General features: G+C 41.5%; 3 protein-coding genes, 1 long non-coding RNA gene and 1 other non-coding gene across 17 annotated transcripts; all 5 read right to left on the bottom strand.

Annotated features, from left to right (window-relative positions):
- Positions 1–569: 569 nt before the first annotated feature.
- LOC100629793 (uncharacterized) lies at positions 570–45125 on the bottom strand. 2 transcript variants are annotated; one of them, XR_011436434.1, is made up of 4 exons: positions 44152–45125; positions 42503–42718; positions 37687–37813; positions 570–956 (listed from the first exon to the last, which is right to left on the bottom strand). It is a non-coding gene; the product is annotated as an uncharacterized protein (transcript). The 2 variants fall into 2 exon arrangements; XR_011436433.1 differs by lacking the exon at positions 570–956 and having other exon boundaries at positions 36933–37813; positions 44152–44709.
- Positions 45126–46841: 1716 nt separating this feature from the next.
- LOC138915119 (zinc finger protein 684-like) lies at positions 46842–52577 on the bottom strand. The gene is made up of 3 exons (XM_070247420.1): positions 52433–52577; positions 52166–52196; positions 46842–48191 (listed from the first exon to the last, which is right to left on the bottom strand). Exons 1-3 carry the CDS (start codon positions 52575–52577, stop codon positions 47393–47395), a joined length of 975 nt encoding a protein of 324 aa, XP_070103521.1. The 3' UTR covers positions 46842–47392.
- Positions 52578–54735: 2158 nt separating this feature from the next.
- Positions 54736–56433, bottom strand: LOC138919982 (uncharacterized). Its single transcript, XR_011430562.1, has 3 exons — positions 55991–56433; positions 55644–55754; positions 54736–55249 (listed from the first exon to the last, which is right to left on the bottom strand). It is a non-coding gene; the product is annotated as an uncharacterized lncRNA (long non-coding RNA).
- Positions 56434–63267: 6834 nt separating this feature from the next.
- ZNF684 (zinc finger protein 684) lies at positions 63268–102504 on the bottom strand. Of its 5 annotated transcripts, none has more exons than XM_023632510.2 (6): positions 102439–102504; positions 101586–101643; positions 72367–72405; positions 68817–68943; positions 68393–68488; positions 63268–64748 (listed from the first exon to the last, which is right to left on the bottom strand). In XM_023632510.2, exons 3-6 carry the CDS (start codon positions 72379–72381, stop codon positions 63844–63846), a joined length of 1143 nt encoding a protein of 380 aa, XP_023488278.2. In that variant the 5' UTR covers positions 72382–72405; positions 101586–101643; positions 102439–102504; the 3' UTR covers positions 63268–63843. The 5 variants fall into 5 exon arrangements, with proteins under 5 accessions (XP_023488278.2, XP_070116443.1, XP_070116444.1 ...); XM_070260342.1 differs by lacking the exons at positions 101586–101643; positions 102439–102504 and adding exons at positions 72811–72898; positions 74026–74212; XM_070260343.1 differs by lacking the exons at positions 101586–101643; positions 102439–102504 and adding exons at positions 72811–73718; positions 74026–74183.
- On the bottom strand, positions 90439–102570 carry EXO5 (exonuclease 5). Of its 8 annotated transcripts, none has more exons than XM_014737451.3 (4): positions 102439–102519; positions 101586–101643; positions 93533–93601; positions 90439–91971 (listed from the first exon to the last, which is right to left on the bottom strand). In XM_014737451.3, exon 4 carries the CDS (start codon positions 91942–91944, stop codon positions 90823–90825), a length of 1122 nt encoding a protein of 373 aa, XP_014592937.2. In that variant the 5' UTR covers positions 91945–91971; positions 93533–93601; positions 101586–101643; positions 102439–102519; the 3' UTR covers positions 90439–90822. The 8 variants fall into 8 exon arrangements, with proteins under 8 accessions (XP_014592937.2, XP_070116441.1, XP_070116440.1 ...); XM_070260340.1 differs by lacking the exon at positions 102439–102519 and adding an exon at positions 102211–102270; XM_070260339.1 differs by lacking the exon at positions 102439–102519 and adding an exon at positions 102199–102242.
- Positions 102571–106704: the final 4134 nt, after the last annotated feature.

Raw genomic sequence — 106704 nt, forward strand, 5'->3', positions numbered from 1 at the left:
TAAAATGTTTCTTTTTTTTTTTTAAGATTTTATTTTTTCCTTTTTCTCCCCAAAGCCCCCTGGTACATAGTTGTACATTCTTAGTTGTGGGTCCTTCTAGTTGTGGCATGTGGGACGCCGCCTCAGCGTGGTTTGATGAGCAGTGCCATGTCCGCGCCCAGGATTCGAACCGACGAAACACTGGGCCGCCTGCAGTGAAGTGCGCGAACTTAACCACTCGGCCACAGGGCCAGCCCATTCTAAAATGTTTCTTAGTCAACACGCATTTTAACTTATTAATAAAGTTTACTCACTTCTTGTTTATTACTGCTTTTAGTATCTAACTTCTTCCTCTTAGATTAATTTTCTTCTGCATCCCCAGTAATTCATCCAGGGAGGGTCTGTGAGTGAAAATGTCTATTTTTTCCTCCACCTGAGAATGAGAGTTTAGTTGAGTTTAGAGTTTTACATTCAACATTATTTGCTCTCAGAAACTTGAAACCATTGCTTCACTACATTTTTGCGACAATAGAACAGCGCCTAGCATCAAATAGGTGCCTAAGAAGTATTTGTTGAATAAGTAGGCAAAATTCATATAAAACAATTTTTATTTCAGCACACTCATAATTTAAAAATCTGGAAAGATTCTAAGCATCCACAGAATATAGAAATGAATAAGATAATAAATGTTCTTGGAAAGGCCTATTATCAGAAACAAAATTTTGCTTTCAAAGGCTATTGAAATACTGTCACATTTATATTGTTTTGCCAGTTGATTTTTTGTAATAATAATATTTCCACAGGGCTTTAACAGTCCAGATAAGCATTGTTCCCGTTTTTCGGATGAGCTGAGACACAAGAGTTTGAGGTCACTCACGCAGCATGAGACAGTCAGGATGCAAACTCCACCAGTCCCTGTGAGCCTCCAGCCTCCTGTCCTCTATCTTCACTGCCTTCAAGAGCCAAATGTAGAAACACTAGGGGGACAGGAGGAGAATGTTTTTTAATAATTTAGTGGTTGGAAGGTTTTCCTCAGGAAAACACAAACATTATGAAATGAAACTCAAGCAAACTTAACTCCATAAACAATGAAAATGGCTGCATTCCTGAAGACTCTGTAAGCCAAGCTAAAAAGCAAATGACAGACTGGGAGAAAATACTTGCAACCTCTAAAACAGAGGAGAGATTACTATCCGGATTATATATAAAGGTCATAACAATCAACAAGAACAGTATTCTGGGTGTTTGGATGCCATTAACATTTAAATGGGTGGACTTTGAGTAACGCAGGCTGCTCTCCATAATGTGAATGGGCCTCGACCCATCAGTTGAAGGTCTGAATAGAAAGACTGCCCTCCTCCAGGCAAGAGAGCCTTCTCTAGCAGACAGCCTTCAGACTCAAACTGCAACATCAGCTCCTCTGGGTCTCTGGACTGCAGGCCCACCTTGCAGATTTTGGACTTTGCAGGCTCCATAACTGTGCGAACCAATTCCTTATAATAAATTCCTATATAATAAATGTTATATTAATGTATTATATTAAGTATATTACATATATTATCTAAATGTAATATAACATATAACTATATAATGTAATAATTATAATTAACATTAATTATAATAATATAGTTAATATTAATTAATACACATATATATCTTATTGATTCTGTTTCTCTGGAGAACACTGAGTAACACAGTCTATTAAAAGTTCAAGGGGGCTGGCCCAGTGGCACAGCGGTTAAGTGCACGCATTCCACTTCAGTGGCCCGGGGTTCACCGGTCTGGATTCTGGGTGCGGACATGGCACCACTCATAAGGCCATGCTGTGGTAGGCGGCCCACATATAAAGTAGAGGAAGATGGGCACGGATGTTAGCTCGGGGCCAGTCTTCCTCAGCAAAAAGAGGAGGATTGGCAACAGATGTTATCTCAGGGCTAATCTTCCTCAAAAAAAAAAAAAAGTTCGAGGAAGGGGCACACACGTGCATACATACAGTAATAGTACAGGACACGCTGACACGGCAGAGATTTTGGTTCATGGTGGGAGGCTTAGTGATGCTATAGCCCCCCACTTCTGCCCTGAATCATGGACATGAAAGAAAAAATATTTTACTAAATCCATTGCAATGCTTGTAACCAGAAGGGATTTCCTCAGTGGCCCAGAAACTATTAGCAATCCCTAAAAGCCTGAACTAGACCAGCCAACAGGACATGTCAGCGACAAAGATGAGTACACAAGAATCCCGAACATTTAAGGAATTCTAAAATCAGAAAAGAGAGAGGCATAATGGAGACAGAAGTCCCAAGAAAACAGAGTAAGCCGAATAGGACTTTAGAAAAATTAGTATCCCCAGAGAAGACATAGTACATAGCATCAGAGACATTAATCAGCTAAAGAGCCCGGAGATTAAAAACTTAATCTGAAATAAAGTATGCACTAGGGGAGGCCGTACCAGCTGTGTGAATGCAGGTAAAGATGAGATCAGCGAACTGGAAGATGAAGCCAGGGAATTCTTTCAAAATATATGCCCCAAACACAAAGACATAAAATATTTCAAAGGAAAATTAAAAGACAGGTCCCTAAGTTCAAACATCCACCAAATAGGAGTTCCAGAAGGAGAGAAGATACTGGAGAAAAGACACTTCTCAAAGCAATTCTCAAAGGGATTTCCCAGAACTGATGAAGCCCTCAGATGGGAAGACTTCACCAAAGACTTAGCAGAAGGAATGGAGGAGCCAGCCCAGTGGTGTAGTGGTTAAGTTTGTGCGCTCCGGTGGCCCAGGGTTCACAGGTTCGGATCCTGAGTGCTGACCTAGCACCACCCATCAAGCCATGCTGTGGCAGCATCCCATATAAAACAGAGGAAGACTGGCACAGGTGTTAGCTCAGCAACAATCTGCCTCAAGCAAAACAGAGGAAGATTGGCAACAGAAGCTGGCTCAGCTGAGACAGCAGTAAAGAAAACAGACAAAAATCCTTACCATTATGGAACTAACGTTCTAGTGGAAAGAAAATAAGAGCCAACATTTACTGAGCCCTTCCTTCATGACAGGCACTTCACCAACTCCTGTAATCCTCACAACAACCTTCTAAGGTAGGAACTATAATTATTCCCATTTCACGGATGGGGCAGAGGAGGCATGGAGAGGTTAAGTGACACCTACTCCCCCGCTGATCTCCCCCAAGGCCACACAGCCAGTAAATGGCAGAGCCAGGACTGGAACTCAGGCAGTCCAACCCCAGAGCGGAGGCTTCAAGCCCTCACGGTCCTATGTGCTACTCTGTGTCTTCTGGTCGTCTGGAGGTAACATCTGCGAGGGACAGGCTCTTGTTTCACATAGCCAAATAGTTTTCCAAAAAGGCATTCCTGGTTTGGGAATCCATCAATTCTTCACTCACGCTACCAATTTTTATTTAGCACCTCCTATGTGCTGGGGATTCAGTGGGGAGCCAAGTAGAGACGGTCCGTTGTCACGAGGTGATTACCATCGAATGGGGACACAAATAAGCAAAAGGTCATTAGAAACTGTGTGGTCAGAGCTGATGGGGGAGGCGCAGGGTGCCGTAGAAGCACATAGGAGGGGGCCCAGGCCAGACCTGGTGGTTTAGGAAAGAGAAAGAGACTTCTCAGGTGGCACCTATAGGAAGAATGAGAGTGCATGGGCCACGCGGCTGGGGGGTGGCGGGGGAACCTGCGCAGGGTGGCCAGAGTGCATCTGGAGCTGGCGCTTAGGCCCGAAAATTTTTTAAAAATTTATTTGAGCTAAATGGGTGGGGTTATTATGGTGGCAATGTCCAGGGGAAAGAAAGAACACTGAAGAAGACCCAGGGGCGAGAGAGAGCAATGGACGCTTACCTGAGTTTCCAAGCTCATAATGAGTGCGGTTTTAGGGAGTTTCTGTAAGAGCTGGGCAGCAGTCTCTTCTAGAAGGGCTTGCAAGCCATCTCAAAGAGAGTGGACTTTATTTTATGAAAGGTGGGAGGCTCTGAAAGCTTTTTCTTTTTCTTTAGAGATTGGCGCCTGAGCTAACATCTGCTGCCAATCTTCTTGTTTTCCTCCTTCTCCTCCCTAAAGCTCCCCAGTACATAGTTGTATATCCTAGTTGTGTGTGCCTCTGGTTGTGCTATGAGGGAGGCCACCTCAGGGTGGCTTGATGAGTGGTGCTAGGTCCGCACCCAGGATCCGAACTGGCAAAACCCTGGGCCACCAAAGCAGAACGTGCAAACTTAACCGCTTGGCCACAGGGCCGGCCCTTCTGAAAGCGTTTAAGGAGAAAGACGTGTTTAGAATCATGTTTTAGAGACACTGCTTGGGCTCCCTGTGTGGACTATATTGAAGGAGGAAGCAGGAGATCAGTTAATAAGCTATTGCACGGAACCAGGAGAGAAAAGTGGTAGAACGGCCTCAACTGGGCCAGGGTGTGACCATAGAGGGGACAATTTGAGATAAATTAAGGAGGCAAAAAGGGCAGAGCCTGCTGACTTGTTGGGAGTGAGATATAGGGAGAAGTAAGCTTAACACTCAGATTTCTGGCTTAGGAAACAGGGTGGCTGGGGGACTATTACAAGAGCAGACTTGTTTGAGAAGGCGACGGGTCCTGGTTTTGACCCTAAGAATCAAGTGCATTGTAGGACATCAGGTGGCATTTGGGTTGTCTGCCGGAAGTTCAGGAGAGAGATCCAGACTAGGATGCCGATTTGAGGGGCATCTGCAGAATTACCCTCTTCAAAAGGTGTTTAGCGTGAGAAGGGACAGCACCTGGGACCAAGGAACAGGACTTATGGCCCAAGACAGACTGAGGAGCCCACGAAGGAGACCGGAAATGAGCTGCCAGAGAGGCAGGAGGAAACCCAGTGTCATGGGTGTCATGGAACCCAAGGAAAGAGAATGTTTTAAAATGAAGGGAGCAATCACAGAAGTAAACTCAGGACTTTTGGCATTTAACTGGAGGATGGTGAGAACAATTTCATGGCATGGTGGAAGCAGTTGGTCAGGGGCTAGGAGTGCCAAGTCCAACAGCTCCTCAGAGTACCTGCCTCTTGTGGCCTTTCTAAGGGAGCTGAGGCAAGCTGCCTTCCACTCGAACCCACCCTACGCAGGAGAATTAAAGACAGTTCAGTGGGTGAAAGAATCCATTGAGCTCCCCACCTGCACAGCTAGCTTTAGGAGATTTGGGAAACAGTCATAATTGAATCAGAGAGATTGAATTATCAGGACGCTGTAACCCAACCCAATCAAGGTGGCAATGAATGGAGCTGTGCAGAGCACAGTGTGTCCTTCCTTTTAGGCAGAGGCAGCCTCTCCGAGCCCTTGCTCAGAGGGACCCCCCTCTTTGTGAGCCTTGCCCAGCTCTCAGCTGCTCTGATGGGGCTCTGGCCTGGAGGAAGGACCTTCCCTCCCAGCTTCCTTTTGTAAGATTATGCTCACTCTGCTCGTTTGTTCTTTGCCTTAGGCATGAGAGGGCACCCGGAGAGGTTATTTTAAGAAATACAATTTCTCAGCTCCTTCTGATTTGAATGGATTTGGATTTGAATTAAATTGAATTGGAAGGTTTCTCCACTTCTGTCGGAAAGAGTATGGCAGGCCTGAGGTTATTAAAGTTAGGATAGGGTGGGTTTTAGGAGCTGGGAGTCAGGATTGCCCTGCCTGCAAGTTAGCTGCAAACGCCTGCGGTCTACACCGAAATAGAACCCTGGAACCCGCTAACCTCGGGGGCCTGGATGCCTCTGCCAACAGTTGGGGTCGAGGGCAAACACCCGGGGGCTCAGCGACTCTCTTGGCACTGGGGCCGGGATGGTAGGGCGGGCGGCGGCCCAACCCAGCGGAAGGACGTATCCCCAAGCCAAGGGCCACCGAGCCTCTTATTTTGTGCCAAGGCGTTTTCCTCTTGTCTTTAGGGCAGCCAGCGGGTACCCGGGAGAGAGTGGAGGCGGAGAGGGGCGGAGGCCCCGCCCAGTCCCCCACCTCTCCCCTCCACGTGATTTATTCCCAGCGAACAAACCAAATAAATAAGACCTTTTGTTCCCTCAAAAACAAAAAAAAGAAGTAAAACTACTAAATTCCTACAGCAGTGAGTAACGCTCGCAAACCCTATCCTCATGGCGCTGAAAGTATAGCGGGGAAAACTTACGATAATAAGTACACAAAAATATAAAGTATCTAGTCTGTTTCACGATGACTGGTGCTCTGGAGAAAAGTAAAGCAGGGAGGAGGGGTGGGGACAGACAAGGTGGTCAGGGAAGGCCTCTCCACAAAAGGAAGTGAGACTGAAGGAGATGCTATGTCTTAGAAACTTAGGTCAGTAAACGCTGTGAGAAGGCTCTTTTAACATTTCTGAGGTCAGCATGTATTTACGCTTTCTTGCTACGTTCCTGGGTCCCAGAGGCTGGTTTGGGTGGCCTGCTTTCCACTTGGTCCCTAACTCACCCACCTCTGCTCCCTCAGCTCAGGTGCCTGTGGCCTCTGGAGGCTGCAGACCCTAGACCCAGAGCACACGACTCAGCTTGGAAGGAATCCAACAGAGGCAGCGGGTCTGGCTAGTGAAGGTTCCCAGATGGCTGGCCCAGCAGTGGTCTGAAGCTTCTGGAAGCAGCAAAGAAGTGGGGAGGGAGATTGCCAGAACACTTTGAGTGGCATACGTAGTACTGGCCATCCTTGGCTAACTCGCAGTGCACGCCGCGGGGCGCACGGAGGAGGAATGAGCGGGCCGGAGGTGATTGTCTGGCCCGGGATGGGCGCTCACTTCTTAAATGAGTGAATGGCTTCCAGTGCGGGAACATTCACTAAATATATCTATCCAATTAGACTGTCAAGGACAATTCATGGCTGAATTTAAGTCAATTTGAATGGGTAAATGAAGCTCTGGAAATTTTAAGAGCAAGTGAATAAAGGGGCTCCAAGGACTTTATGGCTGAAAGGTTAACAAATATTTGGAATTAAATGAATATCAGGATTACACAAATTCATTTTAAGGGCTGAAATTCATTTAACTAGGACAATATGACTAAATTAAGCAGAGCCTGGCTCTGCCTCCCAAATGTAGAGAGGTGCTAAAAATTATATTTAGAATGGTTGGAGAGGGAGATCTGAGAGGCTGGGAGAGAGCGCCATCTACCTGGTACCACCAAAGCTACCGTCTGTGTACCTTTTTCCTCTGCCTAATCTATTAAAGAAAGAACTTATTCAATGCTTATTTATTGTTGCCTCTGCTGAGAGTTTTTGAAATAAGCCATGGTCGTCCTTGATGTTTGAGTGAAAGAACTTGGAATCAGAATTCTAGATGGTGAAGGAACTAAGCATAAGGAGGTGATCAAGGATTACCAGGAGCTATATCCTTAGAGACTATTTTGGGGCAGGACAGACCTGGCCTGAGAGATGTTACTCATTTCCAATTCTAAGGATCAGGATGCAGGCAAAGGGCAGATGAGAAATAGATGAAAAGTCAAGATGACCACCTTAGACCCTTGCGGGCAACAGTTCCAAGACTCGGGGCTAGGGACAGTGGGAGAGGAGAGAGGTACTCCCTGGGTGAACCTGACAGTCACTCTAGAGCTAAGGCATTAATCTGACAACGTTTAATGCAAACCAAGATTTTAAAAACAACAAAAATAACTATTTCCTAGTTAACAGGAAATTTTAAGTTGGGAGAAAGGCTTGATAAAGCAGTTGCCTGAGCTGCTTATGGGTGAATTTGCCAAGCGTGCCTTGGTGTTCCAGACGGCCCAGGTTAGCTGGAAGAATCAGAGGGTAAGGTGAATGGTTCATCCTTATCTTCCATAACCCACCCTATGGACTGATCAAATTAGTTGTGTAATAGCAGATTCTTAAAATAAAGGCTTAGTTGTCAGGATGCAATGGATCCTCCAAAATAGTGATTCGCTCTATCCCCACCCCCAAATTTCCCACCCTTAGTCCCAGACAAGCGTGCTGGCAAAGCGCTTGGTGAGCAGGCTGCTTTGACCGTGGCTTGTCTCCAGAAGGGACCTCACCCTTAGTTGTTTGCTGGTTTCAGGAAAACCAAGGTGTTAACTGTCTTAAAGTGTCATCAAAACACGATGGACACCACAGTTGCCCTGCCCTTGACAACTGCTCAGTTTTTCTGGTCTCTTTGCCCCTCCTCAGCCTGTTTTCAGGAGCAGATACCTGCTCCTTATTAAACTCCTTTGAATGTCTTTGAAAAAGTATCAGAGCCCATCTTCAGGTTCCCATAGAAAAGCTGGGGGTGGGTGCTGGAGCCTACTCGTTCGCTCGTTCCTATGGTACCGTGTCAAAAAATCCCCTTATCACAGGACCAATAGCTTCTTGCTTATAGAGCAAAATGTTCCAGTACCAGAAACATTTTTCAGAGAGGAATTGCTGACAAGTGCACAATTATTTTTATATTCTATAAACAGTAGTGAAACATAGTCGTCCGCCCTGAGGCAGAGTGATCAGAGATTGCTTTAACAACCTTGTCATTGCCTGACCATCCTCACCAGTGGAAGCCTTCTTGTCTGATGTCTTTACTTCCCTTAATTACTACCCCAGGAAACTCTGTGAGCATTGGTACTTTAACAGGATGTTCCAGGCCCCATCTTAATTGCTATGACCAAGATTCTGAACTAGCCAGCCCCTAGGAAGTCCAGGTTCCATTTAGAAAAGGAGGGTAAAGCAGCACTTCCCAAACCTGGACCTTAGATGCTTAGTCAGGCCGCCTCAGGGAAGTGCTGAATCAGAGCCTCCAGGGGTGGAACCCAAGATACCTATATTTTTAACAAGCTGTAGAGCTGATGCCCATGCCCAGCCACATTTGGGAAGCACTAATCCAGATTTGAATTAGAGTATAAATTGCATGTTTATGCCATTCCAATGACTATTTGCAGTAAATAGGCTGATGCCAGAGACGGCACAGATTATTTCAGTGACAGGTCAAATTTATGCTGATGTTTCTAATTTAATCATGGTTCCACTAAGGATCATTTAACCGTTATCCTATTCTAATACAGGAGTTTCTCAGTCAGTTTTTTATTTTTCATATATGATAGACTCACACCAGACTCCCCTTATCAAGTTGTACACAGTCATGCGCCACATAAGGACGTTTTGGTCAATGACGGACCACACATATGACGGTGGCCCCTCAAGACTGGTACCACACAGCCTAGGTGTGTGGTAGGCTATACCATCCAGGTTTGTGTAAGTGCACTCTGTGATGTCTGCACAGGAACGAAATCACCCAACAACTCATTTGTCAGAATGTGTCCCCATCATTAAGCAACGCATGACCGTACTCCCACACCAAACCATGTTCAAGGCTGTTTGACGCTTTAGAAATAACCTCAGTTAAAAGCCGAGTTGCGCCTGCTTGTCCCCATCAGTTTCCATTTGCAGTCATCGCTTATCTCACCATGGGTGATGTCTGATAGCTGTTGTTAATATTTCCTCAGGCTGGTTGATGAGCATTTTCAAGTCTCCTGAATTTTATTTCCTACTTCAGTCAATTTATTGGCAAAAATGTCTGTATCCGGTGGATTCAGCACACTAGCAAATGCGGCATCTGAGATTTAGTTTCTTTTTCTTAACCTTATGCACACATCCCATAGAGCAAGGGGAGGAGGCGCTGTTACGAATCCTTGCTCTTCACACCTACAGACTAATAGTAGACATGGGATGAGGTCCAGGAATCTGCGTTTTTACAAGTCCCCCCAGATAATTATGTACAGCGAAGTTATTGTGCATTAAACACTAAGGTATTATTTACACTCTAGTACTCACCTTGAGTAATTCTGATCTAGGTGATATGCGATAATATCACCTTTGAGAAAGAAAATAAATAAAAATAAATACTTTGAGAAATAAAAATACTCATGTAAGAGATGTTAAAGTGGAAACTTTCACACATCTCAAGACAAGATTTTATGCAATGCATAGGACATCACTACCCAGCAAAAGTAGCATCCTGGACCTACCTCCAGATCACTTACATTCTTGGCAGAACGCCGTACTGCTGGATGAGTCCTGGTGTGAGCCCAGCTTTCGATGAGGTTCTTCCAGTCTCATTAGGGGCCCAGGATGTCCCACAGAGATCATTCTTTCAACTCCTTGTTTTCACTCTTTACAAACAGGACCTTAAGGTAATTCCTTCTATATCTCGCGACATTGGAACACTTGACAGATAATATTTTTACTTAAATTTCATTGAAGCTATCATTATAATTTATGTCCTAGTGTAATTTTGTTATGGGTTTTAAGGTTCTGGGTAAACTTTTCTCCCCCACATTTAATTGTCACATTTATAGTAGTGTCTCTTCTGCATGTCTGTAACTTGCAGTTTTGACATCCTTATGATCACATTGATTATATAAGATTTCTCTTCTGTGTAGGTTCTACTCAAGGTGAACATTTCCTTTCTGACTCAAGTCCATATGATGCTCCTTAATAGCAATTTTCTCTTGTGTGGATTCTCTGCTGAATGGGGTGTTTTGAAGCCTGAGAAGAGCTCTTACTGCACTCTTCACATTTATAGGGTCTCTCTTGCCTGTGGACTCGCTCATGAGGGCCAAGTTTTGCACTCTGAGAAAAATGCTTACCATACTCACCACACTGATACACTTCCTCTCCCGAATGGAGGAGAGTGGAGCGGTGGTGAAGCCTTTACCACGCTTAGCACATAGATATGGTTTCTGTCTGACACGGTTGACTCTGATGAACTCAAAGATCTGCCACTCTACAACTCCCACCACCCTCACCTCATTTATAGGGTTTCTCTCCTGTACAGACACTCTAATGATGGCAAATAGTTTTGTACTGGCTGATACCCATAATCCACTCATCACATTTGTAAGGCCCTTCGACTGTGTGAACTCCAAGAGGAATTCTGCTGTAGTTCTTAACACATCCTGCACATAGATGGCAGCTCCTGTGTGGGTTGTCTGATGAACTCAAAGACCCATACTCCCGTTGAAGCCCTTCCACATTCGAACATTTGTAGCATTTCTCTCCTTTGTGGAATGTCTGAATTTGAAGTTATGTCTTAGGGGTCCAGCTATATCTGAGTTATTCATGTATGTATATATGAATTCTCTTCTCCAAGTTATTTTATATCCTTCTAAATTTGAGCTATTATAAAGGATTTTTGCATAGTTATTACCAATTTAGGACTTCTTTTCTGGGTGAGCTCTTTGGTGCCTATTCTTGACAAATTGTGATTTCCAGTTATGAATGTTTTTATACCTACATACACAGAGTTGGATGAGGTGGCTTAGCCCTCAGGTAAGGGAGAGCCTTGCTCTATATGGTTGGGCAACAGTTGACCTTGGAGCTTCTCTGAGTAATGTTCTCTGGGAGAGGGTCCCCTCTCCCCATTTTACTTTTCCTTCAACATTTTTTCTGGGTCCCAAAGTAATCTTTGCTCTCTGGAGAATGAATTTTAGTCCTCACTCACATAGGCTTTTACACAAGACCCCAAATGGGCAGATTTCTGTTTTTCAAAGTGGATATTCTTGATTTTCTTGGTTCTTAGAATCAGCTCCTTGAAGATTAACTGCATAGTTTTTGCTTCTGCAAGTTCTCCTTCCCATCTACTAGAGGAGAAAGATCTTGTTCTGTGTTCCTAGAATGCTCCCCTCGAAGAGTCATAATATAGCTGTACTCCAAGTTATTTGACTGTCACCTCTTCCTAGACTTGCTGGCAAGAAATCTTTCTGTAAAAGTTCCTAAAATTCTTTGACTTGAAGATTTCCTGATTCTCACAGTCTTCTGTGAGAATCAATGAGGGCAAGTAAGCTTCCCTCCACCCACCCCCTCAGATTTACTATTTGAGAATGGGAAGACAAGGACTTTCTCAGACAAGCCTGGGTTCAAATTCTGACAGCACTTTTCACAGTATGACGTGGGACATGGTATGAAATCTCTCTGTACCTTAGTTTTCTTCTTCAGTAAGACAGGAATAGCAACCTTTTCGCATGACATAGGGCTTTAATAAAGATGATGACTGGTTTTGATTATAAAACATACTTGCACAATGGCTGGAACATAAGAAATACTAACAAGACCAATTTCTCTTTCATGTTCTCAAACCACAAAGGAAGTATAGAAGAAGAATTAAGAACATGGCTCTGGAGCCAAGAAGGTCTGGTCTCAAATCCTTAGTGGCTGTGTTACTTGATAACCTCTCTGGGCTTCAGTCTCCTCATCTGTATAGTGGGGATGATAATGGTACCTGCCTTTCAGGATTGTTGGGAGGGGTAAATTAATTATTATAGGCAAAGCACTTCAAATTGCTCTTAGTATGTAGTTAACATGCAATAAACGTAGCTATTATTCTCTTAAATTTAACTATTGCTTCTGCTATCCCTTTCCAATCTGTCTTTTGTAAAAAAAAAAATTTCACTTCTCCAAAGTCTAGATGATAAAATCTTTCCCTAATATAAAGTCTCTGCACTTCAAGGGCTCCCTAGGTATTTAAGTTTGTGTCTCGCTGGTCCCAAGCAGATGTGCTCTGCTTCAGCCAAGTAGGGTCATCTCTAGGATGGTGGCTATCTGGGTAAATATTTTTTGCAGAGCCCCTGTCTATATAAGCAGTTTGATTTAGAAGCACATTAACAATTTCATGGGCCCATGTGGGGCATAGTAATCTATCAATGAAAATTTAGAATGGGTAGAGAAGAGGTATATATGTGTTTATTGTCTAATCAGTGCCCATGAGTCTTCATAGTGTCCAGGCACCATCTCTTCCTCTTCAGGTTCAGGAACCATCTCTTTGTGCTTTTTATTGTCAAATGCACTGTTCCTGGCTAATCTGTATTCAGACCCTCCCTCACCCCCAACCATGGCAACCACTGGTCCATTCTCTATTTCTTTATTTTTGCCTTTTCCAGAATGTCCTATAAATGGAATCAAACAGCATGTAACCTTCGGAGACTGAGTTCTTTCACTTAGCATAATGCATTTGAGATTCGTCTGTGTTGTTGCGTGCACTAATAGTTCATTCCCTTTTATTGCTGGGTAGTATTACGCTTTGCGGGTACCACAATTTGTTTATCCATCTACCCACTGAAGAACATTTGGGTTGGTACCAACTTCAGGTGATTATGAATAATGCTGCTATATACATCTGTACAGGTGTACAGGTTTTTGTGTGACTATAAGTTTTCATTTTTCTAGGATAAATATCTAGAATTAGGATTGCTGGGGGATATGGTGTATGTTCAACTTTTTAAGAAACCTCAAAACTGTTTTCCAGAGTGGCTGTAACATTTTGCATCCCACCAGCAATGTACAGCCATACCTCGCCTTATTGTGCTTTGCTTTATTGCACCCCACAGATATGTATTGTGTTTTTTACAAATTGGAGGTTTGTGGCAACCCTGCATCGAGGAAGTCTATCGGCACCATTTTTCCAACAGCATCTGCACACTTCTGTGTCTCTGTGTCACATTTTAGTAATTCTCACAGTATTTCAAATTTTTTATTATTATTATATTTGTTATGGTGATCTGTGATCAGTGGTCTTTTTTTTATTTTTTACTTTTATTTTGCTAAGGAAGATTCACCCTGAGCTAACATCTGCTGCCACTCTTCCTCTTTTTGTATATGAGCTGCCACCACAGCATGGCCACTGACAGACGAGGTATAGGTCTGTGCCCAAGAACTGAACCCATGCTGCCAAAGCAGAGTGCACTGAACTTAGCCACTAGGCCACCAGAGCTTGCCTATGTGGTCTTTGATGTTACTATTGCAATTATTTTGGCATGCCACAAACCACACTTATATAAGATGGCAAACAATTGATAAATGTTGAGTGTGCTCTGACTGCTCCACTGACTGGCTATTCTCCTGTCTCTCTCCCTCTCCTCAGGCCTCCCTATTCCCTGAGACACAAGAATATTAAAATTAAGCCAACTGATAACCCTACAACGGCCTCTAAGTGTTTAAGTGAAAGGAAGAGTTGCACGTCTCTCACTTTAAATCAAAAGCTAGAAATGACTAAGCTTAGTGAGGAAGGCATGTCGGAAGCTGAGAGCTAGGCCTCTTGCACCTGTTAACCAAGTTGTGAATGCAAAGGAAAAGTTCTTGAAGGAAATTAAAGTGCTTCTCCAGTGAATACATGAATGAAAAGAAAGCAAAACAGTCTTATTGTTGATATGGAGAAAGTGTTAGTGGTCTGGATAGAGGATCAAGCCAGCCACAACGTTCCCTTAAGCCAAAGCCTAATCCAGGGCAAGGCCTTCACTCTCTTCAATTCTTTGAAGCCTGAGAGAGGGGAGGAAGCTGCAGAAGAAAAGTCTGAAGCTAGCAGAGGTCAGTTCATGAGGTTTAAGAAAGGACGCCACATCTATAACATGAAAGTGCCAGGCGAAGCAGCAAGAGCTGATGTAGAAGCTGCAGCAAGTTCTCCAGAAGATCTAGCTCAGATAATTAGTGAAGGCGGCTACAGTAAACAACAGATTTTCAGTGTAGACGAAACAGCCTTCTATTGGAAGAAGACGCCATGTAGGACTTTCATAGCTAGAGAGGAGAAGTCAGTGCCTGGCTTCAAAGCTTCAAAGGACAGGCTGACTCTCTCGTTAGCGGCTAATGCAGCTGGTGACTTGAAGTTTAAGCCAATACTTATTTACCATTCTGAAAATCCTAGGGCCCTTAAGAATTATGCTAAATCTGCTCTGTGCGCTATAAATGCAACAGCAAAGCCTGGATGACAGTACATCTGTTTACAACATGGTTAGCTGAATATTTTAAGCCCACTGTTGAGACCTACTTTTCAAAATATTACTGCTCATTGACAAAGCGCTTGGTTATGCAAGAACTCTGATGGAGATGTACAATGAGATTAATGTTTTCATGCCTGCTAACACAACATCCATTCTGCAGCCCATGGATCAAGGAGTAATTTAGACTTTCAAGTTTTATTATTTAAGAAATATATTTTATCAGGCTATAGCTGCCATAGATGAGGATTCCTCTGATGGATGTGGGCAAAGTAAATTAAAAGCCTCCTGGAAAGGATTCACTGTTCGAGATGCATTAAGAACATGTACGATTCATGGGAAGAGATCAAAATACCAACATTCACAGGAGTTTGGAGGAAATTGATCCCAGCCCACATGGAAGATTGTGAGGGGTTCAAGACTTCAATGGAGGAAGCAACCGCCGATGCGGTGGAAATAGCAAGAGAACCAGAACAAGAAGTGCAGCCTGAAGATGTGACTGAACTGATGCAGTCTCATGATAAAACTTTAACAGATGAGGTATTGCTTCTTATGGATGAGTGAACAAAGTGGTTTCTTGAGATGGAAACTACTCCTGGTGAAGATGCTGTGAAGATTGTTGAAATGACAACAAAGAATTTAGAATATTACATAAGCCTAGTTGATAAAGCAGTGGCAGGGTTTGCGAGGATTGACTCCAATTTTAAAAGACATTCTACTGTGGGTAAAACGCCATCAAATAGCATCGCATGCTACAGAGAAATTGCCTGTGAAAGGAAGAGTCAATCAATGCAGCAAACTTCATCATTGTCTTATTTTAAGAGATTGCCACGGCCACCTCAGCTTTCAGTGACCACCACCCCGATCAGTCAGCAGCCATTTACATGGAGGCAGACCCTCCACCAGCTGAAAGATTATGACTCCAATGACGGTTAGCACTTTTTAACAATAATAAATTTTTAAATTAAGGTATGTCCAGTTCTTTTTAGATACAGTTCGATTACACACCTGGTAGACCACAGTATAGTGTAAATATAACTTTTATATTCATTGGGAAACCAAAAAAATTCATGTGATTGACTTTATCGTGGTGGTCTGGAACTGAACTCGCAATATCTCCGAGGTACACCTGTATGCCAGTTCCTGTTGCTTTGCACCCTTGTGAGCATTCGGTATTGTCAGTACTTCAAATTTTTAGCTCGTCTAAAAAGGGTGTGAGGTAGGAAGCTTCTGACATGGCTCCCATGGTAATCACACCCTTGGATAACCCCCTCCTCTTGAGTTTGGGCTGGATCTAATAACTTGCTTCTAACAAATACAATAAGAAATACTAACAATATTAATTTCCCTTTCATTTTCTTAAGACAAATGATTATGGCAACAGTGGCGAGGTGTTACTTCTGTGATTGGATTCCAAATAACCGTGACTTTCATCTTGCTGGTCTTCTCTTTCTAGCTCTCTTGCAAACTTGCTCTGATGGAGAGAGCCACCTAGCAAGGGACTGAGGGCCGTCTCCAGCCAACAGCCCGCAAGGAACTGAGGCCCACAGTCCAACAGCCCTCAAGTAACCGAATCCTGCCAATAATCATGCTTGAATTGGATCCTTCCCCAGTTGAGCCTTCATTTGAGACTGCTGACCCAGCCAATACCTTGATTGAAGCCTGTGAGAGACTCTGAAGCAGAAGATCCAGTTAAGCTGTGCCTGGATCTTTGACCCACAGAAACTGAGATAATAAACATATGTTGTCTTTTTTTTCTCTTTTTTTGAGGAAGATTAGCCCTGAGCTAACATCTGTTGCCAATCCTCCTCTTTTTTGCTGAGGAAGACTGGCCCTTAACTAACATCCGTGCCCATCTTCCTCTACTTTATATGTGGGATGCCTGCCACAGCATGGCTTGCCAAGTGGTGCCATGTCTGCACCTGGGATCCGAACTGGCGAACCCCAGACCGGTGAAGCAGAACGTGAGAACTTAACCGCTGCGCCACCAGGCCGGCCCATGTATGTTGTCTTAAGCTACTAAGTTTTGGGGTAATTTGTTACAGAGCAATAGATAACTAATACAGTGTGTAATGATATCTAATTGTGGTTTTAATTTGCATTTCTCCAATGACTAATGATGTTGAGCATCTTTTCAGATGTGTATTCACCATCTATCTTCTCTTGTGAACTGTCCATTCATACTGTTCCTTTTTTTAAAAAAAAATTGAGTTGCTTCTTTTCTTTTCTTTTTTTTTTTTTTTTAAAGATTGGCACCTGAGCTAACATCTGTTTCCAATCTTCTTTTCATTTTTCTCCCCAAAGCCTCCAGTACATAATTGTACATTCTAGTCGTAGGTCCTTCTGGTTGTGGCATGTGGGACATCACCTCAGCGTGGTCTGACGAGTGGTGCCATGTCCGCACCCAGGATCCAAATGGGCGAAACCCTGGGCCGCCGAAGTGCAGTGTGTAGACTTAATCACTCGGCCACGGGGCCAGCCCCCATTTATTTTCTTATTGTTGAGTTTTGAGAGGTTTTTAAAACATATATTCTAGATATATTCCTTTGTTATGTATCATACAAATGTTTTCTACTAGTCTGTGATTCATCTTTTTATCCCCTTAGCAGTGTCCTTCACAGAGGAAAAAAATTTTTTACTTTGATGAAATCATATTTTTTTCTTTCATGGATTGTGCTGTTAGTATCCTATCTAAGATCCCTGTTTCACTAAAGGTCATGAAGGTTTTCTCCTGTTTTCTTCTAAGAGTTTTATAATCTTATGCTGTACATTTAGGTCTGTCACTCATTTTTAAAAATTAGCTTTATTAAGATATAATTCATGGGGCCGGCCCTGTGGCCGAGTGGTGAAGTTCGCACGCTCTGCTTCGGCAGCCCAGGGTTTTGTCAGTTCCACCCCTGGGCACGGACATGGCACCACTCATCAAGCCATGCTGAGAGGCAGCATCCCACATGCCACAACTAGAAGGACCCACAACTAAAAATACACAACTATGTACCGGGGGGCTTTGGGAGAAAAAGGAAAATAAAATCTTAAAAAAAAAAGAGATATAATTCACATACCTCACAATTCACCCATTTAATGTGCAAATTCAATGTTTTTTAGTATATTCAGTTATGCAACCATCACCACAATCTAATTTTAGAATATTTTCATTGCCCCAAAGAAACTCCATACCTATTAGCAATCAAGCACCTTCTCCACTTCCCAACCTTAGCCCTAAGCAACCACTAATCTACCTTGTTTCTATAAATTTGCCTCTTCTGAACATTTCATATGATTGGAATCACACAGTATGTGGTCTTTGGTAACTGACTTCTTTCACTTAGCATATTTTCAATGTCCATCCATGTAACATGTAGCAGTATTTCATTTCATTTTATAGCTGAATAATATTCCACTGTATGGATATACTATATTTTATTTATCCATTCATCAGTTGATGGACATTTTGGTTGTTTCAACTTTTTAGCTATTATGAATGCTGCTGCTACGAACACTTGTGTACAAGTTTTGATGTGGACATATGTTCTCATTCTCTTGGGTATACTTAGGAGTGGAATTGCTGGGTCTTTTGGTAACTCTTTATCTTTTTGAGGAACTGCCAAAATGTTTTCCAAAGTGGTTGCACCACTTTACAATTCCATTGGTAATATATGAGAGTTCCAACCACCACCACTTGTTATTGTCCTTTTGATTATTGCCCTGCTAGTGGATGTGACGTGGTATCTCACTGTGGTTTAGCTACAATCCATTTTGAGTTAATTTTTGTATACAGTGTAAAATGTAGATCAAGGTTCATATTTTTGCTTCTGGATGTCCAGCTCTAGCATCATTTGTTGAAGACTGTCCTTTTCTACTGAATTGCTATTGCACCTTCCTCAAAAATCAGTTGATTATATTTGCATGAGTCTATTTCTGAATTTTCTATTCTGTTCCATTATTCTCTATGTTATCCTTTTGCCCATATTACACTGTCTTGACTGCTGTAGATTTATAGCAAGTCTTAAAATCAGGTATGAGTCCTCCAACTTTGTTCTTTTTCAAAATTGTCTTGGCTAGTCTAGTTCCTTTACCTTTCTATATAAATTTTTGTCTGGAATGCATTAACTCTATACGTCAAGTTGGGCAGAACTGATATCTTAACCATGTTGAGTCTTCCAATCTGTGCACACGGTATGTCTCTTCATTTCTTTAGTTCTTTTTTCATCTTTTCATTAGCACTTTGTAGTTTTAGCATATAGAAGCTGCACATATTTTCTTATATTTATTTCTCTTTCTCTTTTGGAGCTATTACATATGGTACTGTTTTTTAAATTTCAGTTTCCAATTGTTCATTGCTACTGTATAGAAATTCAATAGATTTTGTATATTGATCTTGTATCCTGCAACCTTGTGAATAAACTTATTAGTTCCAGGTCCTTTTTATAGATTCCTTGGGATTTTCTACATAGACAATCATATCATCTGTGAATAGTTTTACTTCTGCCTTTTCAACCAGAATGTCTTTTGTTTTTCTCTAGCCTTACTGCATTTGCTAAGACTTCCAGAGCAATACTCAATAGGAGTAGAGACAGTAGACATTCTTGTCTTAGTTTCCAATCTTAGGAGAGCATTCCATTTTTCACCATTAATAATGTTAGCTGTAGTTTTATGCAGATGACCTTTACCAATCTGAAAAAGTTCCCTTCCATTCCTAGTTTGCTGAATTTTTATTATGAATGGATGTTAAATTTTTGTCAAGTGCTTTTTCTGCACCTATTGATATGGTCATGTGATTTTTCTGGTTAAAACAGTTAATGTGAATAATTACATTGATATTCAAGTGTTGAGCCAGTCTTGTATTCCTGGGATAAACACTATTTGGTTAAGTGTTATCTTTTTATATACTGCTGAATTTGATTTGCAAATATTCTGCTGAGGAATTTTTGCATCTACGTTCATGGGGGATATTGGTTTGTAGTTTTCTTGTACTCTGTCTAGTTTTGATATGAAGGTACTGCTGGCTTTATAAAATGAGCTAGAAAGTACTGCCTCTATTTTCCAGAGTAAATTGTGAAGAGTTGTCATGTCTTCCTTAAACGTTTAGTAAAAGTCACCAGTGAAATCATCTGGAGCTAGTTTTCTTTTTTGGAAGCCATGAATCAGATTTCTCTAATAGGTAAAGAACTGTTCATCTTATTTCTCCTCAAACGAGTTTTGGTAATTTGTGTCTTTCAAGAAATTGACCCATTTCATTCAAGTTGGTGCGTATACATGCACGGAGATGTTCATAGTATTTCCTTATTATACTTTTAATGTTTGTAGGGCAAGGAATGATGTCTCCTCTTTCATTCTTTATGTCAGTAATGTGTCTTCCCTCTTTTTTTCTGGGTCAGTCTGGCTAGACATTTATCAACTTTATTGATTTTTTTTTTAAGAATCAGCTTTTGGTTTCATTGATTTTCTACTCTTATCTATATTATTTCCTTCTGCTTGCTTTGAGTTTTTATTTTGCTCTTCTTTTTCCTAGGTTATCTAAGGTGAATTACCCCATTTTGGAGACTGCATAGCCATAATACCAAATTCTGATTAAAGTAGTGCCAGGGAAAAAAAAAACTTATAGATGCAAAAATTACATATAAAATATTTTATGAAAAATAATCACATAATTAATAGAAAGCCCAATATTATAATATCAATAAATGCTAAAGAGCCATTGGCTCTCATTCAGCATCATTTAAAAATGAATAGGTAGTATGCTCACATTAAAACTATATTTAAAAATACAAAATGAAAAAGTACAGAAAAGCCTCACTCCCACCCCTGCTCCCCCAGACAACCATTTTATTAGTCCCTTGTTTATCCTTCCAGTGTGACATTACGCAAATATAAGCAAATATGAATATTCTCATTCCTCTTCCTACAGAAAGTGTATATTTTTATACAATATATATTTCTATATACATGCATACACACAGTGTTCTTCACCTTGCATTTTTCATCTTATAATTTATCTTGGAGATACTTCCATTTCCATAAGAAAATTTTGTTACTTTTTATTTCAGCTATGAACCGTTCCACTGTGTGGATGTAGTTTATTAAACCAGTCCTTTATTGATAACATTTGTGTTGTTTTCCAGTTTTTTCAGAAATTTCTGAGTCAAATAGCATAGACATTTTAAAGGTTTTTTGATATATATCACCAAACTGTCTTCTGGAAAGGATGCTGCCAAAGTATTCAGGGGAAACTAAATTCACTGAAATGCACTTATTAGAAAACAAAAAAGGCTAAAAATAAATAAGCTCTAACCATGTAACTCAAGAAGCTAGAAAAAAAATGATAAACCTAAAAGAAGTAGAAGTATATAATAAAGAATAAAAAATTTATAGCATTGTAGAAGCACAATGTGTCCTCATTAGGAAAAATATAAGTAAACCTACATCTACATACATTTAGTAAAATGGCAGAACATTTTTCTGCTTTTCAGGATTTTGCAAAACCTCTTTAAAGATAAAGAGGCCATCTTAAAAGCAACCAGAGAGAAAAGACAGAGTGTCTCAAAGGGAACAGAAATTAGGCGAATAACAGACTTTTCAATAGCAGCACTAGAGGCTAAGGAACTGCTGAGTAAAAATAAACATCAATCTCGACTCTATACCCAGCTATGCTATAATTCAAGAGTAAGGGAGAAATCAAGAAGTTACTACCCTCAGACTCACTTGCATAAAAACTACTGAGGGATTCATTTCATTTATATAAGAAACTCTTCTATAAGGCTTAGTATGTGCCAGACACTATTTTAATCATCCTACATGTATTAATTCGTTTGATCCTAACACCAACCCCACGAAGTAAATAATATTATCATTTTTATTTTTCAGATGGAGAAACTGAGGCACAAAGAAATTAAGTGATCCACTCACAGCCAGAGAGCAACAGAGCCAGATAGCAAACCCTAGCAGTCTGGCTGCAAAGCTGGTGCTTGTAACTACTATACAATCTGCCCCTAATCTGCGAGGCTGGGAAATGGAACTCAGAAGGAAGGAGGAAAGGCAAGAACCAGTTGCAAGAAATTGGCAAATGTGTATGTTAATCCTAACTTGCACTGGCTATTTACAATAGTAATAACAGTGACAAATTTTTGTTGTTGTTGTTAAAAACACAGTGAAATTAAAACCATATACAACATAACATGTACCATGGGAGAAGGAAAAGAAGAGTTAGTGTTCTCTACTGTGTTAAGGAGGGCATAATACGGACCTTAAGTTATGCTTGTTAACATAAAACAAAAAGAGATAAAAATTGACCACTAACCTTGTAGAGGAAAATAAAGAGAGAATAAAGAGAACATAATCCAATGGAAAGAATGAAAGGAGAGAAAAAGGTAAAAAACATCCCCCCGGCCAAATCCCAATCCAACAGACTTTTTCAAGGATTTTGACATGTTGATCCTACAATTTATATGAAAGAATAAAGGGCTTTGAATAGCCAAGACAATTTCTATAAAGCTGTAATAGTCAAAAGTCTGTTCTTGGAACAGGGATATACAAATACTCTATTAAAAGAATATATATCTGATAGCTTAGAATATGACAGAAATCAAAATCCATCAATTAGTTCTAAAATATCAGCATAAAAAAATCTCAAAAATGTAATGTTCAGTGAATAAAGCAAATTGGTAAAAAGATAATATACAATATGATATAATCTATATAAAAATTTAGAATACCATGGACATACAGGTCATAAGAAAAAAACACATAACAGGAGGAATACACAGTAACTTAGGCATGGTTACCTCTGAGCAGAGTTCAGAGAAAAGATAGGGCATGAGGCTTTAGTTGTATGTGTGTTTGGTTTTTTTCCCCTAACAAAAGATCTGAAGCTAATATGTCAAAAGTTTTAACATCTACTTAATCTCAGAAGTGAGAAAATAGTTATTTTCTGAACTTTTCTTTATGTCTGAAATACTGTATACTTAAAATATTTTTTTAAAATCTAAAAACAGAAAGAAAAAATAAAAGGGAAGAGATAGAGAGGGAAAACAGAGAGGAAGAGAGAAAAGAAACTAATATAAAACCTCAGAGGTGTTGTGAGAATTTTATTAATACCTTCATTGACCAATATTTGAGTGCCCCACGCGTGCCAGTTGCCGTTATAGTCCTTGAGGATACCAACCTCCTTTCCCACGTTAGGCCAATGGGCCCTGGACAGCGCAACTGGCAGCCCTCTTAAAGAGCCTGAAAGTCTTTCTAGTCCTGGATATCCTTTCCTCTGAAATGGCTGCTCAGGGGGCACAGAGAACACGTTGCTCTTAGGTGAAGGATTTGGTGGAAATGTTGACAAACCTCTCTTCTCTACCCAGATTGAGTATGAAACTTGGTTACTGACCTCTTCCTAACCTCCACTAGTTCAGGTCTTCCCTCTTCACAGCCAGGCCCCCAGGCTCTGTCTCTGATTAATCTGTGCCTCCTGAAAGGGGTCAACCTTATTATTGCCTTCATATATGATCCCTCCTTCCATTGGAGGGATAATGGTCCCACCTGACGTGGCCCACCTGGGAAAATGATGGGGCATGGAGCTGCCTGCCAAAGCCCTTCACAGCAGCTCCTCTGCTCCTGGTCCCAACTGGCCCTGATGCTAATGGGGCCCATCTTTACCCACTACAGGTCACTCTCTCGCCAGCACAGATCTCTCCCTGGACTGTACTCGGGGTCAAAACACCTGCTGGAGACTTTGAAGAAGCCTCTGGGCTTTCCACCCCACCATCCCAAAACCCACCTCCCAGGCACTGTTCTTTTCCTTTTCCTTCTAACCATTCCCTACCCTTTCAGAACTGCTTTCCTCTCCTCTAACTGCCTTCCATAAACCCTGACCCAGCCCCTTTCTTTAGTGATCTCCTCTACCCTGCAGATGCCTTACCTGGTGATTTCTACAACGCATGGTGCAAGACATCCAGCAGTTTGGTGACATGATCGACAGGGAGACACTCATTTAGGGCCAGCAGGCTCATAGCCTAGAAGGGCACTTTGCCAGGTAAGGGGCATCTTCCCCAGAGGAAGACCTTGTTAGTCACTGGTCCTGGATAACTCATGGGTTATGTCTAACACATGCCTCTTTGAGATGAAATATAAAACAAAAGAATAGCTACTGCTACCCAGATTCTAGTGGAGTCGATCTTATGTGGAGGTGGTCAGTCCGAATCCTGACACATAATTCCATTTAGGGTAATCATAGGATGTTTTTCCTGAATAATAATCAGATATGTGTTTTAACATATGAGTTTTGACTATTTTTATAATTGACAGTTCTGGGGTTCTGGATTCTTATGTTGAAGATATGTATTTTTAAATTTACTACACTGATTTAATAATATATCTCTGATAAAGTCCATTAGTATATTCACCAAGTTAACAGGATTTCTCTCCTGTAGGGATTAACTCATGATGAAACCTGTGATCTGACTGAAATCTTTACCACACAACATATGTTTTAAAAAGGTTTGACTGGGGGCCGGCCGCGTGGCTGAGTGGTTAAGTTCACGCGCTCTGTTTTGGCGGCCCAGGGTTTCGCCGGTTCAGATCCTGGGTGTGGACATGGCACCACTCATCAAACCATGCTGAGGCGGTGTCCCACATGCCACAACTAGAAGGACCCACAACTAAAATATGCAACTATGTACTGGGGGGATTGGGGGAGAAAAAGCAGGAAAAAAAAAAAAAGATTGGCAACAGTTGTTAGCTCAAGTGCCAATCTTTAAAAAAAGCCACTTTAAAAAATAAAAGGTTTCCATGTGTGGACCTTGAAGCCCTCACCACACATATCACACAAACAGGAGCTCTCTCCCACGTGGCTTCTCATTCAACAGATATTTACTGAGTGGCTCCTCGCACCAGGCACTGCACCAGGAGCTCAGGACACAGGTGAGCAAAGTGTGCATAGCTGTGCTCTCATGGAGCTCCCAGAACTGTGGGAGAAATGGCCTCTCTGGTAAAGAGGGAGATGTGCACTCCAGCAGCAGATCTTACTACACTCTCCACACTCAGGTTTCCTCCCAGGTGAAATCTGATGGATGTGAAGACCTGAGCTCACTTCCCGCATGCACAGCGTTTCCACCCTGTGTGGACTCTCTAACGAACATGAAGGTTTGTGCTGCAACTGAAGCCCTTATCACAGCATCGCATTTAATGGTTTTCTCCGGTGCAGACTCTCTGATAGAGAAGATCTGTGTTCCAAATCAAACCTTTACCACACTCAGCACATCTGTAACATTTCTCTCCTGCGTGGATTTATTGAGGAACTCAAGGTGAGCCTCCTTCCAAAGCCCTTACTACATTTATCACATAAAAATGGTGTTTCTCCTGTGAATTCTTTGACAAACTCGAAGATCTACGCTCTAACTGAAGAAGCCCTTTCACGCACATCACATTTGTAGAGCTTCTCCCCAGTTTGACTCTCTGGAGAATGTGAAGATCAGAGCTGTGACTGAAGTCCTTACCACGCTCCTCACTCTTGAAGGATTCTCTCCTGTGTGGACTCTGATAAGCATGGAAGTTTGTGCTTTAAGAGTTTCATACTTAAACAGTTTCTCTTGTGTGGACTTTGTGATGCACGTGGAGATCTACGCTCTGACTGAAGCCCTTACCACACTTAACACATTTGTACACTTTCTCTCCAGTGTGGACTCTCTGATGGTTGTGAAGATTGGAGCTCTGATGGAAGCCCTTGCCACACTCCTCACACTTAAAAGGTTTCTCTCCTCTATGAACCCTCTGATGAACGCGGACATTTGTGTTATAACTGAAGCCTCTGCCACATGTATCACATACGAAAGGTTTCTCTCCAGTGTGAATTCTCTGATGATAGCGAAGATCCGTGCTCCGACTAACGCTCTTGCCACACTCAGCACAGTCATAAAGTTTCTTTCGTGTGTGGAAAAGGGGATGCTTTAAGAATGAGAAAATTGGGGACCAGCCCTGTGGCCGAGTGGTTGAGTTTGCACGCTCTGCTTCAGTGGCCCAGGGTTTCACCAATTTGGATCCTGGGCACGGACCTAGCGCCCTCATCAGGCCATGCTGAGGCAGTGTCCCACATGCCACAACCAGAAGGACCTACAACTAGAATATACAACTATGTACTGGGGGCTTTGGGGAGAAAGAAAAGAAAAGAAGATTGGCAACAGATGTGAGCTCAGATGCCAATCTTAAAAACAAAAAAAGTAAGAGGTAGAATTTCAAAATAATAACAGAGGGGAAAAGGAAAGAAATAAGAATTCATTTAGAACTTCCAAATAATAAGGAGTGGGGGATTAAACAGAATGCATAAAATAAGAGATCAGGAATCAAATCAAACATATCAATTACCACAGTAAATGTGAATGGGCTAAATTCCCCTTCGAGTCTTAGAGACTCCAAGATTAGGTTAAAAAAAGGCCAACCATATTCAGCTTGCAAAAGACAAAAATATACCAGGCAAATGCTAACTAACAGAAAGAAGATAAGTAATGTCAATATCTGACAAAGCAGAATTCAAGGCGAAACACACTAAACAAAAGGTATAATCCACTAGAAGAATATTAACAATCATAAAGAAATTGTCAAATCCAAAATCACTGCATAAAACTTTAAAAAACCCTAAGCAGAAAGGTACATAAGAATGTTAACTGCCAAGATGGCGCCGTGAGTAGTCCTCTTTGTCTCTCGCCCTTCGAGTCTACAATTATTTGGACACTTATCGCTTGACAAAGGATATCCAGACAGCATCTCAGGACGTCTGAGACACCCACGCGACTATACATCGGAAGGCGGATGGACTTTCCTCCGGGAGGATGTGGAAATAGGTGAAAACTCTCCGACCCCGATGGGCAGCCTAGTACCCGCAAGCGGCTTTCTTCCAACGGACGCCCCCAGAGGATCCACACACATCTAGGGCAGGAGCGAGAACACAACAGAGGAGCGACGGTGGAAACAGGTGACCAGAACCCTACCTAAACCCCCCGCAATTACTCCTAAACGCAGAGGGAAACTTTGGAGTTGCACACCTGAGCCCGCGGGGAGAGTCTCTCCCCGCCATTGGCGGGGAGACCCAGCCTGGTGCTCGGGGCGCCCGGAGGGTCCCAGAGAGAGACACGGAGGGCAGGGAGGTCTCCCAGCTGCCGTTGCCCGCCCCGTGGGACTAGGGATTGCCGGAGATCTCGGAGAGGACCGGGGCTGGGGGAACTTTCAAAGGCCGGTTCGGCGACCCGGAGGGGAAGCGCCGGAGCTCCACCCCAGGCAGCAGACAAAACTCTCTGTCTGCCATTAGCAGAGGGGCCACGCCCAGCATTCAGGGCTCCCGGCAGAGGCCCAGAGAGAAGCCCAGAGGGCGGGGCGACCCCCAGCTGCCGTTGCCCGCCCCGTGGGACTAGGGATTGCCGGAGATCTCGGAGAGGACCGGGGCGGGGGGAACTTTCAAAGGCCGGTTCGGCGACCCGGAGGGGAAGCGCCGGAGCTCCGCCCGGGCAGCAGACAAAACTCTCTGTGTGCCGTTAGCAGAGGGGCCACGCTGAGCATTCACGGCTCCAGGAGAGGCCCGGAGAGAATCCCAGAGGGCGGGGCGACCCCAGCTGCCGTTGCCCGCCCCGTGGGACTAGGGATTGCCAGAGATCTCGGAGAGGACCGGGGCAGGGGAACTTTCAAAGGCCGGTCCTGCGACCCGGAGGGGAAGCGCTGGAGCTCCGCCAGGCAGCAGACAAAACTCTCTGTCTGCCATTAGCAGAGGGGCCACGCCCAGCATTCAGGGCTCCCGGGAGAGGCCCGGAGAGAAGCCCAGAGGGCGGGGCGACCCCCAGCTGCCGTTGCCCGCCCCGTGGGACTAGGGATTGCCGGAGATCTCGGAGAGGAGAGGACCGGGGCTGGGGGAACTCTCAAAGGCCGGTTCTGTGACCCGGAGGGGAAGCGCCGGAGCTCCGCCCGGGCAGCAGACAAAACTCTCTGTGTGCCATTAGCAGAGGGGCCACGCTGAGCATTCACGGCTCCGGGAGAGGCCCGGAGAGAATCCCAGAGGGCGGGGTGACCCCCAGCTGCCGTTGCCCACCCCGTGAGGCTAGGGATTGCCGGAGATCTCGGAGAGGACTGGGGCTGGAGAGAGTTCCAGAGACCCAGCTTAGTAGCCTAGGGGGAAACCCTACAGGCTCACAGCAGCCTTAGGGAAAGCCTCTGCACAGCACCAGTAGAAGGCACCCAGCCGCCAGCCACAAGGCTGGAAGACCCCAGGGCAAAAGCAGCATAGCTAGGTGTACTAACCACAGACTGTAGAAGATGCCAATAGCTCTCCTGCGACCCATAGAGGACAAGTGAGATTTGGTGGGTGCCGACAGCAACGGAGCGACAAATATAAGTGATCCCTCCCCTGGCCGCTGGAAAAGCCCATAACACCGTTGCAGACCCCAAGGAGAGAGCGCATCTAGGTGGGCAACAACAGTAGGCACCTGCAGCCTGAAGCCCCCCTGTGACGGCCCCCACGGCAGAGGAGGGAATCCAAAGGGCCACTGTGGCTACGAAGAGGGGCCCAGGCCCAGTTAGCAACTACAGACAGGGTTCCTGGTTGGTGAAGTATAAACAGCTGCTCCCCCCACCGCAGCAGCTGAAACAAGTGAAAGGAGCAACTAAACTCTATCTCCATGCGGAGGCACAAATCAACATCATCAAGCAATATGAAAAAATACATTAAATCTCCAGAACAGAAAGAAAGTAACAAATACACAGAAAACAATCCCAAAGAAAATGAGATATATAACCTAAATGATGATGACTTCAAAACAGCCATCATTAAGATTCTCAATGAGTTAAGAGAGAATTCTGACCGACAACTCAACGAGTTCAGGAGCTATGTCACAAAAGAGTTTGATACGATAAAGAAGAACCAAACAGAAATATTGGAAATGAAGAACACAATAGAGGAGATTAAGAAAAATCTAGATGCTCTGAACAGTAGGGCCGATAATATGGAGGAAAGAATTAGCAATTTGGAAGATGGCAATATAGAATTGTTGCAGGCAGAGGAGGAGAGAGAAGCAAGACTTAAAAGAAATGAAGAAACTCTCCGAGAATTATCAGACACAATTAGGAGATGCAACGTAAGGATTATAGGTATACCAGAGGGAGAAGAGAAGGAGAAAGGGGCAGAAAACCTATTCAAAGAAATAATGGCTGAGAACTTCCCAAATCTGGTGAGGGAGATGGATCTTCAGGTGACAGAAGCCAATAGATCTCCAAACTTTATCAATGCAAGAAGACCAACTCCACGGCATATAGTAGTGAAGCTAGCAAAAGTCAACGACAAGGAGAAAATATTAAGGACAGCCAGGCAAAAGAAACTAACCTACAAAGGAACCCCCATCAGGCTATCAGCAGATTTCTCAGCAGAAACTTTACAGGCTAGAAGAGAGTGGAATGATATATTCAAAAATCTGAAGGACAAAAATCTACAGCCGAGAATTCTCTACCCAGCGAAAATATCCTTCAAATATGATGGAGAAATAAAAACTTTCCCAGATAAACAAAAATTAAGGGAGTTCATTGCCACAAAACCTCCTCTTCAGGAAATCCTCAGGAAAACCCTCATTCCTGAAAAATCCAAAAAAGGAAAGGGGCTACAAAACCAAGAGCAGAGGAGATAAGTAGAAGGACAACAACAGAGAGTAGCAGCTCTACATCAGAACAGATTAAACCATGGGACGAGAAACAAAGGAAACTGAAGAAAACCGGAAAACAAGACACAAAATGGTAGTGGTAGGCCCCCACGTCTCAATAATCACTCTAAATGTAAATGGATTGAACTCCCCAATCAAAAGACACAGAGTGGCAGGATGGATCAAAGAACAAGATCCAACAATATGCTGCCTCCAGGAAACACACCTCAGCCCCAAAGACAAACACAGACTCAGAGTGAAGGGATGGAGAACAATACTCCAAGCTAATAATGAACAAAAGAAAGCAGGTGTCGCTATATTAATATCAGACAAGGTAGATTTCAAAGCAAAACAGATAAAGAAAGATAAAGAGGGACAGTATATAATGATAAAAGGGACTCTCCACCAAGAAGACATAACACTTATAAATATATACGCACCCAACACAGGAGCACCAAAATTTGTAAAGCAACTCTTAATAGAACTAAAAGAAGACATCAACAACAATACAATAATAGTAGGGGACCTCAACACACCATTAACACCAATGGACAGAACATCCAGACAGAAAATCAACAAGGAAATAATAGAATTAAATGAAAAATTAGACCAGATGGACTTAATAGATATATATAGAACACTTCATCCAAAAACAGCAGGTTACACATTCTTCTCAAGTGCACATGGAACATTCTCAAGGATTGACCATATTTTGGGAACCAAAGCAAACATCAATAAATACAAGAGAGTTGAAATAATATCAAGCATCTTCTCTGATCATAACGCTATTAAACTAGAAATCAACTACAAGAAAAAAGCAGAGAAAGGTGCAAAAATGTGGAGACTAAACAACACGCTTCTCAACAAACAATGGATCATTGAAGAAATTAAAGAAGAAATCAAATATTATCTGGAGACAAATGAAAATGAGAACACGACATACCAAATCATTTGGGATGCAGCAAAAGCAGTCCTAAGAGGGAAATTCATCGCAATACAGGCTCACCTCACTAAACAAGAAAAAGCTCACGTAAGCAATCTCAAACGACACCTAACAGAACTAGAAAAAGAAGAACAAACAAAGCCCAGAGTCAGTAGAAGGAGGGAAATAATAAAAATAAGAGCAGAAATAAACGATATTGAAACAAAAAAGACAATAGAAAGGATCAATGAAACAAAGAGTTGGTTCTTCGAAAGAATTAACAAAATTGACAAACCCCTAGCCAGACTCACCAAGAAAAGAAGAGAGAAATCGCAAATTAATAAAATCAGGAATGACAGAGGAGAAATCACAACAGACACCAATGAAATACAAGAGATCATAAGAGAATACTATGAAAAACTATATGCCAACAAATTGAACAACCTGGAAGAAATGGACAAATTCCTAGACTCCTACAATCTCCCCAAACTGAATCAGGAAGAAATGGAGAATCTGAATAGACCAATCACAAGCAAGGAAATAGAAACGGTAATCAAAAACCTCCCCAAAAACAAGAGTCCAGGACCAGACGGCTTCTCTGGAGAATTCTACCAAACATTCAAAGAAGACTTAATACCTATTCTCCTCAAACTGTTCCAGAAAATTGAGAAAGATGGAGAACTCCCTAACACATTCTATGAAGCCAACATCACTCTGATCCCCAAACCTGACAAGGACAACACAAAGAAGGAGAACTACAGGCCGATATCACTGATGAACATAGATGCAAAAATCCTCAACAAAATTTTGGCAAACCGATTACAGCAATACATCAAAAAGATTATACACCATGATCAAGTGGGATTTATACCAGGGACACAGGGATGGTTCAACATCCGCAAGTCAATCAACGTGATACACTACATCAACAAAATGAAAAACAAAAACCACATGATCATCTCAATAGATGCAGAGAAAGCATTCGACAAGATCCAACACCCATTTATGATAAAAACCCTCAGTAAAATGGGTATAGAAGGAAAGTACCTCAACATAATAAAGGCCATATATGATAGACCCACAGCCAACATCATACTCAATGGACAAAAGCTGAAAGCCATCCCTCTGAGGACAGGAACAAGACAAGGGTGCCCACTTTCACCACTCCTATTCAACATAGTACTGGAGGTGCTGGCCAGAGCAATTCGGCAGGAAAAAGAAATAAAAGGAATCCAAATAGGTAATGAAGAAGTAAAACTCTCGTTGTTTGCAGACGACATGATCTTATACATAGAAAACCTCAAAGAATCCACAGAAAAACTATTAGAAATAATCAACAACTACAGCAAAGTAGCAGGGTATAAAATTAACGTGCATAAATCAGTAGCATTTCTATACACTAACAATAAACTAACAGAAAAAGAACTCAAGAACTCTATCCCATTCACAATCGCAACGAAAAGAATAAAATACCTTGGGATAAACTTAACCAAGGAAGTGAAGGATCTATACAATGAAAACTACAAGACTTTCTTGAAAGAAATAGGCGATGACATAAAGAGATGGAAAAACATTCCTTGTACATGGATTGGAAGAATAAACATAGTTAAAATGTCCATACTACCTAAAGCAATATACAGATTCAATGCTATCCCAATCAGAATCCCAAGAACATTCTTCACAGAAATTGAACAAACAATCCTAAAATTCATATGGGGGAACAAAAGACCGCGAATTGCTAAAGCAATCCTGAGCAAGAAAAACAAAGCCGGCGGAATCACAATCCCCGATTTCAAAACATACTACAAAGCTACAGTGATCAAAACAGCATGGTACTGGTACAAAAACAGGTCCACAGATCAATGGAACAGAATTGAAAGCCCAGAGATAAAACCACACATCTATGGACAGCTAATCTTCGACAAAGGAGCAGAGGGCCTACAATGGAGAAAAGAAAGTCTCTTCAACAAATGGTGCTGGGAAAACTGGACAGCCACATGCAAAAGATTGAAAATTGACCACTCTTTTTCACCACACACCAAAATAAACTCAAAATGGATCAAAGACCTAAAGATTAGGCCTGAGACAATAAGTCTTTTGGAAGAGAATATAGGCAGTACACTCTTTGACATCAGTTTCAAAAGAATCTTTTCGGACACTGTAACTCCTCAGTTGAGGGAAACAATAGAAAGAATAAACAAATGGGACTTAACATCAGACTAAAGAGCTTCTTCAAGGCAAGGGAAAACAGAACTGAAACAAAAAAACAGCTCACTAATTGGGAAAAAATATTTACAAGCCACTTATCCGACAAAGGGTTAATCTCCATAATATACAAAGAACTCACACTGCTTAACAACAAAAAAACAAACAAGCCGATCAAAAAATGGGCAGAGGACATGAACAGACATTTCTCAAAAGAAGATATGAATATGGCCAATAGACACATGAAAAGATGTTCATCATCGCTAATCATCAGGGAAATGCAAATCAAAACTACACTAAGATATCACCTTACCCCCGTTAGATTGGCAAAAACATCCAAAACCAAGAACGACAAATGTTGGAGAGGTTGCGGAGAAAGAGGAACCCTCATACACTGTTGGTGGGAATGCAAACTGGTACAGCCACTATGGAAAACAGTATGGAGATTTCTCAAAAAGTTAAAAATAGAAATACCCTATGACCCAGCCATCCCATTACTGGGTATCTATCCTAAGAACCTGATAACAGATATCTCAAGAGTCCATTGCACCCCTATGTTCATCGCAGCATTATTTACAATAGCCAAGACGTGGAACCAGCCTACATGCCCAGAAACTGATGATTGGATAAAGAAGATGTGGTATATATACACAATGGAATACTACTCAGCCATAAAAAAAGACGAAATTGGCCCATTCACAACAACGTGGATGGACCTCGAGGGCATTATGTTAAGCGAAATAAGTCAGTCAGAGAAAGACGATCTCTATATGACTCCACTCACAGGTGGAAATTAGTATATTGAGAAGGAGATCTGATCGGTGGTTACCAGGGAAAAGGGGGGTGGGGGGAGGGTACGGAGGGGGAAGTGGTGTACCCACAACATGACTAACAAAAATGTACAACTGAAATCTCACAAGCTTGTAATCTATCATAACATTAATAAAAAAAAAAAAAAAAAAAAAAAAAGAATGTTAACTGCAACATTATAATACTGCCAGACTGGAAATAGCCTAAATGTCCATCAAGAGGAGACTAGAATGAGTTACGGTGTTTCTGTACAATGGAATACAGTCCAGCTCTTAAAAAAGGATGAGGTTAAAAAAACAGGATGAGGCAGATCTGGATATACTGATATGGAGTCATGTCCATGATGAACCAGTGACTAAAAAGTAACGAGGTTACAGAATAGACAGAAAAATAGATATCTGTGCCTCAGTTTCCTTCTCTACAAAATGGGGATGATGTTAATACCCATCTATCTCACAGGGTTATTGTAAAGATTAAACCAGTTAATTCCAGTGAAGTACTTTGAACAACGGCTTGCATAGAGATATTTCCATTGCGGGGGTGAGTGTTAAAAGCCTTAAAATGTACTTACACTTTGACATCACAATTCTACTTCTAGAAAGTTGTCTTAAGGAAATAATCAGACAAATGTACAATAATGCAGATTGAAGTACTGTTTAACAGGAAAATAAGTGGAAAGGAGGCGTACATTCAACATGCTATGGTCTGAATATTCATGTCCCCCCAAATTAAGACCTAATGCCCAAGGTGATGGTATTAGGACGTGGGGCCTTTGGGAAGTGACTAGGTCATAAGGGCAGAGCCCTCAAGACTGGAATTAGTGCCCTTTTAAAAGAAGTCCCACAGAGTCCACCAGCCATATGAGGATACAAAGAGAAGTCTGCCACACGGAGACCAAACTGACACTCTGATCTTAGACCTCCAGCCTCCAGAACTGTGAAAAATAAATTTCTGTTGTGTATAGCCACCTGCTCTGTGGTATTTTGTTACAGCAGCCCAAAGGGACTAAGACACAATAATAAGGGACTGTTTATGGAATGTTCTTCCCCCAGATATCCCCAATGCTTGCTCCCTCACTTCCTTCAGATCCCCGACCAAACGTCACCTTATCAGAGAGGCCTTCCCCGATCACACTCCACCCTGCCATTACCCCCACCTTTCCTCACCCTGCTTTGGGGCACCCACTGTCATTTAATACATACTTATTTATTTATTTATTGTCTATCTCTCCCCCCATTGTAAATGTCACATGGTGATACTTGTTTTGTCCACTGCTGTATCCCCAGTGTCTAGAGCAGTGTCCAGCATATTTAATTCAATTAATAAATGTTTGGATAAATCAAGGTAGTTCCACACAATGGAATACTATGCAGCTATTAAAATGGATACGGGTTCACGGATGGGCTTAAGGAGTTGATGAATCTCCTGAAACGTATAAAAAATTTTGTATGCATGTACTTCCGTTAACTTTTAGGGGTAAGGATCTTCTGAAAGAGATTGATGAGTCAGAAAAGATTAAAAAAAAAGAAAGATGGGCACAATAGATTGAATGCAAAGTGCAGATTACAAAAGTATGAATTGTATAACCCCATTTTGTATAAATACATATTTACATATGTGTATATATTATGTATCAGAAATAATAATGGAAGCACACACATGAAATGTTACAAGGTGTTTTCTCTGGTTTGTGGGTTTGATTTTTCTAACCCCAACTGCTTTACTTTGGTTTTTTGTTTTTGCTGCAGTGTTTTGTTTTTTAAATAGACTTTATTTTATAGAGTAATTTTAGATTCACAGCAAAACTGAGCAGAAAATATACAGAGTTCCTATATGCCCCCTGCCCGTTCCCCTTTTCCCTCAACAAACCTCCCTCACTATCAACATCCCTGGACAGAGTAGTACATGTGTTATAATCAACAAACCTATGTTGAAATTATCACCCAAAGTCCATAGTTTACATTAGGGTTCATTCTTGGTGTTGTATACCCCATGGGTTTTGACAAATGTATAATGACATGTATCCACCATTACAGTATCATACAAAATATTTTCACTGTCCAAAAATCCTCTGTGCTGTGCCTAATAATTCCACTGCCCCTCTAACCTCTGGAGACCATCTTTTTATTGTCTCTATAGTTTTTCCTTTTTCAGAATGTTATACAGTTGGAATCATATAGTATGTAGCCTTTTCAGATTGGCTTCTTTCACTTATCAATATGCATTTAAGTTTCCTCCATGTCTTTTCATGGCTTGATAGCTCATTTGTTTTTAGCACTGAATAATATTCCCTTTTTAATAGAATATACTTAAAAACAAAATGTGGGGGCCAGCCCCGTGGCCAAGTGGTTGAGTTCACACGCTCCACTTCAGCAGCCCAGGGTTTCGCCAGTTCGGATCCTGGGTGTGGACGTGGCACCACTCATCAAGCCATGCTGAGGTGGTGTCCCACATGCCACAACTAGAAGGACCCACAACTAAAAATACACAACTATGTACCAGGGGGCTTTGGGGACAAAAAGGAAAAATAAAACCTTTAAAAATAAAATGTGGAATAGAATTTCATTAATCATCTGTATTTTCTAAGATTTCTACAGAAAATATATTTTTTCAAATCAAATTTTTATAATTTTGCTTCCATTTAAGATGATGAGGTCAATAATTCCCAGACCTCATTCAAGTTTCACCAATTTTATATGCACTCATTTGTGAGTGTGTGTGTACTTAGTTCTACGCAATTTCATTACATGTGGAGATGTGTAACTCCCACAGTCAAGACGTAGAACCGTTTGATCACAGGACCCCTCATGCTGCTCTTTCATAGCCAGATCCATCTCACTCCCCACTTCTCCCCATCCCTGATCCCTGGCAACCACTAGGCTGTTCTGCATCTCTACAATTTTGTCTTTTCAAGAATGTTATATAAATGAAATCATACGGTATGTAGTCTTTTGAGATCGACTTTTTTTTTTTTTTTTTACTTAGTACAGTTCCCTTCAGATCTGTCCAAGGTGCTGTGTGAATCAACTGTTTGTTCCTTTCTACTGCTGAGCAGCATTCCATAGCATGGACGTACCACAGTTTGTTTAACCATTCACCAGCTGAAGGACACTCATATGAAAAGGTTTGCATTTGAATTAGAGTTTTAAAAGATGAGAGTGATCGCCATATGAAAAACGGGCCTGGATGGGGTGAGGAAGGAAGGAAGACCAGGGAGGAAGCTATTCCATAATGAGGGAGGAAGGTTGGCCGATCAGGTTAGGGTACTGGCAGTGGAGGTGGTGAGGGGTTACTGGATTCTGGATACAACCTGAAAGCGAGCTGGCAGATTTGCTGACGGATTCATTAGGAGGTGAGAGAGAAACGGAGTCAGGGATGACTTCAGGGTTTTTGGCCTAAGCAACTTGAAGAGCAGAGTTTCTATTTTACTGTGAGGAAGAGAAGACTAGCAGAAAGTCAGAAGGTGGTAATTTCTACTTTTCAGACAGGCAAAGAATAAAAAGATTACGAGTCAGTGAGAGTGTGGAGAATGGGAATTCTCATGATGAGAAGATAACTGATTCAAACTTCTCAGGGGGCAATTTGATAGCAAAGTAGAGATATCATCTCTGACCCACCAATTCCTCTTGTAGATATTGATTCTATAGAAATAATGGAGTAAGTATCTGAAAATACAAGTACAAGGACATTTATTTCAGCATTATTTATAATAGAGAAAAATTGGTATCTTAAATATCCATCAATAAAGCACTGGTTAAAAAATCAATTTCAGTACATCAATACATCATACAATGGAATATGATACAGCCATTAAAAAGACTGAAATAGGTCTAAATATTTTGACATGTAAAGATATCTAATGTATATTAGTGACTGAAAGAAAAGTTGTAGAACTTATTTTTGTAAAATAAACAAATAGATAAATACATGAATAGACATTAAATATATGTGTGAGCTATATATTTTCTGCTTGCTTACACATAAATAGAAAATAGTCTGAAAGACACTTTTTACTTTATATGCAATATACTTTGTTTCAATATTCTTCAAATTAAAAAGCAATTACAGGGAGGGGGGAATGGGGAGCGACTGCTCACCAGGTACGGGGTTTTTCTTTCCGGGTGATGAAAACGTTTTGGAGACAGAAGAGGTGGTCATACAACACTGTATGTAACTAAACGCCACTGAATTGGACACTTTAAAGTAGTTAACATTGTTGTGTGAATTTCACCCCAACAACAACAAAAAAGAAATACAAATGGGGGAGGGGAAGCAGGTTTTTACTTAGGTAGCAACATTTTTCTCTCAATACTGATTTGGACATTCTGATATTTGAATCGCAAGCTCTCGCTTAGTTAAACACTTTAAGAGCTGACAGCTTTTAACGACCAAGGAAACAAAAGTTCTTGAAAGCACATTTGTCCTCACCCACTGAGACCAGGCTGCCGTAGATCTCCAGCATCACCTCTTTGTACAGGGCCCTTTGTGCAGGGTCTAGTAGCCCCCACTCCTCCTCGGTGAAGTCCATGGCCACATCCTTGAACGTAACAGGTTCCTAAAACACCAATGAACAGTAATGCCTCTTCAGTGAGCAAGCATCTACACCAGCGTTCGTGGTACAAAGGGTCAACCTGGCAACACTGAGAAGGGAAGGCAGAATCAAAGGGGCTTCAGAGCTCTGCCCCGAGCCATAAGGATAATTAAAAGAATAAAAACAATTTAAAAGATACATATATCTAACATAGATGCTCACCAACCCTACTAATACAAAAGGCTCTTAAAAACCAATTTAAAGGGGCCGGCCCTGGGGCTGAGTGGTTAAGTTCACGAGCTCCGGTTGGGCAAAATCCGGCAGCCCAGGTTTCGCTGGTTCAGATGCCGGATGCGGACATGCCACCGCTCATCAGGCCGTGTTGAGGTGGCGTCCCACATAGCACAACGAGGCATTCACAACTAGGATATACAACTATGTACTGGGGGGCTTGGAGGGACCCAGGATCTGAACCGGCAAACCCTGGGCCACCAAAGTGGAGCATGCGAACTTAACCGCTATGTCACCAGGCCAGCCCCTTAACTCCTATTTTCTAAGACTATATATTATATACTTGAAGGTACCCTTAATATGTATGTTCTGGATACCTATCCACTGTCTTAATTCTGTTTCTCAACTATCAAAAAGTTATTTCCTATATAAAATATTCATAACAGTGAATTAATGCAAAATTGCTAAATCTAGAGATATAGCAACTTTAAAAACAAAGTGGATCAAAATAAATTCCCAGTAATTAGGTATGTGCATACTCTAGCACTCATTTTCAATTCTTAATTATGGGAAGCTTTTGGGAACTGGCTGTAAAAATGAAAATATTCAGGGTGGTCTTGAATATAGGGACACTGCTAATATTTTGACTTGGTCTTGAATATCAGGAGATTGACAAAATTTATTGAGGAGTTTGTTTTACAAATTTACTCAGATACATACATAAAATTGGATTTGTTCTTAGTCAATAATGAATAACCACAGCAGTTATAGTTTGTTATTTTTCTAAAATTTATTCCTAAATATAATAGAAATATGTCATATAAATGCCTAAAACTACAGTTTTTAATGCCCAACCCTAGGTTTTAATTTCAGCTATTAAAGCACAATCAACCTCAAGTGTATACATGGCTGTACCACTACAGATTATGCTGAAAAATCACTTGCAGTGTTGAAACGTTCTCACATCTATAATGATCCTGCACACAGTGAGTAGCAGACACACATAAATTAGCTGCTGATATAAGGGAAACCTCTCAGCCCATGCTCTATTTGCTCTTATGTAAAGAAAGTACAATCTCTGGTTTTTCTTTACATTCCTTGCTTCTAGAATGTCTTTGCAATACAGCTGTACTATTTATTCACTTGGCTTAGGATTTTTCTAAATGCTCCAAACTCTTTTTATATAATAAAAAAAAATACATTGGCAACTCTTAGTCTCTAATCTAGCCCACCAGTTTGACACAGTGCTGGCTTGTATTTCTAGGCTAGACACTTAAATTATGACTTTTTTCCTAGGGTACGTACTGACATAATTACCATTCATCTATGGAAAGAAAATTTGATGTCAAAGCAACGAACACGTCAAATAACCCCCACCTCCCACCCCCACAAAGAGAATCACATTTCGTTTGCTTTTTTCTGATAACAAAAGTGCTAATTATTATAGAAAATAGAGAAAACTACAGAAAAGAAAACAAAATATATAATCACATTGCCCAAAAATAACTACTGCAGTGGTCCCTCCTTATCTGCAGGGGACACATTCCAAGACCTCCAGCGGATGCCTGAAACCGCAGACAGTACCCAACCCTACATACATTGTGTTTTCCTGTATTTACATACTTATGATAAAGTTCAATTTATAAATTAGGCTTAGTAAGAGATTAACAACAATAACCAATAATAAAATAGAACAATTATAACAATATACTGTAGTAAAAGTTACCTTAGATCTTAGCAACCTCAGCATACAATTTTTTTCTTTCCTTATTAAGTGAGAACTTTCACCTTTTCACTTAAAGGAAGCACCTTATGACTTCTGTTTGGCATATCTGAATTGCCAGCATCACTACCCTTGTGCTTTGGGGCCATTATTAACTAAAATAAGGTTACGTGAGCACAAGCACTGAAATACCACGACTATCGATCTGATAACCAAGAAGGCTACTAATGACTATGAGGCAGGTAGCATATAAAGGGTGGATACATTGGGCAAAGGCATAATCACATCCCAGGTAGGACAGAGTTGATGGCAGACAGCATGAGATTTTATCACACTACTCAGAACAGTGTGCAATTTAAAACTTATGAATTGTTTATTTCTGCAATTTTCCACTTAATATTTTTGGATGGCAGTTGACTGTGGGTAACGGAAACTGTGGAAAGTGAAACCATGGATAAGAGAGGACAACTGTACTTACATTTTGGAATATATATGAAAATTTTAAAAATTGGAGATTTTTTTTAACATTTTTGAAAGAAAACATCATGAACATTTTTCCTTATTAGTAAATATTCTTCCACACCTTGTTAATGACTGCATAGTGGTTCACCACGTGGTTATATCATAATTTATTTAAGAATCTCCCTATACTGGACACTTAAGTTGCTTCCCCGTTTTCATTATTATAATGGTACTGCAAGTGATATCACTGTATTTAAATTTTATACATTCATCAGCTCTTTTTCTTATGGAAAATTCCTAGAAGTAGAATTGTGAGGTCAAAGACTTTTGACACATATTTCCAAAAGCCCTTCAAAAAGTTTGTGGCAAAATGACACTTAATTTAAAAGTATTTGAGAGTTTTGGTTTTACTGGAAATCTCTGCCAATTTGACAAGTGGCAAAAATGCCATTTCATTATATTATAATTAACATCTCCTGGATTACTAGTGAAGTTGAAAAATACCAAATCAGATGGTAAAAATATTTATAAGTTTTACAGGTCAGTAACATTATTTTACAAAAACAAGGAATTCCATCTAACTAGAACCAAAGAAAAAGGACAACTCTTTTCCCCACAACTGAAAAGGAAAAAATAAAACAAAACAACCCAGTGACCTGAGACCAGAGTGACAGGCAGTTGGAAGGGATGGGTTTGCCCCTTGGAGAGATGCCAACAGCAGCAATGCTATGGGATATGGGACCCTGTATCCTGCAGGACGGGGAGCTTAGCCTAACCCGGGACCCATGAGGACTTGGAATCATCCCATGTTAGTGGCATCTTCTAAGCTACTGGCAGAAACAGAAGTCAATTCTCTCTGGAGATAAATTTCCCATGGGACTCATACATATATACTAAGAGCAATCAGTGAGCTTACAATTAAAGTCAAAGGTGAGAGTCAGCAGAAAACAGATTTAGATTACCAGCAATTACAGATATTTAAACTATCAGATACAGAACCAGAACAGCAATACAAGAGTTATTTTAAAAAATAAAAGATGCAATTATAACATGATCAAGCAAAGAAATTATCTGGAAATAACATGCAATTGTGAAAAAAAAAAAAAAAGCAAATGGAATGTCTAAAGATGCATTAAAAGGGAACGTCTAAAGAATGTACTTCCAGAAAAAGAAAAGTGACCCCAGAAGGAAGGGCCGAGATACAAGAGGGAACAACAAGCAAACAAGTGGTAAATATATACGTAAATCCAAACAAACACTGTCTGTATAAAATAATGGCTTGAATAACATCTAATTTATTAAAAGGACAGAATTAAAAAGCAGAAAACAATAGCTTATAAGTCAAACAGGGATATGATCAGTACTAAAGAGTTTTAAAGTCCTTGCATTATTCTAAAAGGGATTAACACATTTAAACTTAAACTTGCAAATATGCATAATAAAATTTCAAGGGTAACCTCCAAAACAATAGATATAGGTTATAAATTTCAAACAAGAACACAGGGAAAGAAGCTCTGACCACTTAAAAAACAACAGGAACAAAAAGGTAAGAAAGGAGGGAAAAAACAGGAAAAAAAATGGACAAATAAAATTAAAATGTAAGATAAACACATCAAATATATCAACTACACTAAATGCAAATAGACTAAATTTGCTAATTAAAAAGGCAGAAATCATCAGATTGAGGGGGAGAGGGGGAATTCAGCTATAAACTGTTAACAAGATATACACCAAAAGCAAAAGGCCATGAAAAAGTTGAAAGTAAAATTATGGGAAAAGACAAACCAGGCAAATAAGAACCAGAAGAAAGCTGGAATAGCTATACCAACATCACACAAAATAGATTTCTAGACAAAAAGCATCACCAGTGATATAAAATGTGACTACATAAGGATAAAAAGTTCAATTCTCCATGAAGATATAACAACTGTAAACTTTTATATACCTCATAAAACATCCTCAAATTACATTTTTAAAAATGGAAGTACAGAGAGAAATTGAGATATCTAGTACTCAAAGAGATTCCACACATATTTTTCTCACTTACTGATGGGTCAAGCAAAGAAAAATAAATTAGTAAAGGTACAGAAATTTTGAACAAGTCAGATTTTATGGACACCTACAGAAGTTGGCACCTACTGTTAGAGAATATACATTCCACTCAAGCACACATGAAACATTGTAAAAAACTGATCAGATACCAGCTCATAAAGCAATTATGAGCAACAAAAGAGAAGACTTGAAAGAGGTATGGAAGCTCACTATATACTCCAATCTTTAAGAAATATAAAGCTCACCTCCTTCAGGAAGTCTTCCTTGATCACCTGGTGCACACTGATTTTTCCTCTCCTCTAGCACAGATACCACTGACTGCAGTCCTCAGACTGGCACTCAGCGATGGCTTCTTTTCAATTTATTTACTGTATACATGAGTAGTAGTCTCCCCTTACCCGTAGTTTCACTTTCCTCAGATTCAATGTCCAGACTTTCAGTTACCCCAGGTCAACCATGGTCTGAAAATAAGAAATGGAAAATTCCAGATATAAACAATTCGTACATTTTAAATTGTGCGCCAGTTGTGACCCGTGCTGCCAGCCTGCCTGGGATGTGAATCATCCCTTTGTCCAGCGTATCCACGCTGCATACACTACCTGGCTGGTAACCTGTTGCTTAGGAGAAAACACAGTATGTATAGAGTTGAGTACTATCCATGGTTTCAGGCACCCACTGGGGATCTCTGAATCCCTCCCCTCAGGTAACGGGGGACTGCTGTCATCTCTATTTTATGCATGAACATATTGATCTCCCCCAAAGAAACTGCACACTTTGAAGTAAGAACTGTATCTAAGTCAATTTGTTTTGGTCTTACAAATGAGCACAGAGCAGCCATGACTGAGCAGATAAATGAATGTTAGGTATAGAAGAGACCAAAATTAAAGAAGGGAGCACTTCCTTTGGAGTTCTTCATTTCACAGATTAGGCCCAGTCCTCTAGATGTGGACAATTTAGACTCAGTCCCTGGATAAGAAGACTTGTCCACTGACAACAAGGACAGCAGAGACAACAGACTTAAGAGATGAATCCCGGCTCCACCATCTAATAGCTTGGCGAATTTGACAAGTGTCTACACCTCACTGAGCTGCTTGCTTCAACTGTAAAATGGGAATATCATCCACTTCTCACAACCGTTGTGAGAATTAAAAGAAAAATCAATGTTATGTATATCTAGCATGCAGTAAGTGCTCCATAAATGTTGGTTTCCTTCTTTCCTAAGGAAGGAAGAGGAACTGTCTTTTTCCTCTAGACACCTTCTAGACTGAAAAAGGAAAACTGCACCTCACCTGGGAATTGGTCATCTCATCTTCCTCTTGGGCAAGGTCAGGGAGTTAAGGAGGCAGAGCTGGGCGAGAAAGGAACCATGAGACACCAAGCCTGCCTTGCAGCTCCCAGAGTGGCCAGCTGGGACAACTGTTTATGCCCTGCCCGAACCATTCTCTCAACCGCCCTGACCTATGATGCCCTCTCTTCTCCACCCTACAGATCGTTCACGATCTTAGGTAAATCGTCTCCCCTCTATTCTGAGTCAAAACCCGCACGGTCCCTCCCTGTTCTCTGAAAGTGGCCGCCTGACCCAAGCCTTGCTAAGTAACCTCTGCAGCCCCAGCAGCTCCAGAACCCCTTCCACCTCCAGACTCCAGCCTTGGCTCATAGTTTTGGCAGGAGGCCTCAGGTCACAGGTGCGTGCTCTCAAGACGGGTACCAGCTGCCTGTGGAGCTGCAGCCTTCACTCGAAAGAGCACAGCTGACTCCTATGGGCTCGGGAAGAGCTTTTTCTTGGCTGGCGTTTTTCTCCCAGGCCCCAAGTCTCTGCGAGGCCAGCGAGAGGCCCATAGTCGGAAACCCAGCCAGGCTCAGAGTTACACTAAGCTCGTCCCTGGATACATACCTGGAGGAACTCAGGATAGGGGGCTCTGGACACAGGATTGCAAAGCAGGCGACCAAACGCTTAGGGAGAAACCTGAGGCACCAAAGGGTGGAGGCACCTTGCACACGCTGCTCTGCGAGGGGAGAGACACGGCGGACCCGCACTGCCGCTACCCAGTGATCGCGGCCCCGATTTGAGGGGCTCACAGCCGGGAGCAGCCGGGCACAGGGCTGTTGAGACAAGACTGGAGTCTGAAGGAGAAAGGGACCCTGAAGTCACTCGGGCGGCAGCTTCCACTAACGCTCCTGCCCGCCGTGAGCGGAGCTGGGTGAAGAGACTGCTTTGGAGAACCCTCCACAGGCAAACCGCAGCGCCACACTCTTTTGGGGACCATCGCTCCCGGGCCCCAGATTTGAAGTTTCAAGTCCCTCAATCCCACCCTCATTCTGGCCCTTTGATCTCCATCTTCCCGCTGACCCAGGAGCCCCTCCAGTCTTGCCGCGAAGAGCCTCCCAGCCTCACCTCCACGGCACCTGGCCGCGGGGCCGAGCCCGCTGCCCGGCCGCATTGCGCCTGCGCGGAGAGAGCCGCGGACACTCCCACAAGCCCCTGCGGCGCGCCCCCTGGGTGCGCCCGGTAGCACCCGGGTCCGCTGGCCCAGCCGTCAGCCTGGCGTGTGGAAACGCCTCTTTCCGCCTTGCTGAGGGGAGAAAGACCACTTTTTATTTCCTGGTCTGCGACAATGGGAGTGCCCGCAGCCTCTCTCCTGCCGCTGTAGAAGCTCGGCCGTCCCGCGGAGCTCCCGGAGGGGCGGGCCGGGATGACTTGTCCTCCCTCGCACGTCGGGGTCGGGCTCCTTTGGGGGTTGGGGACTGAGAGTGCGGAGACGGACCGGTGTCTCCCTCGTGGCCTGTCGCTCTCTGGGATGTCACCGCGCTGGTTCCCACTGACGGCTGCACAGGCGCCTCTGGCGGGCAGGCGTTCTAAGGCAGGGTGGCGCGGGGCCGGTCGGGGCGGCCCTCCCTCCCGCACGGTCCTCTGATGGGTGGCTCCACCCCAGTGTGACCTCTTCCACCCTCTGGGCCCACCCCTCCCCCAGATAGTGTGCTTAACGTGGTAGCCGCTTGGCCGCCCGTCTCTGCCTTGCTGTCTCCGTACAGGCTTCCAGGAGCTTCTTGCAAGTAGCCCCAGTCTCCGTGGGGGGAAGCTCTTGGAATCCTTACTTGATTTTTGGAGAGAAACACCAGGGCACTCTCCCCCAGGGCTGATTCATGACGCTTGTGATTCCCATTCCGCCCCTCCAACCAATCTTCTAGTTATATGAGGTTGAGGGGATGGGTGGAGCAGGTCTGGGAAGATGGTTGAGGATAGAGAAGTCGGTTTGGTTACTTTTTACTAAGTCGTGGAAGTGGAGAAGTTGCCGGGCCCCCAATTATCTGTGGCTTTTTAAAAAATAAAATAATGTAGAGTATTTGATGATCCTCACTTGTTGATCCTAGTTTCCATCCTGGGCTAAAGGAGATATCCTGCTTAAGATCTGTTAGAGTTAGAGTTACATCATGTTCTGTATGTGGATGTATCAAAAATTTTAAACTATTCTCCCACTGTTGAACCTGCAGCTGTGGTAGTCAGTGCCACTCACAAATATAATGGGTTTCCTCTTCCCAGTATGTGGTAGAACTGCAATTTCCCATCCCTTGGAAGTTAGTGGTGACAGCATGACTTGTTTGGCTGCAAAATATGAGCAAGGTAATGTGTAGTAATGTAACGTGTGCCACTTCCAAAAGGAATCTTTTAAGAGCCAGTGCACAATTTGTCATGTTTCTTTACCCTCTGCCCCAGAAATTGTAATGTTCAGTGTGGCAGACAGCCTCTAAAATGGCCTCCAGTGACCCCTTCTCCTGATACTCAAGCCCTTGCAATCCACTATCCTTGAGTGTGGGCTGAACCTAGTGACTTGCTTCTAAGGAACAGAGAATATAGCAAAAGTGATGGGATATCAATTCCAAGATTAGGTTACAGAACGATTCTGGCTTCCATCTTGCTTGTCCTCTTTACCCTCCCTCGCTCCCTTGCTCACTCTAAGAGCAGCCAGCTGCTTTGTTGTGAGCTGTTCTTGTGGGACCCGGAGAGGTCTGTGTGGCAAAGAACTGATGTCTCCCACCAGGTAGGACCTCAGGCCTGCCAACAGCCACGTGAGTAAGTTTGGAAGTGGCTCTCCTGAGGCCTGCCAATCACCACATAAGTGAGCTTGGAAGCCTGTCCTTCCTTCTGTTCGGCCTAGAGATGACTGTAGTCCCAGCCAACACTTTGACTGCAGTCTCATAAGAGACAGAGGATCTAGCAAAGCTATGCCAGATTCCTGACCCACAGATTGTGAGCTAATAATTGTTTGTTGTTTTAAGCTACCAAGTTTTGGAGTAATTTGTTATTCAGCAGTAGGTAACAAATATGTTCAGGATGGTTCCAGAGTGAGGCAACGTGGAGTTGAGTCCCCAGCCTGTCCAGCATGGGCTTGTGTTAGGGGTGAGAAATAAATCTTTGTTGTTATAAGCCACTAAGTAGATCTGAGGGCTGGTTGAGTACTGCAGTAACTGTTGCTAGTGTAGATAACACAATGATAAATACCTTTGTACGTGAGTCATTTACCAAATGTCTAATTATTTCCTTAGGACAGATTCTTAGAAATGGAATTGCTCAGTCAAATGGTATGAAGTTTTAAGACTTTTAATCACATTACCAAACCGTGGTCCAAAAGATTATGCCAATTTACATTTCCGCCACTGAGGGGGAGTTCCATTCACCAAACCTGGACCAGTTCATTCGCCTTGCAATCATAAGCACATATGTTGATGTAAAAACCTGTTCATCCCCCCCTCGTAAGTATCTTTTAAATATAATGCTTTCTATCCCCCAGCACCTGACAATGACTTGGTTTAAATAGTAAAATAAATGAATAAATTATACCTTGTTTCAATTTTCAAACATCTGTTTAATTTTGATTCATTATGGTTCATACTTAGCTAATTCTTTTACTCTATTAATTCTGGTATTTAAGAAAGGGAGCAAAGAGCACAGAGCACAGATCATAATGCCAAATAAAACTCAAAATTTTCTGTAATCTTTTCAATAAAATTAGTAATACTACTTACAGAATATGAGTTTCAGAACATGCTTTTCCCTGTTTATTCAGTTGACAGGGCTTTTTCATGATGAATTCTTTGCTGCTTTATTAAAAAGCTAATTTTAAGTTTTCCCACATTCACAAAGCTTCCATGTTTTTATGACTTCTTTGATGGAGAATGAGATGAATCTTCTGGTTAAAAGATTTCCCACATGTGTGACATTTATTTTGTTGCTCTGCTGTATGAGTTAAAGAATGTTTAAGGAGATGTGACTTCTTGATGAAGGCTCTGCCACATTCAGGACACCCATGGGGTTTCTCGCCTGTATGAATTCTCTGATGCATGACAAGCACTGATGAGTCTGCAAAGGCTTTGCCACATTCTCTGTGTCTGTACGGTTTCTCTCCTGTATGAAATCTAGAATGTTTATAAAGGGACGAACTGTACCTGAAGGTTTTCCCACATTCCTTACATGCAAATGAGTTCTCGAGTGTATGAGATCTCACATGTTGAGTAAAGGAGGAGTTCCAAGTGAAGGATTTCCCGCACTGACGACATTCATAGGGCTTCTCTCCAGTGTGAAGTCTCTGGTGGACCACCAGTTGTGCTTTATGCATAAATGCTTTCCCACAATCATTGCACACAAAGGGTCTCTCTCCACTATGAATTTTTTGATGAGCTATAAGGTGTCCCCTACTGTTAAAGGCTTTCCCACAGTCATTGCATTCAAAAGATTTTTTTTTTTCCTTGTATGATTTTTTTCTATGTCTAATGAGATGAGACTTCTTTTGGAAGGTTTTCTCACATTCATTGCATCCAAAGGTCTTTTTTCTTGTATGCTTTTTTTCATGTCTAATGATACAAAACTTGTTTTTGAAGGTGTTGCCACATTCTGTGTATTCATAAGAGTTTTCTCCAATATAACTTTTATTATAACTAAGTGTAAATTAGGTTGCAAATTATTTCCATTTGATTCACATTTATGTTGTCTTGAAGAAATAAAGTTTATACTCAGATTACAATTTTGGACTCTCTGCTTGGTCAGTGCTTTCTTGAAAGTGAACATAAAATTGTCTTTGCTACCCTCCTGTTTCTCTAGCTCATCAAGTAAGTAGATAACTTCTAAACAGGAGCAAAATGAAACATTCCCAGTTACTCCTTCCAATATCATGTTATAGAAAGAAAAATTTTAAAGACTACTGTTCTAGGCAAGATGCCTATCCTGACTGCTTCTATTCAACATAGTACTGAAGTCCTAGCTAGACCAGTTAGGTAAGAAAAAGAAAGAAAAGACATCCAAATTGAAAAGGAAGAAGTAAAAGCATCTCTGTTCACAGATGACATGATTTTATATGTAGAAAACCCTGAAGATTCCACAAAAAAACTATTAGAACTAATAAACAAATTCAGCAAAGTTGTAGGACACAAAATCAACATACAAAAATCAGTTGCATTTCTACACACTAAAAACAAACAATCCAAAAAGGAAATAAAGAAAACAATCCTATTTACAATAGCATCAAAAAGAATAAAATACTTAGGAATAAATTTAACCAAGTAGGTGAAAGACTTGTACACTGACAACTACAAAACACTGCTGAAAGAAATTAAAGAAAACACAAATAAATGGAAAGACATCCTGTGTTCATGGACTAGAATACTTACTATTGTTAAAATGTCCATACTACCCAAAGCGATCTACAGATTCAATGCAATCTCGATGGCACTTTTTGCAGGAATAGAAAAAACAATTCTAAAATTCATATAGAACCACAAAGGACTCCAAATAGCCAAAACATTCTTGAGAAAGAAGAACAAAGCAGGAGGCCTCACACTTCCTGACTTGAAACCATATTAGAAAGTTACAGTAATCAAAATAATATGGTACTGACATAAAGATGACATATAGGCCAATGGAACAGAATAGAGCCCAGAAATAAACCCATGAACGTACAGTCTTCAACAAGTTGCCAAGGCTACCCAATGGGAAAGGATAGTCTCTTCAACAAATGATGCTGGGAAAACCAGATATGCACACATAATAAGAGTGAAATTAAACCCTACTCTTACACCATACACAAAAATCAACTCAAAATGTATTAAAGACTTAAATGTAAGACCTGAAACTATACAACTCCTAGAAGAAAAGATAGGAGAAAGACTTCATCACATTGGTCTTGGCAATGATTTCTTGGATATGATAACCAAAAGCACTGGTAACAAAAGCAAAAATGGACTAAAACTAACATCAAACTGAAAAGCTTTTGTGCAGCAAAGGAAACAATCAACAGAGTGAAAAGGCAACCTACAGAATAGGAGAAAATATTTAAAAAACACATATTGGATAAGAGCTTAATATCCAAAATATATAAGGAACCCCTATAACTCAATAGCAAAAAAAATGGGCAAAGGACTTTAATAGACTTCTCTCCAAAGGAAACATACAGATAGTCAACAGGTATATGAAAAGATGCTCAACATCACTAATCATCAGGGAAATAGAAATCAAAACCACAATAAGATAGCACCTCACATCAGTTAGGATGTCCATTATCAAAAAAACAGAAAACAACAGTGTTGGCAAGGGTATGGAGAAGTTGGAACTCTTGTGCACCATTGGTGGGAATGTAAAACAGTGCAGCCACTATGGAAAACATATGGAGTTTCCTCAAAATATCAAAAATAGAACCACCACAGTATCCAGCAATCCCACTTCTGGGTATTTATCAAAAAACCCGAAAACAGGATTTCCTAGAGATATTTGCACTCCCATGTTCATTGCAGCATTAGTCACAACAGCCAAGAGCTGGAAACAATCTAAATGTTAACTGACAGATGAATGGATAATGAAAATATGGTATACACATATTTTAAAAAAGAAGGAAATCCTGTCATATGCTACAACATGGATGAACGTCAAGGACATTAAGCTAAGTGAAATAAGCCAGTCGCAGAAGACCAAATACTGCATGATTCCACTTATACCAGGTATTTAAAACAGTCAACACACAGAAGCAGAAAGTAGAATGGCGGTTGCCAGGGGCTGGGAGGAGGGGGAAATGGGGAGTTGCTGTTCAATGGGTACAGACTTTCAGTCACGCGAGATCTGCTGTACCACACTGTGGAAATGGTTAGCAACACTGTACTGCATGCTTAAAAATCTGTCAAAGGGTAGATTTCATATCACGTGTTTCTTACCACAAAAAACATCTCCGGTTTCAGGTCTAGTTTCCCATTTGGGACAGCAAAACAAAAGAGAAATCTGTATTTCTCCTGCCCCTGAGCTTTAAGGAAAACATTGCTGAAATGGAGGCTTCTGGAAAACAATAATGAGAACAAGTAGATTTTTCTATTTGTAAATATGACTTTCCAACCTGTGAGAGATGGTGAAACAGGCACAAAGTCAAGTCATAACGATGACATAGGAAGTTAAAAAGGACTCTCGACAAGGATGCAGAGTAAGCTCTGAGAGGGCAGTGAGCCATTTCAGAGGAATGACTGAGTCAGGTAATCAGGGAACAAGGAGATAAGGCTTTATGGGGAAATGAGAAGAGGTGGATTGGTTTGGAGAAATTTGATCAGAGTCAAGGTCTACAACATCTAAAATTTAAATTATCCTGTTAGGACACTCCCTAGTCTCTTTCATACACCTCTCTTTCTCCTTACTCATGCCGCACATAACTACCAAATGAATTTTGCTAAGCCATTAACTCCCTTGTATCTAGAGGCACATTCCTATATCCTCCTAAACCATCCAAACCACAGTTGTGGCATATTTGTAGAAAGTTCTCCAACTCCCCGTCTAGCTAGGATTCATTCTCCAACGCCTAGATATACCCAGGAACACAGAGGCCCAGCAGAAGGTTTAAGAGAGACCAGACTTAAATTCCTTTTGCTTCTATCATCAGCTGTTTCTACCACTTGACGTGAAATTTGTCCTAATAATTAATCCTGCTTTTTATAACCTCTTTCAGTCTGCCAGATGTACTGGCCTCCAGAATCCTTCTTTGCCCCTGACACCGCACTCTTCAACTCAAATTTCACATTTTGTTTTCCACACTTAGGGCTTCCATTAACTCTGGGGACCTGAAACACAAGACTCCTAGTCTTTACCAACCTTTGCCTTTATATATTTTGTGCTTAAGAAAGTTAATTCTGACTGTTACCATGATGCCACACCATGTCCAGTGTGACACTATCCCTGCCAAGCTCGACACTCTACAAATGCTAAGTCCACTGATATGATAAAGTCAGGGAAAAGGGAGGAGAAGAAAATTCCTCACTATTTCTGAGGTTTCCTTCTTTCAAGAGGGAATCTTATTAGTTCAACACTCTGGACTCTTTTATCATTCCTCATTTCTCAAATCCACACAATCTGACTACATTGTAAGAACTAACTGTATGGAAAAGATCTGCGGTCACGTGGAGGAGGGAAGAATGAGGATTGCAGGAATTAAGAGAACAAAGCAAGGACCTCGCTGAAACAGGCAGTGCGAGGAGCCAGAGGAGAGAGGAGAGGCACATCCCTCCACACGAGAGCTGAGCAAAGAGAAAGAGCAGCTGTGTGGGGACAGTGAAACGGAAGGTGTCATTTGGGGAGATGATGATGCTATGTCAAGTGTACCCAGTCCCTTCCAAAGGTGTGTGGCTTTTAAGAGGTGCTTCCTGAAAAGTATTTCCAAGTTGCCTGTGGCTCACTGACCCACTGGCATCTCAATTCCAAAGACTCCACCTGCCTGGTTCCCCCACTCACCTGGACAGCTCCAACGTGGGCTCTCTCCCTCTCCCATCTGCGCCTCTTGTCCCTGCTCCACCTTAAAGATCACTTTAGTTTTGGTAACTGGACCCCCTGTTCATGGGAAACAACACAGAACTGGAGGCAAAGTGCTAGGGACAAACAACTACCTCACAATTCAGGGCTGCCTCCTTGAGTCTCAGGGCCTGTAAACGACGACAAATGGACCTTAGAACAGAAAAGACCCTTCTCCTCCATTTGGGAGGGAGAAGCATAAACAGACTACTTGATCCCTAAAGGGGATTAAGAATCTCTGCCCACTAAAACTCAGGACCAAACTTATTAATGTTTCAGAACGGTCACAGCCTTCACAAGTCTTAAAGGAAGGGCGCTATTAATACATTCTGAGTTACACGGAAAAGCTACCACCCACTGTCCTTACCCACTGAGACGAGGTTTCTAAAGTTCTCCAGCATCACATCCCAATACAAGGTTCTCTGATCACAGTCAAGCAGCTGCCACTCCTCTGGGGTGAAGTCCACAGCCACATCCTGGAATGTCACTGATCCCTGTAACAGCACATTCATTTTCAACCTAGAGAGAGCTCCACTGGTGGATGTGGAGCGGATTCAGAGCAATTCCTCTGATTATACTCACTGTTCAGAGCTTGCAATAAGTTATATAGGATAACCAAAAACTGCTATGTACTTGATTTGGAATTAAAATTTGTGAGAGAACAAAATCATATGAAAACTCTCCCAATATATACATATACATACATACGTATATATACATACATGTATACATATATATGGAGAGAGGGAGAGAGGAAGAGAAGGAAAAAGAGACAAAATATTAAGTTCACTGAGCACTGCTCTGGCCTCATGTATTCTGCTTACATAAAGTGACACTAAAAAATGGTCACATGAAAACTGCTACTGCATTTATAACAAAATCTCCTACGTAAACACTCATCAAAAATTTTTCTTTTATAAGTGCCAGGAAAACCTTTACTTATGGAATTGTTACACCTTATTCTCTAGGACAAGGCTGACAATTTCACTGATTGAGTATTCTTTTTCTATAACTTTCAAGATTGGCATCTCAACATTACAAACTTGTGTAGACCCTATAGCCTCCATATCAATTTTCTAACTTTCTGTTCAATTTAACTTTCAATCTATATTTTTCCTGTTTATATTCTTATCTATTAATAGTTTTCTACTTTGATATATGGATTCTTACAAGTCACTGCAATTCACCAGAAAACAAAGTAGCATTTGAACGAATAAATGGATGGATAGGTGGATGGATGGATGGATGTCTTGCCTGGAAACTGGTTATTTTCTGCTGCTCATGGGAAAGGACACAGATCTACGAAAACAGGACTTGGGGGAGTTCCCTGCCTTTTCAGCCTAGAAATAAGTGCCCATACACCAGCTACAGAAAAGGCTATTGGTGGAAGAATGACCTTTCAAACAAGTCAGGGAAGGCCGTGTTCTGGAAGCACAACTTGTCTCCTTTTAATTCTGATATGATTCTAGGTAACTTGCACAAGGATGTTCTCTCTTAGGTAGATATATATTTCTGCCCTTTTGATCTATTGCAATATATTGTTAATTTATGATCTAGTGATTTCTTTTCTCCCAGAAATTTATCCTAAAGAAATAAAAATGGATGGATAGAACTATTAAAAGCCTGAGCTCTGGAGCTAGGCAGCCTGAGTTCAAATTCAGCTACTCCACTTACTAGTGGTGTGACTCTGAGAAAGTTACTTAACTATTCAGTACCTCGGTTTTCTTATGTGCAAAATGCTGATAACAGTACACACATCATAGGATTTTTATGAGGATTAAGTAAGTTGATACACGTAAAGCTTTCAAAGCAATATACGGCACATACTAAGCATTCAATAAAATTGTTATTATCTTAAAAAATGAGGGGCCATCCTGGTGGCATGGTAGTTAGGTTAGTGGGCTCTGCTTCAGTGGCCTGCGGTTGGCAGGTTTGATCCCAGACGTGGACCTACACACTGTTCATCAAGCCATGCTGTGGTGGCATCCCATATACAAAACAGAGGAAGATTGGCACGGGTGTTAGCTCAGGGACAATCTTCCTCAAGCGAAAAAGAGGAAGATTGGCAACAGAGGTTAGCTCAGGGCCAATCTTCCTCACCAAAAAAAAGGAAGAAAGAAAAAGAAAAAGGGAGAAATAAAAAGTAATGTTTTCACATCATTGCTTATAATACAAAAACACTGACAATAACTTAAATGTTCATTACTAGCGTGTCGATTAAAAAAAAGATGCTGTAGAAAGATATTGTTATGGAAAGAGTCCATTTATACTTGTAGCTTAAAGAAGTACATTGAAATATATAACATGATCCTCCCCTCCCCTTTTTAAAAAATGTGCGCACAGACACAGAGACACACAATCTTGGTGGTCATATATCAAAATGTAAATAATTATTTAGGGTTGCAAAGATAGCAGGATTATACGTAACTTTTATTTTATTCTTTTACATACTTGTACTTTCTAAATTTTTTATGTTACTTTTTCAAATACATATACATACATACATATAAAAATATAGATATACATATACAATTTACAAATAAACTCTGTACACCCTTAATCTGCCTCTATTTTTCTCCATAGCTCCTACCACCAAATGACAGATTACGTATCTGTATATTTGGTTTTTGTTTATCACCCTCCCCCCCTCCCCCCCCCCCCCCCCGCGGGAAAACAGAGACTTTGTTTTGCTCCTTGCAGAACACTGGTCCACGAGACACTCTGTAAATATTTGCTGAATTAATTAATGGACTAACCTCTCTTCTTGTTGGTTCTCTCCTTGTTACACATTTTCAAAAGAAACTTATTTAGCAACTTTGGCCCAGCCTAACTGAACTGTGATGCAGTAAAAAGAACAACAGCCTGAGAAGTGAAGATTGGATTTTAGGCTTGATTTAGCCACTAACAAGCTGTGAGATTCTTGGCGCTCGACTGCCATCTCAGGGCTGGTTTTATTCCACTCAAAATGAAGAAGCAGAACTAGAAGATTCCTAAAAGTCCTTCTAGCACTACCAATCTGTGATTACTCTGTAAACTATTTCTTTATTTAGGTTAAAGGGAGAGAAGGAACCAATACACCACCATAGGCCAAATGTGACAAGTGAAATAGTATGGAGCTGGCTTAATCTTGAAAGAACCAACCAGGAATGAAGGGTGTTCACTGGTGTTGAAGTGTTTGCAAGAACTGATGAGAAACAGAAAGACAGAAAGAACGTGTTTAGTAAAGAAGCAGAATTTCTTCTGTAGTAGCTCCTGATTCCTCCTGTCCTTGACCATATCCTCATTGTCCTCCTATGAGTTTCCTTTTCTTTCCTTTCGGGCCTGACCACATAAACCCACATTCTCCATTGTTCTGTAATTCTCACCTCTCTCCTCAAACATTTGGGACAACACCTCCATGGACACACTCCTTGACAGCACGTACATGTAATGCCACAAGCCAAGCTCTACTCACTAGAGAGGAGAGACAAACCTTGACTTCCCCTGTCCTTTCTCCTAGGAAAAATGGACTGGATGACAGAGACGCAACACTCCTTCAACTGGAACCTTCAGATTGGGCCCCAATTCTGTGAACTCACCATCACCTGTGGCCCTAGGGTGGCCTTTTGTAGATTTTAACAAGGGCTGCTGGAAACTGAGAAAGGCAGGAATACGCAAGAGGAACCCACGGCGACAATTACTCAGTGTTCCTGCAGAGACTCCAAAAACTGTCTCAAAAACAAGGGTCACAAGTTGAAATTCACTTAGCATCCACTCCTCAGAAAAAAGAATACAAAGTAACTAACTTTGTTTTAGGCGGTACTATGTTGCAAAAAGCATGAAATTTCGGGTAAAACTGCGTTGAATTTGAATACTACCTCCATTTACTAGCTGTGTGATTTGAAGCAGGTAACTTACATCTCTGTAAAACGATGGGGATACTTACATCACACAGGAACTTTGGTAGATAAATGCCATACTCTCTTAAAAGCGCTTACGGTGCCTGGTCCTGGCTATACTGATTCTCCGCCTCGCTGCCTTGAAGGGGTTTACTGCCGTCTGAGTCAAAAGGCTCCTGAATGTGGGGAGGTACAGTTCAACGCACAGGGCTCCCTACGCGGAAAACACTGCTTACAACCCAGCCCCGCACACGGGCGCGCCGCACCCCAGCCAGACCAGGGCTGCACACCAGGGCAGCGCAGCCCTGCCCTGACTCGGCTTTCTCTGAGCCAAATGCCCCGCACATGGGGGTCATCTACAATTCTAGTTCCTTCACTTGAACCAACAAGCCGGTCTTTGCCCTTCAACTGTTCCCTAAGCCCTTCAGCATCAGCAGCTATCAGCCCCCAAGCAGGCAGACCCACGCAGAACACTCTAGGATCGCCCCACTGCGCGTGTGCGGAAGTAACACTCCACCCAGATTTCCCAGGGTCCTCCGGGGAAGGCCACCTGAGACTACATTTCCCATGAGGCTCGTAGAGCTTATGCCCGGAAGGCGTCAGGGGTTTCCTTTTCATCTAGTGGAGATTTCTAGTTTAGTGTCGCTTGGCTTCATGAGGAGCTCTAGTCTTATGGAAGGGAAACGTGTAGTTTGCACTTATTAATATAGATATGACATATAGAAAACATATGCCATAGAGACATGGCAAATAGAAAACATTAAAACCATGATTAAATGTGTTTTCTTTCATTTTCTTTTTTTAAAAAAATTAAATTCACTTCAGTAACACGGGAATAACATAAATATATCTTAACTGTAAATAATACAAAAATATAGATTGTGTAAAATTTACACAAATTTAAGCCTGTTAAATAGGCTTTTTGTTTCAGACAGCCTAGTAATGAATATGTTTCGAAGTTTTATTACCGGGCTGGCCTGGTGGCTAGTGTTTAACTTCTCATGCTCTGCCTTGGTAGCCTAGGGTTCACGGGTTCAGATCCCAGGCGTGGACATTACACACCACTCATCAAGCAATGCTGTGGCAGCGTCCCATATACAAAGTAGAAGATTGGCACCAATGTTAGCTCAGGGCCAATCTTCCTCACACACTCACAAAGTTTTATTACAATCCGCTGTAAGTGAACAGCGGGAGGCCAGTTTCAACTTTCACTCAAAGGAAACATGTAGGAAAAGAGAAGGGTTATGTAATCATTGCTGGCCAGCTACAGAAAGGAGAATGTATCCTTTTTGTACAACTAGGTGGGTGGAAAACTAGTTTCTAGAACAAATATTAATCCTATTAAAGTCGTTTAAAAATTGCTTATTAGGAATGATAATTTTTCCCAGAAGGAAGTCATGAATTATAGCATGCAAAAAAATTACTTTCCCAGACCAGGTTTGGGACAATTTCCCTCTTACAGGGTTCTTCTAGACCCTCTGTCTCCCTGCCCCCCCCCAACCTTTTTTTTTTTAATGTGTATATACTGTCAGGCTTTATGGTAGGCACATATCTAATATTCATTCAACAAAAACATGTTGACTGAGTTCCTGTTAGGTACCAGGCATTGTTTTTGGTGTGCAGTAGTGAACAAAATAGACAAAAATACCTGCCCTCGTGGAGCTAATGTTCTATCTTATTAGATACTGATAAATGCTATGGAGAAAAACAGCACAATAAAAGAGGATAGGAAGTAATGGAGGGTTACAATCTTAAATAGAGTAGGCAAGGAAAGCCTCATTTAGAAGGAATTTAAGCCAAGATTTGAAGGCAATGAAGTTGCAAACTCATACCAGATGAAAAAGAGTTTTAGGTAGAGGAAACAACTAGAACAAAGACCTGAGGCAGAAGGTACCAAACGTGTTTAAAGAACAGCAAGGAGGGCCATGTGCTTGGAGATGGGAGTACAATAGAGAGGTAAGGAGGGGTGAGGGCCCAGACTGTGGAGGGCCTAATAATCAGTGTAGGGACTTTGGCTTTTCCTCTGAGAGACAATAGAAGCCACTGAAGAACTTTGAGCAGAGTGGCTTGATCTGACTCAAGGTTTTTTTAATTTTTTTTTTTTTTTGAGGAAGATTAGCCCTGAGCTGCCAATCCTCCTCCTTCCATGCTAATCTTCCTCCACTTTATATGTGGGATGCCTACCACAGCATGGCTTGCCGAGCAGTGCCATGTCCGCACGTGGGATCCAAACCAGCAAACCCCGGGTGGCCGAAGCTGAACGTGCACACTTCACGGTTGTGCCTCCGGGCCGGCGCCTAACTCAAGTTTTAATTAGACCACTTTGGCTGCTGTGTGGAGAATAAACTAGAGGGGAGCAAGGGGGCAACCAGTTAGGAGGTTATTTGAATAATCAAGAAGTGAGATGATGGTGGCTTGGACCAAATCATAGCAGAAGTAGTGAGAAGTAATTGAATTCAAAGTCTAACTTGAAGGCAGAGTCTATAGGATTTATCGTGGATTGTATGTATGCTATGAGAGAAAAGGGGGATTCAATGGTGATTCCCAAGTTTTGGGTCTGAGCGAGTGAAAGGATGGAAGTGCCATCAGCTGAGATGGAGAAAACTGTAGGAGCACAACCAGGGAGAGAGGGACATCAGGACCTCAGTTTTGAACATGTTGAGTTTGAGATGCTACTAGAGACATCTAAGTGGTGAAATTGGGCAAATATGCTTGAATTCAGAGGAGATATCCACGATAAATAAATTTAGGAGTTATCATGAGATAGATAGATTTTAAAACCATCAGACAGGGGATGGCCTGGTGGCACAGCAGTTAAGTTCATATGTTCCACTTTGGTGGCCTGGGGTTCATCGGTTCCGATCCTGAGTGCGGACATGGCACCGCTTGTCAAGCCATGCTGTGGCAGGCGTCCCATGTATAAAGTAGAGGAAGATGGGCATGGATGTTAGCTCAGGGCCAGTCTTCCTCAGCAAACAGAGGAGGATTGGCAGCAGATGTTAGCTCAGGGCTAATCTTCCTCAAAAAATATTTAAAAAAATAAAAAAATTTTTTTAAATAAAATAAAACAAAACCATCAGACAGATGAGGTTACTAATTAAAGGGGTATAAAAAGAGAATAGGTCTGAGGAGTGAGCCCTGGTATATTTCCAAGTTAAAAGGTTGTAAAGATGAGAAGAAATCAGCAAAGAGACTGAAAGGAAAGATCAGTGAACCTAGGAGGAGAAGCAGCAGAGTATGAACTTTATAAGCCAAGTGAAAAAAAGTGCTTCAGAGAAGGGAGCAATACATTCTGTCTAAAACTCTTGATAATTAAGACTGACAACATATTTTTTGGTGTGGAAATTAGAATTTATTGGTGACCTTGGTAAGAACAGTTTCAGTGGAGTGGTGTGGGGAAAAGCCTGTTTGGGGCGGTTTGAAGAGACCGTGGCCTGAAAAGTCTAGATTGGGGGAATTTCAATAGGACAAAGAGCTGGTTTCTTTGGCAAAAAAAATTTCAAGAGGGAAAGAAAAGATGGAAGGAAACCTACAGATTAACAGAGATTTAGAGTTAAAAATTAGCATTCTAGTGAAAGTTTGATGAGAAACAGAATATTATTTCCCCTGCTAATGACTCAATTACAAAGGGAAAAATAGTAATTTTACAATGGAGAAAACTGGTGGTTGCCACCTTAACCAAGTGATCAAAGTTAAAATCACCAATAATGAGACAAATTGACATTGTGTCTCCTGACATGAAACGATGAGAACAATATCACTTGTGTGACGTACTTATGTGATATACTTGCCAAAAATGCATGACTTGAATCTAATCATGAGGAAAGATCAGACCAGCCAAAACAGAGAGACATTCTACAAAATAACTAGCTATACTCTTCAGAAATATGAATGTCGTGAAAGAGGTTGAGAGGCTGAGTGCCGGACGCCGTCCTGCAACCGCTGCAGCCCAGTGACACAGTCGGGGCACACGAAGCAGGGGAGTTGCAAAGCCACCCTGGCAGGAACGGCCGAGGGTCCTCCCTGCTCAATCTGCTGTCACCACTTGCTGTATTGGCTCTCTTCATGACGCTTGTGCTTCCCCAGGGGAATCTGCTGGGAAAGGTGAATCCCACTGTAATAGACAAGAAAGACCCTCTTCTGACTAACACTCCTTCAACATCCCCAGGGCCCTGCCGAAGAAAGAGGGTTAAAGGGTCAGATGTCTCAGTGTGGGAGTTCTATAAGAGGATGTGGGGACCTGTATGTGCCTGGTCTAGACGTACCTTGGCTCACCTTTGCCCCAAGGCTTGTTCCGTCCTCCAGCATAACCCGAGTCTCGCCCCCTGCAAAGAATACTGTAGAGATCTATAAATATTAACTGCACTTACCCAGAAAATGAAAAGAACAGCTCTTTCCCAAGACTGAATAAGGGAAGTAACCTTTAGAGACTGCTGATGACCCAAATAAATTAAGGAAGTAAAATGATATCATGGGGAAAAATCAAGCTACTTCAGGGGAGAAAATAGCTGTACCCCAGATGCTTATGTAATCCTCAAAATATATATAAACGCATGCTTGACAATAAAGACTTCAGACTTGCTTCCACCAACTTGGTGTGCAGTCTCATTCCCTTCGCCGACGCCGTTCATCCCTCAGGAACCTGGACTCTGTTGGAGCTGGACTCTGGCAGCTGAGGAATTGTTCCAGATTAAAGCATTCTGAAGAGGGTCTGGCCAGGTGGCACAGTGGTTAAGTTCGCATGTTCTGCTTCCGCGGCCCGGGGTTCACTGGTTCGGATCCCAGGTGCGGACATGGCACCGCTTGGCAAGCCATGCTGTGGTAGGCGTCCCACGTATAAAAAAGTAGAGGAAGATGGGCACGGATGTTAGCTCAGGGCCAGTCTTCCTCAGCAAAAAGAGGAGGACTGGCAGTAGTTAGCTCAGGGCTAATCTTCCTCAAAACAAAAGAGAAAGAGGGCACTTTGAAGTGATCTTTGTACAGAGTAACAAAAAGAAAGAATATCTCAAGATATGACAAACTCTTAGAGGTGGGAAAAAATCAAAGGATTTCTCACTTAGATTGTGCATGGCTGTTACAGCACAGAGCACAAATAGACTAGGGAGTTCTGGGAATCTGAGATGTTCTGATGGAGCTGAGTATAGTTTGGTTTGCTTCTTACCAAAATCTTGTACAGCCTAAGACGATGAGGTCAGCAACAAAAGGTCTCCAGGGGGCAGTTTATATTTGTCCAGTACTGGAAATATAGTTTAACTTATTCTACTATACTCCTTCTTTCATTTAAGGAAAGGAACAAATTAATTTATGGAACCCAGACCAGATGCCTCCTGATATATTACAAAACTCCCTTATTATTTTTTTATTGAGGTCACATTGATTTGTAACGTTATATACATTTCAAGTGTATATCATATTCCGATTTCTGTATAGACTGCATCATGTTCTCCACCAAAAGTCTAGTCACCATCCGGCACTGTACAAATGTGCCCCTTTACCCTTTCACCTTACTCCTGCCCCCTTCTCCTCTGGGAACCACCAATCTGGTCTCCATATCTTGGTGTCTGTCTGTAACAAACTCCCTTGTCCTATTCCCTTGTTCCTAGAGGAGACCATTGCACACCTCTTCCTACCTTGGCGTCCACAGCTGTTCTTTCAAGGGGACCTCACATCATGCTGGTAATACTGGAGCCCTTTGCTCCCTCCTAAAATGTGTCCTCTTCCTGTAGTCTTAAGTAGTTCGGAGTTTCTCAGATGAGAAGCACGAGCATGGGAAGGGAAGATAGGATGGGAATGGTAACCGCTAAGTAGGGGGAAATGAGGATTTCATGTAGGAAATGAGAGAAAACTGTTGAGCTGAAAAAATGCAAGTCCTGTGACTATAAATACCTGAAGAGTTTCTGCGCGGCCGGCAAACTGATTCTGAAGACAATTCCAAAAGAAGGTTTCAGCAACTGTTGGAATGACTGAAGTGAAAGTAGCATCCTAAAATAGCCTCCTAAAATAACTTGGGAAGTGTTAAAGAAAAAAGATATTCCATGACACTTGTTAAAGATGGTAACACAGACCTTATTCAGGACCATCACAATAGGTATAGGGACCACTGCAATGGAATTTTAGTGGAGGAGACAGATTGGGCTCAACTCCAAATACAGCACGAGCAAGTGAGAATGTACAGCCAAGGAGCAGGGTCAGGGGTCAGCGGATGGAAAATCACTAAGAGGAAACCTCAGGGGTAAGGGGGGTTCTGGCTAAATCAAGCTAAGAAATTCCTGCTGAAGACAAGCCAGAGTGGTCAGACATCACCTGGATGGTGGAGGATGAGGAACTGAGCAGACATCGAGGGTTGGGGGTTCTCACTAAAACTAAATTTTACAGGGAGGCGCACAGATGGGCCCGGGAGAAGGTTGAGGAGCCTGACTAAAGTTTGGTCAAGCAAAGATTCTTTGTCAGTAGACAAGATTTAATTTAGATCCTTAAGTTCTGGTATGCTTGTTCAAAAAAGCGCTATCCTTTATTTATAATCACTACTCAACATTACTCTTCAAAAAATAGCTAATGCAGGAAAAACAATACAACATAGTTGTAACTGAGCTTAAACTTGAAGAGGCTTGATTTCTGAATTTAGGGTCAAGCTGTTTTGTCACCAGTCAAGGAGAGGCATAAAGGTTTTTTGACATTATCAAGGAATACTGTGGACAGCGATAAAAAGTCTAGCTTAAATAATGGATGGTTCATCCTTTTAAGGGAGAATGTAGAACTTAAAAAATGTCGCATTCCAGGGTCCGGCCCCATGGTCCAGTAGTTAAGTTCACTTGCTCTGCTTCAGCAGCCTGGGGTTTGCCAGTTCAGATCCTGGGCACAGACCTACACACCACTCATCAAGCTATCCTGTGGCAGCATCCCACACAGAGGAACTAGAATGTCTTGCAACTAGGATATATGACTATGTACTGGGGTTTGGGGGAGAAAAAAATAAAAGAGGCAGATTGGCAACAGATGTTAGCTCAGGGCCAATCTCAAAAAAAAAAAAAAAAAAAAAAGTCACATTCCAAAGGGAAGTTGCTAAACAGAAAAGCTTGCTCTTTGTAACTTGATTAATGCTGACTATGCTGTCACGTGGAAAATTCCAGGCAGTCCTAGGAGCTAAACCTGTATCAATTTCTTACAAAAAAACAAAAAAAAGACCCCAAAACTTGCTCCCTGAAAGCTGAAAGTATCATGACACCACTTTACTAAAATCAAATACAGATGATGCCCCAGTTAAATGCTACTTGAATTACTCTTACATCTTATGTAGATACACCAACGAAAAAGAACAGGAATATTTGAGTGCAAATGTTTTATTTACATGCTTAAATACTTCTTTTCCTCAATGCATACTTACTGTCATACAGAAATCAACTGCTTTTTCTCTCTCAATTGGCATCTTGTTATATTTTTTGTTTTGGTGTTTACATATATAGGAGAACATTTTTAGAATGAGTTTTACTACATATTAAACCATTTCTTCACTTGCATATTATTGTTAGGACTGGAAGAAAAAAATGATGATATTGACTGTAGAAACTTAATAGATATAATGTATAAACATATTTTATACTCAGATTTGTATAATCTGTTATAAAAATAAAAAATCAGGGATGGTAAATTTAGTTTCACTGATTCCTTGATTAAGTTATGCTTCCTTTCCAAGCTCTATGCTCTATTACTGATAATTTAATGTTTTCTGTGATCTTTTCTGTAAAAACTTTATCAATTCCAGAACATGACTGGCATTATTTTTTATGGGAATCTACTCTTCCAAATTCATTCAAATTGATGGATCTTTCCTCACCGTGAATTCTCTATTTAATAAGATTTAATTAATATTTAAGGCTTTCTCATATTCATAAAGTGAATATTATGTATGAATTTTCTGATGGACAATAAGATTTGACTTCTGGGAAAATGCTTTCCCACATTTGTTACATTCATAAGGCTTTTCTCCTGTGTGAGTTATCTGATGTCTAAGGAGATGTGACTTCTTGATGAAGGCTTTGCCACACTCAATACATCCATAAGGTTTCTCTCCTGTATGAATCCTCTGATGGGTAACAAGCACAGATGTGTTGCCAAAGGCTTTGCCACATACAATACATCGGTAGGGTTTCTCTCCTGTATGAAATCTAGAATGTTTATAAAGGGACGAACTGTACCTGAAGGTTTTCCCACATTCCTTACATGCAAATGAGTTCTCGAGTGTATGAGATTTCACATGTTGAGTAAAGGAGGAGTTCCAAGTGAAGGATTTCCCGCACTGACGACATTCATAGGGTTTCTCTCCAGTGTGAAGTCTCTGGTGGACCACCAGTTGTGCTTTATGCATAAACGCTTTCCCACAATCATTGCACACAAAGGGTCTCTCTCCATTATGAATTTTCTGATGAGTTGCAAGGTGTGCCTTCCTGCTATAGGCTTTCCCACAGTCATTGCATTCAAAGGGTTTTTTCCTTGTATGATTTTTTTCATGTCTAATGAAATGAAACTTCTTTTTGAAGGCTTTCCCACATTCACTGCATTCATAAGAGTTTTCGCCAGTATAACTTCTATTATAATGAAGTAAGTCTAGAGTAGGTTGCAAACTCTTCCCATATGATTTACATTTATATGATTTTTTTCTTGTAGGATTAAGACTTGTGCTCATATTATAACCGTGGACTCTCTCCATAGCCAGAATTTTATTGAATGTGAACAAAACTGAATTCAAAAAGTTGTCTTTGCTTTCCTGGTTCTTCTCTGATTCATCAACAAGTGGGTAGTCAGCTTCTAAAAAGAAGTACAATAAAACATTCCTAGTTAATTTTTTCCATCAATGTGTTATGGAAAGAAACTTTCAATCTAGTCTTTCATTCTGAAACAAAGCCTGTATTGGCCTTGCTCCTAAGCTTTAAGAATAAAACTGCTAAAGAGGAAATGGGAGCAGATAAATGGCAATAATGAGAACAGATGGCTTCACTTGTGACCTGTGGAAAGACAGTAAAATAGGCACAAGGTACAGTGAGTAGGGTACAAAGGAAGTCAAAAGGTTGCTCAACAAGGGTACACAGTTAGCTCACAGAACGAAGACAGCCCATGGAGATCTGAATAATGGATAGGGTAACCAGGGAAACAAGAGACAAGGGGGTTGAGGGAAAATATCAGAGGACAGACTAGATTTGGAGGAGGCAGATCAGAATCAGAGTCCTCACTACCTAATTCCTATCCTGGCAGGATAGCTCCCTATTCCCCTCATTCACATCTCTTTTTGCTCTTAATCACCTGGCACAATGTCCGTTCCCTTCAGGAGCATTCTTACATTTTCAGCCCTCTAAAACTCCATCCAAACCACAGCTGAAACATGTCTGTAGACAGGGCTCCAACTCTACCACAGCTGGGTTCATTCTTACATGTGCTTGTGAGCCCAGGCACACAACTGTCCAGCAGGTCATTCCAAGGCAAGTCATCCTTAGCCCGGGCACAAATTCTGTCTGCTTGCTATCATTTTTATTCTAGCTAGCTTTCTATATATGACAACTATTTGTCATATTTGTATTTGACAAGTACTGTTCTTACATCCTCTTTCAATCTGCCTAACAAACTAGTCCCCAGAAGGCTGCTTTGCTCCTGAAGTCACATTTTTTCACTATCTTCAAAATCCTATAAATCCCAAATCCACTGCTCCATTAAAAGAGAAAGAAATTTGGGAGACAGGGTTATAATTTCCTACTCCTGAGTTTCCTGCCATGTGGAGTGTTGGTACAAGCCCCCAGACTCCTGCTCCCTGCCTCATCCTTCTCTGTGAAGCCGGAAGGAATAGTGAGCTATACAGCCCTTAGTATACATTTCTTTATAGAGTGGTTCTAAATAAGAGGATTTGGAGTCTGTCTTCTTTCTTTTCCACTTCCACCAATGGGAAGCAGCATCCTGTGTTACCTCTCCCAACAATAACCAACTGAAAAATCCGGGGTAATCATCCCAGTGAATAAAATTATGCAAAATAATGCATTTACTCATGGTGTCTAAGCATGCATTCCACCAGTCCTCAACAAATACCTTCTGTTCCACAGATTCTAGACTAAATAATTACAATATTTTGCTCATGTTCCTTCCCCACCTTAATTTCCCCTCCCTCATCCCCTCTCATCCTATTCTTTATACTCTTTAGGGAGGAGCCAGTGTTCTCAAAAAAAGACTTCCAACCTTTGCATACTTTGAACTTTAAGCTCCATTTTCTCTGAACTTCTAGTCACCACTGCTACCTAAACCATTCATTTTGACAATTAACTAGAACAAAACTACAATGCTATTGTGCATTGAACAAATGTGCCAAACTTCTCAAATTTTAAGGTATTTTATATGGCTATGTTTTGCCTTTTCAACTACAATTTGCACACCTGGAAAATGGAAATGGGTTTTTTTTTTTCACTTTCTTTGAATCCTTCTCAGGAAACATTAAGAAGCTTTGATGGATGAAAGAATAAGAAACATCCCCACAATGTCTAACTTTACAACAAGGAATTAATGAAATGTTCATTGAATGCCCATTATGTGCTCAGCAATGGTGTAAAGGAAAAAATGATACAGGACTTCCTCTTCAAAGTGTTACCACAAGAAAACATGCCTTAAAAGCTACAAGGTTTTAAAAAAAAATCTAAGATAGTATACATCAAGTTTTCATGACAGAGCCATAATAGAGTTGGGATGGCAGTTCAAACAAGGTAGAGATTAATCTAGGCTGGAGTTACCATGAAAGAGGAGAAAACTGAATTCAGACTTAATAGATGCCAATATTAGTTAGGTGGAGCCCCCCAGAAACAAAAGGACTGATGAAGAAAAGAAAATAGTGTATAGAGGACACTAAAAGAGCCCAACTGCCATGGAATAGGGAAAAGATGGACAATTCTGGATAAACAAAATGGGATCACATTAAAGAGGGCCTTAAAAAGCCATTTAAATATTACAATACAGCTTATAAAGGAGTGACTTACGTTTATTTGTCAGAAGAGTGACAAGAAAAATGAAATAATTTGGATAAACCTTATGAGAACATCTAAGATAAACCAGAAAATAGAAGTGGCAATATAGGAACACAAATAGCCTAGACACCATATCAGGAGTTAGAATTCATTTGGTTTACGTCAGTAGATGTTAGGATCCCAGGGAATCTCCAGTACTCTTAAGTGGTGTCTTAATCATTTGAAACATATTTCTTTTATGGGCTCTATGGAAAGGGAAAATTTTATTTTGACTCAGTCTGAGATAAACTAACAGTTGACATCATAGGCATTAAGTCACAATAATATCTAATGAGAAACTCTCAAGAGGGAATAAACCTAATCGCTTACCACAGAGATTCTGAGATTGCAAAGCAGTGGGCCAGTCAACATCCTTTATTGTAATGTAAAGATGAAAGTGAAGGCTGAAGAATATTAAAAATTGGTTACTATGAAAAAACAGAGAATAAGGCCAGGTTGGGTACAATTATAGGAATGGAAAGATGGCGAGGCAAAGATGCCAGAGATGGCATAAAACAAATAACCTGAGACTTTAGACTGATGAAGTTTCTGAGGGAGCTCCTGTGGAGAGAAGCTCAGAACATGGAAGAGAAGGCAAGAGGCAAAAGATGAATAAGTAGGAGGAAAGGGTGAGGGCAGATTAGCAAGGAACCAATGCAAATAAAGTTAGAGAATTATTACCAAGTGAAGCAGAAAGATGCACCAGAAGGTAGATACCACAAGTTAGCAGGGGGACTAAAGATGAGTATGGTCGGGTACACAGGTGGGGTATATGATATAAGAAAAGGAAAGAGTTTAAAAAAAAAGGAAAATAATTAGAGCATAATGTTACTAAAACTTTTGAAATAACAACTAAGAAATACTGGACACTTACCACCTGCCAACTATTTGAAGGGCTTTGCATGTATTAGCTCATATAATCTTTACAAGAAACCTGAGGTAAGGATTAATATTATCCCTATTTTATAAATAAAGTAGTGCTACAAAATAATTAGGTTAGACAATGACTGGTAGAGTAAGACTTCAAATCCACACAATCTGACTACATTGTAAGAACTAACTGTATGGAAAAGATCTGCGGTCACGTGGAGGAGGGAAGAATGAGGATTGCAGGAATTAAGAGAACAAAGCAAGGACCTCGCTGAAACAGGCAGTGCGAGGAGCCAGAGGAGAGAGGAGAGGCACATCCCTCAACACGAGAGCTGAGCAAAGAGAAAGAGCAGCTGTGTGGTGACAGTGAAACGGAAGGTGTCATTTGGGGAGATGATGATGCTATGTCAAGTGTACCCAGTCCCTTCCAAAGGTGTGTGGCTTTTAAGAGGTGCTTCCTGAAAAGTATTTCCAAGCTGCCTGTGGCTCACTGACCCACTGGCATCTCAATTCCAAAGACTCCACCTGCCTGGTTCCCCCACTCACCTGGACAGCTCCAACGTGGGCTCTCTCCCTCTCCCATCTGCGCCTCTTGTCCCTGCTCCACCTTGAAGATCACTTTAGTTTTGGTAACTGGATCCCCTGTTCATGGGAAACAACACAGAACTGGAGGCAAAGTGCTAGGGACAAACAACTACCTCACAATTCAGGGCTGCCTCCTTGAGTCTCAGGGCCTGTAAACGACAACAAACGGGCCTTAGAACAGAAAAGACCCTTCTCCTCCATTTGGGAGGGAGAAGCATAAACAGACTATCTGATCCCTAAAGCAGATTAAGAATCTCTGCCCACTAAAACTCAGGACCAAACTTATTAATGTTTCAGAACGGTCACAGCCTTCACAAGTCTTAAAGGAAGGGCCCTATTAATACATTCTGAGTTACACGGAAAAGCTACCACCCACTGTCCTTACCCACTGAGACGAGGTTTCTAAAGTTCTCCAGCATCACATCCCAATACAAGGTTCTCTGATCACAGTCAAGCAGCTGCCACTCCTCTGGGGTGAAGTCCACAGCCACATCCTGGAATGTCACTGATCCCTGTAACAGCACATTGATCTTCAAACTAAAGTGTGCATCATTTGGGGACTTGCAAGAGAATCATGGCAGCCTCTTATGATCATATCATATTCATTGTTGAGGTTTCAGAAAGTTACATATGATAAGTACTGTATGCTTTATTCAGAGATATACTTTTTGAGAGAAACAAAAATCTTTTTTTCTTTTTTTAATTTTTATTTTTTTCAGATGTACATTATGCTGAGTGAAATAAGTCAGAGGGAGAAAGTCAAATACCATATGATCTCACTCATAAGTAGAAGATAAAAACTACAAAAAAAAAAAACCAAACACATAGCATTGGAGATTGGACTGGTGGTTACCATTGGGGAAGGGGGGAGGGGGGAGGGCAAAAGGGGTGATTAGGCTCACATGTGAGGGGATGCACTATAATTAGTGTTCGGGTGGTGAACAAGATGTAATGTATACATAAACAAAAATCTTATTAGAAATATTCAACTAGTGCCAGGACAACAACTGGATATCCACATGCAAAAGAATGAAGTTGGACCCCCTCTCCCCTACACCCCTCACGTCTTATATAAAAACGAACTAAAAATGGATCAGAGATCTAAATGTAAGAGCTAAACCACAAAATTCTTAGAAGAAGACATAGGAGTAAATCTTTGTGACCTTAGATTATTACGCAGTGGTTTCTTAGATGTGACAGAAGTATAAGTGACAAAACCAAAAAAAGATAAACTGGAATCCATCAAAATTTAAAAATTTTGTGGTTCAAAGGACACCATCAAGAAAGTGAAAAGACAACCCACAGAATGGGAAGAAATATTTGCAAATCATGTATCTGATAAGAGATTTGTATGTAGAATTCAAAAAGAACTCTTACAAAACAACAATAAAAAGACAACTCAACTTAAATATGGGCAAAGGATTTGAACAGACATTTCTCCAAAGACATCCATGGTCCACAAGCACACAAAAAGATACTCAACATCATTAGTCATTAGTAAAATGCAAATCAAAACCACAATGAGATCATCTCTTCACATCCACTAGGATGACTAAAATCAAAGACAGACAATGACATGTTTTTGGCAAGGATGTGGAGAAAATGGAATTCTCATACATTGCTGGTGGGATTGTAAAATGGTGCAGCAACTATGGAAAACAGTTTGGCAGTTCCTTAAAATGTTAAACGTAGAGTTACCATATGATCCAGCAATATGTACAGACCCAAGAGAAGTGAAAACATATGTTCACAAAAAAAACCTGTACACAAATGTTCATAGCAGAATTATTCATAATAGTCAAAAAGTGGAAACAGTATGGTTATCTATCAACAGATGAGTAGAATAACAAAATGAAGTATATCCATGTGATGCCATATCATTTGGGAATAAAAAGGAATCTACAACATAGATGACTCTTGAAAAACTGTGCTGCGTCAGTCAAAAGATTACATATTGTATGGTTTCATTTGTATGAAATGTTCAGAACAGGCAAATCCATAGAAACAGAAAGTAAATTAGGGCTGAGGAGGGGAGGAATTGGGAGTGACCACTTACAGGTGTGGGGTTTCTTTTGAGGGTAATGGAAATGTTTTGAAATTAGATAGCGGTGATGGTTTCACAATTTAGTGAATATACTAAAAACCACTCAATTGTATACACTTTAAATGTGTCAATTTGTAATATATGAATTATTACATATTCTCAATATATGTATATTGAGTAAAAACTCATTATTTTAAAATACTGCTTATATGTTCTTCATTCATTCACTCATGAAATATTTAATGAGGACCTACTAGATACTATAACAGTGATACAAAAATAATTAAAATCATGTTTAATTAACTTAAACTGAAATTTAAAAAGCTTGTGGCTACATGTCTATCACAAAGAGATAGTTAAGACCACATAGAGCAGGGGTCAGCAAACTACAACCTATGGGCTGTCCTCCTGTTTTTGTAACTACAATGCTCCTGGAACATAGTTACACCCATTCCTTTACTTCAGCTACAAGGGCAGAGTTGAGTAGTTGCCACAGAGGCTATATAGTCTTTAAGCCTAAAATATTTACTATCTGGCCGTTTAAAAAGTTAAGAGACTAGGTAGGGTTTATCCCACGAATACAGAGTTCAATATTGGAAAATGTATTAGAAGTTCTCTAAACTGCTATATTAAAGAAGATAAATGATTTTATTGACAGCTATAAAAAAAAGGATATGAGGAAAAAAGTTCCCAATTTATGAAAACAATCTTCACAAGCTAAATATCCTTAACTTGATTAAAAACGAAACCAAAAAACAACTATATACCAGAATACAAGAGGAAACAGTGAAACACTGGAAGCATTCCCATTAAAATTGGAAGAAAAAAGATTCTAGCCAGCAATTACATTCAAAATTATAGTCCATTGCAATAAGACAAGAAAAAAAAATGGAGACTTACATATTGGGCAGTAAGAAACAAAATTCCATTTGAAGAGTATACGATTGTCTACCTAGAAAATCTACAATCAACTGAAAAATTCTTTGACTTAATAAGAGTTCTGTAAGTTGACATAAAGTCAAATAGATAAATTCATACTTTCCTATACACCAGAATAGTCAATTAAAAAATATAATGAAAAAAGATCCATCCCATTCTCATCAACTTAAATCATATGTAAGAACAAACATTATAAGAAATTTACAAGAGTTACAATAATAAACCTATAAAAATGCAATGAAGGTTATAAGGAAAATTGAATAAATGGAGGATTCATTACTGAAAAGTTACGAATTCTCTCCAAATTAATCTAAAAGTGTAATGCAATCACAATAAAATATCTAATACACTCTTTTATGGACCTTGACAAACTGATTTTAAAATTCACATGGAAGAGAAAATGCTCAAGACTAGCTGGATACTCTGGAAAAGGTACCAGGTTTACTTATGGATGAACATTAAACAGGCTATGTAGGTGGACTTACAAATTGAGTTCATACAGTGCTGCTTGGCACCGTGTTCTCTGCTTGCTCTAGGGAACACTCAAAGTCATAGGAAATCTGATGTTACATTTATCACAGGGTCGTTGCTGTGAATGTTATTTCTAACATTATCTCTATGAAAACCCATTATAAGATATTTTCTTCAGAGAATTATGCCAGGAAAAACTTTACCTATTTGGGGAATTGTTTTCCTTTCGCCTCACAGACAATGCCAATACTTTAACTTGTTGGCTATCCATTTTCTATGATCACCAGAAAGACTGAGTACACATACACAGCTCAAATTTATTCCAACTACGTACACACCTTATGACCTGGCTATCAACTTATCAACTTTCTAAATTCCCTTTTGGATCTGATCTAGTCAATCTACATTTTCCCTGAGTGTACCTTTCCTTTTTATGTGGATTTTCCAGAGATTTGAATGACTGAATAAACGGATATCTTACCTGGAAGTTGATCATTTTCTGAAGCTCTTGCACAGAGATCTATGAAAGTACAAATAGGGAAAAAAATAGAAACACATTAAAATCCAGGACTGCAATGTAGAACTCTGCTCCATCAGAACAGAATCACCCACATTGCAGCCTCAGAAAATGCCACCTAGTGGGAGAATGACATTTCTAACAAGTCAGAACAGTCCATATGTTATAAGCACTGATCTCTACTTGTGATCCTCTTTTGAATATATAGAGTTTAGATAAGGATATTGTACATTTCTGTCCTACTGATCTTACAGCAAGTTGGTAACCTTTGAACCAGTCCTCTTTTTTCCTCCCAGAAATCTACCTTAAGAAAATAATAATGAATCAGTTAAAAGACTAACTAAAAGCCTGATCTCTGAAGCTCACTATCTCTAGAAGTCATTCCATGGGGCCAGCCCGGTGGCTCACCGGTTAAGTGTGCACATTCTGCTTTGGTGGCCTGGGGTTCGCTGGTTCGGATCCCGGGTGCGGACATGGTACTGCTTGGCAAGCCATGCTGTAGCAGGCGTCCCACATACAAAGCAGAGGAAGACGGGCATGGATGTTAGCTCAGGGCTAATTTTCCTCAGCAAAAAGAGGAGGATTGGCAGCAGATGTTAGCTCAGGGCTAATCTTCCTCAAAATAAATATATAGAAGTCATTCCTGCCTGTCTTTCTCTGGTCTCTCCTCTGAAGCTGGGGTAAGAGATCTCAAACTAGGTTGAGCTTTCTTGAGAAGGCTGGACCCAGGAACCCAGGAACATTTTTTTTTGTTTTTTTAACTCGAAGCCTTCAGTTTTGACTCCAAATCTGTTTCTCTCTCTCTCTGGGAACTCACCATCTCCTTGAGGCCAGTCTGGGCTTTTTGACATTCTAACCAGCAGTGCTGGGGCCCTAGAAAGGCTAAAATGAACAAGAGGGACTCACAGCTTTATTTACACGGTCTCCACGGAAAGATCGGTAGAACAAGAGACTCTTTAAAAAAAAGTAACAAAGCGAAATTTACACAGCATTCATTGCTCAAATATTTCAAAAGGAGAATAAATCCAATTCCGTTTTTTGCAGAGTGCTCTTGCAAAACAGAAGGAAATTAAGAGAAAACTCATCTAGGTTTCAATCTCAGCTCTTTTACTTACTAAGCTGTGTGAGTCTAGACAAGTAACTTCACCTCTCAGCTTCAGTTAATTCATACGCAAAACGAAGACATTTACTTCAGATGATTCAGATGTGAGAATGCCCTAAGAAGAGTGCCTAGCAGTTTCTCTAGAAATGCTTTCCTTCCAGATCGCTTGAAATGGTTTATTATTTCCTGTTGTCTGGTGGGGCCAACGGTGCTCCTGTAACCAGGAAAGGTACAGTTTGAAGCACAGACTCCTACAGATTCACCTGTGCCTACAAGGGCAGGGACGCAAACTGAGCCCGCCCCAGCCCCACCTGGGATCTGAGAACCCACGAATGGCAGGCGGAGCTGTGCTCTTGCTTTCTCTGAATCACTCCAGAACCGGACAGACCCACACATGAAAACACGAAGTCATCGCACGTGGGGGTTGTGAAGTTTTATCCTCGGTTGAGTATGCCAAAAAACTGGTCCCTGTCTTTCTCTCCGCCCTTCCCTTACGTCCCCCGAGTCCGGCAGAATCCTACCTGAGAACTTTCACCGCCAGGCTCCCAGCTCGGGCTCTAAGCCTGAGACCAGGCTACAGAGACGTCCCAGAGAGACTCCGCGAGTAACCCCCGTTCTCACTGCACTGAGCGCTGGTTTGAAGATTACAGAACACCAGCTACCGCCCCACTGCGCGTGTGCGGAAGTAATTACCCACCCAGAGTTCCCAGGCTCCCCTGCTGCGCAGGCCATCAACCGGAGACTACATTTCCCATAAGGCCGGTGGAGCTCGTTTACGGAAGGCGTCAGATGCTTCTCCCTCTTTTGGGGGAGATTCCTGGGTTGGTGTTTCCGGGGCTGCTTTGAGAGCCACGGTCGTTTTCGAAAGGGAGGTGTTAATATCATTTTCGTTTAAAAAGATAGACAACAGAAAATCTAAATCAGCTGTTTGCTAAGAGAATAATTTTCCCTTACTCAGTTTAGTTTCTTCTAGCAATGCACTAGCTTAGGCCAGGGAGATGAAGAGGACCCAACAAAGACTGAGAAGGCTTAATCCGTGAGGTAAATGGAGAAGTAGGAACGTTTGGATGTGCAAAATCAAGGGAAGACAATATTTCAAGAAGGAAGTGATCCACTGCGTTAAATGCTGCTGATGGGTCAAGAAGGATGAGAACTAAGAATTGACCATTGGATTTAGCAATGTCGAGGTTGTTGCAACATGCCATTTTGGCGTAGTAGTGGAAGTCTGATAAAGTCTGGTAAGAGTGGGATGGAAGAATGGGAGGAGAGGGAGTGGAAAAAACATATATAGACAGTACTTTTAAGAAGTTTTGCTTTTTTAAGATGAGCAGAAAAATAATGCTGCTGTTGCATTTGGATTTGGGGTCCAGAATTTTTTTTAAGATGGAAGAAATTACAGTGTGTTTGCACCCTAATTAAAATCATACAGAAAGGGGGGAAATTGACAATACAGGAGAGACAGGACAGTTGCAGGAAGAAAAGTTCTTGAGGAGAGAAGGAATGGAATTCAGTACACAATCGGAAGGCTCAGTTCTACATTAGAGATGAACAATTCATCCATTGAAATAAAAGAGGAGGCAGAGTTTATAGGTACAGATGCAGATAGGTGGACAGATTTGGTGGGACAATGAGGATGGCCTCTTCTGAGTGCTTTTGTTTTCTTGGTGAAATGGGAAGCTGAAAGTGAAGATAAAGAGAAGGTATTGGAGGTTTGAGGAGAGAAAAAATAAATACTGTATTACATTGATGCTAATGCACACTTTTCATATTTCAACATGTGTGTGATTGCTATCTTAGAAATGATGGCATGCCATAGTTTAATTGGCAGCATTTTTGTCTTTCTTAGTAGTACAAAAAATAATAATGTATTTTATAATCAATGGCATTTGACATTCTAATGTTAGTTATTTAGGAATATGGGAGAGTGAATGGATTAAGGAAATGTAGTCCTATTGCCTGACAATTAGGAGTCCACTTGATACTAGTGGTCATTGACTTTACTGGCATTTCCAATCTATGTCATAAAGTCATGTTTTTATATCTCATCTTTAAAAAATCCTTTCTTGACCTATAGCCCACTTGAGCAATTGCTCCATTTCCTAACTTTCCTTCATAGAAAAATATTTTTGAAGAGTTGCCTCTTGTTGCTGCCTACATTTTCTCACCTCCATTTCTCTCCTCAGTCAACTTTAATTGGCTTCTTGACCCTGACTACTGTCCTGAAACTACTCCTGTCAAGGTATCAATGGAATTCCAGTTGAATAATTAAACAGACTCGCTCTGTTTTCATCATATTTGACCTCAAAAGCATTCAACAAAATTGAGATACTTCCTTATCTTGGTTTCTAGAACATCTCACAAAAGGTAGTTTCTCCCACCTCATGAAGACTACTTCTCTATTTCCTTTACTGAATACTCTTCCTCTGTTCCACCTCCAAAAGTTGGAATACTCATAGGTTTGGCCTTGGGTCTTTTCTTTTGAAGCTTTTCTCTAAATGATCTCCTTTGGTCCCATAGCTTTAAATATGATTTACATGACTATGGCTTACAAATCTCTATCTCCAGCCTTCACCTCTCCCCAAACTTCAAGCCCCAATTCCTTATGCCTACCTGAAGTCTTCCCTTGGATATCTAAAAGCCACCTCTAATGTCACATGTCCACACCAAACTCTTAATTCCTGCCCTCCCAATCTAGCATTTCTCCTAGTTCAACAAATGTACCATCATCCACCTAGTTACTCAAGTGAAAATTTAGGAGCCATCCTTGAGTTCTCTTGTTCCTTTTCCTTTCTTTGTCTCATAGTATGTATATTTTATGAGGGTATATATATATATATTTTTTTTTTGTTAGTTTTTGTTTTTGTGATATTGTGAATGATAAGAAATATATTTTGTCTTCATCCTCATTTCTAGTTCAGAGGTCCTAAAACTCTTGGAATTTTTTAAGTGATGAGAGTGATAATACTGTTTTTTGTTATGTGAATGAGGTGACTTTTGGACTGCACCTAAGAATGGGGGCTGAGTGCCAGGAGAACCAACCATGTGATTAGAGGGTTGGAACTTTCAGTCCCCACCCCCACTCCTGACCTCTGGAAGGAGGAGGGGATAGAGGCTGAATCAATGGCCAATGATTTAATCACTTGGACCTACGTAATGAAGCCTCCATAAAACCCAAAAGGATGGCATTCAGAGCGCTTCTGAGTTGGTGAACAAGTGGAGATGCAGGGAGAGTGGTTCACCTAGAGAGGGCATGGAACCTCCAAGCCATTTCTCCATACCTTGCCCTATGCTTCTGTTCCATCTGGCTGTTCTTGAGTTATATCCTTTTATAATAAGCTAGTAATCTAGTAAGTAAAATGTTTCTGAGTTCTGTGAGCTGATCTAGCAAATTAATCAAACTCGAGGGGGTCGTTGGAACCTCCAATCTATAGCCAGTAGGTCAGAAGCACAGGAGACAACCTGGACTTGCAATTCGTGTCTGAAGGGGAGTGGGAGGGGAAGTGTTGTAGGATTGAGCCCTTAACCAGTGGGATCTGACACTATTACCAGGTAGATAATGTCAGAATTGAGTTGAATTGTAGGACACTCAGCTGTTGTTGGAGAATTGCTTGGTGGTGGGGAAAAGACTGACACACTGGAATTGGTGTGAGTAGAATCTTAGTTTTATTCATGACTATATCTCCAGAGCCTGGCACATTATAGATGCTAAGTAAATATTTGTGAATACTGAATAAATGTGAAATTGTCTATAGTTTCATCTCCATAAATGCATCATGGAACTTGTCTAGCTCAGGGTCTTGAATCTGTAGATCAATTTGGAGAGAACTGATATCTTAAAAATATTGCTTTCCAATTCATGTGCATGGTATATCTACTCATTTATTTAGGGTTGCTTTAATTTCTCTCATCAGTGTTTTCTAGTTTTCAGTGTACAACCCTTGCATATTTCTTGGTCAGATTTATCCCTAAGTATTTCATATTTTTTATGATATTATAAATTGTATTTTTAAATTTACATTTCTGATTGTTTGTGACTATGTAGAAATACAATTTGTTTTTTAATGTTGATCTAGTAGCTTTTTAAAGATTTCCACAGGATTTTCTACGTAGACAATCATACTCTCTGCAAATAAAAAGTTTTATTTCTTCCTTTTCAATCTGGATACCTTTTATCAATTTTCTTTGACTTATTGCACTGGCTCTATCCACCACTACAATGATGAATAGAAATAGTGACAGGGGATGTAATTGCCTTTTTCCTGAACTTAGGGGAAAAACATTGTCTTTCACCACTAAGTATGATGTCAGCTGTAGGTTTTTTATAGTTGCCTTTCATGAGGTTGAAGGAATTCCCTTTCAGTTCTAGTTTTCCAAGAGTTTACTGAAGAATGAATGGTGTCTTTTGTGAAATTCTTTTTTTTTTTTCATTTATTGAGATTATCATATGGCTTTTCATTTTTGGTATATTAATATGGTGAATTACACTGATTGATTTTTTTTAATGTCAAGCCAATCTTGCATACCTGGAATAAACCTCACTTGCCTGTGGTGTATTGTCCTTTTAATATATTGTCAGATTCTATTTGCTAAATTTTATTTAAAATCTTTGCATCTGTGTTCATGGGGTACACTGGTCTGTAGTTTTCTTTTCTTGTAATATTCTCATAATATTTGGTTTTGGTATCAAAGTAATGCTGGCATAATAGAATGAGTAGGGAAGTTTCCTTCCTCTTCCGTTTTCTGGAAGTTTGTATAGACTTTAGTATTATTTCTTCCTTTTTTGGGGGGGGGGGGGGAGATTAGCTCTGAGCTAACATCTGCTGCCAATCCTCCTCTTTTTGCCAAGGAAGACTGGCCCTGAGCTAACATCCATGCCCATCTTCCTCTACTTTATATGGGGGATGCCTGCTACAGTGTGGCTTGACAAGTGGTACATAGGTCCGCACCTGGGATCCAAACTGTCAAACCCTGGGCTGCCGAAGCAGAACGTGAGAACTTAACCACTGCAACACTGGGCTGGCCCCTATTTCTTCCTTAAATATTTGGTAGAATTCATCAGTGCGTCATTGGGGCCTGGATTTTTCTTCATGGGAAAGTGTTTAACCACAAAGTCAATTTCTTTATTAGATATAGAGATGTTCAGGTTACAAATTTCTTCCTGAGAGCTTTAGTAGTTTGTATCTTTTGAGGAATTTGCCTATTTCAGCTAAGCTGTCAAATGTATTGGCATAAAGTTGTTCATAATATTCCTTTATTATTCTTTTAATATCTGTAGTGATGTCACATCTCTCATTCCTGATATTGGTCATATGACTTCCCTCTTGTTTTGTTCTGATCAGTCTGGCTAGAATTTTATCAATTTTATTGATCTCAAAGAACCAGCTTTTGGTTTCATCAATTTTCCTGTATTGTTTATGTTTTCTATTTCGTAGATTTCAGCTCTGATGTTTACTTCATTTTTTATGCTTCCTTTGGGTTTCATTTTCTCTCCTTTTCTTAGTCTAAGGTGGACACTGAGGTGGGTAATTGAGATCTTTCGTCTTCTCCAACATAAGCATTTAGTGGTATCAGTTTCCGTCTAAGTACTGCTGCATCCCACACATTTTCATATATTGTGTTTTCATTTTCAGCCAAATCTGAATAATTTCTCATTTTCCTTGTGATTTCTTTATTGACTCATAGGTTCCTTAAGTGTGTTTAGTTTCCAGGTTTTTTGATTGTTCAGATATCTTTCTGTTATCAAATTCTAATTTAATTCCATTGTCATCAGAGTGCCTACTCTGTATGACTTACACCCACATATATTTATTCAGACTTGTTTTATGGCCCAGAACATAGTTTATCTTGGTAAATATTCTGTGTGCACTTGAAAAAAATGTGTACTCTGCTTTTGTTGAGTAGAGTGTTGTATAAGTATTACATCAAATCATTGGTAGTGTTGTTCAACTCTTCTATATTTTTACTAATTTTGCCCTCTATCATTTATAAAGAGAGGAGTATTGAAATCTCACACTATAATCATGGGCTTTTCTAGTCCATTTCTCCTTGTATTCCAGTTTTTGCCTTATGCACTTTGATGTTCCATTATTAGAAGCCTAAACAGTTAGGATTGTTATGTCCTCCTAATAAATTGACCCCTTTACCATTAAGCGCCCCTCCTTATCCCTGGTGTATTAGTTAGAGTTTAATCCAGAGATAGAAACAGCAAAGTATTTTGAACAGGGAAAATTAAACATAAAGAATTATTAACAGGGGATTGGTGTAACTGGGAATTGGCTAATAAAAAGTTCTCTAAAGAATACCCTAGAGCTTGTGAGGGTACCCCAAAAAGGGATAAACTTGGAAGGGTTAATCCTTCCCAAGGTGGGATTCAGGTGAGGCTATGTTTGATCCCCACTGAATGACAGTTACCTGAATTGTCACAGGCCACAGCTGATGCACAATTGACAATCCAAGGCTGTTGAGTAAAGAACCACTTGCTAGAATGCCGATGAAATTTGCTCGGAAACTGCCTGCAGGGATGGAGGTGACTTGCTGGAAAGCCAGCTGAAGCATGGACTGGACTCATAGGAAAGCCTCCCAGAAGCCACTTGATGAAAGGGTAGTTGTTGACTCACTGGAAAGCTGTCACTGGTAAAAGGCTAGGAAGTGCATTGGGGCACACGTGCAACTCATTAGCTGCCCTTGGGAGTGCTGAACTCACAGGATGAAGCCATTCACGGAGAGGTGCTGCTTGCCTCTTGAAAATGCTGGAGATGGGGTGTGTGCAAGAAGTTGTTCATCAGGAGGTACTACCAGATACTTCTGGAAACTGCTGGAGCAGGTTGGAAGTGGGGAAGCTAGCTAGGTACCACTTGCTGCTGGGGCACTACCAAAAAAGATATGCACCCTGCCAGAGGCCAACCAGATGAGAACACTGGAACTAGGAGAGAAAACTTCTGTATTTGTCAGTATTTTCCAGAGAAACAAAACCGATAGGGGAGATCATATTTATCTCTATCTCTATCATCTCTATCTCTATCTCTAACATCTCTGTCACCTATCTATCTATCTATCTATCTATCTATCTATCTATCTATCTATTTATTATAGGAATTGGCTCAAGCGGTTATGGAGGCTAAGAAGTCCCCCAGTCTGCTGTCTGCAAGCTGGAGAACCAGGAAAGCCAGTGTGTAGAATTCAGTCCAAGTCTGAATGCCCAAGAACCAAGGGAGCCGATCTTGTAATGCCCAGTCTGAGGCCAAAGCCCTGAGAACTGGAGTAGAGTGGGTGTGCTAGTGTAAGTCCTGGAGTACCAGGAGCTCCAGTGTCTGAGGGCAGAAGAAGGATGTCTCAGCATGAAAGAGAGCAAGAAATTCCCCTTCCTTCACTACCTTTTTTTCTATGCAGTCCCTCAATGGATTGGATAATGTCCGCCCACATTGGTGAGGGCAGATCTTCTTTACCCCATCAGAACCCTGATTCAAATGGTAATCTCTTCTGGAAGAACTCTCACAGACATACCCAGAAATAATGTTTTTCCAGCTATCTGGGCATCCCTTAGCCTAGCCAAGTTGACACATAAAACTACCCATCACATCTTCCTCCTCCAATGTACCTCCAGCACCCTCTATTGACAAAGTTTCTGAGTAGCGCTAGCACGGTATATATTTTTTTCCATTCTTTGAGTTTTAACCTATTATCTTTATATTTAAAATGAGTTTCTTTTAGGAGCATATATTTGGGTCTTTCTTCTTCATACAATCTGACAATCACTGCCTTTTAAGTGAGATCTTCAGAACATTTACATTTAATGTGATGATCGATGTGACTGGTTTAAATCTACCAACTTGCTAAGTGTTTTCCATTTCTCCCACTTATTCTGTATTCCTTTTTTCCTGCTTTCCTTTGGACTGAACATTTTTTATGATTGCATTTTAATCTTCTTTGTTGGCTTATTAGCATATATCTGTATTTCATCTCTTTAGTGGTTGCTTTAGTGTTTATAGTATACAGCTTGAACTTATCAGGCTATCTTTCAAGGTATACCATACCACATCACTTACCAGAGTATAAGAACCCTACAACATATAATGTCATATGTCAATTATATCTCAATTAAAAAATAATTTTATAAAAGAACTTTACAACAGTAAACTTTCATTTCTCCCTTCCTGATTTTTGTGCTATTATTGTCATACTTCTACATATGTTATAAATCCCACAAAACACTCTATTACCATTACTTTAATAGGCAAGTTATCTTTTAAAGAGATTTAAATAATTTTTAAAGTGTTTGTATTTACTCATGTAGTTCCCATTTTCTGTGGTCTTCTTTCCTTGGTATATACCCAGATTTCCATCTGGTATCATTTTCCTTCTGCATGAAGCACTTCCTATAACATTCCTTCTACATAGATCTGCTTGTGATTAATTTTTTCAGCTTTTCTATGTCAATAGGTCTTTATTTCACTTTTGAAAAATATTTTCACAGCATAAAGAATTCTAGGTTGACAGTTTTAATTTCAGGACTTTAAAGATATTGCTCCACTGCTTTCTCTGTTTTCTATCATTTCCAACAAGCAATCTCCTGTCACCTTTTTTCCTCCTCTATATTTAATGTATTTTTTCCCTCTGGCTGCTTTTAAGATTTTCTCTTTATCACTGGCTTTAAGCAATTTGATTATGATGTGCCTTGGTGTAACTTCCCCCATGTTTCTTGGGCATGGAGGACATTGAGCTTCTGTGGGTTTATAATTTTCATCAAATTTAGAAAGTTTTTAAATCATTATTTCTTCAAATATTCTTTCTGTCTTCCCTCCCTTCCTTTTCTTTGTGAACTACAACTATACCTGTATTAGACCATTATTTAAATTTTCCCATAGCTAACTGATGTGCTGCTTTCTCCTTTTCAGTATTTTTTCTCTCTGTGCTTCATTTTGAATGCCTTCTATGGCTATGTCTTCAAGTTCACTTATTTTTTCTTCTGCAATGTCAAATCTGTTGTTGATCCCACCCAGTGTATTTTTCATTTCTAGCAGTTCAATTTGGGTATTTAAAAAATGTCTTAAGTCAATTATTATCAAGGTCTACTAAAACAGAGGACCCATGTCATTAATAACTAATCTAGACTTCTGGGAATTATGACTTCCAGTTTCAAAGGCTAACATGTTTGAAATTAAACAAAAGGGAAGTTAAGAAGTGGTCCAGAAGATAAGACACTGATCTTGATCACTGAATGTAACATTTTCAAGATTTAGAAAATTGAGACAGTTACAGATGAAACAATTATGTCTCTAAGTAGGAGTCCAGAGAGTATGTTAGGAGAGAATTTATATTTTTATCTGTATAATGCACCTAATAAACTGTGAGATTAAAGATAAAAAAAACTTCTATAGTCATACACCACAATAATGACATTTCTGTCAATAACAGTCCTCTAAGATTAGTACTATATAGCCTAGATGTCTAGTAGGCTATACCATATAGGTTGTGTAAGTACTCTACGAAGTTTGCATATCAATGAAATCATCTAACAATGCATTTCTCAGAATGTATCCCCATGATTAAGTAATGCATGACTGTATTAGTTTCTATATAAACATAAATCTGAAAATGAAATATAGGTATAGCTACTAAGTAACCTGCATGTACACATCCCTGATCCCTTTTACATGAATACTAATTTTATATATTTCACTCTATTCAAGGTATTGATGAGATTACTTTCCTAGATATAATCTCTTTTATGGGGTTAGAAACTGTGAACTTCACTAAAATGTTCTCCCCAAATTTCACATTTAAGCATTTCTCTGTATTTCAATGTATAAGAACACAGAGTAGAATGGTGGTTAGCAGGGGCTGGGGGTGTGTGGGAATTGGGCAGTTGTTTAAGGGTACAAACTTGCAACGAATAGATAAATAAGTTCTGGAGATCTAATGCACAACATAGTGATTATAGTCAGTGATACTGTATTATAAACTTCAAAGTTGCTGAGAGACTAGATCTTAACTATTCTCAACACAAAAAAGAAATGATAATTATGTGGCACAATAAAGATGTTCGCTAAAACTACTGTAGTTTGCGATATATAAATGTATCAAAAAAGAGTTTCTCTGGCTTTATCGATTCTCTTTTGATTTTATTTTAAAGATTTTACTTTTCCTTTTTCTCCCCAAAGCCCGCCGGTACATAGTTGTATATTTTTAGTTGTGTGTCCTTCTAGTTGTGGCATGTGGGACGCTGCCTCAGCATGGCCTGATGAACAGTACCATGTCCGGGCCCAGGATCCAAACCGCCGAAACCCTGGGCCGCCAAAGCTGAGCTTGCAAACTTAACCACTTGGTCATGGGGCTGGCCCGATTCTCTTTGTAATTTACACCATTGAAAAGGCCCTTACCATATTGGTTAACAAAGCAAATAATTATCCACTGAATGAAACTCTGACGTTCATTTTTATAGACTTTCTCTCCTGTATGGCCTGTGCAACAAATGTGAAGACCTGTCCTCTGACTGAAAATGGTGGTACACTCTTCACTTTCATAAAGTTTCTTATATGTGAAAAGATGATTTTGGTCATCTACACTTTGATTGAAGCTCCTTAAACTAATCCTCTGCAATGGGCTTTCTGATGAATGACTTGAGCTCTAACTGAAGGCCTTACCACAATTAGTACATGTACAAAGTTTTTCTCCAGTGCGGACTCTCTGACGAGTATGAAGACTTTGAGCTCTCACAGAAGCCCTCCCCGTATTCTTCACATCTATATGGCTTTTCTTCCGTGTGGACGCTCTGATGTACATGAGGAGAGATTTGCACTCTGGCCGAAGCTCTTACAACACAACACACTTACTGGGTTCCTCTCCCGCATGCGCTCTGATGGAAGTAAAGTTTGAGCTTTCACTGAAACCTTTGCCTCTCTTCACACCTTTATAGAGCCTTTCTCCTGGATAATCTCTCTGAAGAACTTGAAGATCTGTGCTCCAGCTGATGCTCTTGTCACACTCGCCACACCTTTAGGGTTTCTCCCTGTATAGATTCTCTGAGGAATATGAAGATTTGAGCTAGCACCAAAGCTTTTCTGCATTTCTCACATTTAAATGTTTTTTCCCCTCCTTTCAGGAGGACATGAAGAATTATGTTACAACTGAAGCCTTCACCACATGTATCACATTTAAATGGCTTCCCCACTGTGTAAGCTCTCTGATTATATCAAAAAGCCAGGCTCTGTTTGAATCCCCACCACATTTTTCACATTTAAAAGGTTTCTGCGTGGACTTTCTGATGAGCTCAATACTCAGGCTAAAGTATCTTGCAACACTTCTAACATTTACTCCCTGTGTAGAAAAAGAGGAAAATCAGAGAACAGCAAAGGTTGGGGGCATGAAAAATAAAATCACCAAACAAAAAACTTCAATGGCTACTTGAGTAGCAGAAGACAAGACTGGAAAATGCAGGAATATCAATTAGTTCACTAGATTACCAGGTCAAAAAATTCTTAGAATGTAGAGACAAAAAATTTAAAAAGTGAAATATAAAAAATAACAGGTTAGAAGGTAGGTCAAGGAAATTTAATATATATATAATAGGCAGTCCAGAAGGAGAGAAGAGAAGAGAGGGATAATAATCAAGGAAATATTTTCTAAGTTGAAGAGCAGCACAAATAATTTTCTCAGTATTAAAAGAAAATAACAAAGAGAATAATGAGAGGGAAAATTAGGAGACATAGAAAGTATATATAATAGGAATACACATAATAGGACTCCAGAAAGAGAAAATAGAAGAGAGAAGCAATAACCACAATAGTTGAAAAAAATTTTTCTTTACATTTTAATGTATTGTTTCGATTCTTTACAATGAGCATGCATTATTTAATCAGAAAAATCCACCATAAGGGAAATTAAAATATATGCAAAAACTGGCTTTTAAGAATCATTTAAAAAGATTGAGATCTTCATTATAAATGGGCAATGAATATGAGCAGTCAATTCATAAAAGAAATACAAATTACCAATAAGTAAAGGACAGATATGCATCTTCCCAGGTTATGTGAATAGTGCAAATTAAAACAATACTAAGGTTAAGATATCAATTATCCATCATGTTGGCATCACTTAAAAAGAATTATAATACTAGCATTAGGGTGTGGAAGAACATACACTTTTATGTGCTTCCTTCTGGAAAATAATTTGAGTTATTATATCATATGATGATAATGTAAGGATTTGAGGGATCTTGGAGTCCAAAGTTATACTATTTCTGGAGGGCAATCTGGATCCAGATGTATTTTAAATGTGCACATCTTATAACCCAAAATTTCTTGGCCTGGGAGTAAGAGGGAGAAAATCAGAAAAATATTCACATTATCAATGGACATATATAGGCTATATACATTTGTGTCTATATTTGCCCCTATATCTGCCTATAAAGAAGGGATAATTATGTGAATTATATTACAACCATACAATGAAATACTATATTATCCAGCTATTGATATGAAACTATACCCATGATAAAACTTAACAGAAACAGGGAGGTGACAAAGGATTATTTTATGTGTCTAATCACATACACCCCAATACACACATATTTGTTTTATACTTAAATATATGTTGATATGTCCATAAAAATATCTTAAAGAATCTTATCAGCTTCCTCTCAATGGTTATTTTGGGGTTCAGGATTACTAGGTGTGTATGTCACAGCAACTTTCACTTTCTACTTTATATATTATTATAGTGTTTGTAGTAGAAAAAGAAAGGAAATAAACTAAATGTATATAAATAGAGATCTGGTTAGATAAATAATAATATATCTTTACAAAGCAATCCTTTGCAGCTGCTAAGAGGGAAGAGGTAAACTATAAATACTAATATGAAACAATTTCAAAATAAATTGATAAGTAAAAGAAGCAAGGTGTGTTGAAGTAGGAAACCGTATCTTAAATGGGACACAAAAAGCACTAACAAACATTGAGACTGGGCTTCATTAAAATTTTGTTCCTCAAAAGACACCACGATAGAGTAAAAACACAAGCCAAAGACTCAAAAAGATACTCCCAATAAATACATCCCATGAAGGTTAGGGCTTTTGGAGTCTATTCAAGGAGGGTGGAAGGGACATTCAGTGCAGCTGGAGAAACTGAGGCTAGGATGATTCTTAGCTTACTTGTGCCCCACACTCAGAGATTCTGCTTATGGGGCTTAATCATCATTATTTCTAGGATACTGAACTAGAATTCAATACAGCTCATTTTTCACTTCATCTAGACCTTCAGGGCTTGCAGCCTCCCCTTTCTTATGTGCCAACAGGACCTCTCTGCATTGTCTGCTTCTACATTTGAGGAGCTGACAACCACACAATGTGGTGGACTGATACCACTACAATATTTCTGATTTCAGATCTGAGATAAATAATTCTGCAATATAACTTTTACCAAGTCAGCTCCTCCTCTAGAATCCTGCTTTGCTCCCACTTACTTTTAAAAGATATTGACATAACGGAATATTATTCAGTCTTAAAAAAGGAGGAAATTCTGACACACACTATAACACTGGATAACACTTGAAGACATATGCTAAGTGAAACCTGCCAATCACAAAAGGACAAATATTGAATGATTCCACTTATATGAGATACCCAGAGTAGTTAAATTCATAGAAACAGAAGGAGAATAGTAGTTGCAGGGGCTGGGGGAGGGAGGAATGGGGAGGTGATGTCTAATGGGTACCGAGTTTCAAGTGGGGGAAGATGAAAACCTTCTGGAGATGGGTGCACAACAGCATGAATGTACTTAATGCCACTGAATTCAGTATGTGTAAAAATGGTTAAAATGGCAAATTTTATGTTACGTATTTTACAATTTAAAAACTTTTCAAGATATTGAAAATTGAGAAAAAGAGACATTAGGGGAAAGCAGGCAGGAAATTCATCAACTCTCACTCCAAAATTCTCAACAAGATTTATAAGGTTTTACATAATCTGTGCTCTGCTTACCTCTTTAGCTTCATCTCCTCCCACTTCCCTTCATCCTATTGCCTAAGTTTAATAAACTTCTTTGATTCCTGAACCCACTACGTTCTATATCTGCCAGGCTGTTGCACATACCACTCTCTGCCTGAAGAATTATTGCTCAAACTCTCTCGAGTCAGCTAATTCACTCTGTTTAGTTCTTAGCAGTCTTCTCTTCTACCAGAAAGCTGTCCTGACCTCAAAAGTCTGGTGTAGATTTCCTTTTGTGAGTCTCTAGTATCTTGTACACCCTATACGAGCTCTTATTACATAGCTCTGTCACTGCCTGTTTACTTGTCTGTATTCTCTGCTAGACTATACAAAGCCTGAGGGCCGGAACTGAACCTCTTTTGGCTGGATCTTCTCAAACCTGCTCTCTTCTTTATGCCTCAGGATGCCCAGAATCATTAGTTAAGCCTCCAAGAATCTCATGGCCTTGAGGTTCTGCACCTCCTGCAGGCCTTCAATGGGTTTCTAAGTATCAAATTCTGAAAGGTGACCCTCTCAACTTGATGCTTTTGCCCCAGAACATACAACGAAGGGAAAGTTATCCAGACTGCATCTAGCAGACGACATCAGATTTTTAAAATTATGAGCCTTAACCTACAACTGTCAGTTCTGATACATTTTGGTGCCAGGATGGAGTTGTGGGGCCAATTTAGGACAAGTCATGTTCATCTCTTCCTTTTTTCCCTAAGAGTGTAGGGTCCTTAACAAGGTAAAAAGTGCCAGCTCTATTCCTGAAAATCTCAATGGGGCAGAGATTCCAAGCTGTCACTCAATATCCATTCTCCCTTTTTTGCAGTTAATAGACTCTCCAGTTTGTGTCTGGGCAAATGCTTTCTCAGAATAAAAACTACATATCCCAACCTTCCTTGCAGCTGGCTATGACCAGGTGACCAAGTTTTGGCCAGTGAAATGTAAGTGGAAGTGGTGGTACCAATTTAGGAAGTGTCCTTACAATGATGCTCTTTTCCAGTTCAGCTTTATGCTGAATGTGCAATGGGTGACTGGAGCTTGGGCAGCCATTTTGGACTACAAAGTAGGAAGATACTTGTTGATGTTAGAGAAATGAGAGAGAAGGAACCTGGGGTCCTGACACCATGAGGCCCTAAACTAACTATATTTAGGGTTATTTTTCATAAGAGAGAACAAAATTTCTATTTTGTTTAACCACTATTTTTTGGCAATTTCTATTATGAACAGTTGAACCTAATCCTAATTAATGTATTTAACCCATTCTCTGGCCTGAGAAGAAAAAAAAATCAAGAAATAGCTTTATTGTGATGTCTCTCTCACTGAACAAACATCCAATAGGTCCATAAGCTGGAGTTCACACAACTTCAGCAGAATTCACAAGGGAGAGATGACATTATCAGATATGCGGAGGCTACAAACCAAGGAAGTATCTGATGAAGAGAACAGCATCAGTGATCCTGGGGTGATCCCAACTACACATGCCTCTACTTATTTTGTGAGAAACCATAAAGCAATAACTAGAAGATGTTAATTTAAAAAAAGGACTTGAGAGCTCAGGGAACTACTGAACTGCAGAATTGCTGAATTCTGACAGTGTCACTGTCTGAAACCAACTAATTTTCTCTTTTTCCTCTACTTAAAGCTTCCAGTATAACTAAAGTGAGGCCAGAACCCTGAGCAAGTTATTTTCTTGAAGACTATTGGCTGGATACTGTTTATCCCATAAGGTCCAGTTCACTATGCCAATTTTATTCCAAACTTCCCAGGGCCTAGAATCGAATACAGCACAAGAGGCTTAACAGCAGCAAGAAAAACTTTACAGCATAATGGTTAAGCCAAAAGCACTGCAGACATACCTAGGCTACAGTCTACCACTTTCAAACTGTGGGATCTTGGGCAAGTTTTATAACCCTTCTAAGTCTCAGTTCCTCATCAGGGATAATGGATACATAGGTTTAATCATAAATTGTGCTCAGCACAGAGCCTGGCACATGACACTCACTCAGTATACAGGAAGAGGTATCACCAGATTCCCATTATCCCTCAGTTGGCCTCCAGAGGCAACCTATTTCATCTCCTATAAACGTCCAGGTTTTATCAGTTCATGTATAACATGGAGCCACATTAACAATATTCGCCATGTTCTGCTGGCTCTTGGCCCTCCAGTTAATATAGAAACCCCACCCCTGCCAACTCCTCTCCCCTTCCATCTACTTTTGCAAATTCTCCAGAAGTGTTTCCATAAACAAGCCTTCATCTTCCAGGTGATGTCCATATCACTCTTTCCTCTGGCCTCTTTGGAGATGTTTGCAGCTAAGGGCCCCATTGCCTTCTAAGATGCACTGAGATTCCTCTCTACTATCTTTACATTTTCCTTAAAATGTTTTAAATTTTTTTTTGTTTTTCACTTTATAAAAAGGGTATCATACCCTATGTAACCTTTTGGGACTTACTTTTTCACTTAATATTGTGCTGCTAAGATTCATCCACATTGCTGCATGTCATTGTAGCTCATTTCTTTTGGCTGCTGTACCACATCATCCACTCTTCTGATGGGCACCTGGGTAGTTTCTAGGTTTAGGTTTTGCTATTGTGGAAGTGCCACAAAGTATATTCTCGTTCAGATTTCCTGTTGTACTTGTATAAGGGTTTCTCTTAGTCTATACTTAGGAGTGGTATTGCTGGATTGTACAGTGTGTGAATGCTACATGTTACTTCATGTATTATATTTTTCATATCTAATACTGCAATTTTTAATGACTGCATGTTTCTGCTTCCTTTTCCCTTATTTCATTGAGCACATTTATTATGCATATTTAAAATTCTTGGTCTGCTCATTCCACTAATTCTGCTTCAGAAATGTTTATGTATGTACTTAAAGGCTTGGAATAACACACAACTATTTATAGCAGTCATCTTTGAAGGACTGAGATTGTGGAAAAAAACCATCAGCTCAACCAACCTGGACAACATTACATTTTATTTTATTATATAAAATGTAGAAAGCCTTGATTGAGGAAAAAAAATAGGGAAGAGACTTAGAAACTGAAGAATCTTCTTAGGAAAGCAATGATTGCTGAAGGGTACCTCTGCTCCAGCCATGATGAGCATCTGTCTTCTTGGTACTCAATAGCAAAGCTCCAGGGACAATACTGTATAATCCCAGATCTCGCCCACTCATCCCTGAGCCTTGGTCCTGGAATTGAGTAGTTAGAGGTTGAGGAAATATGAAAAGTATGAAAATAAGAACACTCTCCATGAAAGCCAAGCTCAGAGACTGGTCCTCTTTTACTCTGTTAAATACATTAGGAGCAGGAAGGATCAAAGTTCCCGAAGGCATACCCTCTCCTCATTTGGCTTTTTTGGCTTGGGGCTCCAGCGTGGAGCTGTGCACCCCACCGCCCTGCCTCCACTCACAGATATCTGCATAGTTGCACGTCCGGCATTTCCAAGCCTCCTCTATATCAACCCCTTGGGGCTCTCGGTGGCCCATCCAGTAGGCCATACAGTGCTGCACTTTGCCTCTCACCTCCTTCTCTTCAAAGGCCACAACCTCCGTAGCCAGAACAGTGGCAGTCTCTTGGTGGATATACTCAATCTTCAGGATATCAATAACTGGGAGGTCAGACAGTGTCAGAGACAAGAAGACCAGCTCCATGAGGTCACCCAAGGACTTCACAGAGAAGCCTCCCTGTTGGGCATGCCTCAGCACTGAAGGTCCCAGTGGCTTTTCTGGATGCAATTTTGTGTGGTGGATTAGGCTAGCAGTGGTCACTTTCCCTTGTACCATGGCATCAAAGATGTATTTGTATAGGCTGACTTGAAAATAGTCTTTGTTCTTCTGTGCTTCCAGAGGGAGCACAGGGTGCCTGCGTGTCTTGAGTTCAACCAGTTCCAGTTCTCCCTTGGCTGTATAGTGTAGCTCATCAATCACTCCAACAAGCAGCACACCGTCCACTTCTCCAAACACTGGAAACTCTCTGATGCGTCCTTCTGACTGCAGGGTAGGAATCATCAATAACATGTTCAGAAACTTAACTGCCCAAGCATCTTCTTTAGTGGTGATGGGGACAGTCCTAAGATCATGAACTTCTAGTTCTCTAGCTAGGTGGATGCTGGCACCAGTATCCAAAACAGCTGCCTTCTCAGGTACCAGGAAATCAGGAACCTCCTTCCCATATATCATTTGCTGTTCACACCAGTTCTGAGTAGACAGGTCAGTGACATACAAATAGTTAAGGTGGAATCGCTCCATGGGTGATGAGACATCCAATCCTCTTTTCCCCTTTGGTAAGCTTATGAGCTTGCCATCCTTCCCAGGGAGTTCAGATGAAGGGCCAGGATTGCTAAGTGAAGCACTTGACTCTTGGCTATCATCCAGGTCCAGAATCTCTAGAAACTCTGAGTCACTCACGTCTGAGAACCCTGAGGCCTCTGCTGACACCATCTCCTCTTCCTCAGTCTCTGCCATGGCACAGCTCTGGACTGGGCAAAGGCTCTGCATATCATGTTAAAGAAAGGCATTATTCAAATAAAAAATTTCTCAAAAGCACTTTCAAATTCCAATGATGTAAAAAGAATCATGGCTAATTATATATTTACATTATTTAAAGAACTCTATTTATTTATGACCCAGCAGTACTGCTACAGAGTTGTGGTATGGGTACAATTTACAATAATACAGCTCCTTGGATCATCCATACAAACACTTGGCCAAATTTTTTTTTTTTTTTAAAGCATGTTTTTGGGTTTTTTTTTATAATTTTTTTTTTTTAAAGATTTTATTTTTTCCTTTTTCTCCCCAAAGCCCCCCGGTACATAGTTGTGTATTCTTCGTTGTGGGTTCTTCTAGTTGTGGCATGTGGGACGCTGCCTCAGCATGGTCTGATGAGCAGCGCCATGTCCACGCCCAGGATTCGAACTAACGAAACACTGGGCCGCCTGCAGCAGAGCGTGCGAACTTAACCACTCGGCCATGGGGCCAGCCCCCTTGGCCAAATTTTTTAAGTGCAAAATAGTTTTATTCCTAAATCTGGCACTAACATTGTGTGTGACTTTCAGCAAATCACCTTGCTTGGCCTCAATTTCTTCACATAAAAGGAGATTTGAGGTTTGCCTTTTCTGCTTCAAAATTCTACTGACTTAGGATATTATTTCTTTAAGCGAATACAGATCTTTGTAAATGTTGGACCAACGTCTGACAGTAGGCCACTTTGACAGTTTCTTTGACATGAAGTCCTTGACTAGGAAAATAAATCTCAATTACAAACTGTTCCTGTTTGACTGCACACCTAGTTGGGCAAGCAGTTCTGGAAACGCAGTGGAAGAGACCGAAAAAAAGACTCGGAGATGGTGTATGAGCTTAACAGTTTATTGGGAACTACACACAAGGAGTCCAGGAGCAGCCAGCTGGACAGAGTTGCACACCATTACCAAGAACTGAGAGGGGATTGCTTAAGTAGGCAGGGGAACAAAGGCTACATGCCTGCCAAGAGGGACTGTCCTCACATGACCAGCATTCCAAGGACCAGCAGCTCACCTGGAAGGGCTCTGTGTTCCTTCAAGACATGATGTTCTTTGAGATAAGTAGATCCAGGTTGGCCAGGTCCTGAATCATTACACTACTAGATGGTTGGCGTCATGCCTAGGAAGGAGGCTAGGGGACACGATTACTATAGGACACGTAGGTTATTGCTGGGCAAGTGTGATCCTACACTCCACCCCGCTATGTGTCCAAATGGCCCTTACAATCTTATCACACCATTCTTCCATGGATCCCCTCAGGCCAGACACATAGAGGAGCATTGCAACCATCTTACACCATCAAAAACGGAGTATTCCGCTTTTGGGGTTGTCTTAACCTGCTCACGCACAAGCTGAAACATATGATCTCAAGAGGTATTATAAGAGGGCAAGGAAAGGCTGCTGGTGGGAGGGGAGGAGGAACAGGAATGTGGTAAGCATTCCTCCAATCTTGCAGGGCTCTCCAGTCAGTCGTTGGCAGCTTGGAGATGCCATGGTAACTACGTGGTCAAAGAGAGAGGCTGCCTGCTACATACCTAGCAGTTGGAGCCATTTTGTGAGCAACGACGTACGCCCAATCAGTGAAGAGGTTGGCAGACCTTGTCCTAAGGACAAAAGGTAAGACATTTAGAGGGAATTAAAACAGGGAGATCATGACCATCCAACAAGACACACGTGGTTGCAATGTCTTGCGTTAGTGTGGTACTGGCCTATGGTTTTAGATGAGGACAGCAATATCATACTACTTGTCCTGTTGGGTTGGGCGCCACAGGGGCAATGGTGTAGGATAAGGGAGGAACACCACCACCAGAGGGACAGGATGAAAGTGCCTTAGGGAATTGGAGGCCCTGGATTACTAAGTTTGGAGGTTTTGGGTGGTCCTCCCACAATAAAAGCTGTTACTATCTTGTCCTAAGCCTGTCCCCCAAGTGGCTAAGAGACCACACCAGTGGGGCTCCACTGGCAGTCCCAGGGCCAAGTGATCACGTGGGTCCTAGTAAGGAGTTCTTATAGCAAAGGCATAAGCAAGTTGTTCTGAGTGCCTATTTGTGGTTGTATAGTTTCTACTTAGTGGGCTCTTGTCTGTAGGCATACAGTTGGATCGGGTCCTTGTATCAACATCCGATACGCGCTGGGTCGGGTATGTTTCTCATGTTCATTTAGTTGACGTATTGCAGTTGTTAGGCATCTCAGCCAGTGGGCTAGGGTCCTTTCTTCTGTCCTTAATTGTTGTTTCAGCAAGCCATTCATTTGTTCTACCAGCCCCGTGGCTGTGAGGTTGTATGGCTGGTGAAAATGCCAATGTATGGTCCATTTGGTCAGCCCATGTTTGTACCTGGTGGCCAGTAAAATGAGTATCTTGGTCACTGTTGATGTCCATGGGAACACCATAAGCAGTGCTGAGGTGATCTGGGCCTCTTATGGTGGTCTTCAGTGTGGCCCGTGTGCTGGAGTACGCCTGCAGCAGTTCTGTATATGTGTCTATGCAATTAAAGGCACATTGGCAACTGTTGGAGAGAGGTTAAGGGTCCAACGTAATCCACCTGCCAGCATTGGATGGGTTGGTTGCCTCTGGTGATTTAGCCTACATCCTGAGGAATGGCCCAGGGTCTCCGCAAGGAACAAAAAGGGCACGCCTGGTGACCCATACTACATCAGCACAGCGTAGGGAGAGGCCCCAGGCCTTGAAAAAAGTCCATAGGGTCCTCTGTCCTTTACGTCCAGTCTTCTAGTGTAACCATTCTGCCACTCTCTCAGCTGGTACTTCTTCTAGGAGACGAATCTGGGCTAATCCGTCTGCTTGTTGGTTTCCTGGTGGCACTGTCACTTGATGTACAGATACATGATACACTGTTATCATCATTCCCTGGACCTGCTGCCAGATATCATCCCAGAGCTCTGCCCCCCATAATGGGTGACCATTGATGGTTCACTTTTGTCAAGCCCATTGGGCCATCCACGGGGTGAGTCCCTTATAGACTGCCTGTCTATACAAAGATGTACTGGATCGGGTTCTTGAGTCAGTACCATCCAGGTGGCCAGCAATTCGGCCCACTGACTACCATACCCAGAGCCAGAATCCAACCACAAGCTCTTGGCAAAGGCTGAATGGCCACTGCTGCCAGTGGGGGAGCCTCTCCTGTGGAGCCATCTATATACCAGGCCTCCACGGGCATTGGTCCTTCTCCTTCCCATACATTCAGGAGGGTTTCAGGTGTGGGCACTTCATCCAACAGGGTTGCTTCTTCTGTGGTCTACGTCACTGGTCATAGGATGGCAAGCAATTCCACACTTAAGGGACTATTAGTAAAGGTCCCTCGTTGTTGTAAGTAGGCATGCAACTTTGCCAATGTCTGTGTTTGGGCTGTTCCTGAATGTGGCTTCTGGAAAGCATCTTGCAGCCACGCTACAATGGGCAGATGGGTACGGACTGTGACCGGCAGGGAATGGGTTATGGGCTCCACTTGTTGGAGGGCCAAATAAATAGCATATAATTGTTGTTCCAGGGTGCTATATCATCTTTCAGCCCCTTTCCACAATTGTGACCAGAAGCCAAGGGGAACTCATTTGTTGCCTTGCCTCTGCCAGAGACCCCATCCGAACCCCTCTGGACAACTGGGAACGTCCAATTCGCATGATTGTCCTTGGGTTCAAACACCCAAAGACTGAATGTGTTTTACTGCTATTTTAGCTTGGGGGAAGGCCTCCTGCTCAGTGGTCCCCCAGTCCCAGATAACACCCTTTCGTACCAACTTATGAAGAGGGCAGAGTAGTTAGGCTAAACAAGGAATGAAAGGGCGCCAATAACCTACTAAGCACAGAAAGGTCTGTGGTTGTTTTGGGGTGCTAGGTGTAGGGAAAGCCTGTATCTTATCTATAACAGCAGCAGGAATCACTATTGTCTTACTCGACCAGACAATCCCCAAGTACATGTCAGATAACCCAGGCCCTTGTAATTTGTTGTCGTTTACCACCCATCCTTGTTGGTGTAGGAGGGTGATGAGGGAGCAGGAGGCTTCCTAGAGGTCTGAAAAAGACTCAGAGCTTAACATGACATCATTGATATAACAGAACAAGGCAACATTAGGGGTTTGTGTCCACTGGGCCAAGTCAGCGGCCACAAGACCATGACAAATTGTGGGACTATGGAGATACCCGTGAGGCAGAACAGTGAAAGTCTATCGTGTGCCCTGCCAAGTAAAGGCAAATTGGTCTTGACTACCTTCATCCAAGGGGATACTGAAAAAGGCATTAGCAAGGTCCAGAACAAAATGGTATGTTCCCAAGGCATCCCCTATTTTTCTAAGAGGGAGGCTATACTGGGGATGGCGGCATACGTAGGCAGCATCACTTTGTTTAATTCTCGACAGTCCCCAGTCATTCGCCAGGAACCATCTGGCTTCCGAATGGGCCACACCAGGCTCTTGAACGGACTATGTGTGGGTCTAATGATTCCCACTTTTGCCAATGCCTGTACAGTTCCTGTGATTTCATCTTCTCCCCTGAGGAGACAATACTGTTTTATCATCACCACACAACATGGTTGGGGCAAGCTGACCAGGGTCCATTTGGCATGTCCCCTTATGACAGATTTAACCAAGTGGACCTGAAGGTGGAATTCTCCAGCAGTAGTCTGTAGGGTCAGGCCAGTGAGGACACCCATTCCCAGGGTGTATTTGGGTATGGGGGCAATATATACCATATATCATTTTGGCAGGAGACGCCGTATCCACAGCACTAGCAGCACCAGTTTCACCTTGACTGTGCCGCCACTGTAAGCATCTATGACAGAAATAGGGCCATCAAAACGGGATGGATTTCCATGAATCAGAGTACATTCTGCTCCTGTATACACTAAAACCATATGTTTATTTTTAGTAGACCATTATATTGTTATTTCCACATGTGGCCTCCGGTCCCCTGATACCTGGGCCACCTGCACAGTGTTACAGGGGTGTGCTGAGGGGTCCCTTGGCCTTTCCCCTAGTCACAGGGGCTAGAGTGTTCCTAGGCTGTAGCTGGGGGTGCTGCTGGTTTGGGGTGCTCTGTGGGTGGCCTCATGAATCTTTGTTTTGGCTCCAGCTTCTGCCACAAAGCCAGCAGAACAGTGTTTGGTTGTCCATCAACTTTTCCCAGAAGGGTGCCTGCTGCCACCAGGCCTTGCCACATATGTCTACGTGTTACTCTGATAGAGCTCTTGGTGGTTTTGGCTCCTTTGTTGCCTGTTCTTCTGGGGGGCCCAGGAGCCCTCACTCCCCTCCGCCTGAACTCATCTGTCTCCCCCAGGTCAGCGGCAGCTTGGGCTGCCTGGGACACTGGTTGACCTCCCAAGGGGTTTAGGATGCAGACTAAAGCCACATACCATTGGCTCTGAGCTGTCTGTAACACAGTGTCTTTCATTCCTGCACTGAATAGTTCATTGTCAGGCCCTCGGTAATGTTTGGCATAAACTGCACGTTTCATGCTTAGTGCCCTAAACAAATCCTGTAATTCTTCCATGGTCTGCCACCGGGGAGGAGGCATAGGTATGTCCCCTTCATTAGGCCAGGCCCCCTTACAGGCAGCCATCAACCAAGTCAAGAGGGAGACGCTTGATCTTCATTGACAACGCTAGAGAGGCGTTGCAGTAGGGTGGGGTGAGAAGTGATGAAAGCCATTTTGCTCATCTCCACTCCTAACAGCAAAATACCTTCCGCTTCAGTATCCCAGAGACGCAAAAGCCACCCGGGAATGCTTTCCCTCCCTTTCTGTCTAAACTTATTTCCTAGTTCTACCAATTTGGCAGTGGGGTAATCCTGCATAGGAGAGGGCACATGCCAAACCAGCGAGGGTAACTCGGTCGGATCAACCCCGGGGGCCAGGGTTGTTCTGATTCCATTTTTTGGGTGACAATTGGACATGCCACCAGGACAGGTACTTCTATTGGGTCATCCCATCCTGCAGCATCCTCACTTTCCTCACTACTAGATTCCCATGGGTCCCATTGCTTTGGGTTCCGATCTCCTTGGGTCACAAGGGCTTACACTTTCGCCCATGGTAGCTGTCACCCTTAATTTTAGCAAAATGACAGGCTAGTGTCTCCATTTTCTCATCAGATTCCCACAGGCGAGTACACGGTGCCTTAGTTGTCTTGGCTTGCACCAGTTGAGCCTCTCTTTCTAACTTCAGTTCTTCTTGCAACTGCCTTACTTTTGCTTTTGTTTCCATCTTGGCCTCTGCTGCAGCCTTACCGGAGTGAGGAGGGGCCACCCCACAGCTGCTGCAACAGCCCAGGCTTCTGATTTCTTCCTCCCTACATCTATTGTGCCCAGGACTTCCCTTAGGCCCTCTGGCGTTTTTAGGGTGTCCCTATACTCACAAGGTGGGCCCCACCCACCTATGATGGCAGTGACCGGCCCCCACATCAAGGATGCCAGCCAACCTGGGATTTCCTGCACAGAATTCCCCTTCCCATTGCCCACAGTCTCAGTGCTCACTGGGGTTTCCTCGGTCTCCTGGCTGGCTCACCAACTGTCTGACAACACACCTAATTGGGCAAGCACTTCCAGATATGCAGCAGAGAGATGGAAGAAAAGACCTGGAGACAGTGTACATTTACTGGGAACTTACGTACCAGGAGCATAGGAGCAGCCAGCTGGACAGAGTTGCACACCACTACCCAGAACTGAGGGGGTTGCTTAAGTAGGCAGGGGAACAAAGACTACATTCCTGCCAAGAGGGACTGTCCTCGATGACCAGTATTGCAAGGACCAGTAGCTCACGTGGAAGGGCTCTGTGTTCCTTCAAGATGTGATGTTCTTTGAGATAAGCAGATCTGGGTTGGCCAGGCCCTGGATCACTATAATACCAGGTGGCTGACGTCACCCTGGAAGGAGGCCAGGGGATACACGGCTACCGTAGGGCACGTAGGTTATTGCCGGGTAAGCAAGACCCTACTGTTCCTTAAGAAAAATCAGCTCCACAATGACTTTTTAAATGGAGTTCTCAGGAACACAGTATGGCAAAATTCAAACACTAACTATAGATAAATACAAATAAATCTACTCATGCACGAAGTAATAGCATGAAGTAATGAGAGGATGTTCACAGTAACATGTGGAAATCAGGTGCTTTCTATCCTTGAGTGATATTAAGGAAATGGCAAGGAGAAAAAGCTCTTGGTAGGTTTTGCTTTACCTTACTGGCTTTATAAATTATTCTCCTAACGTTACTGAAATTGGTGTTTCCCACTAAGTTTATTTTTTCCCTCCACGAGGGAAAACGGAAAATAAATGTCAATAAGTACTATTAAAACACTACTGTATTTGTTATAAATAATAATGAACATTTATTGTGCAGTTATTGTGTGCTAGACACTGAGCCAAGTGCCTCACATCTAATACCTCACTACTTTACTGTGGGATAGGTACTCTTTTAAAAAATTTTTACTATGAAAAATTTCACACATACAGAGAAATAGACAAGAACAATGAACACCCATATACACAGCATCTAGATAAACAACTGTTGACATGTTGCTGTGTTTGCTTCTTTCGTTTACAGATTTTTTTTCAGCTGAACTATTTTAAAGTAAATTACAGACATCGTAACGCTTCAGCATACATTTCCAAATAAGGACATTCTCCTACATTAACTACAATACTATTATCACATCTAACATTACTAATAATTCCCTAACACTCCAGTCTGTATTCAAATTTCTCCAGCTACCCTAGAAATGTCTTGGATAGCTTCTCTTTAAACCAGGAAACAAAGACCACGCAGTATGTTTGATTGTTTTTCTCTCTCAAGGGTTTTTAATCTTAAGAAACTAGGCAAATTATGCTGTGAAGATACTTTTTTAAGTCTTCTTTCTAGGCTCACATATCTAATCTTGCACAGAGAAAACAAAACAAAATAAGGGATGACAAGGGCACTAATATTTGACTTTGGGTGCCAGGAAAATAAATAATTTGACATAGAATTTAAGTTGATGGAGGTAACTATAAGCCGTTTCCTACTTGCTATTCTGATAAGCAATGAATAAGCTGAATGCACCAACTTCCATGTTAAAAGCTCCTTGAAAATGGTATTATTATTTGTTACGATTGTACTTAACTAATTTTTCAATAGTCTGAATGTCCCTAATGAAAGAAAACATAGCTAGCTGGAAGAAAAGTTGTTTGCAATGAACAAAAGTAATACAATGCTAAGACTTTTGCTTATAAACTATAAAGTTATTGCTTTATAGGATACTTCAACAGTAATAAAACACAGAAGCTACACATTTGCACAAGTGTCTTAAACTGTAAATGTGCCTTAAATGATGACAGTTTCAAAATGAGTAACGTTATTTGGACTAGGAAATCCCTGAAGGTTAGAGAGACTCTTTAACCCCCACCAATAAACTAAAGTTAAATGGCATTTAACATGTATACTTTTGTTGGTTGGTTGGTTGGTTGGCTGGTTTTCCAGGGGGAGGGCACTACATCCAAATCAACTGACCTTGAAAATATTTTATTTCATATATCTATACCTGGGCTGTTCAACAGATAGCCACCAGTCACACGTGGCTATCTAAATTATAAAAATTAAATAAAATTGAAAACATTTTCCCAGTTGCATTAGGCACATTCCAAGTGCTCAGCAGCTATAGTATGTAGCTAGTGAGTACCACACTATAAGGCACAGATACAGAACACTTACCTGATCACAGAAGTTCTATTGGACAGTACTGATTCAGATTATTTCACATGTATATATTAACTCCTCAAAGACAGAGTAAGCTCCTGAAAGGTACACACTTTGTTTTACATACAACATTGAGAACAGGGTAGCCCTGAACAGGTCAGTGAAATGTTTTGTAGAGAAGACACAAAAGGGGGGCATTCTCTGTGGAATTATTTATCTAAAGGAAGAAAACAATATACTGGGGATGGATAATTTAGACTTAGATGTGTTGCCTGGACCTTCCTATGCAGAAAAAATCCAGGCAAGAGCATGATGCAATGCCTTGTGTCCCAAAATGCAGTTTGTATCTTTTTGACACAAGATGATTTTACAGGGTACAAGGACCAACATTTTTAGATGTATCTTATAATAAATATAAAGTTATTACAGCGTCCATCAAATGCATAATTTCATAGATAGTGTTTCTTAGGACAAGTTTGATTTTTAAATAAACGTAAGTAAAAAATTTAAAATATGAGACTAACAACAGGGGTAGGTACATAGATGTGGCAAAAATCGTTAGGTGGTAAGTGAATGAGATGTTAGGAAAACATTGTATAGTATCAAGAGTCTGAGAGTCCCACAGATGTGGATTCTGAACCTGATCCTAACTAGGTCAACAGTATTAGTAGTATGCTACTTGCCTTATGAGTACTCTTGGGCAAGTGTTTAGTTTTCCTGAGGCTACTGACACATCTTTAAAATTAGAGTCCTCCTTCCAAACGTCCTCACTACCCAAAAGATTGAGTGATAAAACACAGGACCTATATTAACACTCAACAAATGCGGATCTCCTTCCTCTTCTCAAGGCAGAGATGAGACAGCACATCTACTCCCTTTGACAAATGAGACTAAACTTTAGAAGAAACTTCTACTCACCTGGGACTCGGCTGATCTTCCTTCTCGAAAGGAAAAGCAGAATGCTGAAACGACAAGGCTGGGGGGAGAAGAAAGGCGCTCTGAAAGACCAGGTCTGCATGGAAGAATCCAGATTAGCAACTCTGGGCCTTGCTGTGGTAGAACGGCACTTGGGTCTTTGTCACCCGACCAGTCCCTCACATTGCGGCGGCTCCTCCTCTCTGCTCCACAGACTGTTGCCCACCCCAGGTCCTAGGTAACGCTTGCCTCTCTCCAGGGGCAAATTCTCCATGACTTTTCATTTTCCCATCCCCTGGATACAGTTACTTGATGCAATCCCTGCTCCCTGCAAGTAAAAGGGTCAAAAATAACCAAGGTCCCCCAGGAGCTCCGATGTCAGTTCCCTTTCCAGCCCCAACCTCAGCCCAGAAGCTGGGGCAGAGACCACAGGTCAGCCAGAGGCTTTTCCTCTCTGATGGATTCCCACGGCTTTCTGAACTGCCACGGCCTTCACCCTCAACATCCTCACTTGTTCGGTGCAGCCCGGACTTGTGGGCTCCCAGGACGTTTGCCTTCAGCGGGGCACCTTCCCACGGGCCCCAGACCACTGTCTCCCCGGGAGTTCCATGCATACCCCAAAGTTTACCGAGCACTTCCTACAATGTCCTGGAGGAGCCAGGAATGACAGCCAGGGGCCGCCGGCCTCAGGAAGGGATCCCAGCCGACCGCGGGGTCTTCCGAGGGCGAAAGGTCCAGAACCCCCAGGGGCCGCCCCCACCCGGAGAGGAGGGGAAGGGGGACGCGGCAACGGCGGGGACGGGTCCCAAACGCGGCCTCTCAGCCAGCCACCCCCATTCGCCGGCCTTCCCCGAACCTCGGACACTCCTCCGAACCCCCGACTCCACCCGGCTCCGCCGCTGCCTCGGAACTGCTCCCGGACTCTCCCCACGACCAGCAAGAGCACGCCGAGCCGACGCCCTTTCAGTCCGGGTTTCGCACAGCGCCTCCTGGAGACCCGGCCCAGAACGCCCAGCGGCTGCCCTAGGCCCCTCCCTCCCAGAGACCTCAGCGGCGCCGCTCCGTCCTCGCGAGTCGGCACCTCGCGCGGGAATACGTTTGGACGCCGGGCGGAGGAGGGTCCTGATGAGAGAGTCGACCTGCGGCAGTCCGAGAGTGAAGAGATCCCAGATAGAATATATAGGCTTGACGACTGATTGGGAGGGGTGATGGATGAGAGGAAGAGGAAGTTTAACTGGAGAATTGAATGGAGGATGGTACCACTTTCTAGACTAAGGGATACAGATTTTATTGAAAAGATTATGAGTTGAATTTTGGTCTGGTGACCTTAAACAAATAGACGACCAGTTATTTCTCCAGAAAAAATGGGTTTATTCGGGATCAACAAAGAATTGCAATTTAGGCCCTGCAACCACGTGAGCCACGTGCAAGTTCCAAGCAACAAGGGGAGAAGAAACTCTTTTGTAGAAGGGAAGAGGAAGTTGGGAGGGCTATTGTAGACAGAGTCCATTGGAGGAATTGAGAGTTCAAAGTATAGTGGTTTTTCAGTGGCTGAGTTGTAACAGTCTCTCATTGGCTGAGCTCTTGCTGGGCAAGAAGGTGAAGTCTCTCCTCTTTCTGTTGCACTTGGCCAGCCATCATCGTAGGGCATGAGAGCTCTCCCTACTGGCCTCCCAAATCCATTTAAAATGAGCTTTCTGTTTATTAATTTTCACATATCCCTTCTTCATCAAGATCTTTCTCTAAAAGCATCGCTGATCAAGAGTCAGGTTTTTCCAGTTTCATTGGCCTTTTTTTTTTTTTTTGAGGAAGATTGGCCCTAAGCTAACATCTGTGCCCATCTTCCTCTCTATGTGGGATGCTTGCCACAGCGTGGCTTGATAAGCAGTGTGTAGGTCCATGCCCAGGATCTGAACCCATAAACACTGGGCCACTGAAGTGGAATACAGAAACTTAACCACTATGCCACTAGGCTGGCCCCCAGTTTCATTGGCCGTTTTTCGCCTCGATGCCAAGAAGGACCTTTCCTGGGTGTCATGTCCCACATCAGAGAGAAAGTGCGCAGATTGGAAAGCTATTGAAGTCACATTCAAGTAACAAGAAGGGGCAGGAGGGAGAACTCTCAGGCTTTTTTTCCCCTAAAGTCCACATGTCACCAAGCTCATAGGCGTTGGAGATCATCTGAAGTGTATGTCATCATCATCATCAAAGATTTGGCAGACAAACTTCCAACAGACCTGGTCTGGACATCTCAGGAAGGATGTCTCATCAGACATGGACTGCTTCGATTTGGGGAAATCTTTACTTTTAGGTCACCAGATAATGTGCGGGTGGAGTCAGGGTTTGTGCTTTGTTTGCCTGTGACACATGAATCCAAGAGTCTATTCCCTGGAGTTTTGCGGCACAAGAGTTAGTTAGCAGTACCGGATGGAGGCCTTTCCAGTAAGGTTGAAGAGAGTCCTTCTAGGGGCCGGCCCCATGGCCAAGTGGTTAAGTTCACGTGCACCGCTTTGGTGGCCTGGAGTTCTCCAGTTTGGATCCTGGGCGCGGACCTAGCACGGTTCATCAAGCCATGCTGTGGCAGCATCCCACATAGAGGAATTAGAACGACCTACAACTAGGATATACAACTATGTACTGGAGCTTTGGGGAGAGAAAGAAAGAAAGAAAAAAAAGATGATTGGCAACAGATGTTAGCTCAGGGCCAATCTTCCTCAGAAAAGAAAAAAATTGAAAAAATTTTAAAAGAGTCCTTCTAGAGGTGTCTTTTCCAATAGAAGAAATCTCCAGGTTGCAAGATGTGAGGCTTAAGGTCTTCATCTCCCTGGAGTGCACTGTGAAAAGATTGCTCTACCAAAACATAGTTGGTTTGGGTTTTTTTGAGGAAGATTATCCCTGAGCTAGCATCTGCTGCCAATCCTCTTCTTTTTACTGAGGAAGGTTGGCCCTGAGCTGACATCTGTGTCCATCTTCCTTGGTTTTATATGTGGGACGCCTGCCACAGCATGGCTTGATGAGCGGTGCATAGGTTCATGCCCGGGATCCAAACCAGCGAAACCTGGGCCAACGAAGCAGAGCACGTGAACTCAACCACTACGCCACTGGGCCGGCCCCAAAACATAGTTATTTTTAATAGAAGCAGTTGGGCCTTTGCAACACTGGAGTACATCTCCTTTTATCAGCTGTGGGTCAAAAGAGGAGGATCCAAGTGCATTGGCTGTCCGGTGACTATCTCAAAGGGTGAGAGTTTATGAGTTGCAAAGGGGGTGGATCTGAGATTTAGAAGGACCAATAGCAATGCTTTTGGCCAAGGTCTTTGGAGATCAATTTTGCCAATCGAGTCTTAATAATGCTGTTAGTGCATTCAACTAAACCAGACGGTTGGGGTGGTAAGCTCAGTGAAGGTGTTCGAAAACCAGCCAAACTTGCCAAGGTACCTGACCGGTAAAGTGGGTTCCTCAATCACTGTGAAGTTCAAGAGGAGTTTCTCAAGTAGGGATAATCTCTTCCAAAATGACTTTAGCTGCAAAAGAGGCAGTAGCCTGTCTGCAGGGGACGGCTTCAGACCGGTGAGAAAACACACAGGCCATGACTAAAACATATTTATTTTCGTGACACGGGGGAAGTTGTATGAAATCCATTTGCCAAACCTCAAATGCTTCATTAGGCAGTTTAAAATATCTGGGAGCAGTACGAGCAGGCTTCCCTGAATTGTATTTTGGACAAGCAGGGCAAGTGAAGGAGGTGCTGTTTGCAGCCTTGTTGATATTTCCCTACCATTAGTGAATCATGAATGCTATCATCTTGTCAGTATGCTGGTGGTTTAACGCACGTGCAGTGGTTAGGAGTGAGAATTTGAGTCTCCAGTAGGACTGGGGTTTGTTTTTGTTTTTGTTTTTTGTCTGAACCAGAGCTTTTCCTTTTTATTGAACTAACAATTGCTGAATTTCCTCTCTTGTTTTTCCTTTTCTGAGGCCCATTTTTGGGCTTCTCCAGTCAGTTTTCCTAAGTTATCATTTAGGGAAATACTCCTTTCGACCATGACAGAGGTTGGCTGCTGTGGGCTCCTTTAAGGGCAGCTTTCCTTGCAGAAGTATCAGCAAAGTGATTTCCCTTTAGCTTCCGGAGAGTCGAGTTCAGAATGCGCCAGGATCTTAACAATAGCTAAGCAGCAGGTGAAAGTATAGCATCCAATACTTCCTGAACGTAGGAGCCATTTTTAATTATTTCCACTGGAGGTAAGGAAGCCATGTCGCTTCCACAGAATCCCCAAATCATGAGCTTCTCTGAAAGCGTATCTTCTATCAGTGTAAATGTTGGAAGTTTTGCCCTTGGCTAAAGTACAAGCCCAAGTAAGAGTGTATAATTCAGCCTGTTGGTACTAGCCATAGGTAAAGGTGCTGCCTCAATGGTATCAAAAGGAGTTGCAATAGTATACCCAGAACCATATTTGCCATTGTCACTTTTTAAATAAGAACCATCAGTGAACCGTGAGAAGTCGGTGTCACTCAAAGGAATTTCTTGCAGATCACGGGGTAATCTGTCAGTGTTACACAGTTGTGAGGGGCTTCATCAGTAACAGAGGGGAGAAGAGTGGCAGAGTTAAGGTTATTGCAAAGAAAGTTATGTGAGGAGCAGTTAACAAAAAGAATTCGTAGGAGGTGGGGCAGCTGGCCGAAACATGAGAATTCAGGAGGGCTTCTACTGCATGAGCTACAAAGATAGTTAAAGGGGACCCCACAATGATTTCCTTGGTGGCCTTGACCGAAGAAAGAGCAGCGGCAGTAATGGCTCTATGGCAAGGGGGGGGGTGTCCCCGTGCCACAGGGTCCAGTCGCTGGCTATAATGCCCATGGGTCCATGGTGGTTCCCGTGTTTTGGAGTGAGTTCCCCAAGGGCATTCCCTCCATTTTCAAATACAAAAAGGAAAAAGGGAACCTGATAATTGGGATGTCCGAGGGCAGGTGGGTTCATCAAACCCTCCTTTAAGGACCTAACGCCTGTGTCATCTGGTTTTCCCGTACAGTTGGGTCAGGGTTTTTGTTCTTTAGTAAAACACACGGAAGTTTGGCCGTAAGAGAGAGATTTGGAATCCAGCTTCAGCAACAACCAACTAGCCCGA

The sequence above is a fragment of the Equus caballus genome, chromosome 2 (genome assembly GCF_041296265.1).
Source record: "Equus caballus isolate H_3958 breed thoroughbred chromosome 2, TB-T2T, whole genome shotgun sequence".
NCBI lineage: Eukaryota > Metazoa > Chordata > Mammalia > Perissodactyla > Equidae > Equus > Equus caballus.

Excerpts from the sequence above, each read along its gene's own strand:
- LOC138915119 (XM_070247420.1), bottom strand. The coding sequence starts at position 52,577 with ATGAATGTGCTGTTACAGGGATCAGTGACATTCCAGGATGTGGCTGTG. Across the intron at positions 52,197-52,432 it reads TAGAAACCTCGTCTCAGTGG|GCCCTGAGACTCAAGGAGGC; the intron begins GTAAGGACAGTG and ends CGTCGTTTACAG. Across the intron at positions 48,192-52,165 it reads CAAGGAGGCAGCCCTGAATT|TTATAATAAAAGTTATATTG; the intron begins GTGAGGTAGTTG and ends ATTTACACTTAG.
- ZNF684 (XM_023632510.2), bottom strand. Across the intron at positions 68,489-68,816 it reads TAGAAACCTCGTCTCAGTGG|GGGATCCAGTTACCAAAACT; the intron begins GTAAGGACAGTG and ends TCCCATGAACAG. Across the intron at positions 64,749-68,392 it reads CCCACGTTGGAGCTGTCCAG|AAGCTGACTACCCACTTGTT; the intron begins GTGAGTGGGGGA and ends ACTTCTTTTTAG.